The 144,179-nt window shown below is 46.6% G+C and overlaps 1 pseudogene; it reads left to right on the plus strand.

The window, feature by feature from the left end:
* Positions 1-19,725: 19,725 nt before the first annotated feature.
* Positions 19,726-84,980, plus strand: LOC114695737 (annotated as a pseudogene).
* The last annotated feature ends 59,199 nt before the right edge of the window (positions 84,981-144,179 follow it).

Genomic DNA, 144,179 nt, shown 5'->3' on the forward strand with positions numbered 1-144,179 from the left:
TTTTTCGTTTTTCAACACAAGGTTTCTCTGTGTATCAGTCATGGCTGTCCAGGGAACTTGCTCTGTAGTCCAGGCTGGCCTCAAACTCACAGAGATCTGCCTGCCTCTGCCTCCAGTGCTGGGATTTAAAGCATGTGCCACCACCACCTGAAGGGAGTGGAGTAAGTTCTTCTAGGTAAACAAGTAAACCAGTAAGTTTTATGAGCTAGCCAGACATACCTTAAATGGAATGATGCCACTAGTAGGCTAGAAAATGGATCTGGTACCCCAATAGAGAATCTTCACAATGATCTCAGGGACGCCAAACTGCTAGCCACAGAATTCTATGACAACACGCTGTGGAGCTGTGTCCAGGCACCTTGGAACCCTTTGACCAGGACTGGCCTTGGCTTGCAGGGCTTTGATTTAGCACAGTGGGGACTGCACGACTGGAAAGTATGTGCTCAGTGGTCCATTAACCTCCCAGAACTGTACCAGCCGGTCTGGACTATTACTCCTTATCACACGGTAATACTAACTACTAACTACATGCAGAAGTCTCTTGCATAAAGCGCATCCTCTTTAAGAACGTCTCCTAAATTGGAGGCGCCCTCCTCAGACCCCTTGCCCTTTCCTGTAAGTGGATGCTCTCTACGTACTGCCCGCACCTCTACCTGCCAGGTGGTACGGATGAACTCCTTCATATCTGACTAAAAGGGTGTGATCTCTTCGTGGTGGCCGGCCAGCAGGCCGAGGCACAGCGCGCGATGCCGGCACATCACCGGGCTGCGGCCCAATCTGCTCTCTGGCCCGAGGCCACTACCATCGATGTGTCCTCGATGACCCGGTGTCCCTCATCTTTGACCACCGAACTCATAGCCCGTACTCGCCTACCGTATGGCTGGGCCGGCCTCCTCATCCCCCCAGTGGCTGCGGCGCATCGCCCGATTACCTGCTATGAGTGGTTCGTCCCGTATCGCTCTGTTGACCCTCCCCCCTCAGGCCAACATTCACTCTGGCGGCCATTGAAGCCAATCTCACGTCCGTGATTCGCAGTCAAAGATCTTGCGCCTGTATCCGCAAGTATCTGATGGTGGCATCATATCCGCTCCGCCCGTTCTTGATCTGCAGTATAGCGTGGCAGGGGTCAGGTGCTATGCGTATCCTCGAGGCAAATAAATTAACTAGGTCCTGTGCGCGGCACTACTGGTCTCGGTATGCGAGTGTGCATCTTTATCAGTCCGCAAGAATAGGCGAACTCGGCATCACATCGATATATAATATCGCGCATGACAGACCTCCGAGGCAGAGGTGAGCACGACGCAATAGATCAATGTAGCGCGTACAATTTCCCGCGTCTCACACTTCTCTGATGACTAGGGTTTTAAACTAGGTTCAACTAGGACAGCCAGGAATACATAAGACATAGGTCGTCGCATCCAATGGTAAAAAAGAAAAAAAAAAAAATAATAAGCGCGATCATAACCTACGTGAGTCCCGTCTGCATGAGCGACATGAGATCCGTAAAGGTTAGTCTCACGCTATACTCTCACTCTCTTCGATCACACTATTGTCGATTTCCCAAAAGATTAGTAGGCTGTTGGGAGGCTAAGATTAGAAGGAGACTCAGTGATTGACGTGAAAAAAAGACTCTCGACAAAAAATTATACTTAAGTAGGGAGACGCATACTGGCTATTAAAAGTGTGAATGTTAATAAGTCAGTTTACCTAAATATCTCATTTATTGCAAGGTTGATCGTAACAGAACCACGATTTACGTTGAAGAAAAAGTGATAATTTATGCAAACATGATTAAGAGAGACACGGGGCTTAAAATTAAGGAAAGAAATGTTTAGGGAAACATCATCGTTCATGAAAAAAGTAGCTGAATAGTGATTCATTAAGTGTAATTACATTTGATGTAGTGTTAATTGTCAACTTGGACAGGATTGAATCACGGTTAGGAAAGAGAACAAAGCTGTGGGGGCAAAGCCTAGTGAGCTACGTGCGTGCATTACCCGATTCTACGCTTCTCTCTCTCTATCTCATCAGTTTGAACAGATTCTCTATTGAATGAGGGGAGCGGGAATCATATCTCGCCAGGGCAATGGTTGTTGTTCCCTCCACATTTCTAAGGACCTGCTCAGATCCTGCAAAAGGGGACTCTAAAGATAGACTGGAACGTAAGAAAGGAGCATTGGGAGGCGTGGAGACCAGGCATTCATTTCTCTCTCTGCTTCCTTGGGGGAACATGATGAAACGCAGGTGTTTTGGCCCAGGGGCACGTCGCCTTCGGAACGCCCTGTCTCGCCATGCCTTCCCTCTCTACCCTGTGCAGGAGCGTGTACCCTCCAACGTATGTGCATGTTGATGCGCGTGTCAGCTCCAGCGTAACTTCCTCCCCCTTTAACTGCTCTCTTCTCCCTATTGCCAATACGCTCCGTTCCGAACCTAATTGTCGTCACATCTGTACAACGCTTACACCGTCGAACTCTATTATGAAGCGATAGCATCGAATATTCTAGCCTATAGCTAGTTCCACCAGAGTCCTCTCTCCTCTGCAAATTTTTTCCTCGTTCTCCCTCGATATAATACACACAAATCAATACCGACTCGATGCCCGTCCTCTACATCTCTTCAGTCCTGCGCTCCGTGAGTTATCTGTGTACTCTTTGCTCCTGGCGTAGATATGGTCTCATCTCACCGTGTAGTTAGTTCTTACCCTAATCATGTTGATTGATCTTCTCCTCACTGAGAATATAATTACGAATATTATGTTCTGTTCATTTCCTTTTACCAGTGTATGCATTCGCCTCACTTTCGTTGTCATTGGGGGCGAGGGTCCCCGCACATAACAGTTTAAAATAGAAACACAGCTGGGGTTTCCCATTGGGGTGGAGGGGGCCGAAAGCATAGGAGCTGCTCTCTTTAAATTAATCCACTGGCACTTTCAGATGGAGGGCAGAGAGGTCCATGCCTTGCGGTATCTTTTTCGTCTAATTTCGCTTCGGGGCGAGGGCCTCTCGGTCTTCTTTACTACTCATCCTATTTAGGGTGTGCAAACAGGACAGCAGGCGCAAAGGCGTACACAAGGGAAACTCCTGTCACTAAACACTAGAAGTAGAAGGTAGGGTACATGATGATTAGGTAATTATGACCTCCCGCCACCCCAAAATAAAGATTAGCCCTCACGATACGACTAGATAGATAAAGACCATCCGATCAAGAATAAATAAAAAAAACTCGCCCCTACAACTCTTGGCATACCTAGTATGCGATAAATCCGACACAACTCCCTTCCAAACCACCACTATCCAAAATACTACTTCTCTGTGAGATAAAGGAAACTCCTTCCAAACACATTATCCATACCCATTAAAGCTAGTAGACAATACTCCCTTTTTATTGATCAGTGTTGAGTTTTACACACAGGAAGTATGTTGAGAGTAAGGGCAGTCCAAGTGTTGTGTACTTCCTAAGGATAGGCAAGGCCTGATTTGTTCATGAGAAAGCTGGTGTACTTACTCTAAAGCATAGGACCCCACCCCCACCCCCAGATCTTTGGAGGATGCACTCTGAGACCTCTGTGGATGGCTGAAACTGACTGACAAGGCCTACATATCCCACGTTGGCCCTAAGGACTGCAACATCGCTACAGAGTTCCAGAGTAATCCTGTTCTGTGACTGGGTGCTCCTTAGTACTATCGAGCTCCTGTTTGGGGATATTAAGTTACAATAAACAGAAGTTACTTAAACAAAAGCATTGCCACCTCACAGCAACAAACCTGAAAAACAAGGCAGAGTGCCTAACGGTGGGTAGCATATACAGCTCAGATGCGCTGGATAAAGGACCAATTTGTACTTTAGATTGAACAGTGCAAGATTCACTCAAGGAGGCACTGTGTGAGACTTATACACTTTTTTGCTCTGGAATTCCCATTTAATATTTTCAAACTGCTACAGCCACAGTAACTGACACTGCAGAAAGTGAACCCCAGATAAAGTGCAGGTGTCTTCTGTGTACGAGGCATTGTTCTGCTCCTTCCTGTGACGTTGGGAAAGTTATCCAGCCTCATCCTGGCTCGCTTCTCCTCTCCAAAGGGTGATGATTATTGAAGTACCTGGTCATCGAGAGTGCTTTGAGGACTAAATGAATGCCATGGAAAGGCACTGGTAAGAGGATAGACAGCACAATAACCATCAGCTTTTCATATGCACAGAAGTATCCAGAATGGACTCAGGAAATATTTGTTATCTGAATAAATGAATGGCAATTAGTTCAGTTTATTTCCCCTTTGGATTTATTTGTTGAGTATATACATTATGTAGGCAAGTCTATGGCTCTGATATACAATAGACAGTCTCTTGTTGTTTGGTGGTGTGTGTGTGTGTGTGTGTGTGTGTGTGTGTGTGTGTGTGCCTGCGTGTGTGTGTGTGTGAGAGCCGGAGGAGAACATCAGTTGTCCTGTTCCATCAGTTGTTTCTGTCAATCTCTGCCTTACTCCTTTGAGACAAGATATTTCATTGAACTTGAAGCTAGACTGGTGACCAGAAATCCTTCAGTCTCTGTCCACCCCAAGCACAGTGTTTGGTTACAGGTATGCACACCATGCCCAGCTGTTTATATACAAGCTGGATCCAACTCAGTTGCCCACTGAACCACCTCTCCAGTCCCTACAATGGATATTCTTTATTGTCAAAGTATATAAAAATATTCAACCTATCAAAGTAAAAGAAGACTAAAATTAGGAAAATGATACAACAGCCTACATATTCTACCCATTTCAATTGTAAGCACATTTGTTTCTCATCAGATACCTTTAATAATTTTACATATAAGAAAAGGATCGGGGCTGGAGAGATGGCTCAGTGGTTAGAGCACTGGCTGCTCTTCCTGAGGTCCTGAGTTCAATTCCCAGCAACCACATGGTGCTCACACCATCTGTAATGAGATCTGGTGCCCTCTTCTGGCTGCAGACAGAAACTGTATGCATAATATAATCTAAATAAATAAATCTTTAAAAAAAACAACAAAAAAAGGATCACTAAAAAGTGAATATTTGGGAGGCAGCCACAGAGGCAGGTGGATCTCTATGAGAAAGAACAACTCAATAGACAATCAGGCTACATGAAGACTTAACTCAGACATTTAAAACTAAGAAGAGGACCCTTCAGGTGGGGGCTTTTTAATAACTATTCTTCTGATTAAAAAAAAATTAGACTTAATACTAATTTTCAATTAAATAGATTTAGCCAGGTAATGCTCCAGTTCACTGTGAAACCAGGTAGCCACAAGCCAGCCAGACTCAATGACAATGCTTGGTCCTTTGTTAAGTGCCTTTAACAAAATCCCACAAACTAAGAATACTCATACACAACAGTAACTCATTTCTCACAGTGCTGGAGACTGGGAACGTCAGGATGAAGGCAGATCCAGTTTCATGTGAAAGATCAGTCATGGCAAATAGTCAGGGCTTGTCTGTTGTGTATGGAGGAAGGATGAGGGATGTCTCTTGAGACTCTTATGAAAACAGATAATCCTGTTTGTGAGTGCTGCCTCCATGAATAATCACCTCCCACCTCCCACTAACATCCCTGAGGGGGTGGGGATTTCAATATGTGAATTTCAGGGGAAAGGGGCACAATCATCACACCACAGCAAACACAAATATCATTCTGTTCAGTGTTAGTTACTGTTGTGGGGTATAGTTTAAAATGTGTTAAATTCGTTTATGCTGTGGAACATTTGTTTAACGATGCAAAGATGTGTTGCATTCTTTTATGCTGCATTTGTTTAACTCTGCAAAGCTGTGTTACTCTGCCTGTCTAAAACACGTGATTGGTCTAATAAAGAGCTGAATGGCCAATAGCTAGGCAGAAAAGGGATAGGTGGGGCTGGCAGACAGAGAGAATAAATAGGAGAAATCTAGACTTGAGAAAGGAGAGGAGCAAGAATTGAGGAAAGGAGGAGAAGAGGATGCCGGAGGCCAGCACCCAACCATACAGTCAGTCATGGAGTAAGAAGAGGAATATATAGAATAAAGAAAGGTAAAAGCCCAAAAGCAAAACATAGTTAAAGAAAACTGGATCATTTAAGTTAGTAGAGCAGGCTAAAAACAAGCCAAGCTAAGGTTGGGTATTCATAAGTAAGAATAAGTCTCAATGTATTTATTTGGGATCTGGGAGCTAGGTGGGAGGCCTCCAAGGAGCTATTAAAAAAACACACACACACAAAAACAAAACTACATTTCCATACTTTCTGGGGTGTGGGAAATCCTGCCTCCTATTACCTAATATATCAGAGTACTCAAAGCATGGCTTAGAGAAGTTCCAGGTGAGTTCAAACTCAGGGACAACATGGCTTGTTAGTTGAACTAACTTGAACTGCTAAGTCAGAAAACAACTGATCAAATTCATACTTTGGTTGAATTGTCAAGTAAAATACAGGAGACCCATTTAAAGTTCAATTTAGATAAACAGTGAAAATCTATTTTTATTTTAGTTATGTTGCAAATACTGCACAGGACATGTTTTTACTACAAGATTATTTATGGCTTATTCTAAATTTAAGTTGGTTTATTTGCTGGCTAGCCTACATTATTCTCGTCTCAATAGACACACTATTTTTCATTTTATCTGTGGCTTCCCTATTCATTCATAAGTGGGAAAGGATGGAACACTAATACAGAAGGCAGCAGAAAATGTTTCATATTTGTCCTGACTTTGGCCAGAGAGAAGAAATGAAGACAAAAGGAAAATTAACTACACACGATTAATATTTTTTAATTAAGTCAGCTACCTTCCATTTCCAACTGCAACCTATTGACTGAGGCGACTGAGTCCTGCAGAGACTTCAGGTTCCTGCTGGGGTTAAGGAATGCCAGGAGGTCCTAAAATGGGCATGATCGTTTTCTTAGATGGTGAGTAAACTGCAGAGAGCAAGCACATGAACCATTCCAGTGAGAATGGTCTGCAGATGTTGGCCACTGAGTACACTAGTATATTGATAATATACTTACGGGTAGTAAGTAGCATATGGAACTATCCTAAGTGATTATTAATGGGTTAATGGATAAAGAAAATGTGGTTTATATACAATACTAGTTTGTCTTGATGAATAAGAAAATTCTGCCATTTGTGGCATTTTTTTGTTTTGTTTTGAGACAGGATTTTTCTGTGTAGCTTTGCACCTTTCCTGGAACTCTCTCTGTAGACCAGGCTGGCCTCGAACTCACAGAGATCTGCCTGGCTCTGCCTCTGAGTGCTGAGATTAAAGGCGTGTGCCACCACCGCCTGGCCATTTGTTGCAACTTAAAACTACTTTAAGATGCCATTTCACCCAAGTCAGAATGGCTCCCAGCAGGAAAGCAGATGACAACATGTCGTCAGGGTATTGGGAAAGAGGAACCTAGTTACTCTTGGTGGGAGAACAAGCTTATGTGCAAACCAGTGTAGAGGCTTCTCACAAAACCAAAATAGAGCTGTCACGTGACCCAGCCATACCACTCCTGGCATATACCCAAAGAATTCTGTATCCTACCACAGAGACAGTTGCGTATCCATGTTTATTGCTGCCCTTTCACAACAGCAAGGAAATGGACTCAGTGGAGATGTCCATCAACATAAGAATGAAGGATGAAAGTGTGATACATGTATACAATGAGCTTTTGTTCAGCTACAGAGAAATGTGAAATTTGCAAGAAAATGAAATGGAAAAATGTTATATAAAGCAAGGTAACCCAGGCTCAGGAAGACAAACATATGTCCTCTCTCACATGCAGATCCCAGTTTATAATTGTCAATTCTATGTGTGTGGGTGGGAGTAAGTATGGGTAAAGACCAGGGAGCTAGAAAGGGGCCCATGGTGTGTGTGTGGGGGAGGTAGGGAAGACAACAGAATATGTGGAAGTGGAAGGTTAAACGTGGGGACGAAAAGAGGGGTGGGATGACCGGGGAGGAGAGAGGAGGGAGGAGGGAGAGGGAGGAGGGGAGGGAGGGGAGGGGAGGGGAGGGGAGGGAGGAGGGAGGGGGAGGGAGGGCCCATCAAAATGAAGTGTGTATGAAAACGCCGAGGAACCTTATTACTTGTAAGCAATTTTTGAATGAATAAAGATACTTTCCTCTGTGACCATGGGTGGATCTGGAGGACATTACGTTAAGTGAAATAAGCCACACTGAGGCGTGGGCAGCAGCCTGGAGGAGAATGGGTTTGCAGGGAATGTTCTAGTTGTTTTCTGTCGGTGTGATAACACCATGACCAAAAGCAATTCCGGGGAGGAAAAATTTTATTTAATTTAACTGAAACAATGAAGCCATTGTTCAAGACTGAAAACCCTTGAGAATTGCTAAGCAGTTTTCCTCCTTGCTTCTGTCTTCTTACTTTGCGCCCTCTCCAAGCCCTGCTGTCAATCCTGGCTTCTTTCCTCCTCCCTGTCTTAGGGAAGGATGTCTTCCATCTCTTCTCCTGTTCCTACCTCCTTGCTGGCAGTTCCTGACGTTTATATTCAGGCTCTTCCCCTGCTTGCACACAGTCTCACATTCCTCCCGTGACCTCATGTTTTACTTTGATGTCTTATTGACCCCCAAACTTGCTTACCTGAGATATATCTCTCAGCTCCGTCCAGCTGATTTCTCTTGAGAAGGAGAAAGCACAGCTATCCTCAGTTCCCTGCTCTTGGCAACACAGTCATTCTTTAGAAGACCCTGAGCTCAAAGCCCTGGACGTGACCTTTGGTTGAGTTCACCGGAGCTGCTATAGAAAACTAGCTCTCCTCTGCCTCTTAGATTTCAGGCCAGTCCCTATTGCCCAGAGTTGTGGTTGTTAGTTGGTTCATCCAGAGGCTGAATTTCATGTTCCCGAACTTCCCGTTGACACAAAACACAGCTCTTACCTAAAAAAAAAAGTATGATACTTTATTCTAGAGCCAACTATGAGTGTCCTCAACTAGGACACAGATTATTACCCCAAGTTCCATACTTCTACGAGGTCACAATTTTGTGATCTTCTTGTACTACCACTGCAAAGAAAGTCATAAATCAAGATACTCTTCCAGTACCTTGACAGTACATCCGGTAGATGAGCTAAAGCAGGACGGGAGAGCTCTGTACAGGCCTTCGATGCTGCTGTCTGCACTCTTAGTCCTTTGACCGGTGGAAAACTAAAATTTTGTTAAGTGACTACATCCCAAAAGAGCTGGCTCTGAGCTGCAACATTCTAACCTCTCCCCACAGCACTGAAGTTGTGATTATCCGCTTTGGAGATACCCCAGGAATTCCCGTTCACATTCCTGACTACCACATGAGTGAGACGAGACTTGTAAGATGTATAGCTCTGCAGCAGGCCCTTGCTCCACGATCTGGCCTGCCCCATGTCTGTAAGTCCAAGGAAAAACCCACTATTTCAACACACAGGCCAAAATCTGGGTGTTGTGCCCAACCTGCTTCATTCTGTCACATTCTGCAACAGCAACCAAAAAAAATATGTTGGTGCTCCCTCCGAATCCTAAGGAATCTGACACATCTTATTACCTTCCTTGAAACCCTGATACAAGCAGCCAGCATCCCAGAATCCTCCTGCTGCTCTCTAACTCAGCCTTAACTCTCAGAGTAGATCCTAAACGTGAACCAAGAGCATCCATTTACAACTAACCATGTGCCACCCCCTTTCAAATTCCAGAGGCTTCTAAACTCTGGTGTCTGGCTTACTCAGAACCCAAGTTCATAATATAGAGCTCAAGGCTTCCTTGCTCTGGTGACACTTGCCATACTCCACCCACCTTCTTTTAAAAATCCTTTATTTGTAAGATGAATTGCTGAACAGTCTTATTAATAAAAACCCAGAGCCAGATATTGGGTGAAAACTGAGAGATCAGGAATAGGACAAGCCACCACCAACCTCACCTTACCAACTCCTCAGCTTCCAAAGAGACCTACTTCCTGTATACCCAATCTATCGGCCTTTCTATTCTGCCATCTCCTTCCTCTCTCCACCCAGCTACATAACTTCCTCTTTTTGCCCAGCTCTGTCACTTCCTGTCTGTCTGTACAGACCTCCAGATCCTTATGGTTAACTAATGTTGAAATTTAGATGTGTGCCACCACGCCTGGCTCTGCTCCCAATGTGGCCTTGAACTCACAGAGATCCGGATGAATCTCTGCGCCCCACCCCCCATGCAAGGATTAAAGGTGTGTGCTACCATTAAACTTCTATGTTTAATATAATGGCTAGCTTCTTCCTCTGATCTTCAGATAAGCTTTATTAGGGTATACAATATATTGGGACATAATATATCACCATATTTATTTATTTATTTTTATTTATGTGTATGGGTGCTTTGCCTGCATGTATATCTTGTACATTTGCATGTGGTTTCCACAGAGCCAGAAGAGCATGCTGCATCTCCTGGAACTGGAGTTACAAACCATTGTGAGCTGCCATGTGGGCAACTGGAAATGAACCCCGATCCTCTGGAAGAGCAGCAAGTGCTCTTAATGGCTAAGCCATCTCTACAGCCCCTCAACTTTCTGGGCCGGCTCTAGGGTGTTTAGCAGACTCCATGGGGGGGGGTTGTTCTTGAGCTTTGTTTTCTCTGCCTGCATTGTTCTTCACTGGGTCATCTGCATGACCTACACCTTCACTTCCTGTCTCCTTTGAGAGCTCTAAGTAGACCAGAATACCCTTGCACTGCCCCACGACCCCACTCCTGCAGAATCCCTTAGTCTCTCATCCAGTGTTGGTTTCTCCATAGGCTGCCTCACCACCCAATGCGCCATATGCCGACTTGCTCATTACCGTCCCTCTCCCTGCTGATCCTTGTCTTAGACTTGCTCAAGTGACTCACTTCATGTCCTCTGCCAGAAAATCGATAGACTGATCTATGAAACAACAGACATGCTTGACACTCTCTAGGTACCCCAAGAATATAAGCCCCAAGAGGGAAGGGATTTTTGTCTCCTGATATAACTGTCAGAGTCCAGTACCTCGAGTAACATGTGACACACACACACACACACACATACATACTCACGCAGCACACACGTGTGCACACACACACACAAAAGAAACTAAATTAATAGTTGTGAATGAATAACTAGGACCATTTTAGGATGCCTGGTTATTCAAATACAATACATTTAAGTTATATTCATAAGACAGCTCTAAAAACGTAAGAGAGAGGACACTACTGAAGCGGAAGGCAGGCTGTGCAGCTCAGCGTCAGAGTGATTGCCTACTGTATACAAAGCCTTGGGTTTGAGTCTCAGAACCCCCCAAAAAACCAGCAGTGAATAAAACAGCAACAATTAGAGCTATAAAAATAAGTATTGAATTGTTCCTTTGAGTAAACTACTATGCTCAGAAACAGGCCAGGAGCCAATAGGCCATCTCAAAGTTCTAGTTACGTTTTTATTAAAAATCCAGTGATTTCCTACTGCATCTGGAAGGACATTACCTCAGCTGACTTGTGCTTCGCACTGACTTTGGGCAGCACATGGGTTTCGTCTAAGCCTTGCCCATGCTAGGCAAGAGTTCTTCCACTGTACTACATCTAATTGCTATTTCTAACTCCTCAAAACACCCGGAGCCTCTGATGGAAGATAAAGTATGGCTGACGTGCGCACATCTTGACTTACTATAAGGAACTCCTCTGACTTGTTCTCAATATTTCTCTTACCACAATTGTTTACAATGGTTTCCAGATAAATATTCCAGTTCTTAAAACCAGAAAGTCCACATTCCTGTTGTCACTTGCCCCTGTGCAGCAAAATTTCCTACAACTTACCATATGCAAGTATTGACACATGGCAGAGCCGATAGGCCAAGGTGTGGGCTGCGGACATGACTCCCTTGGTGATTCTTGTCTCAGCTTGTTCAAGTGTCTCTCCATGTCCTTATCCAGAAAGTCAACAGGATAACCCATACCCCTGTGGAATATAGACATTGTATATAAAGTGATTGTAGTGCTTGGTGCTTTGTGGTACCTCTAGATGCTCCTCTCCATCTTCCTTTAGTCCCATCTCCCCCCTTCCTTCTCCAGCAATAGTGCCACCAGACAGTAGGCCGCCTGCCTAAAAGACATGCCACTGTTCTTTCTTTCTTTTTTCTTTTCTTTTCTTTTTTTTTTTTTTCTTTTCAAGACAGGGTTTCTCTGTGTAGTTTTTTGGTGCCTGTCCTGGATCTCGCTCTGTAGACCAGGCTGGCCTCAAACTCACAGAGATCTGCCTAGCTCTGCCTCCTGAATCCTGGATTAAAGGCGTGCACCACCATCGCCTGGCATACCACTGTTCTTAAACCTGCAACTGTTCCACACACAACTGGTTAGCAGTTCATGTTCACTCTACTTCATGTTCTAAATATTTTGTTCTGAAATGAGAAGTAACTGAGGTTACTTGAGTCCATCAGGGTGAGATGATAGTCCAAAAGGATAGGCATTCTTGAGAAAAGACTTCAGAGAGCAGTATTGCCTTCTTCACCATGTAAGACCATGCAAGAAGGTCTCTGTCTGTAATCCAGGAGGAGGCCCTCCCAGAAACCAACCGTGTTGACACTTTGATCCTGCCTTCTGAACCACAAGAAAATGATATTTTTATTGTTTGAGCTACCCAGTCCATAAAACTCTGCAGTTGGAAGTAATTAACTACACACATGCATGAGGCATTGGAGGAGGAGGTCAGAAGAATTTTGAAGTATATTTTAGAAAGAGCTTCAATCATGAAGGAATTCTGATAGAAATAAAAACATTGATATCATTGTATCAGTAGGAAAGAAGAAAAAATGGGGATCTGGAGAGAAAGTTTTGTCTTTAAGATTATATGAACAATCTCACACATGAACAGAAATAGATGTCACAGGCCATTCTGATGAAGTGTCTGATGGAAAAAGGGAAAAGAGGACTTGGAAACTAGAGGAAAGGTGAGCCACAAAGTTGAAAAGAATTTGCCTGAGTCTATGGTAGTCTGTTAGGTGTATAATGGCTCAAATTGAACAAGCCTGCCATTGTGGGTCAGTCAGTACTGGGCATGGGGGCATGCTCTGTACCCCAAGTCTCTGAAGCCAAGAGAGGAAGAGTTGAGGGGATGAGGCTGTAATGTCATGCATTTGACCCAGTTTTCTCAAACGGAAGCTCTAAAACTCACAGTTCTCAGTGGGCACTGCATTTGGAGAAAGGAAGAACCCACACACCCATCGGATAAGTTAATAGCTCATCCTGCCCATGCCCATCCTCACCTCCCTCCCCACACCATCCTCAGAAGTCCTGAAACAGCATAAAACTGGCACAACCATTTGGTAGGGAAATCCTACAGACTCCTGTCAACATATTAAAAGCACATGTTGCTAAAATTCCTTCTCTTGAGGGGAGACATCACCAACATCAGCTCCTTCTCCTACATCCCAAGGACAAACGGAGGTGTGATTCCACTGACGTTCACTCTGGGGAACAGTGAGTTTGTTAGGCTTGCTTACAGAGCAGTGTGTGAGGGCTACACTGGAACATGGATGACTCTAAAAGCTGCCGCATGACAAGGTCTGTACCCAGCACGCATGTATGCAATGATGACTCCCCGGTGGCTGTTCCTCCCCACCCCCAGCTTTCCCTATCTGTAGCCTCTAGCCTTTCTCAGAGTCTGAGGCCACATTCAGTTTATGACAGAATTTCCTACAACAACTTGGGACGGGTGGGTACACACTCAGGTGAGGGTCCCAGGACCCTCCTTAGCCCCTCCTTGCAAAAAAGGTTTCAAAACAAAATTTCCTTTAGAAACCTATCATTCTGAGTCTCTTGACCTTTTTCTTGTAAATGGGAATGAATAATTACGATATTTGCAGTGTCTCGTAGGCGAAGCAGAACAAGTGAAGTGATGCATGTGAAGGTTCTTTGTAAAGTGTTTTAACCCAAAGAGCCATTGTACTTTGGATGAGGTGTGTTAGGATATGGCTTCGGCCATGCTATATGAAAATGCTGGTAAAGCTGGGTCAAAGCTTGAAGACAGTGAGTAGAGCAATGACCCCAAACTCAGGCTATTGGTGTGTGAACCCCACGCTTCTAACCACCCCATTGCATTGACCTCTGATCCCTGTCCGTGTAACATCACACACCTCGCCATTGTTTCCCTGGACAGTTTCCTTGAAAGTAAGAGTGTTGTGAACACCAATTATCTTTCAAGTTTTCCCATAAGATGCCTTGTTGACAGGCTTAAATTAGAAATTCTGGTTTTTTTTGGGGGTTTTTTGCTTTTTCATTAATTTATTTTATTTTACCTTTTTTTTGAGATTTGATTTTAATTATACTATTTTCTCCCTTCCCTTTCCTCCCTCCACACCCTTCCACACACCCCTCCCTGCTCACTTCAAATTCATGCCTCTGTTTTCACTAATCGTTATTATTATCCATAGATGTATCTGCATGTACATAAATATTTCTAAATATAACCTGTCAATCCATATAATGTTACACGTATGTATGTTTTCAGGGCTAACGGTTGGCGGCCCTGACGAGGGCCACCTCTCCTGCTCCCGGCTTCACTCAGTGCCTGTAGTTCTCTGCGTAGGGGTAGGCCAAGGCCTTCGGGCTTTGTTCTGTGTGCTTTGTCAGGTTCACCGGTATCCTTGTTTAGCTCACATTTGGGCAGTCACGCTGGTGAGATTTTTATGGGCGTGGCTTCCCATGCTACTAGAAGACAAACTCCCGTCTTCCACAAGGATCCACTGGGACCAGGCTGCACAACTCTCCATATCGACTCATGGTTTTCTGTAGTGGTCTCTTTCTGTTACAAAGAGACATATACTTGATGAGGGAGGAAGATGACACTTACATGTGCACATAAGGTCAAATGTTTATAGGTTATTGTTAGGGATTATTCTGGTTTTGTAAATCAGTGGTTAAAGATTCTCCTCCAATAACCATGGTTTCACTAGCACTGGTTAACTAGGTAGGTTTTCTGTACCAGGCATGGAATCTCTCTTGTTGTAGGGGTCTTAAGTCCAATTAGAGGACTGCACCAGTCGGGTGGTTATTGATGTAGTTCGAAGGTGTCATAGTTGGGTGGGACTGTTGGTTGCTTCTCTTCTTTGGAAGATGCATGGCGCCTTCTGAAGCCATAAAAGGAACTCCTTAGGGAGGGGGCATTCAGGTAGGTTGCTCAGGGACCTTTGGGTCCTATTTCTGAGGTGCATGATGTCTTTAGCTATAGGGATTCACTTTCTACTTCTAGGGGGTAACCTAGGGTAACAGTGACTGACTTTATATTTGGAAGTCTCTTAGCCCTAGCCAACACCTCAAAAGAGGGCTTCTCAGTAGGTACTGGGGTTTTGTTTAGTGGTTTGTCTTAGTCAGTATTCTATTGCTGTGAAGAGATGTCATGACCATGCCAACTCTTAAAGAGAAAGAATTTAATTGGGGCTTTCTTACTGTTTCTGAGGTTTAATCCATTATCATCATGGTGGGAAGCATGGTGGTACATAGGCAGACATGGTGCTGGAGCAAGTAGCTAAGAGTTCTACATCAAATCCACAGGCAGCAGGAGGAAGAGAGAGCCACTGGTCTGGCTTGGGCCTTTGAAATCTCAAAGCCCGCCCCCTCCAGCGACACACTTCCTCCAGCAAGGCCACACCTCTTAATCCTTTCAAATAGAACCACTCCCTGGTGACTAAGCATTCAAATCAAATTACATGTATTATTTTTAGGGAAATGGTTAATCATATGATTCCTTTTGGCTTTTTTAGCCATCTATTTTGTTATTTTACCTCTCTCCCTCCCTCCTCCTATATTGAACTTTTCCCCTTTAAATCAGAAATGCTTACCTCCAACTTATATAGAGCTGGAAGAGGTAGCAGAGAAGATAGGTCAGGCCACAAAAAGCTAGCTATAGGAAGGGTATGCAGGCAACCAGGAACACTTGGTGAGGCGGAGCTTTTCTTCCCTTGGCAAGCTGGGGATGGCACAGGCAAGTCCCTCAGGACGGTCTGATGTGGGAAGCAGCTCAGATGCCCACCTAAGAGGGCAACTTTCCTCAGTCTTGAATCCTCGGGAAGCAGTTCTGGGGGAGCAGTAGCAGGTCTCTGTACACCCTGTCCCCATGACTGTGGGAAACAGAAGTTAACACCAAAGCCAAAATAGATGCCATAAAAATAACACCATTGCCAGGGCGGTGGTGGCACATGCCTTTAATCCCAGCACTCAGGAGGCAGAGCCAGGCGGATCTCTGTGAGTTCGAGGCCAACCTGGTCTACAGAGTGAGCTCCAGGACAGGCACCAAAACTACACAGAGAAACCCTGTCTTGAAAAACTGAAAAATAAATAAATAAATAAATAAATAAATAAATAAATAAATAACACATCATCACTTGCCTCTCACACTGCCAGCAAATCCCTTCCTAAGAGCTAAGTAATTCTAAGACCACTGCCGTGGAATCTCTTCAAACTAGCCAAAAGTGTCTCCTGGTCCAGCGTCTGCCATGCGCTCCGGGACTCCTGGAAACCCTTCAGCAGGTCAAAACCATAGCAGGAGCGACAGGCGAGGCGTGGGAATCATTGCATGTCAGATTTTGTGTCACGGAACACAAACGTAGTAAGTGAAGAAAAATGAAGGATTAAAAAGAAAAGGAAAGAAAAAGACCTTGAAGAAAGTCTGCAAAGAGAAAGTGCATTAAAGCCAGTTATGGTTGAATACATTGTAATGTATTTTAATTAAAATATGAAATCATTACCAGAGCTTCTTTTAATACATGTTAAACTTAATGTCCTTTTAAAAGTAAAGTGAAAAATTAAGAAAAGTGAATACCCATGTGTATTAGTCGAAGTTCTCTAGAGAAACAGTACTAATAGAATTAATCTGTCTTATCTCTTTCTACTATCTATCTATCATATCTATCATCTATCTACCATCTATCTATCATCTACCTATCTACCATCTATCTATAATTTATCATCTACCTACCATCTATCATCTATTTATCTACCTACCTATAAGATTTATTAGAGTGCCTTGCAGGATATGTTCTGAATATTCCAACAATGGCTGTCTTCTGATGTGAAGTCCAAGAATACAAAAGTTGTTCAGACTATGAGTCTGGATGTCTCAGCTGGTCTTCAGTATATTCAGGAATTCCAAAGAAGGCTCCTACAGCAGTGAAGGAGTGAACTTGCCAGCAAGAGCAAGCTCAAGTGAGAGCTTCCTCCTCCTGTGTTCTTCACAGAGGGTGCCCCCAGGTGTGGCCCAGATTTAAGGTGGCTCTTCCTACCTCAAGTGATCCAATCAAGAAAAACAATCCCTCACAGGGTTTTAGCTCCAGATGTAGTCAAGTTGACAATCACTATTAGCCATCACACCATATATGTCAAAACATAAAACTCAAAACATGAACACCAAATAATTTCCCACCAGGCCATACATTGCTATCCATTTGTTTCTCATTCACTTCTTCAGCAGACACTGCTGACTGTCTGAGGGTAAGAGCTGGCTCCGTGGCAAGACCTTAGTCTGTGGTTCTATCGATCATTCAACTAGAGTCAATATCTATAATGAAGACAGAAATAAATTACCATCTCAGCCCAAATACAGGGAGTGGCAGAACTCACCGAAGGGCTCTGCACGGTCCCTCTTCCCTGGGGTGAAAAACACTATTCTGTTAAGCTCACTGTCTTCTCTCGTCCCTCTCAGTAGGCTTTACCCCCACCCTACTGCAGAGGGGGAAGACAGAAAGAGAACCCCGAGGAGTTGCCTGGGGGAGGGAAAGGAAAGTGTTGAGCTGCCTCCCTGAGCCAGGGTGAAAGGGCTAGAGTCTGTAACAGCTAGAAGGGGCCAGGAGGCCAGCCTCCTTACTATTCACTTTACAGATGGCTTATCCACTTACTGGAGGCCACAGAGATAATGGGCACTGCTGGAGCTAGAACACTGGCTCCCCAACTTCGTGGAAAAGTTTACAATCCTCCTTTCGGCTGGATGGAATCCATAGCCAAAGAGTCAACCCACCACAGCCTTCTGTGGCCTCTTCTGCTGTTATTTTATCTTCCTATATGGAAGTACTTCAACTGGGCGGTGGTGGCACACGCCTTTAATCCCAGCACTCGGGAACTACAAAGAGAAACCCTGTCTCGGGAAAACCAACAAAAAACACCCCCCCCCCCCCCCCCGAGAAAAAGATTTAAATGAAAGTACTTTATCTCCAAAAATGTAGAACAATTAGCCTAATTACTCGAGGTCTTCTGTTTTTACCAAAACAAAAACAAACAAAACAAACCCTGAAACCAAAACCAAATATACACACATAACATGTATATCACTTGCAGGACTTATTCTCATACCTTCCATTAGTTTTAAGTGATATTTATTTACGTGTATGAGTGTAAATGGAGAGATCAGTGGTCAGCTTTCTGGAGGCAGTTCTCTACTTCCCCCAGGTAGGCAGGGCTTGGGAACTGAACTTGAGTCCTCAGGCTTGGCTGATGTCTCTACCCGCTGAGCCCTCTCCAACCCTTCTCAATCATTTTTGCTACCCTGCCTCCAAAGAACAAATTATACTTTCTCTACACTTTTGGAAAGTGAAGCTGGTAACCCTAGCTGAACTTGACGGCTTTAAAGATCTGTTGGGCCAGGCAAAGAAATGCCAATCTGTTTCTCATTGTGTCTTCCTCTGACGTTTGAATTTTGCTGGCTAGTTATTAGAATTTAAGAACAACATATTCCTCATTTTCACCTTGTCAGTAATGACCTGGGAGATTGTTGACTAGTTACAATGAAGGTGCTCCTTTGACCCTTCGCGGAAAGGCGTGTCCTGTCTTTAATAACCAGCTAGCAGACGCATGTAAAGAAGACTAAGCACCTGCTAACAGGATTTAGCCTGGAATTAAGGCAGATCATGTGTCCATCCTGTTCCAGCTTTAGCGTCCCAAGGTCCTTGTCTTTCAGAGACAAGGTTGGCGGTGGCGCCCTAAAGGCATCCAAGGTTCTCGGTGGGACCTACTAGGGTCGAACATGTTGTGAGATTCAAACACCCGAGTTTCCCCGGTACAGAACCTCGGTACGACACTGAAACTATTAGCCAACTCATCCCCAGGCACCGGGGGTGGCAAAGCAAGGGCTGGAACGCGGAGCCGACGGGTCTGTCCTGCCGAGCAAGTTTCTGCTTGGGGACGCTTGCGAAGCTCCGCCACGCCGCGGCGTCTCTAGCTGGGCCGAGTCCCTTGAAAGAGTCGGCGGCGCCGTCGAGGGCTTCCCGTCCCTGGTTCTCGCCTCCGGTCCTCCAGCCCCGGCCCGTGCCCGGGTCCCGTGCGCCCAGGGCGCACCTTTCCGGGCCCCCACCTGCGCGCGCGGGCGGGGCCGGGGCCCTGACGTCACCGCCCGGGGCGGGGCCTCGGGCACCGCAGTGCAGCGCGAGGGGCGGGGCCTGCGGCGCGTGACCGTGCTGCGGGAGCTCGGGGCGGCGGGAAGGTGGGGCGGCGGGAAGGAAGGTGGGCGGCGAGCCGGCGAGCGGCGGGCCGGCCAGGGTGGCGCGGTTCGCCAGGCGCGAGGGAGGGCCGGGCTGCTCCTCCGCCCTCTGGGGCCAGTGCGTGGAGCCGCGCACCTGGCAACGGCGCCGCGTCCCCGCCCGCCCGCCCGCCCGCGCCTCTCGCCCGCCCGCGCCGCCCGCGCCGCCCCGCACCCCTGCCGGCGGCGGCCTCGAGCGCTCGCTCGTTGATGCCGTTCTCGGGGTGACCCGGCGCGGCTCCGCGGTGGCGGGGCTAGACGACGCCAGCCCAGCGACGGGACATGCTGGAGCTGCGGCACCGCGGGGCTGCCCCGGCCCGGGGGAGCGGGGACGCCGCCACCCCCCGCGAGGGAGAGGCGGCCGGCGGCGACCACGAAACCGAGAGCACCAGCGACAAAGTGAGTGAGTGAGTGGGGCGGGGCCGGGCCGCGCCCCCCGGAGCGGGCGTGCCGCGGGGTCCTGCGTGTCCGTCCCCCACCCGCCTCCGGGACTTCTTCCCCCGATCCCCCCCTTCCACTCCTCCCCGCTCCGGGGTCGGGATGGAACCCGTCACCGCGGGCGCCCCGGCTGTCTTGTGGCCGCCACCTCTCTCTCCTTGGTAGGGCGACAAAGTTGGGAGTAAACTTAAGACGGGCACCTTGGGCTCCGGCTGTCATTGGAGCCTGACGCAGACGGGCTCTGGAGCTGCTCCAAGCTGCGCTTTCGTTTCTCTGTTCTTTTTCCGGGCAGATAGATTCCGGAGGGCTGAGGCTGTCGTGCACCGGGAGCGCGTGAGTGCCTGGCACTCAGGGCAGTAGTCGTCCCACCCCTGGTTTTCATTTAAGCGAACAGGCTAATTCCAGACTTTGTGTACCCCTCACCTTTAAAATAGATTAACCTGCATGCAGAGGTAGTATCATTATTATAGTTAAGGCTACAAAGTGTCAAGAGTTTAGGTGTTTCCTAAACTGGTGCCAGTAAGAACTTTTGGAGGAAAAAAACCCTGCAGTTTTATCACCGTATGAAATAGGTAGATTGGGAAATTGGGCCAGAGAATGCATTTATTATAAAAGCTTATGTTTACAGAATTCCACTCTGCTTGAGAAACTCAAAACTTTTGAAATCATTCTTAGAATTCTTTTGTGGAAGATCGGGTGTGGTGTTTGCCCGTAGTCCAGCACTAGGGGATAGGGAGAGGTGGAGGCAGGGAAATCGTTCTTAGCTCTGTAGTAAGCTCAACGCTGGCCCTGGTATCAAAAAACAAACAAACAAACAAATTACTCAAGTTGTCTTGGGATGGCCCAAGGTCAAGCTCACTGCGTTTTGGTACTGGAACCCAACTTTCCCATCTACGTCTGAGACAACCCTTGCAGCCTGATTGTTCCTCTCAAAACTTATGTTAATGAACTTGATGGAGCTTGAGTTACAAATCTGTGCTTAGATAACACGGAAGCAATAAATAGGAAGGTGATTTTAGGATCCGAACTTCAGACTCAATGAGTTGGCAGCTGCTTTCCTGTTCTTGAGGGGCATGAGGATGAAGTGAGAGTCTGGGAAGTCTGGGAAGTACATGTGCCAAGGAAATAGACAAAATGCATTTCCCGGCTCTGGAAGGTTGAAAACTGGATGCAGTGGGCTAAGAACAGCCTTTGTGAAAACTGCCTTGGAAACTAGACCAAAAATAGAATTAATTAGGTTGGGATTTTGTTTTAGCACTGGTATCCTTTGGAATCAAGGAAATACCAGCCTCCTCAAGTTGACTTCTTTAACTGGAGAAAGCTAACGAGCTCTTATTAAGACAAAGCATGTCCCCGAAAACGGGAAACAGTGCATAAAATAGCTTTTGAATTTATTTTCTTACATTTCAAACACCATAGTGTATTTAAGATAGGAATGGCGTCTGTGGCGTCCTTGGACTCATTAGAGTCCTCGGCATCTCCCTCGGTGACTTGTTTACTCCGCTGGCGTGTTTCTGTATGAGTGCTGTGTTGTTAGCTGTCGTTGATAGAGATTTTGGTGGATGTGGCTTTCCGAGATGAAGTGTGTCCATCCGTAACTGGTTCTGTCATGAGTTCTTAGACGAGGGTGAGCGTGTTCAAACTGTGCGGAAATGTCGCTGTACTTCCAGATCCCTGTCTCAAGGAGCCCTCGAGGCTCTAAGGCCTTGAGCTGTATCCTCTGTCTGTCCTTTCTTATCGGGGTGTGTATTTGAACACACCTATATTTCCAGGTCAAGGGCTATTTTTAATCAGTTGCCTGTTGGAGGCTGGTTAATATTTGGTCCATCGAAACTCTTTAAGTGCTGTTCTGTTCAAGAGCCAGTCAAGAAGAAGGAAAAAAAAAAAAACCTTTTGAAATTAATGCAAGAAGTGGAGGAGGTGCTTTCTATCCTGCTGTTAAATGCACTCCCGAGCTTTGCCATTTTGTAGCCTTTATAATCGTATTGTTAAGTTGACATTTCCATTGTTCAGGACCCCGAGACTTCTGCCCAGAGAAAGCTCCGTGTCCCAGAAATTAACGTGTGAAAAAAAGTGCTCCTTTACCTCAAGGAGAATTACCAGGACTTGAAATGGCCAAGCAGTACCCGACAGAGAACAAGGACCCCCTCGCCCAGCCCTACCCTGGAGCCTTGTGTGGGTTAGATTCAGTAGACAGCTGTGAAGACCTTGTAAGCATCTCGGGCCTGAATGAACTCTACTTGGAGAATGTAGAAGCTTTAAAGGTTGAAGTAGGAAGTCAGATGCCTGGGAATTCAGTCATGTGGACTAGGGTTAGGGCAGGGGTTAGGACTGGGTTAGGACAGGGTTAGGGCAGGGGGACTTTAGGACTGGGTTAGGGCAGGGGTTAGTGCAGGGGTTAGGGCAGGGGTTAGTGCAGGGTTAGGGCAGGGTGTTCTAGGCAAAAGGCATACAGAACTGCTTCTTGACTCAGCGTTCTAGGGACAGAACCCAGAAGTTAGTTTGGAAATCCCAGGGCATAAACTCGGCCTGTTTAGAAGGTGGGGTTGAGCGCTGGCCAGCCTTGCAGCCTGTGATGTTCCTCTTTACCCATGGACTCTGGGAAGCTGCTGCACTGAGCTTTGTTGTTGCTTTGGTTACTGGTTTCCTTTGAAGTAGCTCTTTCTGTGTAGTCCAGGCTGAGCTGGAACCCACCATCCTCTTGTCTTTGCCTCTCTGGTGCTGGGTTGTGTGTGTGTGTGTGTGTGTGTGTGTGTGTGTGTCCACCACACCTCTCTTGCCACCGGAAACTTCTGCAGAGACATGCATCGCTCAAGAGCAATGGTCTAGAAAGTGCTGGAAGGGGACCCCGAAAAGGAGGGTGTTGCAGAGCTGTCTAGGGGAATTGATGGGCCAGTGGTCAGTCTCGGGGAGATGGTGTCCTACAGTGGAGAGAAAGCACGTTCTGTCAAAAGGTGGTGGTGGGACCATGACATAAGTCACGGTAAGACTGAGGAAAGAGGGCCCGTGTTAGAAAAGAGTTAGGGATGTAAAGAGTAGCAAAGGTGAATAAGAGGGAGACTGGCTCAGAGGTTAAGAGCACTGACTGCTCTTCCAAAGGTCCTGAGTTCAATTTTCAGCAACCACATGGTGGCTCACAACCATCTCTAATGAGATCTGACGCCCTCTTCTGGCCTATAGGGATATGTGCAGACAGAACACTGTACACATAATAAATCTTTAAAAAAAAAAAAAAGAGGAGGGACATGGAAGGTGTCCCCAGTAGCGCTCTAGAATACAGCCGAGACACACCCAGGGGTTAGCCAAAGATCTTAGTGGAAACCAGGCTCTGTGCTAGGGAAGCGAGAGGAGGTGACAGTGTAGGGCTGTAAGATAGGAGGACCAGCCCTCCAGACTCAGGGAGCTGAGCAGAAGAAGGGGTGGAGAGACTGTAAGGGGAGGGATGGATGGCTCACCGCAGGACTTATGCACGTGTGAAGTCACTGGAGACCGAGGCCACATGCACAGAGCCGGCACAGGTCCAGGCCGCATGGGGTCCCAGCATGGAGAGGGGGAAGTAGACACAGGCTCCTACCCCTAACCAGGAAACTATCAGCATCGGATACCTACTTGCCAAGAGAAGATCAGCTCTCTCCAGTAGAGTGTCACTGGGTGTATCAACCGTATCCCCGGGCAGGCCCCAGGTCAGGAGTTGTTGGCCAACACAGAATGAATGAACTCAGTGGTAGTTTTGTGGATTTCTTGTTTCACTTTGGTTTTTTGTTTTGAGAGAGAGGGAAAGAACATAAAGTTGGGTGGTTAGGGAGGTGGGGAAGAACTGGGAGGGATGGAGGGAGGGGAAATGTGATTAAACTATATTGTATGAAATTTTTTTTTTTCGTTACAAAAGGATAAGGGAAGATGTTGTTTTCGGTGGAGGGAGATGTGTTCTTAGAAAGAGGTCAGAGAGAGATGAGGTGCTGACATGGGTGAGGAGGCCTAAGCACTGGGCAGGAATGAGTGGAGAGCACAGGGCAGTGTACATATATACCAGGGAAGCAAAGACGGACGGACGCTTCTTCATTGAGGGAAAAAAGCAGACATAGAGTCCAGAACCATTTTGAAAAGCAGAAGAGCAAAGATCCAGGTGTTTGCCTTGGGCCCTCCACTTTCTTCGTCCATCAGGGACTTAGAACCAGTGAGCACTCATGAATCTAAGAAACAAACGAGCTTAGCCGAACACACTGGTGGTTTCCCTTTTAAGACTGGGGACATTAAATGACCAGGAAGCGGTTAACAGATGTGTGCAGATTGTTAGCACCAAATCCGCATGGTTGTTAAGTAAGTCTCAGCATTTGATGTTTGTGAGGGGGCTCAGTTCCGAGGCTGTCCTGGGCTTTTTCACTTGCTCCTTACAGTGTGTGCAGAGTAACAGCTGAGGGGAAAAGCAGTTGGTGCCCCGCAGCGGGAGAGCAGGTGTGACAGAACTGGGATGCCTCTCGATGTGAAGACTCGCTTATGATGGGTAACTGCAATACAGATGTGTGGAGTTGTGGAGACGGCCAGGAGGGTATTGAGGAAGATCAGCATCTTTCAACCGAATGTTCTGCCCATCAGCACTTCCGATTGTCAGCCGATGTGTCATTGAAACGCTCCCTCTAGGTCCTCCGAGGATCAGGGCCTTCCTGAGCAAGTGTGTTCAGGAATAAGCTAGGCCACTACAGTCAGTTCTAAAGTTGTGGATGGTGGACAGAAAGCTGTGGGGAGGTAAGGATTGGTCCTTGGCCATTTAAAAGTCTTTTTTTTTTTTAATATTTGGGATTTCTAAAGAGCAGCCTGGTGTTACTGCATGAAGTTTTACGTGTTGGTCTTGACTTTTAGTAATTCATCTTATCATTTTGAGAAATTTCCCACAAAATATTATCAGCTATCTATAACAAATTATCTATTCCACTAGAGTACACTTTCTGATGCAAGCAACCAATATTTGTGCATGTCATAACTGTACAGGGAAAGGTGGGACATTTTGTTTACTTAGTTAATTTTTTTCACACTTTACAGGTCTTTTATTTTTGTCTACCTGCTGTGTTGTGAATTCATAGGGGCTGGTCTCCAGCGGCTCGGACTTGTTCCCATTGGTTCTTGCCAAGTGTGCTTCTCTAGGTGAAGCCGGCTGGCATGTGGGCCAGACCGAGTGCCTCTTTGCTTCCTTCCTTTCCATGACCGCCTCTCCTCACTAATTGACGATGCTCTTGGCTCTTGGAGTGCTAACTATGGTCCACAACCATTGGTTCTCTTGACAAGAATCCTGCTTTACCGTAACAGTGCAAGTAGCGCCGCCCCTTCCTGTCCCATCGTGGTGACATTTATGGGGCATCCTTGTGAAGTGTTCCTGGGTCCTCATTAGCACCGTGTCACCCTGTGTTTCTGGAGGACACATGTCCCACACTTCCCTTTCCCTTTGTGTTGGTCACTTTGGCAGTTTACTGGAAGATGATCGTCCTGGCCAGAAGGAGGTGGGGCAGTTTAGAGTGGTCCTAGGAAATGATCTTGTAAACACTGATAGACAACAACAGAGATCATTACTCTGTGTTTATGTATTGACATAGCTGCACTCTTGTCAGACAGACAAACATAGTCATAGACGGACGACTCAGCTAAATACATGGGTCGGCTGTGTCTGTTTTCCCTCAACTATTCTGTGTTTGAGAATTCTGCTTAAAAATATTTTAATTCAGTGCGTTGAAACAGGCCATTCAGGATCTTTACCAGCTCTCTGAGACTTAATTTGGTTTTGTGCCGTGGGAAAATGATGGTTACGTGCCTCTCTAAGCAAGGCTCAGGTGAGATGCCACCTTCTTGGCTGACACAGACATGACCAAAGGTTGCTGGTTGTCTGTGGAAGAAAGTCCCAGGTAGGCAAATCGCTGGGAGTCCTTCACGAGACGGGCGATTTTAAATGGCACGTCCCTTAGTGGAGAGGCATGGGGTGGTGACAGGGCAGCCCTGCATCTCAGACCAGCCAGCGCATGGACTTGTGCTGCAGCACTGGTGTGCTCTGCTCTCCTATGGTCAGATCTCACCGTGCTGTGTCCTGAACTCCCAGAGGACCAGTTCATTTGGGTCATTCAAGGGTGCTGGCATTAGTTGTCTCGATCTATATAAATATATATATATATTTTTTTTACCCACAGGGACTCAGATTTATTCTTCTAGTAATTGTTATGTCTGCTTAAGAGTTTGTCAGAACTACCAAAATTTTAAATTTTGTTTAAAATACAACATTGAAATGCACTGAATGGAAGAGTCCAATCTATCTTAAATGTTTTGTGAACCTGAAGGCTGCTTCCTGGCTGTGGTGGCTGTCCTTTTGTGTGTTAGGACTCCTGGTTGGCTGACTCACGCTCAGTGTGGGGTACTGAAGCTCATCTCACTCCATCATCACCTGGCCCACAGGGCACCGAACCCGTTGGCATTAAGATTAGGGCTCACTGCCATGCCATTTTCCTGGTCCAAGTAGGTCGTTTCAAATACATGGAGGTGCTGTGGGCAGTAAATATTTATTAAGCTCATCTTGGAATTAGCATTTCATCTCAATATGTAGAAATCCAGATGAGGAAATAAGAATATTTTCTTTGACCTACTTACTGGCAGGTAGAGCCTTTTAGCAGCTGTATGGGATGGTGTGCTTGTGGAGTTCAGTGTGTGTGGGGTCCAGTGCAGTGGGGTCCAGTGCATGTGAGTCCAGCGCATGTGGATCCAGCTAATGTGGAGTCCAGTGCATGCGAGTCCAGCGCATGTGGGGTCCAGTGCATGTGGATCCAGTGCATGTAGATCCAGCACATGTAGATCCAGTTCATGGGGGTCCAGTGCATGTGGATCCAGTGTGCGTAGAGTCCAGTGCATGTAGAGTCCAGCACATGTGGAGTCCAGTGCATGTGGATCCAGTGCATGTGGATCCAGTGCATGTGGCACTCGCTGGAATTCTGCACACACTACTGTTTGCACTACATTTAATAAATGCAGGATTGATGCCTGGCACCTTCCAGCCTTTACATGGGTGACTTTTTCTTATTCTTTCTCCTGATGGATTCACCACATATGTTTGCATCCTGAAACAGTGCATTGTTTAGTTTTAAACCTTCCTCCAGATCTACACATAATTTTCATCGTCAATATCTAGCCCTTAGTTTTAAGTAATTATAAATAGTCTGCTAAGTTTGTTTTGCCCTGTGATGTGGGCTTGCAAATATTTATTGGTGAATGGCTTGAAACTGAGTTACAGATATGCTGGACACTCACTGTGAGCAGAACCACACATCTATCTTTTTCTTTCTTTCTGACACTGACTTGAGTAGCCCAGGCTGGCCTTGAACTTGCTATGTGGCAAGGATGACCCTGAACTCTGATCCTCTTGCCTCTGCCTCCCGAGTACTGGATGAACGGGCTAGCTAAGCCTTAAATCTCTTAAAGACATCTTCCTGCATAGTCACGATACTGTTACAAGTTTAAAAATTAGCACGTCTCATGTCGCTGGTTACAGTGGCGTACACGCATACCTCCGACTAGTTGTTGGGAGATTGAAATGGGAGGATCACTAAGCCAGGAGTACAGGACAAGTCTGGGCAACACAGACCCATTTAAAAAAATCCATATTCTAGTCTCCTAATTGTCCCAGTGCTTCGTTCAGAGCCCCCCCTCCCCCAAATCAGGATCCTAGTGGGAGAGTACCAGGAGCAGGTTTAGTGATTCTTTGTTGATTTACTGGGTTTTTTTGTTTGTTTGTTTGTTGACAGTGTAGTGATGAGAAAATGGTGATGTCTCTGGAGAAGCATTAATAAAACTCAGGTAAAGCACACATTTGCTATCGTAATGGATATTAGCATTTGAATGAAGCCAGTCAGCTGTCTGAGTTTCTCTACGTTGTCCCCTCAAGGGATCTTAGTTCTAATTTGGGACTTGAGACTTACATAAATGACACCATTAGACATAGTGTAATTTTAAGAATGACGTGTCTCCAGGGAAAGGTTACAGCGAGCTGGAACTGCAGGGACGTCTTAGAACAGGGCCTGAGATTGGGTGGGATGTGAATACGGCCCATGGCATTAGTGGTGTGGCCGCCCAGGAGGCTGGACCTCCTCACGTCTGTCACAGAGACGGCCATCACCAGCCCCTCAGCATGTCCAGTCCTCAAGTGCAAGCAAAGCCCTGGTGGGTGGAACTCTGGCAGGTGGAGAGGCCAGAGAACTGAGTCAGGTAAACTGGACAGAGAGGAGGTTGCTGGAGGGGTTCTCTCTCTGGCAGATAGGACTACGGGCGCTTTTTGGTGTCTCGTTTCTGATAACTTCTGTGTCTGCCGCCACAAACTGTGCCTTGAAACAACAGCAGCTCACTGTCTCGCGGTTTTGTAATCCTCTCCCTGAAATGAGCCTCACGGACTGAACTCAGGGTGTCTGTCCGCGGGGCTGCTTCTGAAGGGAAGTCCTGTTTCCTGGCCCCTTCTCCTCCTCAGTCTTCCTGCATACAGTGGCTTGTGGCTCCTTCCTCCATTTTCAAAACCCGTTGTACTAACTTCTGCTCTCATACCTCCTTTTTCTTCTCTCCCCTTGGGATTGTATGTCACCCACCTGGATAGTCCAGGATAACCTCTCCATCTCAAGGTTGGTTCCTTGGCAAATTTCATCACTGTGTTTCTCCCTTGCGCTGTAACATAATGTGTTCACAGGCTTTAGGACGCAGATGGCTGAGAGATTAATCTGTGTGTAACTCTAAACCATGCTTAGCTCTGTGGGCTCAGGGGCATCTCTTTGGGACTCCATGTTGAATGGACCATATCCTTCACTACCTGGTCCTGCCCTCGTTCCGATCTTCTCAGTGGTCACTGTGGGGGAGAACCTTAGCCCTGTCTGGACCGTTCCTTTCAGACTCTCCAGTGATGCTCACTAAGTTGAACACATTTCGAATGCCGTGTGTTAGTTCAAGTTGCTGTAACAGAATGCCACAGGCCGGCCAGCTTAAATAACAGGATTTGTTTCTCACAGTTCTGGAGGCTGGAGGTCAACATGGGCGCTGTGGCTGCTGTGGTCCTGGGTGAGGATGCTGTCTTCAGATTTTCAGGAGGCACTGGCTGTCTACGTGGTAGAGAGAGAGGGCATTAGTTCCAGTCATGAACTGGTTCCAGTCTCCACCCTGTGACCTCAGTATTTTCACATTGGAGGTTAGCAGCAGGGTATGACCTGGAGGAGGGAGGGGGAGACAAGCAATCCAGAGCAGCTACAGTCTGAGGAGTTCTGATGTATTTTTTCCTGTGTAGCCATCGCCACAATTAAAATAGTGAGCATTGTCTTCTGTCCTGTTTGTGTGTTCTCGCACTATCCCCGGTGCCCAGTGCTTTCTAACACTCTAAGTTAGGTTTATATATAGTTCCTGGGGTTTTACACAAATGGAGTGCTATATATATACATATACATATACACATACACATACACATACACATACACATACACATACACATACACCACACACAATACACATACATATACATATACATACATATTTCAACTGGCCCTCTATTTTTTAATTTTTTAGAGAGGAACTAATGTCACTCAGGCTGGCCTCTAGTTGGCTTTGTGACCTTGAAGCCCTGGTCCCCCTGCCTCCACCTCCCCACAGCCAGGATTATAGGCATGTCACCACACCTGGGTATCAGGTCTTTTGATTTAGTGTGATTATTTTAAAGCTCCCCATACATCCCGTGTAGCGCTAGTTCACAGGGAGAGTGAGCACTTCACTGCATGGAAAACACAGTCTGCCCGTTTCACCTGGGCCTTTGGGGTTGTCTCTTGTGTGGCACTACTACAAATACGGCTGCTATGAGTCTGTGTATGCAGATGGCCACGTACAGTAGGCTATATCCTTGCACCTGTCTTGAGGAAGGGCCTAGGAATAAAATGGCAGGGTCATCTGGAGAATATACATTTCATTTTCCAAGAAACTGGCAAGTTGTTTTTGGAAGCGGTTACCCTCTTTACATTCCCAGCAGCATGCAGGGGCAGAACTTCACAGTTTCCAGCACCTAGTGTGGTGTATGCGTGTGTGCGTGTGTGCGTGTGCGCGCGCGAGTGTGTGTGTGTGTGTGTACTTGTGTGTGTGTATGAGTGTGTGTATATTTGTTTGCATGTGTGTGTGTGTATGCGCACACGCGTGCACATGCATGTGTGTATACTTGTGTGTGTGCATGTGTGTGTGAGTGTGTATATACTTGTGTGCGTGCGTGCGTGCGTGCGTGCGTGTGTGCGTGCGTTTGGGTCTCTGTGTCGCCCAGACTGGCCTTAGCCTCTCAGTGCTCCCACCTCCGCCCGCTGGGACTCGGTTGGTGCGCCTCATTCCTGTCACTGCGGGCTGTGACTGTCATCTCCTAGTGAGTGATGGTGCTGAGCGTCTCCCCTTGCGCTTCTCTGCCATCTGTGTGTTACTGTTGGCAGAGAGTGTCTGCTGAAATATTTGTTCCTGGTTTGTGCTTGTTGACTGTTCTTACTGAACTCTGAGAGTCTTTTATGTGTCCTAGCTGTCAGGCCATCGCCAGCTGTGTGATTGACAGGTACCCTCTCCTAGTTTTTGTCTCGTCTTCTGATTCTCTTAGCAGCATCTTTCAAAAATCATTTAGTAAATTTTGTTTTCTTTTTTCTTCTATGGATCATGCTTTTGTTGCCATATTTAAGAAAAGTCTTTGGGACCTAATCCAGGATTAGAGATTTTATGGAATTTAGGAATTCTTTGACCCGTCATTACTTAGGTTCTGTCTGTGTTGTGAGGTCTGTTTTGTGGTTATTGCAGCCCAACCTCCTGCATTGTCTTTACAGTGCTGTTGAGACAGTTGAGTATGTATGTGCAAGGTGACTCCTGTGCCCGTGGTGATTCTCTTTTGTTCCAGTGCACATGCTCTTGATGACAGTGACTTCCTAAGAACTTCGACAACCAGCACCGGACGACCTTTAGCTCTGTTCTTTCAAAGTTGCCTTGGCTCTTTTCTTTCTTTTTTTGTTTTTGTTTTTCGAGACAGGGTTTCTCTGTGTAGTTTGGTGTCTGTCATGGATCTCTCTCTGTAGACAGGCTAGCCTCGAACTCACAGAGACCCGCCTGGCTCTGCCTCTTGAGTGCTGAGATTAAAGGCGTGCACCACCACTGCCCGGCATGGCTCTTCTATTTTAGGTATGCCTGTTAGGCTGCCTCCAGGCTTAGTGTTAGTGCACAGATTGATTTGGGAGCATACCGAGAGCTGGGTACATGACTGCTTTGCTTAGCATCTCAGCCTAGATTTTCTCACTTATGAAATGGAAACGATTATTTCCTTTGGTGATCGTACACATAAATGAATCAATATCTTGGAAGCATCTTGCTCCATGTTCTAGAATTAGTTTCACTGTAGGAGCCAGACTTGCAGGTGATCAGGGAAATTCACTCAGCTCTCAGACAGTTTTTATGTGGGCTTTGTAGTTGGATGAGAGTAGTGCCCCTACTCAGAAGTCCTCCTTCCCCCTGACATAGGTCCCGAGCCGGGCGATTTACCGAAGATCACCTGTAGCGAGAGCAGGTGAGAATTTATTTTAGTGTGAAATTGCAGCAGAGCCAGCAGACTCGGTTCCTTCAGCCTGCCCTTGCTCAGCGCCAACTCCTTGGAATCGGGAGCTGTAGTAGCCTGTAGTCAGTCAACATCTTCTCTCCACAAAGGGTGTACTAGTAACAAATACAGGCTAGCAGACAGGTCACTGTAGTAAAGAGAGTTCTGGAAGCACAGTTCAAGAGTAGCTAACCTAGAGCTGGGAGTCAGAGAAGATGAGAGTCTAATGATGTGGTCTTGATGGTGAGGTCGGACCATGGCCCTGCAGGAGCCGGGCCTGAGGAATGGTCAGGGAGCTTAGAAACAACGGGCAGGAGAGGGTGTGACTTCACACTTCGTACAGAGAATGAGCATCCACATGCAGGAGAGAGGGAGGACACTGTAAAAAGTGGCGCCCAGGAAGGAGGCCTGCAGGATAAGGGTCGCTTTGTAGAAACAGCCAAAGCCACACTAAATGATCTGGCTTCATCCTGGTGGTTTTGGCGGGGAGCAGTAGGATTGGACACGTGGCTTTGTAAATTGTCCTGGCTGCAGTGTGTGCAGCAGGTTCAAGGGGGCGAGAGGAGGCTGAGGCACAGGGAAGAGGGGGATGCCCAGGAAGGTTGACGGTGATGGAGGGAAGCCGAAAGATAGGCTTGGTGCTGAATATGTGGACAAAAGAAAATGCCCCCCCCAAACTGATGCCCGGTTTTGTTTTGTTTTTCCAGACAGGGTTTCTCTCTGTAGCCTTGGCTGTCCTGGATCTCACTCTGTAGACCAAGTTGGCCTTGAACTCACAGAGATCCGCCTGCTTCTGCCTCCTGAGTGCTGGGATTAAAGGCGTGCGCCACCACTGCCTGGCTGCTCAGATTTTTTTTTTTATGTAGTTTACTTTTATTATTTGTGTGTGCCTGCACATGTGTGTGCACATGCCCTATCATGTGTGTTGCGAACAGAAGACAAACTTTTCAGCACTCTGTTCCCTCCTTCCACTGTTGGTTCTGGGGCTGAACTCAGGTCATCAGGCTTGCTTGGCAAGCCACCTTGCCGTCCAGATGCTGAGTTCCCGACTGGACCCATCAGTTCACTGGTTTGCCTGCGGCTTCTCCACCAAGCAGCAAACAGGGAAGGAGGCAGCAGGCTTGGCAGAGGAGGCAGGCCAGTCGCTTCTGTTGCATACTTGGTGGTTGTCATGGAGACATACGTGGACCTGCAGACTGGGTGCAGGTCCCCGGTGTACAGAGAGATGAGAGGAAAGCTGTGTAGGCTTTGGAATTAGGGCCCAAGATGGAAAGACATTTGAGAACCATCTCTGAACTATGGGCTTGGCAAAAAGCAGCTGTCACGTTGCTTTTCAAAACGGTTTGAATCTCCACAGCACGCTTTAGTGCTGGGTGGCTGCTTGGTCGTCTGAGGTGATCCTTTGTCCATTCACCTGGTGTCCTTTCAAGTTCACTGTCTTTGTAGCGGAGGATCCATGCCAGGATTCAGTTCTGATGCTTGAGTACTGTTGGTCTAATATGCTGGGTTTGGGAATTACTTTTTATTCCTTATTTAGGATGAAATTAAATCTTACATTTTAAATTGTGTTTCTCTAAAGGAAGAAAGATAAACCTAGAACTTTAGAAACGTAACTGAGAGCATGGCAGCATGGAGGGAGGCAGGCCAGTGTTCCAGAGCATGGCAGCATGGAGGGAGGGCAGTGTTCCAGAGCATGGCAGCATGGAGAGAGGGCAGGGAAATGTTCTAGAGCATGGCAGCATGGAGGGAAGGCGGGCAATGTTCCAGAGCATGGCAGCATGGGGGAGGGCAGTGTTCCAGAGCATGGCAACATGGAGGGAGGGCAGTGTTCTAGAGCATGGCAGCATGGAGGGAAGGCAGTGTTCCAGAGCATGGCAGCATGGAGGGGGACAGAGCAGTGTTCTAGAGCATGGCAGCATGGAGGGAAGGCGGGCAATGTTCTAGAGCATGGCGGCATGAAGGGAGGGCAGGGAAATGTTCCAGAGCATGGCAGCATGGAGGGAGGGCAGTGTTCCAGAGCATGGCAGCATGGAGCGGGGCAGCCAGAGCATGGCAGCATGGAGGGGGGCAGGGCAGTGTTCAGAGCATGGCAGCATGGAGGTGGACAGAGCAGTACTCCAGTTTCATTTTGTTGCTGTAAAGAAATATTCTGACAACAAGCGATGTTGCTAAGAAAGTTTATTTTAGTTTGGAATCCTCTAGTCCGTCACTGCAGGGAAGTCACAGAGGTCGGAGTCCTGGACTGCTAGCTACACCACATCCACAGTCAAGAGCAGAGAGAAATAAGTGCACCCCTGCTGTCTGCCTGCTGGCTGGCTCCCTTTCTTTACTCGTAGACCGTTCAGGCTGCCTTAGTTACTGTTCTATCGCCATGATGAAAAACCATGACCAAAGCAACTTTTTAAAGGAAACACTTAATTGGGGTTGGCTTCCAGTTTCAGAGGGTTAGTTCATGAACATAATGGTGGGGAGCATGGTGACAGGCTGACATGGCGCTGGAGCAGTAGCTGAAAACTTTACATCCTGATCATCGGGCAGCAGGCAGAGAAGAGAGAGAGGCTGAGCCTGGCATGGGCTTGTGCAACCTCAAAGCCCACCTCCAGTGACACACCTCCTCCAACAAGTCCACACCTTCCAATCCTTCCCAAACAGTTCCACCAACGGGGACCAAGGATGTATACATATGAGCCTATGGGGGGCATTCTCGTTCAGACCACCGCAAGGACCTACCCAGGGAATGGATATTGCCTGCAGTGGTCTGGGGTCTCCATACCAACCAGCAGTCGAGATAGGCCCCCACTGACATACCACAGGCCAGTCTGATCTAGATAATTCCTCTTTTGCATTGTCTTCCCGGGTTACTCCAGGTTGCCTCAAGTGACAGTTAAAACTAGCCAGCACAGGAGGTGAAGTCTGAGCACAATTCTGTCACTGTCAACTGTACTTGGATGCGGTTTGCAAAAATGTCACTGATTTGAAGAAAATGACCTGAATTCCAACCCAATGGTTTATTTGCAAGTAGAAACTGAAGCCTTCATTCCCTTGGGCTCAGGGGTTGGCCTGTGTTACACTGATCATTTGGGTCGAGGTAGGATGGCTCCTGGAAGCTCCTGACCCCTGCTCTTGTGCTCTTTTTGCGCCTTTGTGTTCCTTGGGGAGTCACTTCCTTTGTCCCCGTCCGCATTTCTTCCCCCAACCTCTCCGGGTCACTGGGGTCAGAAAAAGTGTCAGGAAAAACCAGTGCTTTGCCCCACAGCCCGCCGCCGAGTCGGGTGACCTGGCCCCCTGGCCACCTGTGGCCGGAGGCTCTTGAGTCGATGTCAGTCTGCTTGTGACCAGTCGGCACTTCTCTGTTGAAGCTGTTTGGGATCACATCTGTCTCACTTGTCATTTTTGGATAGTGACACATGTAATTTTATAACAAAGCTGTGTGTAGTAGTCTGAAGTTTGATTCTCACTGTATGAAGTCTGAACATTCTGCCTAAATGCTAACGTTTCCTATGGAAAGCCGCCTGAGGGACTGGAAGACTTGATTTAACCCTGATAGCCTGCTGCTTGTTGGACTCTACTGTATCCTCGGCGTCCTGCTCACTGCTTCCTCTTTGGATGTTGGTGCAGTTAAAATGGCGATAAAATTTGCTGAAGCTTTGGAGCTGGCCAAGGCTGAGTTTGGGTTGTTTCCAAACCCTCTGCCCCATGCCCGTCCTTGTCCGCTGGGAATGTGCCTTTCCCCTGAACTCAGCTCCCTCTCCTTCTCACATCTGGAAATCAAGAAGGTTGTTGGTTGCAGGAGCATGCAGGGCTAGGAGGAAGGGGTGTAGAGGAGGGAAGGATATGTCAAAATGGAACAGCAGATGCCGTGTCTGTTCTTACAAATGCCTTGGCTGCCCTGTCCTGAAAGTTCTAGGGTGGCCTTTGTCACAGAGACCCAGAGCCCCAGGGCCCACCGCACAAACACAGTGCTTGTGTATGTGCCCTCTTCCATATCAAATGACTTAAGTCTGATAACTAAAATAACACTTTTGATCACGTTCATCTGCTGGAAAAATACAGCGTCCATTTGACCTGCTTTACTGGGAGCTAATAAAAATGATGGATGTTAAAATCCATATTGCCACACCCAAGCAAAGAGAGCCTTCTTCCTGTCGACGCTGGGATCTTAGTTAAATACAAGCAGACTGAAGTGCTGATTAGAATCTACAGAAGCAGCCCTGTTCTCCCAGTCGAGAAGCAAACAGTAAATATTTGGTCCTGTCAGTAAGCATCTGACTTAAGAAGAAATCATCTGAGCTGTTCTTATGTCTTTTGTTTAAGGTAATCCTTTATTTTGGAATTTTACCAAAGACAATAAAGCTTCCTTAGCAAGAAACCATGGCAGTGCTTGGGCACTCAGTGTAGGCTGATAGTAGTGTCTTTGTCTTAGATTAGGTAACTAAGCTTTGGCACACCAAACAACGAGAGAATGCAGTGACAAGCACGTGCTGTTTAAAAACACACTTTGCCCCAGGAGCGCTAACACACACACCTAAATCCCAACATTGGTAAGCCAAGGCAGGAAAGTCAGAGTTTGAGGACCACAGGGGCGACACAGTGAACTCCAGGCCAGCCCTGGGGCCCTTCCGAGGCCCCATCAAAATAAACATATATACGAATACTTTGTAAACAGTTCTTCTTTTTAATTTTAGGAAACAGATATTGATGACAGGTATGGAGATCTCGATGCCAGGGGAGATTCTGATGTTCCCGAGATCCCCCGGCCTCAGACAGGACCCCCGAGATCCTCAAGAAAGCCCTGTCTGGACTCTCTTCAAGGTATGATGGGTGAGGACAAGTCCCTCTTGCTGCCCAGCACAGGCACGTGCTTCCAGGTTACCGTGGCGCGTCCACACATCATGTTTGGCTTTTTGTGGGTTTGGGGCCCCGGGAGAAGAAGGCCAATCTGCAGGCAATCTTTATTTCACTCTTCGACCATGTGCAGTGAGAGAACCAAGTCTGACAGGCTGGCTGGTGGAGGTTGCAGAAAACAGCCAGGCTCCTAGACTTTGTGGTGTCGAGTCCCTCATAATGAAAATCACATATTGTGTGTGTCTTCAAATGCCAGGAAAAAAGAAGTAATTGTTATCATTTTCTTTGATGACTGTTGTTGTTGTTGTGTGTGTGTGTGGGGAATGTATATATGTGTGTGCATATGGTGCATGTATATGTTCCTGTGTGTGTGTGTGTGTGTGTGTGTGTGTGTGTGTGTGTATGCATGCACAGGCCAGAGATCAGCATCAGGTGTCTAAATTGATCTGTTCTCCAGTTATTTTTTGAGATAGGATCTCTCACAGAGCCTGGGGCTCATTGATGCTCCCTCCCCCTTCCCCCTCTCCCCTCCCCCCCTGCCCTGCCCGCCCCGTGCCGCCCCCCACTCTACAGAGTGCCACTGGGCTTGGCTTTAACGTGGGTGCTGGGATCCAAATGAGACCCTTGTGCTCGCTCAGCAGGGGCTTGTTGCCTGAGCCATCTCCCAGCCTCCAGAATTTCTTTCTTTAACCGAGTCTAAAATTACTGCCTAAAACTAACTCCACAACACTTTACCATTTTGTAGTTGTGCTATTTTAAAGTGTTTATGACCATGATTTCATTTTTCCTTCCTTCCTGCACTCTATGCCTCGGTAGTTTAGATGATAACGTTTATGAAGGTGAAGGAAATGTTCGGTTTCCTCCAGGTTACCGTGGGAAGTGTTGCCCGACTGACAGTCTTCACCGACACCTTTTCACCACACAACAGCCGAGGGGCATAGACACAAACATGCTCTGAAGGTTTGCATGCTGTTATTTTGTATGAGAGCCTCTGATTCCTTTCTGCTTGATGCTGTTCTTTGGTACTCAACAAGAAATGATGGGCGTTTCTCCCTGACAGGTCACAGCCCACCATTCTAACAGCCCTGGTCTAGTCATGGAGTCAAGCGGTCCGACTTTGCTTGTTTGCATTAGGAGATACCCATTCTGAGGCTATAAAGGGAGACTCATATTCAACTCAGTCTCTCCTAACCTACCCTCACAACATGGATCAGTCCTGTGAGCCGTGTGTGTGTGTGTGTGTGTGTGTGTGTGCGCGTGTGCGTGTGTGTGCTCTCCTCACCATCAGGTAAGGTTACATAGCGATCACCCACTGGGTGTCTGCTTTGACACTGTCTGCCTGGAGACAGCAGAGGTGCCAAGGGGCTGAGGCACAGTGGGCTCCCATTGCAGGATCACGATGACAGATGCGGCCTTCGGAACTCTAGACACGTAGTAACCAGACATGGATGAGTTCCCGTCAACCCTCTCGTTGGGATCAGTTCAGAGCAGCCCACAGACCCTGAGGAGGTGCTCGCACTGCTGGTTTTTGTAAAGTGTCTTACTGGACTTCTGACAGAGTAGTTGAAGATGTACAGGGTGAGGTCTGCGTGTCCCGCTGTTAGAGTCTGTCCCTTTTGTTGTCGTCACCTCCTCCTGGGATGCGGACAGTGCTCCCCCCTCTGAGATGACAGTGACAGATGCAGACAGTGCTCCCCTCCCTGGGATGTGGAGACAGTGCTCCCCTCTCATGTGGACAGTGCTCCCCCTCTGAGATGGACAGTGCTCCCCTCCCAGTGCTCATGGGATGTGGACAGTGCTCCCCCTCCTGGATGTGGACAGTGAATGTGGACAGTGCTCCCCTCCCCCAGTCACAGTGCTCCCCTCCTGAGATGTAACAGTGCTCCTTCCTCCTGAGATGTGGAGTGCTCCCCCTCCTGAGATGTGGACAGTGCTCCTCCCTCATGGGATGTGGACAGTGCTCCCCCCTCCTGAGATGTGGCATGTGGACCTCCCCCTCCTGAGATGTGGACAGTGTGGGAGTGCTCCTTCCTCCTGGGATGTGGACAGTGCTCCCCCCCCTGGGATTTCCCCTCACAGTGCTCCTCCCTCCTGGGATGGACAGTGCTCCCCCCTGTGGATGTGTCCTCCTCCTCCTGGATGTGGAAGTGCTCCTCCCCTCTGGGATGTGGACACAGTGCTCCCTCCTGGGATGGGGGACAGTGCCCTCCCTCCTGGGATGCGGACAGTGCTCCCCCCTCCTGGGCGGACAGTGCTCCTCCTCCTGGGATCTTCCCAGTGCTCTCCTCCTCGTGCTCCGGGAACGCTATTTCCTCAAATGGGGGTCTACTGGTTCCTTCCAGGCAAGATGGAGTAGTATTTCCTTACAGCCAGCCCTAAGACAGGAAGCTGAAGGAAAATTAGAGTATACTTTTAGTTTCTGTGACCTACCTAAGAAGAAAAAAAGTCTGGTTGCTGTGGCCTGCCTTTGAGAGACAAAAGGAGCAGTGAAAGGAGCAGGTGAAAGCAGTGGAAAGCTTTGCCCTTTGACGTGCATCGGAGGCCTCCCCAGGCAGCAGTCATCTAGTCTTTGAGAAAATAAAGACTTTGGGAGGTAAACCTGGAGCTGTGGTTGAAAATGGAAAAATCTGTCACAGTACCATAACCATAGTAGGATCAATTATTTCAAAGCAATGTTTTCCTGTTTGGTTTAGTTTAATCTGATGGAACAAAGATATGCTATCTTATTGAGAGCATGATTGTGATTTTAATAGTCCTTGTTCCCAATCGTTTCTGTGACCTAGTTCACAGATATATCTTTGCTTTAAAAATCTCATCAGATCTGTGTCACACCATGTGTGTGTGTGTGTGTGTGTGTGTGTGTGTGTGTGTGCGCACGCGCGCGCGCATACGTGTGCATATGTATGTGATATATATAAATGCATATGTGTGTGTGCGTTAGTTCAATGGTTTGTAATAATGATGCTGAATTCCCATGTGTCTTTCTCAGTAATTACTTTTTAATCTACACCAACAGAAATAATAGCAGCGATTTATTGAGCATGCACTGCGTGCTAAGCACCACCTCCAACACATACTAATACATTCTCACAGTGGCCCTGCACCATGGTTATGCTTGTAACTGTTTTGTACGTGAGGAACCTGAGGGGCAGAGAAATAATATGAGCCCAGGCATTGTGATGCATGGTGAACCCATGCCTTGTTCTCACCTGTGCTGTGTCATGAGGGGATGGTCCTCAAAATCAGAAAGATAGATTGTATGACACCGTTTATGAGAGACTTTGTTCTGAAAAACCGAAACAGTAGGTGGTCTGCGGGTTTAATCTCAGGGGATTGCTCTGTAAAAAGTACATGGATGCTCCTGTACAACGTACACTTTGGAGTCTTCTTCTAGTGTAATAAACCAAAATGAGAGCATGTTGTAGAGACTGGAGTTTGTAGATCTGGAGGGTTAAAAACCCTCGCTGTGTGGAAGTTTCTGAGTTGTGGAGGAAGCCGTGACTTTCCAGCACATCTGTTTGTTGGAGTGCTGTGTATTCTTAGACCCTCGCTTCTGTGCATTGTGTGTGTGCATGTGTGTGCTGCAGAAACGGGATCATATCCTGTACCTTGCTATTCTCATTTCATGCAGTGATAGTTAGAAGCAATGTCTCCTATCCTTAAATATCTTCTACCCATTGGGGGGGCAATTAATTCGTTTTCTGAATTTTCACAATGAAAAACATCTGTATAGTAAACTTTTTTTTTTTTTGTAGCTAGCTTTTTCCTAGAAACATATGATTTTGTTAAAGTGAATCCATAATTTTCTTAAAGAGTGGAACTGCTTGGCCTTGGTTCAGGCTCATTTCTGACCCCTTGCTCTGTGATGCCTCAAAAGATATATGCTTTTGAAACTGGGAGAGGCCTGAAAAGTTTCCTTCACTGCACTTGGCTCAGCCATTTCGACATCCAGGTGTGCCCCAGGGTGTGTCCATTAGCCAGGTAGGTGAGTGTGCTCCAAGGGGTGTGATCCTTAGCCAGGTAGGTGAGTGTGCTCTGAGGGGTGTGATCATTAGCCAGGTGGGTGAGTGTGCTCTGAGGGGTGTGTCCATTAGCCAGGTGGGTGAATGTGGTCCGAGGGTGTGTCCATTAGCCAGGTAGGTGAGTGTGCTCTGAGGGGTGTGTCCATTAGCCAGGTAGGTGAGTGTGCTCTGAGGGTGTGATCATTAGCCAGGTAGGTGAGTGTGCTCTGAGGGGTGTGATTCTTAGCCAGGTAGGTGAATGTGGTCCGAGGGGTGTGTGTCCATTAGCCAGGTGGGTGAGTGTGCTCTGAAGGGTCTGCTCATCAGCCAGGTAGTTTTAGCTCTCAGTGAGTCTCTTCTGGGGACATGTGGCAGTGTTCCGTGTCAGCACAGTAGCTGACAGCTGTGGTGAGAACAGACCTGGACAGTTCAGTAGGGAGGCTCTCATAACAGAGTGATCCGTCCAGGGTGTTGCTAATGCAACAGAAACCCTGAAAATCCAGGGAAGCCTACTGGCACTCTTGAACTTTGTATTGCCATCGCCTTTCTCTGAGAACCCACACACTTCCTGTCCACCTCTGCTCCAGGCTGGTAGAAGGGCTTTCTCCAAACTCCTGCTCTCCTTCAGATGACAGATCCTGCTTGCTCTGCAGGCCGCCTCTAGGTCCGTATCCTTGGTTTAATAACTGCGTGGCCACGCAAGTTCTTGATGACTCATGATGCTTGTGCCTCTAGGAAAATAATTAAAACATGTCATTAACTTTTGAAAACAAAACCGACTTACTGGTTATATTAACAGCCTGACTGTGATTTGATCAGCATGTAACCACTTAAAAGGATCGCTTCTTTTTCCCTGGCTGTATTAGGGATTGAATCAGGACATCAGGTGAGCCAGGTGTGGTCTTCTGCCACTGATGTAGATGATTACTAAGAAAGCCAATATAGACCATCCACTCCAGTTTAGCAGCAGTGATTTCCTGCCCTCCATATCGTGCTATGTTTTTTAACTGAGTATTTCAACTCTGAAAGGCAGTTTTTGTTTGCAGGAGGATGTGGTTTCAAGTGTTGCCCACACTTCATGTGGAAACTCAACCCCTCGTACACCAGGGCTGAGAGGTGTGGCCTCATAAGAGCCCCCGTGAGTAGATGGGTGCCATTGACATGGGGTGGGGGTAGTTATCGTAAAAGAAGTCTTGTTCTCAAAGGACTTTTCTTGGTGGCTTGCCCTTGGTTACTAGAAGTGGCAGCATCCCCAGATGCCACACCCTGATCCTGGACTCCCAGTCTCTAGGACCGTAAGAAGTCAATCTCTGTCCCTCGTGAATTACCCAACTTCAGGTGTTCGGTTACAGCAGCAGAAAGAGGACCAAAGACACACTGATACATACAGTACGGATTGATAGGGGATTACCTTCTAACTGTAGTTTGGGGAAAATCTGGAGATTAAGTGAATTTTTTATCTTATTGGGAGAAGAATTAGTATGCAATGAAATGGTTCTGGGTGAGACTGGGTGCTCCACTGCTTCCGGGAAGGAGAGAGGAGGAGGAGGAGATAAAAACACTGAGTTTACAGAGGAAGGGTTTTGGAAGTTCATGGAGTGTGATAGGTAGGATCCCTGGGGTGTATAAAGAAAAAGATGGATGAGGCAGAAGAGGCGGGCAGGTGCACACGGCTATGCACACGGCTGGTGGGAGGGAGCAGGAGACTCACGGGCCACATGGGTTTTGTCCTCGCTGCGGGATGCTGGTGAGTGAGCCCACGTGAATAGGCTGCGCAGCCAGAGGATGTCCAAACCAACAGGTGTGCGTGTTTGACACGGGAAGAAATGGTACCGTGGCTTCTCCTCGGCTCCGGAACCCGAAGATTCTGGTGTAGCTAATGTGCCAGGCGGAGATTCCCAACTGACCTGTAGATGATCGGTGACCTTGGGAGCCACAAACAGACGAGTCCGTCCGGGACGTGGAAAAGAAAGCAACTGAGGGTGAGTCAGCAGGAAGTGAGGTCTTTAGGGTGGGAAAAGAAGAGGTTTTAGAATGAAAACCTCAATGAAGCCAATAAAAAATAAGCATTACCAATGGACTCAGCCAAACAGAAGAAAAAATGTCAGGGATAGAGGGCAAGGTTAAGGAAATTCCACACTCAGACACCAGTAAAAAAGAAAATAAATACCACAGTCACAATGTCCGAGACCTCTGGGTTACACACAGAGATCAGACCTAAGAATACATGTGAAGGAAGAAGGAACCTAGATCAACCACAGGAGAGAAAAAATATTCAATAAAATTTTGACAGAAAACCCCAAATCTGGAGGAATGGGTACCCCTAAATAGACATGAAGAGAAGAATCTTCATTTTATAGTTGAAATATCAAAAATATTTATTTTTCAAAATTAAAAATTGTAAAAAAAAAAACAATTCAGTAAAGTTAAACTTATAAAAAGTATTATATCTCACCAGCCACCTAAAAGCCAGAAAAGCATGAAAGGATATATTTCAAAACCCAAAAGTCAATAACTGCCAACCAAGATTGCTGTTTCCAGCAAAGGCATCTTTAACTGATGGAGAAACAAGAACAGTTCAAGACAAAGGCAGTTCATGACCCCTGAGCCAGCTCTGCAGAAGAGACTCGAAGAAACCTGTGCAGATGTAAAAGGAAGAACTGAACAAAGGAAATTCATTATGTCCAACACGGTACACCAGAAGACCCCCTCCTGTTAGTAAGGGGGAAAGAAAAGAACAAACAACCCAGCTAGCCAGAAAAAATAGGCAGCAAAATTGTTAAGATTCAGTAAATAAGAAGAGTAGGCAGAGTTTTCCTGTCCTGACCACCTGTTCCCAAATAACTGTTAGCTGCTTCCCAAATAATTGACTTGGAGACAATGTAAATTGTAAATGCTCAGGCTTGTTCCTAGCTAACCCTTACATTTAAGTTAATCCATATTTCTTATCTATGCTTTGCCACATGGCTCATGGCTTGTTACCTCATTTTCTACACATCCTGCTTTCCCAGTGGCTGGCTGGCGTCTCTCTAATTCCACCTTGTTCCAATCATTCTCCTAGTCTGGTTGTCTTGCCTATAATTCCTGCCTGGCTACTGGCCAGTCAGCTTTTTATTAAACCAATCTGAGTGACAAATCTTCACAATGTACAAAAGGATTATTCCATAGCATTTCCCCTCTTTGTCTAATTAAAATGGAAGGTTTTAACTTTAATATAGTAAGATTATGTACAAAAAACCCAGTTAAGTATGAATTATAGTTATAATATCTAGTCCATTTGTATTTGACAAAATTAGAGAAAATATTTTATTATCTATCTTATCTCTGTGAGTCTAATATTTTATATCAAATTTATCCTAACTCCATCAAAGACCCCAGAAGGATCAAATGTTACCTAATTACAGGAACACCAGGCCACCTGGACAGTCACCCTAGGTTCTTCTGTAGCATTGGGGCATCTACTTTGGCCTACAGGCCTAGAGTATCTGACAGACCTTTCTGAGAAGCAGGGAATTTTGAAGGACTGTCCTACCTTGTCTTGGCAGAGTTTGGCAGTCACCTTTCTTGCATCCTGCTGGTCCAGTTTGGACAGTATATTGTCAATAATTGGGGCAAGGGCAGTTTCTTTTGCCCACATGGCTAGCTTTTGTTATAAAGAAAACAAACTCCATGCAGAGTTTCTTCATTGCCCACCATCTTCTCTGAAGTAGATTGGTGCTGCCAGGAATAGACATGTCTCACTGTTATGAAAAGCTTTAGGTTAATAAGCATATTAAATGCCATATTCTATAGGTCTTTGAAGTGTTTGAGACCATCTCTCTATCTAAATATATCTGTGTATAACCTTGAAAACATACCTAGCATGACTGTAAGTTTAACTGTTATAGATGACTATTAATCTGTATTTTTTTTTTTTTTTTTGGTTTTTCGAGACAGGGTTTCTCTGTGTAGCTTTGCGCCTTTCCTGGGACTCACTTGGTAGCCCAGGCTGGCCTCGAACTCACAGAGATCCGCCTGCCTCTGCCTCCGAGTGCTGGGATTAAAGGCGTGCGCCACCACCGCCCGGCTAATCTGTATTTTTATATACATTATATTTTTAAATGATCTGCAAAAACACAGTGCCTTAAACAAGCGTAGAAATATACATCTAGTATAACAAAATTAACTTTAAATTTGTATCAATAAGCCCAAATCCATATCAATGTGAAATATTTAATATTAGTAGTTGTTTTTGAATTAAAGTAGATTCAATAATCTACCCTTTTATCTTATCATTTCTATATCCCCCTTCTCTTTTTAGAATGAGATCCTGAATCTAATCTTTTGTTTAGCTTTTTTTCCTGACAATTATAACAACTTGTAACCAATCCCCTTAAATGATATTAAATAACTATAACCCATCTTTTGGGAATGTGGGCATAGTTCTCTAGACTGCTTCCTGTTGTTTGTGGTGCTGTTATCTTTGGGGGACCCTGAGAAAATTTAGGATTATAGTTAAGTCCTGACTGGAGTATTTCTGTGAGGCTGGATCATCTCAGTCAGCATCCTTGAAGCTGTTCTGGATGCAGAATTTTGAGGAGATTGTAACAGGGGCGTTTTGAGATGCTGGATCACCTGGGCCACCTGTTTTCATTCTTGTCTGGTCCCTTGCTCTGAAAATACACAAACTTTAAAAAAGTAACATTGTACACCAAGTCAGCCAAAGATAATTTTGTTATGTGTTTGAGCAGATCATAGTGGGAAAAAAAAAGGAATCAATAGCAAAAGAATTTTATATAAACTGCAGGTATGACTGTGAAACTGAACAGTACACCCATAAATGACAGTGACTCACTGAAAAAAAAAAAAACAGAGGAATTTAAAAATTCCTACAATCAAATGAAAGTAGAACTTCCTGGAAGTTGGGATATAGCTGAGGAACTTATAGAGGAAAAGCTTATAATATAAGTGCTTATATTGAAAAATAAAGCCCCGTCTCTTTGAGATGGAGCTCCAACACAAACCTTATTCACGTCAAGAAACAGGAGTGAGCCACCCAAAGCAACACACAGGAAGAAGACGACCAAGGCAGAAGTAATACAGCGGAGATTAAAGAGAGGTGTAGAGTTAGAGCTGGAATTGGATCTTTATAAGAACTGGTAAATGTCGATAGACCCCTAGCCAAATTACCGAGAGAGAGAGAGAGAGAGAGAGAGAGAGAGAGAGAGAGAGACACAAAATAATAAAACCAGAGGTAAAAATGGAGATTCATCAGATTCCAGTGGAATCAAGAGGGTGATCAGGGAATACTTTCAAAACTTGTGCTTCAGAAAGCTGGAAAATCCAAAGAAGTCGATACATTCTTAGACACAACAGACCAACAAGCTATTAGATGAAAATAGTCATTAAAAGTCTCCTAACAGCTGGGCGTGTGGCACACATCTTTAATCCCAGCACTGGGGAGGCAGAGGCAGACTGATCTCAGTGATTTCAAGGCCAGCCTGGTCTACAGAGCGAGATCCAGGACAGGCACTAAACTACATGGAGAAACCCTATCTTGAAAAAAACAAAACAAACAAACAAAAAGTCTGCTAACATAGAAGAGCCCAGGAGTGAGTGCATTCACCACCAAATTCTACCAAACTTTTAAAGAACTAACTTCTAATATCCTCTAACTGCTCCATGAAAGGAACTTGAACAAAATCATTCTGTGATTATATTCATATCCAAATGAGCTAAGAACAAAGAAAACTGGGGCCACATTTTCTTGAGGACTGTAGACACAGAGATTCTCAATAGAGCTTTCCACAGTGGGGCAAGAAAGATGGCTCAGTGGTTAAGCACTTACCATGCAGAGGGAAGAATAGCAGGATAGAAATGATCGGACAGGGAAGAGGGGTTAGGATGGGGAGCGAGGTGGGTAAAATAACGACAAGATATCTGTGGAAAAGCCACAAGGAGTCATACCATTAACTGTTTACTAAAAACCCTGGTATACATTTAAATCCACGTATAAATCTACGTATGTAGCTACTTTCCTCATCTGGACTGATGGCTCCGAGAGACAAAGACAGCTGACAAACACCCTAGTAGCAGGCATGAGCATTCCTCCTTTGAAAGGTTGGCCAGGGCTGTCCAAGCCACTCCCAGAGCATACAGCCTATTGCTGCTGGACTTGACTGCCCGCAGAGGTGAAGGTAAGTCCTGTTGCTCTAGACATGCAGAACGGGGACTGAGAGGGCCCTGAGCTAGAACTGACCTGAATGCCCCCTTCCTGAATATGCATCCTTCCAACCTTGTCCTTGAAGTGAGGTGTTTCTTTTTCTTAAGCAAGACCCATGATCTCTCACTATGCACAAAAATAAATCCACAAAATAAATACAATGTAACAAATTTTTTAAAGAGGCTAGAGTGATGGATCGGTGGTGTTGAGAACACTTACTGCTCTTACAGAGGTCTTGAGTTTGTTTCTCAGCACGCATGTCAGCTCGCAACCACCTGTGATCCAGCTCTAGGGGATCCAGTCCCCTCCTGTACTCCATGGACACTGCACTCATGCCTGCACGGACCCCACACAGACACACATAATAAAAATATAATAAATATCTTAAAAAAAAAAGAACTACCATGTGACCTAGCTGTACCACCCTGGGTGTGTGCTAGCAGGACTCTTTCTTAAGTCAGCACCATGCAGAGATGTGTCCATATGGATGATCTTGCTCTCTGTCCACAGTAGCTACGATGTCATCAACAGATAAACGGATCGGGAAGATGTGGTGCACATAACCCGAGAATTCTGTTTAGCTGCAAAGAATACAGTTGTAATATTTGTGGGAAAATGGATGAAACCAGAGATTGTTGCATTATGTAAACTAGCCAGACTCAGAAAATGTGGAAGCTAGCTTTAAATTTGTGTGTGCGAGAGTGGGCCTGTGTGCGTGTGTGTCTCTGGATGTGTGTGTACACACAGACCATGAAAGAAGAGGGGCAGGCGTGTGTGTGAGTGTGGTCTTGTGTATATGTATGTCCCTGGATGTGTGTGTACACACAGAGCATGAAAGAAGAGGGGCAGGTGTGTGTGTGAGTGTGGTCTTGTGTGCGTGTGTGTTCTGGATGTGTGTGTACACACAGAGACCATGAAAGAAGAGGGGCAGGTGTGGGTGTGAGTAGGGGAACAAGAGGAGGAGGGGGCACATATGATGGGAATGGAGTGGGAATGTGTGCGTGGGGAGGAAGGGGAGGCACGGGGGGGGGGAGATGGATTAAAAATTAAGTATAATGCATAAACAGCAGTGTATCACAGTGATACTCATTAATTTGGATACCAACAAAACTTTTCTCTTTTTTAAAAGTGGCTAAACAGAGTAGAGTGTGTTCCTTCAGGGCCCAGGCTGTGGTGACTGTAATTATAAGATGATGAGAAGAGAGTGGATGTTTTCCTGATAATTCTGGTTCTCGCAGCTCAGACCAGACATGGCTAACATCTGAATGGTGGCGGCTCCCATCCAGGACTGGCTTCTGATACTTCTCTAGGGGAAGGCTAGTTATGATTCCGGGTTTCATGCAGACAGGACAGGATTATTGCCGTTGGCTGAGTTAAGGCCCTTGGTTTGCCTCTGCCTGGCTTTATGACTTAGCCCAGTTCCTTAATCCACTCATTAACTGCAGAGTAACGTCTTTAAAACTAAACAGAACCTTTCAGTTGCATTTTCTGACTGTACGCTGACTTTTAGTTCAGGCCTGAAGTTCAAAGTCTGATGAGAGAAATCGTGATTCTACATATTTTACTAAACAGTAGAGGGAACTATGGTAGGGTAAACCCAGTTTGAGTGCCTCAGGGGAAACCTGGGAAGCTAGCAAAGGCTGTGGTTTTCATGCTGTTGATGTTTTGGATCCTTGAGTACAGAAATGACAGTGAAGGATTATTTGAGGAAGTGTCTAAATTGTGCAGGATGGGGGTGAGGCTGTGCCTTGTCTAGTATGCGGTGCATGGGTCTTCTGCATGTGAGCCCCAGTGCCACACACCCCCATGCACACAAATGCTACACTTAGGATTCATGGTTTGGTTTTTCTTTTTTTTTTTTTTTTGGTTTTTTGAGACAGGGTTTCTCTGTGTAGCTTTGCGCCTTTCCTGGAGCTTACTTGGTAGCCCAGGCTGGCCTTGAACTCACAGAGATCCGCCTGGTTCTGCTCCCGAGCTGGGATTAAAGGCGTGCGCCACCACCAGCTTCATGGTTTTTTATGTGTCTAAAAAAATGAATCAGTCACCTAATGTAGGAGAATGGTTGAAAGCAAGCGATATAGCCAGTATTTTATAAGTAGCTGAAATCAGCTAACACTTCTGTTGTAAAAAGGGAGAGGACCTGTGCCTAGAATAAACGCATGAACTAGACTAAATTGAATCAAAATCTTTTGCAATATAAATTAAATGTTATTATTGGAACTAATAAAAGTCCTATGTGCTGGTTAACTTTAATTGTCAGTTTGGTTAGATTCACAAACCCCCAGAGCATTCATTAGACACTTGGAGTGTGGCTGTAACGAGGTTACAGGAGCCTTGCCGGAGCAGGGAGCTCCACCCTGCGCATGGGCAGCATGGTCCTTGGGCTGGACTTTGGACTGAGTGGAAAGGGAAAAGAAAGACACCTGCAAAGCATTGGCATCCTGCTTTCTGCTTATCACCTGTGACATGGCTGTTCAGGTCCCCACGCCTTCTTGTCATGCTGGGTCCCCCACCCCATTTGCTTTTTGTCGGGGATTTTGTTTGCTGTGACAACTAATAAAAATCTTTTAAAAATTATTTTAAAATGTATTATGTATGTGCACATGTACACATGAGCCACAGCACTGTTGTGTGGAGGTCAGAGGTCAGAGTACAACTTTCTAGAGTCTGTTCCTGCTTTTCGCCTTCACCAGGCCTGCACAGCAAGCCCCTTTACCTGCAGAACCATCTTGCTGGTCCTGCCTGAGAATCTTTTTTAACTTAATGTCTTATATTTTTATTAACCTGTTGGTTGGCTCAGTATCTCATCCAATATTTGCTGAGCAAATGCTCTATACAAGATGCATTTGTATTTTGTTGCCACGCCCTCAGCAGACAGTGTAACAAAGGAGGAGTCCGCGTGCAGAGAACAATGTAAACTTCCACAAATCATTCCTTCAGTTCAGTATTCAAATGCTCTTTGAATTCGCACAATACACATCCAGCACATGGAGCTGAGGACCTTGGTTTTTAGGAAGATTGCTGGTGAAACTGATGGAGGTTGTATTGATCAGGGGACATAGGAGAAGACGTTCGATCCATGGGATCCTCCACTTTGTGGAGCCTAAAGCCTATGTGGTAAAAATCACTACAATCATAAAGAAAAACAGCGGCGAGTTTGGACCTGGAATGATCCATATACAGGTGCCTTCAGAATCTGTTTGTGAGGCAGGGTCTTGTGCTGCACAGGCTGGCCTCAGACTCCTGGGTTCAAGTGGTCTTCTCATCATTACATCCAAGTAGCTGGGATGACCGGTGTGTGACACTGAACCCAGTCTCAGGGATTCTAACATGACCTACAAATGACAGTCCATGGATTAGAATTATCCGTAGCTTTTTGTATAGTGTGTCTGCCAGCGTACCTCATGGCATGATCAAATAGTACAAGGACCCCTCCCTCCAAAGGATATTCTTTTAGGGAATAGCATGCGAGGGGAGGGGTGCTCGTCCTTAAAGCAGAGGTGTCAGGGAGATGGGTCCTCATTGAGGCAGGAGCTAGCCCTTTGTTGCTGCCAGGATGCTCTGCTCTAAGAAACAAACCCTGAGTTTCCCGGTGGGAGCTCTGCTGTCAGTACACCAAAGGATCCCTTTCCAGGACTCACTTTAGGCTCCTCCACCTCACAAAATCCCCATTGGGATGTCCTGTCCCACATCAGGGCTGACCACCTAACTCCCCATCCTTGTGACTTATCCCCACTCATCGGTAGCAACAATCACCTTCTTTCTTCACTTAACATAATGTAAAATTTGTTTTTTGTTTTTTTTTTTTCCTGGAGCTGAGGATGAACCCAGGGCCTTGTGCTTGCTAGGCAAGTGCTCTACTCCTGAGCTAAATCCCAACCCCATAATGTAAAATTTCAACTGTTGCTGTTATTATATAAAATGAAATAAGATATCCTTAAAGAACAGTTAGGAGAAAGGCCCAAATCTGCGAGTTAGGTACTGAAACCACACGTCCCAAAGCTCTAAAATCACATCATTGAACACTGACTCTATAAACCTCTTTGTAGGTGGAAGAACTGGTGGGTCCGGGGATCCTCACCCTCACCATGATCTCCTCTTTTTCCTGATCATCTATATGGGGTCCTTCATGCTGATGCTTCTGGTAAGTGATCGACGCCTTCCTAAGGCCTTGGTTTCTCAGTATTTATATACCATTGAAGTAATTTGAGCATATAATAAAAAAAGGTAACCCGAGACTTGGAACAGCAATTTCAGTTCCTTTAAGCAACTTCTAGTTCATGAAATGATTCAGACTAATCTTTTACTGTTTGCAAAATAGTCCCTCAGTGTGCCCGTTCAGCAGAGAGCAAGTGTGCCTTATACACAGACATCTGTGTGTCCAGTACCATGCAGAGGATTAGGTATGGCAGAAACGCACATACCACTTCCACGTATTTATATCTGACTAGCTCCCTGACTTGAAGGAACTTAGTGTAACAGCAGAAGCACTCAGTCAGTCAGAGGACTACATAGCGGTAAGTCTTGTGACAGGCCATGTTCTGAGCACAAGGGTGGAGAAACATGTCATCCGGTCTAAAAGAGGGCTAGCAAAGGGCTTACAGAGAGATGATGCCTAAGCTTGAAGATTACACAGAGAAAGCAAGGTGGAGTTCAAGGTGGATACCATGGTCAAGGCAGGGGCTGCTGAGAAGGTGTTACCCCCTCACAGGATCCGGCTTGACCTGTGGATGACTGCTGGGGATGAGACTGGAGAGCTGAGTAGACGCCCTTCTGAGAGATTTAGGTGTTGTGTATGGGAAGCCAAACAAGTCATGAGGGCAAGCAGACAAATTAAGCTCTTACTTCATTCATTCCTAAATGCCTTCAAGGTGACTGGTGTGCACCAGGAATGACCGTAGCACCGGGGTATGTTAATGGTGCTGCTGCTGAGGAAAACATACCAAGCTTTGTTTTGATGGTGCTGGCTGTTTACACTGTAAAGAACTGATTAGCTGCTTCTAATGACCAACTGCAGTGCTTTAAATAAAGACAGTACTGTAAGAGCAGAAAAGGCATTGGCAGACCCTCTGGAAGCATTGCCCAACACTTGATCTTCCATCTGAAGGTTGAACAGGAGTCAAGGGGTGGTGAGAGGACTTGGGAGTGGAGGTCTTCCTCACAGAGTGTATACCTCGGCTGTGGGAGCCAGGAGAAATCCATTTGTTCAACAGATTGATCCAAGTGTTTCCAGGGATCCGAGCATGGCTTAGCAGTGAATAGTGACGGCCATTCTTGGGGGTGCACACAGTGTCCTTCATTATTACTATGTGAGGAGAAGCTGAGAAGGTGACGAGCTCTCAGGATAAAACTGTTCACCACCCCTCCCCCCTCCGCCAGTCACTACTGCTCCCACCGTGGCACGTGCCCTCCGGGGACACACTTGTGTACCAGGCGGCTGTGGCAGTGGCAGACTCTCCCTTTTCTACTCTGTTGCTTTCTTCAGCTCAGCTCAGCTCATTCAGCCTCTTCCATGTATTCACCCTACCCCCCACCCCCCCCACCCCCGTCTCCTGCCTACAGCAGAGCACGAACGATCTACCCATCTCCCTGTCCTTTATTCCCGTGTCCTGCTGAGAATGGATGTGATTATCAGCAACCTGGTGTGGTTTTCCTTTTATTAAAAGTACATTTGAAAGTAAAATTAGTCACAATAAAAAAAATGTCTTCAGCTCAGGAAGTCAGGGGATCATGCTGCTCCAAGAAGGGCCAGACTGCTTTTCCGTGATGAAGTTCAGAACTCTTAGAGATGGTCATCTCACTGTATGGCCCCTGCTGGCCTTGAACTTGCAGTCCTGCGGCCTCCACAGTGCTGGGATCCCAGGTGTGTGCACCATGCTCAGTTGGATCCTGATTTTTAAAAAGAGAATCATAACCTGCCTAAAGTATTTAGGGTGTTTTTTTTAACCTTTTCTGCTCTATAATGGAACGTGAAGCATTGTCTTTCTTAAGTCACTATGCTATTTTTAAACAATCAGGTTATGTTCTGTTTCTTGAATGAGAACATCTTTAATTTTGAACATACTTGAGTGCAAATAAGTTCTGATGTAATAAATCAGATTATCTTCTTAAAATAGGTTCCTAGAATAAAAATAGGCATTTTTGTTTGTATAGCCCACAGTCCTGTGTGACCCCCAGCTGTCCTGCATAAATCCGTTGTTCCAGGCTTTCCTTTCCACTCTGTGTTCCCTCCTCATCCTTAGCCTTTTGTTATGGTTTAATGTCCCCTAAAAGGCTCCTAGGTTGAAGGTTTGGTTTCCACCCGGTGATCTAATCACCGAGAGAGAGTGATCACCAGGGTCTGACCTAATCAGGGTTCCCAGCTGACGGACTTGTCCTCCGGAGCTGTGGAAACTTTGAAAGGAGGGCCGGCTGGAGGAGGTAGGCAGAACAGCTGTTGGCGCTGTATCTGTCTTTGTCTCTTGCGTCTCATTCTGGGCCTGGCCTGCTGGAGTGAACGGCTCTGTTCCACCCCCCATCTTGATGTTTTACCTCACACATATCCCAAAAGTCTGATCTAAAACATTGAAATAAATTCTTGTTTGCTGTTTTTGTCAGGCGGCACATTCCCAGGTTCCATCATCACTGACTAGTTTCTCCACGTCCCCGTGATGCTCTGCTGGTTCGGTCATGTCACCAACCTGAACTACTGCCTGCCTGCTTTTGCCACATTGACATTCATTAGTGCCCCGTCCCCGCCCCATTGTCCCAAATATTCATGTCTTCTCATGTCATTCCTCTGCTACCGTCCACCACTGTGTATCCTCACAGCTATGAACTACTTATTCATACCCTAATGGGCCTCAGTCATTCGAGACGTACCCTAACGTGCCTCAGTTATCCGAGACAATCCATACCTCAGTCATCCGAGACACACTGACTGTCTATTTCTGTGCCTTGGTGCTGCCGCTGTCCATCTGTCCCCACCACAGGTGTGTGTGGTTAGTTCCACATGCCATTAGAGTCGCATGCTTCTTCACAGACTCCGTCTGGAAGCAAATGCCAGGAAGCGTTTCCAGGAGTCCTCATGGCTAGTAAAGTGGGCTGCTAAAGAATTGGCTCTTGTTTTTAAGGCTCTTAAACAGATTAATTGGACCAGTGGAGTTCTTTCAGTGTTTATTTCTACCAGTTTCAGTGGCATGATGTATCAATTTCTGTGTAATCTCCTAGTCCTTATACTGTAAATATATTTTAAAGAGTTTTGACTCTAGTGTTTTGAATTCCTTATTTTTGGTTTTCCCGGACATTCTGTATTCTCCTTGCCAGCTGTAATGATAAGCACACAGATAACATGGCTGTTAAATAAAGCCCCTCTTTTCCTCCTCTTAGGAGTCGGTGTAGTGCTGAGTGGGTGTGTTCATAGAGATTGCATCACGACACTGGATATTTTAAAAGCTCTGTGTTCTGTAAACGGTGTGGTTTTGCCATTTTGTCTCCACACTGAACTTTGTCCCCATTCTGTGATTATTATATGAAAATAACCTTTTATTTCATATTTACACAAAGATTATTTGAAGAATGACCTTTCAATCTTCTTTGTTTTTGTAATACACTATGACTTGTGCTACCAGTACTTCTTGTACTTTGGGATAATAAATACTTCTTTATTATATGGCAAAAGAGAACATTTACTTTTTTAAAGTATATGATTGGACAAGTAATAAATATTTGATGGTAGAATAGCTTAAAAATATCCTGAAAGACAGATTTGAGAAGGCTAGTTTATAGAAATCTCTCTCTCTGTGTCTTTCCACTTGTGTGCATGTTTGTGTGCATGCACACACGTGCACTTTTGTGTGTGCACTTTCCTGTGTGTGCATCCTGGAGGTGGAGGGTGGCTGTTGAGTGTCAGTCTGTCTCTCTGCGCCTTCTGTTTTGAGACAGAGGACTTTCCCTGAGGTGGAGCTTGATGCTCCGGTAGCTGCCTGGCCCACGAGCCCTGGATGCACCTGCTGTCTGCCCCGCCCTCCCCCGGTGCTGGGCTTTGAACTTCATGCAAGTCAACTTAGGTCCTCACGCTTGAGCAGTGGGTCTCTACCACCGACTCATTTCCCCAGACCCAAGAAATGTTCAAAACATCAAACCTTCAAACATGAATTCGGAAACCTTTTTCAGTGAAAGGCCAAATAGTAGTATTTTACATTCTAAGTTGCAAATTGGTGTGTTATAATCTTTGATTTTTAAACTCTTTAAGCTTATAAAAGTCTTATTGTACAAGATTGCACAGTCATAAGCCTTTGGCTGTGGCTGTTGAGAGGATGGAAAATAATTTGCTGTGTTCACCAAGACTCTCCTTTTGGTTCAGAGGTTTTCATCGTGCTGTTTGAGTCTTGGAATTGGCCAGGCTTGAGTAAGATGTTGAAGCTGCACCTAGATCCGTGGGTTTGTCATTGGGAGGGGCCATGAGCAGAACATCAACTCATGAACACAAGGACGCCTTGCAAACGAAACTCCACCAAGGTTGTTGTCTGGGCAAAGTGTGCACGTGTGCCAGACTGATGGTGACTCTGCTCACAATGACCAGAACTGTTGCTGGCTGTAGGACAGTCTGCTCAGCTCTGAGAAGGAAGAGTGGAAGATGGTGTGATTATTCATCCTGGACATCATCTTTTTTTTTTTTTTAGGTAGAGTCTTATTATTTGGCTGTGGCTGTCCTGGACCTCACTTATGTAGAGACCAGGAGAGCCTTGAACTCACAGAGATCTGCTGCCCTGCCTCTTGTGTGCCAAGATGAAAGGGCCATGCCATCATCTTTCTAAGTGTGCTGGAACGTGTGATTAAAGATAGACACGCACAGGCAGACTTGGCTAAGCCAGCGTTTTCCTATAGTAATCCAAGCGACAGAAATGACGTGTCGTACCTGTCATCGTAACACAGGAGGCCGAGAAAGTGAGCGGGGGAGTTAGAGGCCAGTCTGCCCTGCAGTGTGAGACCCCGTCTCAAAAGAGAGGATCCACCTTGAGAAATTGTGAATACATGGAAATAAATCATAAAGATAAATGGATAAGGGCCACCCAACTGCCCAGGAGACGCTGCCCCTGGCTCTCTGGGAAGATCTCAGGCCTTCATCTGAATATCCCTTTGCTGCCCCATTAGGCACGGTTTCCCTTGGAAGAGTGGATGTTGCCTCTTTGCTATTGCCGTTTAGTAGGAGTTGGTAGATTAAGAATTGTTGCTTTAAAGTAACATAGCACAAACAAACACTGGAACTCACGCTACCTCGTCTTATTTGCAGGTTCTGGCATCCAAGTGAAATGCTTCCACGAGATCATCACCATTGGGTACAGAGTCTACCATTCCTATGACCTTCCGTGGTTTAGAACACTGAGTTGGTGAGTGACTGTGAACTGCTCTGGTTATGCAGATCTGATTCATTTCTAAATGTTTAAATTGCAGAATGATTTTGGAGAAAGAGAAGCACGCTGGAACTGTGTTTGTACAGAAAATAACCTTCGCTCCTCCTCCAGCACAGCCTGCTGCAAGCTTGCCTTTCAGTCTTTGTAATGATGTCGAATTAATGATTAATATATTTGCCATTTTATTTTCTTCCTGGCCATAATTTTATGAAAAGCTTTCTTATTTTTTTCCCAGTTGATGAGAGAACACAATATATTTGATATGTGCATATATGTATAAAGTTTGCCTTATGTATTTTTTTAAACATTTCAGGCACTCATTGCCATCAAGACCTTGAGTAGGAAACATTGTGTAACAATAGATCCTAGTCAGGCTGTGTGGTCATACCTTTAAGGAAGTTACTCCGTAACGCTTCCAGGAAGTCACTGTCTTCCTAAGACAGATGTATCTTACCTTTGGGGCTTAGAATAGTCTAAGTAGTTCCTAACCTGAGTGTGGTGTCTTGTGACTGTGACCCTGGTTCTGGGATCCAAACACAACTGGCTCAATTGCTGATTGTCTGAGCAGGAGGACTGTGAGGTCAGGCAGCCTGAGAGGTCAAGGCCAGCCTGAAATAGGTAATAAGATCGTAGAGATGAGGAAAGTGGAGGGGTTAGTGCTGATATTTATGAGGTAATTTATCCTAGCGCTTTTCTCCACTTCTCAGAAAATATATGGGAAACGCATGCACACATTAAATCAAAATAAGAAGAACCACTGCTCAATCGGGGTCCTCCTGGGCATTGAGAAGAACTGAGAAAGACATCATCAGAACTATGTGCAGGGCAATGGCGGCAGGGAGGAGATGCTCATCCACCTCTCCCTCTTTGCCCTCTTAACTTGCTTCATGAGGTGGGTTGTGTCCTCGCTGTTAGTTATCAAACAGGAGACCACGGAACAGCCAGGAGTTAATTTTCATTATAAACTTAACACTGTGTATGTGTGTACAAGGCATGTGTGCATCTGTCTGTTCATTATAAACTTAACACTGTGTGTGTGTGTGTGTGTGTGCATCTGTCTGTCCATTATAAACTTAACACTGTGTGTGTGTGTGTGTGTGTGTGTGTGTGTGTGTGTGTGTGTGTGTACTGTTCTATTTTGACATTGTCATCTCTGATACTGTATTTTGAGTTAAACACAGGAATTGTCTTTGGTGGATTGCTGGTTGCTATTGGCTGATGGGCTTGAAATTAAATTTAAAATGAGAAAACAGCATTTTGGTGGAGCATATTTTGGATTTATCACCTGAATTTGATTTTATCTTAGTATTGCCATCAAAATGCAGGCAGTGATTCTGTCACATTTGAGGGGAAAGCCTTCCGATGCATCAAGCTCATGGGTTTGAATTGCAGGTACTTCCTCCTGTGTGTGAACTACTTCTTCTATGGAGAGACGGTGGCGGATTACTTTGCTACGTTTGTTCAGAGGGAGGAGCAGCTGCAGTTCCTCATTCGCTACCACAGGTTCATATCCTTCGCCCTCTACCTGGCAGGTAACTTGAGGTCGCTCTGGAGGGACCTGCGGTTAATGTTTTCCATGTTTGCTTTTACTAAGGCTATCTAAGTGCATTTATGTTTTTTTCTGTTACATTTTATTCCGGGCTCTCTTTAGATTATTTCTCATATATAAAGCTATTTCTTCCATTGTGGTCTTAAGTAGTATTTATTCCCTAGTGGTAATTAAAAAAAATCATAATTATACCATTCCATGTTCCTGAAATTTTTCTTTTCAATTTATAATTAAAAAAAAAAACTTTGTAACATAGAGTTTTTGCTAATCAAATATAATTTACAGAGAAAATTTTACAAATATGTATTTATAATTGTCCCTTGGGAATAAGGTTTCTTCTAGAGCAGTGGTTCTCAACCTTCCTAATGCTGCGACCCTTTAATACAGCTCCTCATGTTGTGGTGACCCCCAACCATAAAATCACATCATTGCTAACTCTTAACTGTCATTTTGTTACTGTTCTGAGTCCTAATGTAAACATTTTTGGAGATAGAGGGTTGGCAAAGGGGTTGTGGCCCACAGATTGAGAACCCCGTTCTAGATGAATCAAGTGGTCTGCTGGACACGGCATATTATGTGTGCAAGTTTGCTTCCAGGACGCCAGGGCCTTTTTTATTGCTGTAGATTAAAAGTCAGCTGCCTAAGGAAGAGTTCTAGTTTTAAGTAAGGTCCCTCTGTCCTTAGCCTCTGACCCTGGGATGTCAGGACATGGAACACAGTGTGGAATGATGATGAGGACTTTTAGAGAATGAAAGGCTTTTCCTAAAGGATTCCCTCATTATCTATCTTCATCCGATCTGTTTTCTGATTTCTTCCCTTAATTTAAAAAGTTATAGCACACACCTTTAATCCTAGCACTCTGGGAGGCAGATCGTTGAGTTCAAGGCCAGCGTGGTCTACAGAGTGAGTTCCAGGACAGCCAGGGCTACATAGAGAAACCCTGTCTCCAAAACCAAACGAGCGAGGTTATTAATGGAGGTTGGAGAGATGGTTCAGTGGTTCAGAGCACTTGGCTGCTCCTGCTGGGGACCCAGGTTCCCGTCTCAGCGTGCCCATGGTGGCTGGCTTACAGCTAGTTGTTCGGGGTACCTGCCTTCATGACTTTCCCAGGTCCCACCCGCAGAAGCAGGGCCTCAAATCGTGTCCTGTGAAATGGTGCAGAGGAGAATGCATGTGTTCATGAGGTCCTGGAGTCTCTTCAGTCTGTGCCTGACTGCCGTGAGTGACCGGGCTCTGTGCCTGCTGCTAGTCCTCTTACTTGATGCTTGTCCCCACTGACCTTCTGTGTGGGTTTTGGAAAACACCTTTGGTCAGCCTGCTGTCTCATCCTGCAGAAGTTACCCGACTCCAGCTTTTGAGTCTCGCAGAGGATTGCCTTCCATTCTCTTGTTCTGGCTGGTCTCCATCTTCGTGTCTGTCAGCGGCATTTCAGTGAGCTGCCAGGGCTGAGTAGAAATGAGTGGACATGCTTTACCCGCTTTTCATTCTTCCATGTTTTCACGTGTCCATCAGGTTCTCAGTCCTGGGGGCTGGCCGGGATAGGCAGCTTTTCTAACCTAGCCGCCCTAAAGTCAAGGGAGTCTGAGGAGTGTGGCAGAGCTGTGCCTGTGCCGCTGCTGACCGAGGCCTGCTCTGTACCTCCCCATGGGCTGTGGAGGAATGAGAAGCTTGCCAAGATTCTAAGGCCGTCTTGTTAAAGATAGGGTGTTTTAAAATATATATACTTTATGTGCATAGTAAACATTCAGAAAACAAAGGAGTATTCCGTGAGATCATCTTGATGCGTTAGAGCCTTACTTTCCAGTCTCCAGGGGCTTGCTGAGGTTATGCTAGAATAAATTCTAGATATTTCCAGAGCATTCGAGCTTGTACACCCCTGTCTTCCCTCACCTATTGTCTTAGACAGATGAGAGGCGATTATTCTGAGGCCCATCATTTCCAGTTAACGTAGCTTCGGGTGGTTGTAATAGTAATATATCTAAATCAATCCCAGCATCTCCTGATCCGTAGTTGTACCGGATTGCAGCTTGCAGTACGGACGGGTGTGATGTCCGCATGTACGAGGTAGCCGTTTCCTCCCCCTCCCCTCACTGTTGCTGGCTGTAGCTCTGTGCTTGAGAATGGCCTCTGTTGGGCAGAGACAGACAGTGGGCTGATTTTCTTGTTGTTTCTGTTATACATTCTACATATCATCTCCCAATTAACTCCCGTTCAGTGACTGTTGTATACATTAAAGATTTAGAATCTCATAACGTAACTGTTTATCCTTTTTCCCCACTGCTGTAGTGATTTCTGCCATAGACGTATTTTACCCCAAGGTAATAGGCTCAGTGATCACAGAAGCTCATTTGAAAGTCACCATTTATTTTGTAAACAAACATTCCCGTGCTTCCCAATGCTAGGGCCTGAGTGTGGCGGTACTGACAGCATGGGGGGGGGACATAGCGCGGCGTGAGGGGACATAGCGCGGCGTGAGGGAACATAGCGGATGACCTCATCCGTGTATAAAGCCTGTGACTCTCAGTCCACCAGCTCACTGTGGAAACATGACCGACCAGGACTAAGAGGAGCAGGAAGAAGAAGCCTTGCTCTGAGAAGGGCTGGGCCACCTCGGAAACCTCGGAAAAGAGGTGTCTGGTGCCGTGAAAAGTGAGGATAGGTGGACCTCTGGTATTCGTTCTGGGACCAGGTAGCGGAGCCAGGGACAGAGCTGAGATGGTGGCATGTCCAAGCTTGAGTCCCGAGAAGCCGTTTGTGTCCCAGGAGGGGTTTGGACTTGTCCCAGGGAAGCCACGTGGGGTTTCCATGCCAAGAGAAGATAAAAGCAAATCTGTGGCCAAGTGAGAAATGGGTTGGGAGCAGTGAGCAGGGGAGCAGCGCGGAGGCAGAACCTGAGCCCTGCAGACTTATACTCAGCACCAAGGGATATAAACTGCCACAGTGGACAGTTAGCTGGTCCTTGGAACCCAGACACTATTTTATGATAATCTATGAAAAAATTGCTCTGTCCGGTTATCGGCTTAAAATGTACCTTTTTAGTTGAGATATTTCTGTATCCACATGTAGTTGTAAGAATTAGCTGGGCAGTGGTGGCGCACGCCTTTAATCCCAACCTTTAGGAGGCAGAGGCATGCAGATCTCTGAGTTTGAGGCCAGCCTGGTCTACAGAGTGAGATCCAGGACAGGCACCAAAAGTACACAGAGAAACCCTGTCTCAAAAAACAAAAGAAAACAACAACAAAGAATTAGCATTTCCCTTTTGATTTTGCCCAATTTCCACTAATGTAGCTTTCTGAAAGCTCTCACATCTGCATAGGAGATAGATACTGTTACAGTTCTACAAAACCCCCACACAGCAGCTTGGAAGTGAGCTGGGAGCTATTAGGTCCAACTGTGTGGCTCTCATTTATTCAATTCCCAGAGTGCTCTGCTGAGGCTGGCAGTAAGTCTCCCAATACCTTTGTGTTTGCTGATCTGTTAGAAGGCTGAGGATGTGTGGGTTCACACACCATGCTTTGGAGCGCTGTTGCCTTGGCCTCTCTGACTTGCTTGCTGTTCTTAAAGTGAGTCTTTAAACTGTTAGGCAGTATTGTGGGTCTAACTGACGGAGCTGGACTTTGAAATGGTATAAGGAAATAGGAGGCATGCCGTGTTCTTTTATCTGTATTGTTCACGTGATAGTGTGAAAGGGCGCTGTGGAACGCTGGCTTTATTGCGGTGACCAAAGGGCTTTGGAAAGTGTATGTCTTTGCTGATGTTAAAAGTAAAGACAACCTAAGCTGTTCCATGGACATTAAAGTTTATTGAAATAAAATGTAGATATCTCTGTCCCCCTCATCAGAGGCCATGACGTTCAATGACTTGCTTCCTGTCATATAAGGTGACTCACTGAGTAGTATCTGACTTAGAAAAGCTTGTCACAAAATGAATTTGACTAATAAGAAAAAAGTCAGCAAGACTGAAAATCACACAGGTTTCTCCAGAGACGAAAGAACATCTCCCGGGCGGCTTGGTGACTCGGGTTTGGGCTGTGTAGACTGAGAGCAAGGGTGTGGTTACAGGTTGTGTAATGGTGGGTTGATGCGTTCGGGGTGGTTGACCCCAAAACATAGCAACTGCAGTCACGTGGGTGTTGTTTTAGCAGATGACCTCTCTGCTCACATTCGTATGTGCTTCTTTTGCTTCCTTTAAAATCCTTAAGCTATCTGATCAGTGTCCTTTGGCAGCTTTGCCTTTAAAATTCAGTTAATGTGACTCTTTGTGAATCAGTTTTTGAATTTCCAATTCATTTAACCTCTGTGTGAACAGCCCAGCTGTAGTCGGGGTGTGACTAGACCACAGTGCCGTGTGTGTGAACAGCCAGCTATAGTCGGGTGTGACTAGACCACACAGTGCAGTGTGTGTGGACAGCCCAGCTGTAGCCTGGGTGACTAGACACACAGTGCAGTGGTGTGGACAGTCCAGCTGTAGTCGGGGTGTGACTAGACCACACAGTGCAGTGTGTGTGAACAGCCCAGCTGTAGCCTGGGTGTGACTAGACCACACATGCAGTGTGTGTGGACAGCCAGCTGTAGTCGGGGTGTGACTAGACCACACAGTGCAGTGTGTGTGAACAGCAGCTGTAGTCGGGGTGTGACTAGACCACACAGTGCAGTGTGTGTGAACAGCTGTAGTCCCCACACAGTGCAGTGTGTGAGCCCAGCTGTAGTCGGGGTGTGACTAGACCACACAGTGCAGTGTGTGTGAACAGCCCAGCTGTATCGGGGTGTGACTAGACTGCAGTGTGTGTGGACAGCCCAGCTGTAGTCGGGTGTGACTAGACCACACAGTGCAGTGTGTGTGAACAGTCCAGCTGTAGTCGGGGTGTGACTAGACCACACAGTGCAGTGTGTGTGGACAGCCCAGCTGTAGTCTGGTGTGACTAGACCACACAGTGCAGTGTGTGTGGACAGCTGTTGTGACTAGACCACAGCAGTGTGTGTGGACAGCCCAGCTGTAGTCGGGTGTGACTAGACCACACAGTGCAGTGTTGTGAACAGCCCAGCTGTAGTCGGGTGTGACTAGACCACACAGTGCAGTGTGTGTGGACAGCCCAGCTGTAGTCGGGTGTGACTAGACCACACATGCAGTGTGTGTGAACAGCCCAGCTGTAGTCTGGGTGTGACTAGACCACACAGTGCAGTGTGTGTGGACAGCCCAGCTGTAGTCGGGGTGTGACTAGACCACACAGTGCTGTGTGTGTGAACGGCACAGCTGTAGTCGGGGTGACTAGACCACACAGTGCAGTGTGTGTGGACGGCACAGCTGTAGTCTGGGTGTGACTAGACCACACAATGCAGTGTGCCTATGAACTTATTTAAGATGATGCTACAAGTTTGCATTTTGGCAAGTAGTGCAGCCAAGTAAAGAGTGAGGAGGAGTGAGTCCGTTAGCGCCTTGGTCACACTTGGCCCCTCCTCATGGCTGTTGCAGAATTGATGACGCCACATGTTTACTGAGTGCTTACTCACTAATATTAAAGTTTTAGTTTTCTGTTTTCCATCTCTTTAACTGGACAGCGATCTCTGTAATTCTCACGCCCTTTCTCACTTCTTTTTGTATCTTGCATCTGGAATTTCATAAATGCTTGATAAGTTGTTAAATTGTTAACTCATTTTCTGAAAGCTGCTGTATTGTGTCTCTTGGGCTTTTCCAATATCTGTTTTTCCTTCACTTTTCAGAACCTGCTGGACCATCTCATTTGCTTTTGTTCTTTGCTGTAGACCCTTCTCTTTGTCTGTTGGAAACCGGCCCTTGCTGCCACCTGGGGAATGCTTGGATGGGAAGCAGGATGCTCATATCTGTGTCAGCACCTCCAGCTCAGCCAGCACAGCTCCACACAACTGTACTGAGAGCTGTTCCTCACGGCTGAGTGTGTTTAGGGACCTGCTCCAGTTTGTCTTCGGTTGCTGTGTTAAAACGCTGAGCAAAAGCAACCTGCGGAAGCAAGAGTTTTTTTTGGTTTGTATTTCATGCGCGGGCTCCATCTTTGAGGGAAGCCAGAGCTGGAGCCTGGAGGCCCGGGGTGAAGCGAGACCACGGAGGCGTGGCTCGCTTCATTGCTTGCTCAGCTGCTCTCTTATACTCTCCGGGCCACTTGCCCAGGGGTGTCACTCATACGGTCAGTCATTCATCACGAAAACACCCCACAGACGTGTCCACAAAGCCAATCTGATGGAGGCAGTTCCTCAGTTGAGTGCGCCTCCTTCTAGGCGACTCCAGTTTGTGTCAAGTTAACGAAAACTGCCCAGCATAGCAGACTTTCTAGTGAGTGCTGTTATTGGTGGTGATGTAATAAAGCCTATGATTTTTATTGATAACACAGCTGTATAAATATTTTTTAGTGAAGGAAAAGGTATGACTGGATCCAAATGTATAAATTATCCTTAGAGTTATTAAGATATAATATATACACACTTTTATGTTTTAATCATAAAATATTCACATAGCCATGTAGTTTTGAATGATAATGATTCTTACATTTATTTTTAAAAAGAATGCTTTTCTTTAAAAATATTTAGCTTCAGATAAACTTGATGTCTTAGTCGTTGTTCTGTTGCTGTGAAGAGACACCGCCACCCAGGCAACACTTACAGAAGAAAACATTTCATTGGGGGCTTGCTTACCGTTTCAGAGGCTTAGTGCGTTGTCATCATGGCGGGAAGCATGGCGGCAGGCAGGTGCTGGAGCAGTCGCTGGGAACTACATCCCGGTCCACAGGCTGAGGAGCCCATCCTCTGTGGCACACCCCCTCCAACAAGGCTGCACCTCCTAGTCCTTCTAATCCTTTCAAACAGTCCCACTCCCTGGTGGCTAAGCATTCAAATATATGAGCCTATGGAGGCCATACTTATCAAACCATCACACTTTACACCTCCTCCCCTGAAGTCAGAGAAGTGTGTGGTCTTGATGTGTTTAGTTCTTGAGTATCTGTATCCTGTGGGTGAGACTGGACCAGTCAAAATGGATGGTCAGGATTGTTTGGGTGAAATGTCCGTTAGGAGAGTGCCGAATGATTCTGCTGATCCTTTGTTTGATGCATCTCAGCTAATGATATCAAGAAGTTCCTGATGCTGTGCCGGGGACGGAGGGATGTGCTTGTGCAGAGAGGGGAGTCCGGCAGTCCCCAGCTCTGCCTGGCCCCCATTAGCCTTTGAATCCAGGCCGTGGACATGCAGCTTCAAGCACAGTCAGCGGTGCACAGAGGTCCCGTTCCGACCACACTGCAAGCTAGATCCACCGCTCTGGGAGGCGTTTCAGCTTTATTTCTGTTGTGTGATGAAAACTCCCTGACCAAAAAAAAAAAAACAACTTTGTTTTAGCTCTCAGTTCTTGGTCAGTCCCCTGTTTTGGGGAAGTCAAGACAGGAACTTGAAGCAGCTAGTCACCCCCACAGCAGGGGCAGAGGGAAAATGCCTGCCTGTGCTCAGCGCCCTCTCTCCACATACACAGTCCAGGAGCCAATTAACATAAAAGAGTTGCCCACAGGCCACCTGAGCTAGAGTTTCGAGATCCTCCTCTCAAGTGATTGTAGATTGTGTCAAATCACCAATTAAAAGTAGCCACCGTAGTTTATGGCCTTTGGATAGAGCATTGTTACCAAAGAGGCATGAATTCATTTAAACTGCACCCCCCCACACACACCCCTCACACATACACATACACATGCCACACACACATATACACCGCCCATGCCCACATATACACACCCCACACACATACACACACACTTGCCACACACTCTACACACACTCACCACACAATCCCCACACACTCCACACACAGATGTACCCCCCACACACACACACTCACCACACACATACACACACACCCCACACACTCACCACATACTCCACAACACACCCCACACACATACACACACTTGCCACACACATACACACGACACTACACACACATACATATCCCCCCCCCACACACACACACCACACACTCTCCATTTCCTTTGGCTTTGTCACAGGTCCTTAGTGTTGTTTGCCCCCCTCCCTCTGTTTCCTTCCCTTCTCCCTCCCCAGGTGAGTCCTCCCCCCAGCCCATTTCCCCCATTTCCCCTCCATGGCACCTGTGTCCCTCCAGTCCTCTCTAGAGCTCCTCCCCCCTTACTCCCTGGTTTCCGTGGTTACTGCAGATAATATGCTCACACCTGAAGACTGGAGCTAGGATCTGTAGATAAGAGACTATGTAGCCTCTGTCTTCCTGGGCGTGTAAATGCCATGGAGTGGCTAGCCGGGTCATGTGGTAGATCTGATTTTAGCTTTTTGAGAATTGTCCACATTGATTTCCAAGTGGCTGCACCAACTTGTAGTTCTACCAAGGAAGTGTGGCTCTCCTTTCCTGTATCCTCACTAGCATCTCTTGCTAGCTCTTTTCTTTCTTTTCTTTTCTTTTCTTTTCTTTTCTTTTCTTTTCTTTTCTTTTCTTTTCTTTTCTTTTTTTCTTCTTTCCTTCCTTCCTTCCTTCCTTCCTTTTCTTTCTTTTTCTCTGTTTCTCTCTCTCTCTCTCTCTCTCTCTCTCTCTCTCTCTCTCTCTCTCTCTCTCTCTCTCTCTCTCTCTCTCTCTCTTCTCTGTTTTCTTTTGTTTTTCAAGACAAGGTTTTTCCATGTAACAGCCCTGGCTGTCCTGGAACTCGCTCTGTAGACCAGGCTGGCCTTGAACTCACAGAGATCCACCTGCCTCTGCCTCCCAAGTGCTGGATTAAAGGCATGCGCCACCACTGTCTGGCTCTGTTTTCTTGATCTTAGCCATTCTACTGGGTAAGATGAAATCTCAAAATGTTTTGATTTGCATTTTCCTCATTGCTAAGGATCTTGAACACATTTTTGAGATATTTCTTAGTCATTTTTATTTCTTTTGGGAACTCTCTGTTCAGATCCCTGGCTTGGTTTTTAATTGGGTCATTTATTTTCTTGACTGTTTTGTGCGTTTTTGTATGTTCTGGGTTTTAACCCTTTATTGGGGGAGTAGTTGTCACAGACTGTCTGCTCCGTGGCTTTCTCTGGACTTGACGATTCTTTCCTTTACTGTATGGGATTTTTAGTTCTGTGAGGTCCCGTCTGTCCATTCTTGGCCTTAGCACCTAGGCAGACAGAGCCCCCTTCAGAGAGTACTCTGCTTCACCCCCATCCTGTGGGGTACTGGCTGTGTTTCCTTGGAGTGGCTTCAGCATTTCAGGTTCCACATTTAGGTCTTTGATGCCTTTGGAGTTGATTTTGTACAGTGTGATAGAAAGGCTCCCATTTTGTCTACATGTGGACATCCACGAATTTGAGGAGTTGGGGGTTGTAAGAGAAGTTAGAGAGAGGGAAAGTGATAACTCCAGCATTCACATACGAAATTCTCAATAAAGAAATAAAGGAAGCAGAATCTGGTCATCCCAGAAGGAAAGCTTAAAGGCAGTAACTGTGAAGCGAGACTTTTCCACGCTTGGCAGCCGCCGCAGCGCAGACAGACTCCGTGTTCTTAGTTCTTTTCCTCTAGTGCTCATTCCCTATCTGCCCCCCCCCCCAATGTTGTTAGAGCTCTTGGGTGTTTCCCATGGCCCTGCAGTCCAGGAAGCCCGGTTACTCTGTACTGACAAACGGAGGTAGGAACTGTGGTCACTCTCCCACTGCCTTTACTTTGCCATAATCCTTCACGTTGGATATTTAAAAGTCAGTTGTCAAATTCACAGAGGCAGCTGCTCTTTGGGTCTCTGCCTTGAGGAGAGATGCATCCTTGGTTATAATGCCTGGTAAACTGAGTCCAGAGATGCAAAAATCCAGTGTTCGTCTCGTGTGGTGTCGGTCAGTTGACACACAGATTCAGTGTCTGCGTCAGATTCTCTCTAAACGCACTGCGGAGTGTGGCGGCTTATCTAAATTAGACTGGGCTTCTGCATTCATTTTCAGTATCCACCTCTGCTAGAAACACGTCTTTATAAGTTTCCTGGTGTTCTGAGAAAGTGCCTCGTTGTGTTAGCACAATGATTAGGGAGGTTTACTGAACGGGCAGCCGCAGCACATCTTCCTCGTAATAAATGTATGATGCAACTCAAACCCTGGGAATAAGAAATGACTTAAGAGCATTATATTTTGCCGCATTCATGCGACTGGTCTGAGAAATTCAAGTTGCTCTTTGTACTTCAAGTTACTTGAGTTTCCATGAAACTGGGCCTTGAGGGCCAGGGGCATCTAAACATTTCTTTTAATTCTGTAATCCTCAGTGAAGAAACAAACCCTTTTTCTTCATTTGTGAAGAGGAGATGATGAAGGCTAGCTACTCAAGATATTGGAGGGATCGAATGAATACATGGAAAAGCTTAGATGGGAATTAGGAACATAACGTGTTTAATAGGCATGCGCTGCCATAATAGTCATTCATGTTTTGCTGTATAGGCATTGAACACAATCTGTACATACTCTCAAGTCAATCGACATTTTATGAGGTGGGATTTGCTATGCTGAAGATCCAGTATAGAGCCCCCAAACACTCTAGGCAAACAGTGGACCACTGACCTACCAGCTTGCTCTTGATAACCTGATAATTTAAGACGTTTTTCCAGTCCCATATTAGCAAGGGACTAATTCATTTAATTAATGTAGGAGATAGTGATTGAATTTTTTCTCATGGAGTGTACTTGGCACTTCAGAGATTTCAAAATCGTTCCTCCAGGAAGCTACTTAAAATGCTTACTGTTAAGTAGGAGAGTAGCGTTGAGTGACGGCTAAAGTGTGCTTGGACGTGATACAGGAAACTGGTGTTCTGGGGGGCGTGGTGTTCAGGGAATCGTGTACTCCATGTAGAATCACACAGCATGTCTCTTGTTTTTGAACAGGTTTCTGCATGTTTGTGCTGAGCTTGGTGAAGAAACACTACCGCCTGCAGTTTTACATGGTGTGTATCACAGCTTTCCATAAGCCGCGTTCATCCTTTGTCCTGGACCCGAAGAGACAACAGTCCCATTAACTAGTTAAGGTCTTGCCTGAGCCCGGAGAATTTTTCAATTTTTTTTTTTTTTTTTTGTTCATTCGATTACAAAATATTGAAGTTGAAAAGGTTTTGAGATTTAAGACATACAGCAGTCCCTAAAGTGATCCTGAAACATTTTTAAGTATTTTCAAAGAAAAATATGTGATCTGTTTGAACCCCTTAACATCCTTGGGATAGTTGCTGAAGCCTGGCAAGTATGTGCCGTGTGGTTTTGTTGAAGTTGACCTTGGACACCGTCTGTTGGCATCAGCCTAGTGCAGAGCGTGTGCTTTCGTGGTCGTTAGGGTCAGTCACAGGTCGCCATTGCACCGAGATACCTTGTTCACTGGAGAGAAGTAGTCTGTGTTTCCTGAGATCCATTACTTTACACAGTGAACTTCTCATCTTCCTAAAGCGGAGCGAGTACTGAGAGTTACAAACTCATGGGTCAGCAAGGCTTAGTCAGGTTGGATCACACTTCCCACGTGGGCTTTTCCTTAAGAAAACATTCTACAAATTATTATTGCTAAGAAATTTGTAGTATTTCCTACCTACATTTCTAATTTCAGGTGGTCCTAGAGTAAAATCTTAATGAAATCTAAAATCTTCAAGACAAATTGGAAATAGTCCAATCTCCCATCAGGAACTTGGTTCTAGAATCTTTGTGAATAGCAAACTCTATGCATGCTCGAGACCTTCTGTTTCCCTGTGGCCCACTTGTGTCCTCCCCTGCTCTTGAAATCATTCTAGTTAATTACAAGACTTAACATCATCAAATCCTATGGAAATCGTTATTGCTTAGGGAACAGTGGCAAGAAAAAATAAGTGTGCATTTTGATCCATGTATGCATGGTTCCTGAATATGGGTGTTAGGACTTACTGGATGTAGAGCGAAATCTATAATATAATAGGGCCAGTTGCCTATTGAAAAATTGTATTTTAAAGCAACTAGTACAAAGTGCTTGGTTCCTTTAAATGTGTACCAGTGGAGCAGAAGAAAACAACCGACATCAAATACCGTGCTGAAATGAAAAATAGTGTTTAAGAGTAAATAAGAATCTGAATTATTTGAAAAGTCACTTCATAATTGCCGATCAAGTCTGTCAGATGAGTACATAGAATGGCTGCTTTGGGCTCACATTCTGCCCACAGTAATTGTCCTGAAAGTCACTGAAACAGCAATCTCTCAGGCTGAGGGGAGGGAGGGATGATGTGGGATGGTGATGAGGCAAACAGCACAGGACTTGCAAATTTTGAAATTGCATAATGTCATTGAACAGACCCAGAAAGATCAACTTTCAGCACGAAAAGGCAGTTGAATCCTGAGAGTTTTAAGCACTTAGAGTTAGAAATAACTCTTTCCAGGGGAGGTTGTCAGGAAACTGAGGAAAGAAAGGAGCTTCGGCATGCCAACTACGAAGCATTCAGAGACCGCCACTGTTTTCCACACACCACAGCAACACTGTCAGCTCCTCAGCAATTTAAATGGAGTCATCCAGGACCATGCTTTATTTCTCCGTGTTTCTAAAAACGCAATAGTGTGTCTCGCTGGTAGTTGCATTCCCTTTATGTATAAATGACAATTATTTTGCTAAACGTTTTCGTTATTTCAGGCTTTAGCAGACAGTGTAATTTACTAACCACACTTGTTTTGTTTATATGACCTTATCTTACAAATTCTGATCAGAAGTCACGGCAGAAAATTTGTGTTTCAAAATTGCTCTTGCTAATTGGCTGTCTAATGAGCTGTGTTTGCTAATTTTTGTGTTGTTGGGCTATTAACAGTTCGCATGGACCCATGTCACTTTACTGATAACCGTTACTCAGTCACATCTTGTCATCCAAAATCTGTTTGAAGGCATGATATGGTAAGGGATTATGTTGTTATGCTGCGTTCTGTTTTTCTGTCTTGCCCTTTAACCCCCAACACCGGCAGGAGCTTTGCGGTTTCCGCTACAACACGGGAACCACTTGCTGTATCCCATTAAAATTACCGAGTTTTAATTACTCTCTGACAACTGATCACAAAAATGCTTTATTAATGATTGGAAACCTTTCTTTTAGTTCCAAATAAAAGGCAGAAAGTCTTCCTCAAGACCCACTTCCATTTTTCGATGCTAATAAGCCCCAGCATTACTTTTTAAGAAACAAAGATTGGATGTTATTTATGTGGAGCATGTGGCTTTCAGTAAGTGGGGTGGATAAATGCCTTTTCTCCGGGCGACAGCTGGGTGGGTCCTGCTTCACGTCTGGAAACGAGCAAGCTTCTAGACTGTGTATGTGCAGAGCTGTGTGCTCCACAGCACTGCAGACAGCATTTTTATTAATTAAAAGTTATCCAAATTAATAATTAGAGATGATCTGGAATGGAGAAAGGCTTAGTGAAGTTCTCTGTACATGCGTATAGATGATGAAAATGAGGCTTCTTCCTTCACATCTGTCGTGAAGTCAGCAAGTAGAATCTTCTGCAGCTAACTGGAGTTTGGCCAGCATAAGTTTTACCCTCCTGACAGCTTACCAAAATGTGCATGTGTTTGTGTAAACAATCTAGTTTAGGGATGGATGCCATGTAAAACCTTTAAATTGAGGGAGAAATGTTGCTTATATAAATAGGTTCTGCAAACTTATCAGAGTTTGGCACAGTCGTAGGCTAAGATAGAACTGAAATTAATAATTTTCCTGAAAGAGAATTTGCATTAAGAGCTTCGTGTATAAGCTTGTCACTTTAGTCTCTGGCTGCACAAGTGACTTGTCTTGCATCTCACAAGGCTGCTCTTCTTAAAAGAAATGATGATTTCTTGAAAGTAGTTCCTTATATAATTACATTTTAAATGTTTGTAACTATAGCAATTGGTTCTTTAATAGTTTCCTTAGCAGCGCTCTCCAAGTGTCTTAGTTTAGTGGTAGGCTTTGTTCCATCTCCTGGCTAACTAAGCAGGCTTGTGTGATATTTTCTGCCTCTCCTGGGCCTTGCCATGGGGCTGTGCTCTGCTGTCCACTGTGTGATCTAAAGGGTCGTCGTGTGGTTCATTCTGAGCTATAAATTGTTTAATCACACACTTTTCTCTGCTAATGTTTTAAAGGTTCCTTGTTCCAATATCAAGTGTCATCTGCAATGACATCACTGCTTACCTCTTCGGATTTTTTTTTGGAAGAACTCCTTTAATTAAGGTAATGGGAAATGTTAGAGGGAAGCCCTTCCCATAGACTTCAATCCAGGCCACAGAACATTGCAAGCGTCTGACTTCTTTTGACTTCTAGGCCACCACTTGGACTTCTAGGCCACCATGCCCACATCAGCAGCTTGCCACAGTGCAGGGCGGTTAGCTACTGTCTTAGGAGTTCGCTCTGAGTTTCTGTCAGGTGTTCAGCTGGTCCTCCATGGGGCCGGACTCCATTTTCTTTCACTTGTGAGAACTCATCTTTCTGCTGGTTTCTCCTCCCCAACAGTTGCTCAGTTAGTTCTTTAACCCGTTCCCAGCATTCCCACAGCTCGCTATCCCGTCCTTCCCCAAACTTCCTAAAAGAGCAAGGTGCACGGTCTTTCTGTACTGTCATCCGAAGACTCCCAAGTTCATTATAAGTGAGAGACCGGGGGTCCCACAGCCAGCGGTGGGAAGTCGGGACAAGGGAGGAAGGCACGTGTGAACAGCCTTTCTTCTGTGTATGGATCGTGGAGGCAAGGACGTGGATTAAATTATTCAGATCTCATTTTGGGCAAGAAAGAATCCATTTCTTTATGAAAAATCCAACCTTTCCCTTTTTCCCTTTTCTTAGGACTGGTTTTATTTTTTTAAAGAGCTTTTTGTTGGGACTTGATGTAGGAGTCAGTTTCCACACTGAACAGAGTGTTTAATAGGAAGGAGTCTCACAAGTATGTTCCTTGGCTGGGATGAAAGCAATTATATGGAGGAACTGGTGGAGTATGGATTAGCCTTGTGCTGTTGAGAGCGGTGTGAGGAAGGGTAGTGCTCCTGGGGAGGGTGTGGGTGGCCCGCCCCTCAGGGTGCCGCCATCAACTCTCCACTTGTGGGTGGTCACACAGCACCAGGCCCCGCTGCAGGGCTGCTGGCGGGCACGGTGTGGATCTCTGAAATGTCTAAAGCTGCTGCAGCAGAGAACAAGACAGCGTGTTCACGGTGCTTGCATGGGCTGAACTCTAAACCAGCGTGCCTTGAGAGACTAAGACCCACACAGGAATCCTGGGGACTGGTTTTGAATACCTTTCAAGTGATTTCACCAAAGATTATTTGTATGATACGCCCAGAAGGTTGGGCAATTAACTTGTGATCTGGTATGAGTCAGCTTGAAGCTCTCTTAAGTAATCAGCAGACACTTTGAATTGAGTCCACTCGATGGCACTAATACAGACACGGGATTATCCCAGGAAAAGGTGCAGTGGTTCCTTCTTTGTGGTAAAAACGTCACCAGATTTGTTAAGAAACCATTGCTGCCAACTAGTTTAACTTTGAGGTTTCTCAACTTCAAGATAAGAAGTCTACAAGGAGCTCAGGTAGCTGGGGCTGTGACCCATTCTTTCCCCCTGAGAGTTAATGCTGTCCCTACCAGCCCACTGGTCATGTACATTCTAATGCTTACCTTCCATGGCAGCTTTGGTGCAGTTAGGACCAGAGTTTTCTCTCCTGTCCCTTTACACTACCAAGTTCCAGACTTACTTCCAGATTCCCCCCCCCCCCGAATGTCTCGTTGACTGGGAAATAATAGCCAGATTGTGAAACATACCCAGTGTCTATTCTCAGCAGCACAATATGTTCCTTTCTGTCTAAAGGTAGACATAGATTCCGGGGGTGGGTACGTAATTTAAGGCTGTTGAATATTTCATTTCAGAAGGAAATCTCATATGTCTTGTAAATCAGGACTGAGCTGAGCAGGCTAGTACAAATTTGTAATCTCAGACTTGAGAGGCTGAGGCAGGAGGGTTGCGAATTCTAGACCAGAATGGGTTCCATAGTGGGGCCTATCTCCCTAGTCTCCCTGACAACGAAGAGACAGCCTGGAGTGTTGAGTGTCCGTCCGTCCGTCCGTCCGTCCGTCTGTCCGTCCGTCCGTGCCTTGTTGTGTTCCTTCTCTTCTCTGGTCAGTAGCAGGTCAGGACTGGCGATGTCTGTGTAGGACGACTAATAATCTCATTCCAAGAGAAGCATGCAAGTCGTGAGGAAATTATTTCAATATTGAATTTATAGCCCTTTGAAAGGAAAAAAAGGGAACGAACTTGAGGCTGCTGAGCAGAGGTGAATAGATGCTGACAGTCTATCACGGGAGTTTGAGGGGCTGTCTGCATTGGGTGCTGCTCGAGATGCTTGCTCAGGTCAGTCATGACCATGCCACGAACAACCGGAGTTTCAGCCCGTCCTAGTGAGAGGAAAGGAAAGAGATGTGCAGGGCATTGGGGGAACTCAATGGGGCTCTTCCGCTCCCTGGCTTTGTACATTTACCAACCCTCCATCTTACCCCTTTAGCTATCTCCCAAGAAGACCTGGGAAGGATTCATTGGCGGTTTCTTCTCCACAGTCATATTTGGATTCATTGTGAGTTTTACTGGGATTTTACTTTTATTTATACTCTGAAAACTCATGTTAGGTTTTAGCTTTTTCTAAAATGCTAGTCATATTTTTATTGAAACTTACTACATAGGCACCCATAGTCAGTCATTCTCTGCGTTTTGATTAGTGTTGATTCTGTGGTGGTCTCCGTCTGCTGCAGAAAGAACTTTTTTGATGAGAAGTGAGAGCCACACTTACCTGTAGATATAAGACAGGCTGCCTGTCCCCACCAGGACATCTACAGTTTCACCTCTACACCTGAGACTCTTGGAACATCGCCGAAGAAGGAGAGAGCCAGGTCTGCTGCAGGATAGTGTCTTCCATATTTTCCAGGGAGCTGCACCCATGAAATCTTAGCAATGATCATCTAAACAAGAACTGAACAATGACAGCACACACAGGAGAAACCTCACAAGGCCTCACCTAGATGAGGAGGGCAGGCCATTGATGGCTGCCAAAAGAGGAGCATCAGTCTTCTCGAGAGACGAGACCCTTACAGGTCATCCCATCCAAAGTCATCAGCCCTAAACATGTATACATATGAGCAGGTTGCATTTGTGTGTGTGTGTGTGTGTGTGTGTGTGTGTGTGTGTGTGTTGTGTGTGTGTGTGTAGGTGAGCGTGTAAAACAGTGTAATTGAAGAAGATGAGTTATGAATTTGAGACGTGATCGGGGGACACAGGAGGAGTTGGAGAAGGGAGCAGGAGGCCTGGAAGTGATGTACTCGTGTGTGAAATGCTTCAAACCAGCAAACAAAAACCCCAACCTACTAAGCATAACCAACTTTGAACACCAGTACCTGTCACTCTGGCTACAGAGCAGGTCACGTGGAAGCTTAAACTCTGTGTCCCAGAGGGATCCAGACTGCTGGACTTTGTCAGGTGGTTCCAGAGTGCCTCCACGTTGTAGGCCCACATGGTGCCTTTGTTTTGGTCCTTTCTGAAAGCTTCTCTGCTGTTAGGAGGGTACAGATGCTGGGACAGGTGTCCTCTGAGTACTAGCCGGCAGATGGTGTTCAGGTCTGCCTCCCGACACACGGTGCCCACCGGCTCAATGAGTAGGTCTGCCGTGAGCCCAGCCTGGTTAAAATTCAGGTCGCGGTTGAGGGTTTGAGGCAGTGTTGTTTTATTTGTTTTGGTGCTTGGATTGAACCCAGGACCGTGACCATGCTGAGCAAATGGTCTACCACTGAGCCACATCCCTAGCCCTAGAGCTGGGGTTTAACTAAAGGTATCTAGTGACAGTACTGGGGAGGCAGAGGCAGGCAGACCTCTGTGAGTTCAAAGCCAGCCTGGTCTTACAGAGCAAGTTCCAGGACAGCCAGAGCCATACAGCGGGACCCCGTCTCAACCTCCCTCTGCAAATAACAATACAATTACTACAGTAAAATGTAGTGGGACGATTTCCTGTTCCCGGCCTGCCACTTAACAAATCTCTCCCACTCTCGCCCCCCAAGTAAACACACAGAGGCTTATATTAATTATAGCTGCATGGCCATGGCTCAAGCCTTTTGCTAGCTAACTCTTACATCTTAAATTAGCATATAACTATTAATCTGTGTATGCCATGTGTTCCGTGGCTTTACCTGCGTCCAATACATGTTGCATTCTGCTTTGTTCTTCAGGTTGCCTGTGTTGTCCAAACACCAGTACTCTGGGCAGCTTGCTGGCATCTCTCCGCCTTCTTCCTGTCTCTCTCTTTGAATTTCCCACCTGCCTCTAAGCTGCCTTGCCATAGGCCAAACTTTATTTATCAACCAGTCAGAGCAACACATATTCACAGCGTACAGAAAGACATTCCCCATCAGTAAAAGGTATCAATAAAGGGACTGTACATGACTAAATAAAAGAAAAATATACAAAAAGATTACTGTTAGGGAATTCAAAAATTTAAGTCTAGTCCCTGAGAACTATAGTTGATAATACAAAATCACAAGCATAGCAATACAACACAAAGCTTTGGGAGAGTAAACATGTAAATAAGTGTGGCTTTGTCTGAGGAAACTACCCCTCTGTTCAATTCAAAAACAATTCATTCTCAAAGAAAATTCTAGTAGAATTTGGAGGAAAAAGCAAGTTTTGAGGTAGAATGTTAGTAATGACTGATACATCTAGAATCCAGTCCTGCTTAAGGTTTATGTATTACTGTAAGAGTTTATTATTTAGAGATTCTATATGGAAAGCCCTGTCACTGGAAGAAGGCAAGAGCCCTTAAAATGTAACGTACAACCAGATAAGAAACTGGCTCACAGGGAAAGCAGAAAGTTGTTCCTAGCAGCAAGTTTGAATTCCCGCTGTTCTTGAGCCAAACAGTGGAGTGAGTTGCTGCCAGAGAAGTGGGATCAAATGTACATGAAGATGTTTTATCTGGTCTCCTTTTCCATGGCTGGAGATGGCCAATTTTAAAGACCTCAATGATGAACCATTGAGTCAGGCATCCTGGCTGGTAAGGGACAGTGGTGCCTCTCACCTGCACTGTTGTGCACTGTTTGCTTAGAGATTGTGTATCAGCTGATGAGATTAACTCGTTATGTCTAGTAAGTCCCTCTGCACAGCCCACATCTTCATAATTCACCCTTTACCGTGCCTTCTTAGGCCCTGCTAAGAGTGACTACGTAGACTTTTAAAAGTAAGGTCTTGGGCTGGAAAGATGGCTCTGTGGGTAAAGGCACTGTCTGTGCAGAGCCTGGGACCGAGTTTGATCCCCAGAGTTCACGTAAAAGGAGAAGGAGGAAACTGAGTCCACAGAGCAGTCCCTGGCAGGTGCACACACACCCTGCACACGTACTTAGAATAGTAATAAGATAAAGTTTAAAAGTAAGATCTCCTAGACGGCTCCTTTAAGACCGTCAGCCCCGCCCCTTCGGAGGTTGTATGGAGCGCTCACGGCTTTCAGTCAGGGTTTCTCCTGGGACCATCCTGACCTAGCTTTGTGACTGCCTAGCCGAATGCCATTGCAAAGACACTCGGGTCTGGCTCCGTCCTTTGTGGCACTCAGCTCCTTTTACTTGGGCAATATCTCATGCATTCTGCTTTGTTCTTCAGGCTGCCTACGTGTTGTCCAAATACCAGTACTTTGTGTGCCCAGTGGAATACCGAAGCGACGTCAACTCTTTCGTGACAGAATGTGAGCCCTCAGAACTCTTCCAACTTCAGAGTTACTCTCCCTCCGTTCCTGAAGGCGGTGTTGAGACGGGTAAGAGCAAATGGCTAGCTAATGTGATTGGAACTACCCGTTCGACTGAGCTCCGTTCAAAGGGGTGTTCTGGCTCGTTTTTTAAAAGATGTAGAAGTGGATTGTATGTCTGTCGTCATCTTAAACATCAAATGGGTATTAACATTTCCAAGCGTATGTTTGTGCACTAGGAATTTATTTGCATAATGATTTAAATACTGATAGTAATTTACTTTATGTTTTTAAAAGTATTTTAAAATATAAATAAAATTTAAAAATAAATATAAAGATTTTTACAAATAAATAAATACAGGTTACTGACATGATTTGAGTAAGTATAAAACTTAATTAAGACCCGTCAGTTGAAAGAGCCCTTGTTTTTAGGGGTCATTTTAATATAGAAATCTTCTTAAAATGAGTCTCCCATTGCCACCATTTAAAGCACCTGAGATGCCGTCCCAGAAGGTTTGGTGTGCTCTCCCGTAGACCCCGCCTGTCTGCTGTTGCATCCTCAAAGTGGGAGACGGTGGGCTGAGTAGTTTTCACACGGGAAGAGGGAACCTCGGCTGAAGGATTGCCTCCATCAGATTGTCCTGTGGGCTTGTCTGTGGGACAGTTTCTTAATTGCTGATTGATGGGGAGGGCCCACCCCACTGTGGGCGGTGCCATCACTCGGCAGGTGGGCCTGAGGAAAGGAGCTGAGCAAGCAGGGTCCCTAAGGCTCCTGCCTTGGCTTGCCTTGGTGATGAAGTATAACCTGTAAGCCAGATTTGCTTCCCTCACAGCAGCAGAACGCTAGCAAGGACATACAGTAACTGTGTGCACATACATGTGTGTGTACACTGTGCTTCAGACTCAGCCGCAAGTTGCTAGAAACAAGTTAGCCTACAAATAATTTATCTCTTTGAGTGCTCAATGTTTCGTTTCCAAACATTTTTTCACTATCCATGCTTCCTGTTCTATTCAATAAACCTTTGGCTGGTACCAGTCTAAAGTTTGGAGCAGTGTTGTTCTTTGAGAACAGATCCAAAACTTTGTGGGCTGAACATCTTTTTGAACCATATTCATCATGTGCTGCTTTTAGTTCATAGTTACTTAAGGAGGAAAAGAGCTGTACACTCAACTAATTTGAATATAAAATTCTGTTCAGATGATTTCACTAAATCCTTGGCAATCATCTTGTTCATGTTCATTTGGACAGGTCTTGTTTTGTTGAGTCAGGGTCTTACCATGTAGCCCAGGCTGGCCTTCAACTCAAGGTACTTCTGTGTCAGCTTACAGAGTACACGCCACTACCCCTTGACAGTTTTTAAGAAACTCATTTCTGAACTGGGCAGTGGTGGTACACACCTTTAGTCCCAGCACTCGAGGTCAGCCTAGTCTACAGAGCAAGTTCTAGGACAGCCAAGGTTACACAGACAAACCCGTCTTGAAAATTAATTTTTTTAAAAAACGAAAGAAGAGGAAAAGAATTTTATTTCTGTGTGTTTCTATAGCTTTCAACTTAGTGGCGATAAAGACAACTTTTTGCTATTTCATCATTTAAAATTAGCTAGCATTATAAAATATAAAATTAAAATAAATCCTATACTTATAAGAACCAAGTGTTATGGCCCAAAGAGCAAACGGAAACTAAAGTGTGAATCCCCCACACAGCTGTTTCCTAAGCCCTGGATGAGCTAGAATTCTACCAGGTGTGCCAGTGAGGCTGTGGGTGATGAGCAGGGCATGGAACTGCCGATGATGGCATTTTTTATCCCGTGGTCTTTAAGGCATGAGACGTTGACAGAAAATGTGGCCTGTTTTGACCTCCTGGGTCTGCCGTGGTTCCTGGGTCACATAGCATGAATGAGTGCGGTGTTAACACGGCTGCTCCTCTCCACTTCTTCCTCCTTAGGACACCGTGAGCTTGTATCCCTTCCAGATACACAGCGTTGCTCTCTCAACGTTTGCCTCACTGATTGGCCCATTTGGAGGCTTCTTCGCCAGTGGATTCAAAGAGCTTTCAAAATCAAGGTGTGTCTTACATTCTCTGCTACGCTGTTAGTGCACATCATTAGGAGCCATTTCGTCATCGGGATGTGTCCACGACTGGCCACACTAAGCCTGTGGGAGCCGGTTCGCTGAAAGCTGGCCCTACGCTTTAGTAGAGCAGGGTCATCCTAAAGCTATGTCTTCATGGCCTTCCTCCCTCGCCGGGTTAAGGTAGCATTGGCTCATTAAGGGCTGGCATGGCTGTTGAAGATGTGTTAACAGGTCAGGAACGGTGCTCTGAGGAGGTGGAATTGGAGCTGAGATCTAAAAAGAGAGTAAGTCTTACTGGAAAGTCTGAGGAAGAGACTGAAGTGAGGACAAGGAGGGAGTTGTTTGTCGAAGGGGAGCAAGGACAGAGCGGCTGTGTTAGAGAAGGCCTGAGAGCACAGTGTTTGGAAACCCGACCACATTAGACCTTAGGACGGCCAGGGAAGTAAGTGAACTCAGGGAGCCTCTGCCCTGCACAGGGTGCTGTTGGGGGAGCCGGGCAGATAATCCACAAAGCCTACAAGATGCTCTCCTCCCATGGGGGGAGGGTGGGAAACAGTCCAGTCCGCAGTGGCAGCTAACTGAGGCTGCATGGGGGGGGGGGTAACTGCCTTGCCGTGGGATCAGGCCTCTGGGCTCCCTCATGCCTCCGTGGACAGAGAAGGGAGGAAGTGGTTGGCAGAAATCAGTCATAGGTGTTTAGAATGTGTTTTGGTTTTGTTTTTGTTTTCAACGGTCTCTAAGGTTCCTCATTGAAGAGAGGGTCTTTTCCTCTTTCACATCTGAAGGTACAGTTGCTGTTGATTGTTAGGTGCCATGGTGTGTGAGAAGAGCCACGAGTTACTTGTGTGAGTGACTTGTGCTCTCTGGGGTCCAGGCAGTGAGTGCGGCTGCAGAAACCTCACCCCCTAGCCTCACCTCAGGCTGGCTGAGGTGTTCTCAGTGAGCCGCTGCGCGGTTCTTCCGCTTACCTCAGTGCTTACTGATGTCTCTTAATCACTGCAGTGTGTGTTCCAGAACAAGAGCTGTTTGGGTAAACATGAGGTGGAAATGCTTGTGCATCTGTGACACACCGAGGCAGCTCCCACACGGCTTCTGGCCATGTGGGGGCATAGGCAGTTACAGAATTAGATAAGGGTAGTTGGTAGACTTTTTAATTTAGAAAAATTACATTAATGAGAAAAAGTGCTAGACTTAATTAATATTTAGTGTTATTTCAGTGCTGTGGGCCAATTCAGAAATCATTAGACAGGGAGCGGAGAGTTGAAAAATACCATTTTAATCTGTGGTATTTTCTAATTTATTTGTATTTGTTAGAAAAAGTTAATAGTGAAGTTGTTTTCCTTGTGAAGTCTGTCAAGCTGAAAAGACATTCACGGGTCAGGATTTGTCACAAGTGACACTTTGGCACATTGTCTGTTTCTGCAGGACTTTGCAAACACCATTCCCGGACATGGCGGGATAATGGACAGGTTCGATTGTCAGTATCTGATGGCCACGTTCGTGCATGTGTACATCACAAGCTTCATAAGGTACTGTTCTGTTAAACACAAAACCAAAACTTTTCATTGTATGACTCACTCTTTTGAATTCCCATTGGTTTAAACTAACTGCTTCTGTCAATGGCAGTTTATAATGTCAAGTTACATGGAATTGTAGCGCTAAGTAGTAGGGTCCAATCTTCATTGTTTTTAATACATTTGAGCTTAAGGTAGTATATACACCATGATTGTTAGCAGACTCAATTAAAAGACTCAATAAAAAGACCCAGTTAATGTGACTCATGCTAGGTTCAAAGTACAAGCAGACTGCATTTCTTTACTGTGGGTATTTCACTGAACGCTGCTAAGGAAGAGAAGGACAGTCCATTCAGCCCAGTTCTTACATGAGTGTCTGTGACATGTCTAGGTGTGACATGTCTAGGTATGAGTAGAGCACAGAACATAGCAAAGCGGACCCCTGTCTTCCGGGCTGCTTGCTGTGATCGGAGAGGTATCAGGGAGTTTAGCGCTGGCTGTGTGAGGGGCAGAGGAGGTGGCTGTTTCGTAACGCTTGGTCTGTTAGTAGAGAAGACTTTCAGATCTGCCCGCCAGTGGCAGGTCAGCACAGGAAAGCCAACAGAAGTAACATAGTGATTTGATGATCTCCATGGTCTCCACAGGGGCCCAGGAGGCCACGGAAGAAAAGTTTTCATCAGAGTTATTGAGAGGGAAACTTACATTAGAATTCATAAATGTACACTTAAACTATGTATCCATACCAGTGTATGAATTTTTGTATTAGTTTTTTGGGGGAGGGAGGTTACAGTCTTAAAATTTACCAACTTCCTTCACCTTTTCAAAGAACCAAGAGGTTATTAGTTTTCTGTGTGGTCTATTTATTTTCTCCCTCATTGATTTATACTCATTTTTTCATTTCTTTCTATTTTTAAATTTTAATTTGTTCCTTGTCTACCATTTTAAGATGAGCCTGGGTGGCTGATTTTTCACCTCCTTATCTAAGGCTGAATCAGAGCTCCTCTGTGACGCACTTGATTCTCGTCCTGTGTGTTGTAGCGTGTTCGTTTTTGTCAGGCAGTGGTGAGTGTTCTTCAGTTTCCTGTGTCACCTTCTCCTCGACAGTCAGGTTATTTAGAAGTATATTGACTGATCTCCAAACAAAGCAAGACTTTGTTGTTCTTTCTTTATTGATATTTGCCCTAGTCTCATTGTGGTTAAAAGAACTTAATTTTTGAACCTTGCTTCGTGGCTCAGCACATCATTTTCTGGTACACGTTGCGTCCGCACAGAGGCAGAGGCCCACCTTGCAGCGTTTAGACGCGACACTGTGTCTGGTGTAGTTCTGCTGAGTGCCGAGTGTGGTCGTTTGCGTTGGGAGCGCTTGCTGCACCTTAACAGAGCGCTGTGGGCTGGCTCTCCTGCCATGGTCGGCTCATTCCCTTCTCTGCTTTGGTAGCAATGTGTAAGTTGGAAATCATCTCTTTTGAGGTGGTATTGCGATGCGGTGACACAGCGTGGTTTCTCTGTGGTGTTCCTCGTTTGGTCGCTGTGCCGCCATCTTTTCCCGCCTGCCGCGCTGTCTGCGCCGGCCCCCTGAGGACGCTCCAGCAGCTTCTGTTTCTCTAGTGCTAGCACGCTGGTTCTCTATCTTTTTCATCCCCTTGTGCTCATTTCAACAGTGTCTTTCTTTTCTGCTTGTTTTCTTTCTTTGTGACTCCACCAGTGGTCTCTGTCTTTTTATATGGCGTTTCCTTGTAGATGGAATTTGGCATTAGTCATTTATGACCAAGTCCCTAAAAAACAAACAAACAAACAAACAAAAACAGCAGCTTCATTTTTTCCGAAGATGGCATGTTTTTAAGGCATGAATTCACACTCTTTGTTTAGAAAGGAATTTATCTTGTGCTCTCTCAGCGGCAAAGTCACGCTGAGCTATGTCCCTGCCTTCTGAAAGCAGATCCGCGGCCTATTTGGAAGGCAGCTGTGTCCTGGATCCAGCTGCCGGGAAACCGCCCGCTGACATCACTTTCCATTCAGCTGAGCTTGCTGGGATGGCTCCTTCCTCTGTGGGCGGCTGCTCCAGGTTAAGCCATGGAATATAACGAGACAAGCCGGGCTGTAATTTGAGTGGACTTTGCCTGTGAGGGGCACACGGCCACAGGCTCTGCCAGTTTGCCTTGATAGGAAGTGACCCTGGGCGGCTGCTGCTCTGTGCTCTGGTGTAGCTGTTGTTGAGGCAAAGATTTTTCAGAGTCACTTGTGCCTCTGTCCTCCCCATTGTGATAATTCTATAGAAGGCATTTCTGTGTCGCTGGAATTTCCATTTCTTACCATTCTGTTTTTAAAATCCATCTTATAAGTCATTTACTTACCTTTTTCTAATGTGTGTCTCAGAATTCTGTGCCACTCCTTCCTATTTTGCTCATGGGATTTTTCCATTTAAATCTCAACGATTGTTTGCACATGCACCACTCTGCAAATGCATGGAGGAAGACTTAATGGCAATAATTATACACAGATATTTTTAAGGTGATAGGTTTGGGGGGGGGGTTGCTTTGGTTTTTTTTTTTTTTTTTTTTTTTTTGAGACAGTGTCTTACTCTGTAGACCAGACTGACCTGGAACTCACTATATAGTACAGCCTGGCTTCCAACTCGTGGTAATTCTTCTGCCTCAGCATGTGCAGTACTGAGCTACAGGTGTAAGCTACTATGTCTGTCTTACTTCACAGACCGTTGTTTTACAAAAGCACATATGGAATGTATAAATGTGAGCTCTCCAGGCCCGGCTGTGGGCAGTTGCATTCCCATGACTGCGGCAGTGTTACCAGAAGCCAGGGTGTGAAGACGGGACCCCTGCCTGGAGTTCCTCTGAGCGCTTTGTACCTCAGCTGGGTTGTACACTGAAAGGCTGGGGCAGGGGTCCTGGAAGAGTGAGCCCAAGGAGAGAGGGGTGGTGAGCTGGGTCATGGCCCAGAGGTCACGTAGCTGCTCCCTGGGTCCCTTCTTCCTGCATGGACTGCTGCGGCAGAAGAGCAAGAGGCCAGGGCTTTCCTCGGGCCTCTGTTCAAAGAGCAGAGGGGGGTCTTCCTACTCTTTGCTTCTTGGCATTTCCCTGGGACTTGGAAGAAAGCATTGACACCATGGTGCATTCTGGGTAGGGGCTTTGGAGCAGGACTTTAGTGTTTTGTTTCTCATATGAGTGGTCATAGTTCCCTGATGGTATTTCCTCAGCGAAGCACCTTCCATGGTCTAGAAGTCTCTTTGAGGCTAAGAATTTTAAATTTCTTTGTGTGCGCTCCTTTCTGTTTGTCCCGCGTCTCCTGCCCTGCGGGTTTGCTCTTATCAAGTTGCCCTTAAGAGACTGTCTGTAGAACTTAGGTCTCTGTCCTGTGCCTGCTCTTCCCTCCATGCCCACTCCCCTTGCATCTCATGGCACAGTCATTCTGGCCCTTTGCTCCCCTCCACAGGAGCGCTGGGCACTCACCTGGGATCCTGTGAAGAGCTGTTTCAGTTCTGTAAAGATGGTTGCCTAGCACGGGTTCTCGGGAGCACCTGCTCACTCAGCCCCCACCCCCCATGCAGACAGTGTGACCCTGTCTTCTCTGCTTCATCCTCAGGGGTCCGAATCCCAGCAAGGTCCTCCAGCAGCTGCTGCTTCAACCAGAACAGCAGTTAAACATCTACAGAACCCTGAAGACTCATCTCACTGAGAAAGGAATCTTGCAGCCCACCTTGAAGGTGTAGCTGCCCGGAGAGGATGGACTGCCAAGGAGGAGCTGGCCCAGCAGCTCTGAAGTCTTGCACTGAGCCGGCGTGGGGCTAAAAACTTGACAGATGCAGGTTTTACAGATGCGAAGGTTTCTTTCTCTGAAATTACTGTGAATATTTAACAAACACGTGATCTAAGTGATGAGTGCATAGCAGGCATCCGCCCTTGAAAGCTACTAGACTTTTCTCAGATGGATTTTCCAATGTTAACTTCTCTGCCCTCACTTGCTGGGCTCCATAATTTAGGACACTTGTGTTTTAAAGAGTCAAAGACTATAATTGAGGCCCTCTTAGGGTTGTGCCCGGCAGTGTGGTCTTTTGCACAGACATTGACCTTTGCACTGGGGACTGCCTCTCCGTGGCCGGATGCTTGCTGCAGGCACAAGGGGAGCCAGGTCTCCGGGGCCTCCTCCCCTTAGAGACTCAAGTATTTCTGAAGGCCTGAGTTAGATTAAAAAAGAATGATTGTCCACTTTTTTCTGTTTTCTTTTTTCCTTTTTGTTTGTTTGTTCATGGTACTGGGGATGGAACCCAGCGTCTCATACACACCAGGCAGGTACTCCATCCCTGGGCTCCATTCCGGCTGGACCGCCTGTCTGAGAAGTAACAGTCTGCTGAGTGAAAACATCTTGATTTTTAAGTAGTTTCAAGATTCCGAGGCTAGAGGCTGAAGCCTATGCCGATACTGATTCGTTTAAAAGTGGGTGTCTGAATCCACTTCTGATGAAACTTTTTGAAAAACATAACCCAGCTTCCCATGGCTTGGTGGTAGCTTCTGCTTTTCTCAGTTCCCTGGAAACTGATTTCACTGAGTCCCACGAAGGGGGCGGGGGCGTGGCTGAGGTGGAGTGCTGGCAGGCTGCCTGGGGTGAGGCACCTCCTGGCAGTCCAGGGCCTGCCTCCAGCTCTCTGTACACCTCACCTGGAAAGAAGACCCAGGCCCTGCCGACTCCCTGGTGGCGACTGCTCTTTCCATCATGCCATCAAATCCAAGAAAAATCAGGCAGAAATAATAGCCATTGAGAAGAAAAGCCTTCCTGAGGCGGGCCGGACATTGTGGCGCCTGGAGGAAGCCTGCTCTCAGCCCTGGACGTAGGCTCCTGTCGCTGCCTGTACTCACAGCCATGCTCCGCACATCCGAGGTGGTTGGTCACACTCGGCAACCATCTAGACCTGTCATCAGTGTTCAGAGGGGAAATAGAGGCACTGTAAAGATTTTTGGTAATGAAAAGAGTAAATATTGTTTTAAATTAGAATGGATTTCGGTTATCAGCATTTCCTTCCTACTGCAGACATGCCTGGGTTCGGAGGACAAGCCTCCAGCCGTCCTGAGAACTGCACTCACCCCGGTGTGTGGTGAGCACAGCAGAGGGTGACCCCGATCGGAGAACGCGGTCACTGTCAGGTCTGGTCTGTGACCTGGGGCTGCCCTGCTAATGACAGCACTACCACAGAGGGTGCCACTGTTGAGTTGGGCCACATGTGAGTTGTGTCCGGCATTCCCCTGCTTCTGTTAGTCCCACTCTTCTTCCAGAGGTTGACCACAAAGAGTCACAGGCACCCAAGAACTGGCGGAAACCGTGTGATAGGAACACGCACTGAAAATATGGCCGTGCACACAAGCAAGAGCTGCTTGAGGGTGATGTGGGTCTCCTAACCCACCATGTTTCTACGGGATTGGTGAGCATGGCGGACAGAATTATGAGAGCATTACATATTCACACCTATTAAAAACCAATATTCTCCTAAACAAAGACTATCGGGGTTTCTGTAAAAGCTTTTCTCAAGTAGACTTTTAGATTTGGGTGTACATCATGCCATATAAAAAACAAGTTCTTGATTTTAACAAAGCTCTGAAGATGAACGTTTCTAGCACACTTTTATAGCATGTATATAAAAATGGACTCTATCTTAGCCGACAATCACCAGAAGAGCCAGACTCTGATCGGCATTCTATCTGCACCAGAAGAGGCCTCAGCTAATGTAGTGATGAGGTGGACAAATGAGAACTGGGAACGCACAGTGATGCCCGCACTGGAAATCTGCTGTTTGGTACCCACTGTCTGGCTTCTTCACCTGCGGGCTGTTGATGTCTCCTGTTCTCCTCGTGGTGGCCGCCATCCGGTCACTGTCTGAGATGAAAGACCACTTCCTTTCGGTTATCCTTCTCTCCTCATTCGCACTTTGCTTTGAACAAAGGTAACGATACCTAGTTCATCGGTAGCAACACTGTATATACACTGTACATGGGTGAAAGTTTATGATGTGTGTCAATCAGTTCTCTGGATCTTTTTACTGAAACTGGGATAGAAAAATAATATATAAAAAATCGATGGTATTTTGACTTTGCTGTGCCCTTTTCTCATTGGAGAAGCATTTTGGAAGAATTGGGTTCTAAAAGAACAACTGCCTGCCCCATTCTCACTTTTTTTGGGACAGCCCATCCTTGACCCAGAGTGTAGACCAGGCTGGCCTCGAACTCACAGAGATCCGCCTGCCCTGCCTCCGAGTGCTGGGATTAAAGGCGTGCGCACCCAGTGCCCGGCTTGATTTTATATGCTTCTAAGGTGAGCTTCCCTGTCCCTTGCTGGTGAGACAGCTCGAAGGGGCCCTGATTTGTGTCCATCGAGGAGTGGCCGGTTGGTGATCCTGCCTGTGCCTCCCTGCTGCCGGTATCCATGGGCAAGGTCAGGCTGGCAGGGCTGAGCTGAAGACCAGGTGCTGCTTTGGCTGTGGCTGCTCCGGTGGGATTAAGTGCTTCTTGAGGGGTAGACAGCTGGCTCCTTTCACTTGAGCAAACCTGGGATGCCTCCAGTAATCCCCGTAGTACAGTGCGTCCTGAAACAGCACACTGGGACTTAGAGTTCTCTGCCCTGCTCAGAGGGGCGGGGGAGGGGGTGTGGACAGTGGCGACAGGTCACAACCCCAGGTTCTTGGGAGATGGGTTCCACATGAGCTCCTTTGAGAATCTCCTTCCCTTTTGGAACCTTCGTGGAGAAAGGGCCTCTGTATTTGGGAGCTTATGAAGTTGCCGCAAAGAAAATCAGGTCTAGACAATTTACCCTAAACCAGTAGCCATCCTGACAGCCTGCCTGGGTGTTCACGAACAGATGTAGTGTGCTTTGTGGAATCATCAGTAGCACATCCCGGGTCACTTAGTGGAGATCAGTGACAGGCACATTCTGTGACAGTGGTGCAGAGTTCTCCAAAAGGAGCAGGGAGAATCGGTCCAGGTGCCTGAGTGTGTAGAAGGGGGGTATGGTGATAAAAGGGCCTTGTCCACAGCAAAATCCTCGAGACAGACCCTGTCCGAGGAACTGGGAGCATGGAAAGCCACTTTGTCCTCTTCAGTGGAAGAACAGGGCCCAAAATCGCTCTCCGCCCAAACTCACAAGGTTATGGGCTTTGGGCTGTTATAAACGTCCAGTTCCTTTCTACTGTTGGGTCAACTTGAGTTTAGTAGATCCCAATGGTTTCTCACCTTCAGATGGGGCCTAGAAGAGTGCTCAGTTAGTGGAATAGTCTTGAAAAGTCCTGTAAATACATTTTTATTAGTTTGATAAATCCCTCCAAAGTTGTGATGGGATGAGAGAACCAGAAAATTCAGCCAGTCCAGGTAAGATGGACATATTCATTGGTAAGCCTTTTTTCCCCAGAAACTTTGTTGAAATATATATTTACACGCCAGACTGGCTATGATTAATGCATGCTTTTATCCAGCATTAGGGAGAGAGAGGCAGGAATCAAGAGTTCAGGGTCAGCCTCAGCTATGTAGTGATTTCCAGAGCAGCTTGGGTCTCCATGAGAACTTGCTTCAGAATAACAGAAAAGCAGTAGTTTATGTACCCAAACTCATTCAAACATCTCTAAATGCAGTTGGGAATCATTCTCATGTTCTTCCCGAAAGTTCCTGGTGTCCATTTGCAGTTAACCCCTATTAACTGACCCTGAGCTGCTTAACCTGTATCACTTGCCTTTTGTGGGCATTATGTATTAATGGGAATCATGGGTATGCGGTGTTTTGTGTCCAGCATAATGTTTTCACACGTATTACTGCTTTCCTTTCGTGGATTTGAATTGGACAACCAATTTACCACTTGATAGGCATTGTATTATTTCCAGCATGGGGAACTAAGGGAAGAAACCATGAAGATGCTGCTCTCCACGAGCTTCTGAGTAGGCAGGAAAGCTGGGGTAGGGAGATAAGTGTTGGATTGCTGTTTCTCATGACGTGTGTGTGTGGTGTGTGTGTGTGTGTGTGTGGTGTGTGTGTGTGTGTGTGTAGGTAGGGTCCTTTCTGGGATCCAGACACTTGGAATTTACAGAAGAACCAGGGAGCAGAGGGAGATGTGATACCAGGCTATCTATCCCTTTGGTTTAAGCTTCACTACACAGGAAAATTCATGGTTCAGCACATAGATGGGGTCTTCTTAATGACTTGGTGCTAGAAACTTCAGACAATAAGGGAGGATCATTCTTCCTCTTAACTGCTTGAAGTAGAAAACTGAAAAATTAGCTATTTCAAAAGTTATCACTGTGTCCTTGATGTATGTCATTGTCAGGGTTGGCTCTGGTCATCCCAACACATCTAGAGTCACCTGGGGAGGGACCTGTAGGCAAGTCTGTAGGTCATTTTCTTGATTAAGGATTGAGCTGGTCGGGGCCTTGCTCCGTGAGGGTGGTGCTCCTAGGGCCCCTGCATTGTGTAAGAAAGCAGGCTGCGGGCTGGAGAGATGGCTCAGCCAGAAGGGCGAGGCTCACGACCCAGAAAGACACATTCCTCCGCGGCTTCTGCGTCAGTTCCTGCCTCCAAGCTCCTTCCCTGAGGCCTCAGCAGTGGACTGTGATAGACACATAAGTAGATAAGCCCTGGGGTTTTACCACACGTAGAAGCAAACTAAGAGACAGAGCAGCTGAGCCTGCGCGTAGGGGAAAGCCAAGGACAAGCACTCCGTGGCCTTTTTCTGTCCTAGGCCTGGTTCTGTTTTCCATCTTATACTTTTCTAGGGAGAGGATTGGCTTTAGATTTAAGTCAGATACAACTAGGAGCCCCACTCTGACAGTTCTGGTTTGGTTGTTCTGTGTGTTTTTGTTTTTAGGGAGGGGAAACGAATCCTAATTCAAATACATTGACCCTGGGTAAGGAGTAGAAGTAGTCACATTAAAAAAATGTCAGGAAGCCTAGGCCAGAAGGACTTGACGGAAGGAAGTTCCAGGCGAGTGCACACTGAGTAGACATCCGTTCTTCCTTCCGAGCAGCAGCGGACCACTGAGTTCCCATTTTCCACAGTAGAGGAAACTTGTAGCGCACCAGGAAGAAAAACATCTCAATTCCAGCCTGATGTCGTGCCCATGCCTGAACACACAACACTCTGGAGCAGAACTAGATGTGGAGTTGAAGCCGCGGGCTCCATAGAGAGACCTGTAAAGGGAAAGGAAAGAAAAATACGGTTGCATGGGGGTTGGAGGTGGGGGCGGGGTGTGGGTTCGGATAACCACTGTTAAGAATATTCATTCCACATCCTGTGTGTGGGTAATTTTTATGTCAACTTGACACAGGCGCTAGAGTCATCTGAGAGGATGGAACCTCAATTAAGAAGATGCCTCCATAAATCAGGCTGTAGGCAAGCCCGTGGGGCGCGTTTTCTTAATTAGTGATGTGGGGGAGGGCTCTCAGCCCATGGTGGGTAGTGTCACTCTGGGCTGTGCAGTCTGGGTTCTATATCAGAAAGCAGGCTGAGCAAGCCATGATGAGCATGTCAGGAAGCAGCACCCTCCATGGCTTCTGCATCACCCCTGCCCAGGTTTCTGCCAGTTTGAGTTCCTGTCCTGACTTCTTTCAGTTGGACTGTGATCTTCAGCCTAACTAAGACTAAACATTCAAACTCATAGTTGCTGAAGGTGTGATATATTTTTTTTCAGTAAGTGTGCATGAAAACAACATTTGATGGGCATCATCACTTTAGTACTTCACGTAGCTAAATCCACACTCTGCCTCAGAACATTCAGGTCAGCTGGGAGCCCTGGAGCAGATGCTAGGTTTGCAGTCTACTCCGGAAGGGCTCCTAACCTTGGCTGGCGTTAGGGGTGATGGGCGTGAAGAGCAGGGTACCAGGGAAAACTCTGGTACACTCTGCTGGGACAGCCTGCCACTGTCACCTACTTTCTTAGCAGTAATACTGGACAGTGGACCGTTCCCGGGTTAGAGATGTGTTGTAATGGGTACTTAGTAGCCACAAGGAGTGTGGGTGGGGTGGTGCTGGTCCCTGCGAAGAAAGCCCACTGGATACCGCTGGGGGCGATGGGAAGAGGGGCCACATAGCTAATATATGAGCCAGGAGTTTCACTCTGTGAGTCACTGACGAAAATGGAAAACGTACACTAAAAGTTGTATACCAGTCTTCGTGACTGTTATTCACAAGAGCACACAGTAGAAACATTGCTGGTTGATGGGTAAATCAGATGTGGTGTATCAGTTACACAATGGGCCTCTGCTTGATGGTGAGGGATGCACAGATACATGCTGAACGTGGATGACCAATCACAAAATATACATTATAGATCTGTAGGAACACAGATGCTAAATTTGTGTACTCGAGACTCTCAGTCTATAGCCCTGGTCGTCCGGTTAGTTAGTCTGTATGTAGTCCAGGCTAGCCTCAAACTCGTCACCGTCCAGCTTCAGCTTCCTGGGTGCTAGGATTACAGGTGTGGGCCCCCAGGCCTGCTTATGGTGAGGATATCTCAAAGTTATTCATATCACTTATCGTGGGTACCTGTATTATGGGGTGTGGAACAGGCAGAACGGGCGGGGGCACCCAGGACTGAGGGTTGGAGGGCTGATAGCTGACCCCATTACAGACCTGCAACAGGTGCAGACAATGTGGGCTGACTGGGCCGGGTGGAGGCAGGGCTGCCCCAGAATAGTCCACTCTCCCACTTGAGCAGGGTTAGTAAAGGTGGGGAGGCTTCCTTTTCTGGCTTTGGGCAAAGATGCTTGTCCCTGAGAGAATGGGCATGCTTCTCACGGACCTCTCCAGGACTAAAGGACTTTGTAGGTTTAGAATCAGTTGTCTGTGAGAGTTTCGAACATGGGTTTTCAGGCATGGGATCTAGACATGGGAAGGCTCAAATCCAATGCCACATGCTCTAAGATTTCTATGAAAACTGCATTCAAGCTTTAGCAGCTACCCTGCCAGGCATGCTTGTAGAAGCTCTGCACAGTGGTGGACAGGCTGAAGTTCTAGACCTTTCCACAGCTGACCAACGGCTGCAGGGCGGGCATGTGGGAGGCGTGCAGGGATGTGGCAACCGCTGGGACCACAGAACACCCCTGCCGTTAGGAGTGCTGGAACCGTACTGAGAGCTTCACTAACATCCCCCTGCAGGGCCATCCAAGACCTGAAGCAGATGAGGAAGGAGCACAGCACACCTGTGGAATGGAGAGCTGGGGATACAGAAGCCAGGCAGGATTTTAATCGGCATAGTGACGATACGGCTTTGCTGCTGATCTGTGGAGGAGCTGCTGGAAGCAAGCAGACGCCCCCCCCCCCCCCACACACACACACACAGACACACAGCACGCAGTTCTGAGACTCACGCCGTTCCCGAACAGCCTATCCCCGCAAGTGGAAAGTGAGTGGAAGAGCCATACCTGGACAAAGAAGATGAAAAATCACTGTATGAATAAGGCAAGCAGGTAAGAAAGCATGTTCTGAGAGGGAAAGAGACCTGGGCATACGAGAAGGCTTTGTATCCTGACTGTTTAAACAGGAGCAGTTCAACGGAGGGTCAAAATCAGAGTAACAAGATGTTACGAAAATGAAGATTGCAGAGCCAGAACCAAACCAAAACAACAACAACAACAAAACGCCACACTGGCAGAGAACACTTCAGTGAATGTTAACAGTGAGGCATGGAAAAGACAGACATTGGAAGGCTAACTGGAGTTGCTATGTAAAGGCCAGGCTGTCGTAGGAATGTTCTAGAAGAGGGTTTCTGTCTTACTTGCTGATGGCCCAGCTGAATGTATATCAGCATGAACACAGAGATTGCCACGTTAAAAGGAAAGCAGCATTTTCTTTTCTTTTTTAAAATATTTTTTTTAAAACTCTTTATTTTTATTTTTCAGGTTTCTCTGTGTAGCTTTGCGCCTTTCTGGAACATCCTGTTGCCCGAGTGCTAAAAACCATTTTTATAATTAATTTTACATATCAGCCACAGATTCCCCTGTCCTCCCTCCTCCTCCCCTTCCCCCCATTCTACCCCCCATTCTCACCTCCTCCAAAGCAAGGTCTCCCCTGGGGAGTCAGCCCAGCTTGGTAGATTCAGTTGAGGCAGGTCTAGTCTCCTCCTCCCTGCATCAAGGCAGAGCAAAGTGTCTCAGCATAGGCCCAGGCTCCCAAAAGCCAGCCCATGCACCAAGGGCAGGTCTTGGTTCCACTGCCTGGGAGCCTCCTAAACAGTTCAAGCTCATCGACTGTCTCACTTATCCAGAGGGCCTGGTCCAGTTCCATGGGGCTCCTTAGCTATTGGTTCACAATTCATGTGTTTCTGCTGTAGTTGGCTATTTGTCCCTGTGAAAAAGCAGCATTTTCAATGTGTGGATTTGAATTTGAACTAGAAGCATCTTCGATAATGTGGCCAACTCAGGCAGCAAAGGCAGACATGATAGACTGATGTACAGCTGCACAGTCACAGCCTGCTTGCTTTGAGCTTTGCTCCAGTACTTTCCCAAATCAGTTTGCAAAGGAATGGTTTCCTGTTATGAGGAGAAATGCACGGTGACTATTATATTTTGATACTGGGGGTGGAAGTTGGAAATTGCGCCTAAGCACATGCTCCGTCACTGCACACTGCGTTCCTAGCTAAGCTTTCTCAAGCCCCATCGTCTGTTGGAAGTTGGTAGTAGTAGTAGTCAAGGTAAGGCCACAAACGAGTTGTTCTTATTGGAACAATTCTTATCTCTTTCTCCCCTGGGATGAAGCTTGCAGTTTCACTTTGCCTCTGAGCGGGAAGCCTGAGGGATGAAGGTCAGGGTTGAAGTTCTAATGCTTTATCTTCCCGATAGGGCCAGACGTGATTCTGCACAGATGATATGGTAATCATTGTAAGTGGACTTTTCACCGCAGTCATCCAAAAGGACACTGGGAAAGGTGAGAGCTAGGAGTAGACACTGGATGGAAGAGGGAGGAATCACACTTTGGGAACACAGATTGCTCCCAAGCAAGGAAGGCTGTGTGGCTTTGGCTGCCAGGAGCTCTTTCCACTTCATCCAGTAGATCAGATGGGCGATCAATTCTCTATCGATTGGCCTTTGGGTTTCATATTTCAGCACACCATTTCTTGATGACGTCTGTGGTGGTTGGAAAGGAAATGGCCCCCAAAGGGAGCGACACAAGTAGGAGCTGTGGCTTGTTGGAGTGGGTGTGGCCTTGTTGGAGTGGGTGTGGCCTTGTTGGAGTAGGTGTGGTCTTTTGAAGGGAGTATGTCACTGTGGACACAGGCTCTGAGGTCTCCTATGTGATCAAGTCACCACCCATTGTCTCAGACCACTTCCTGCTGCCTGAAAGATGTAGGACTCTCAGTTACTTCTCCAGCACCATCTACTTGCATGCAGCCATGTCCCACTATGATGATAATGGACTAGACATCTGAAACTGTAAGCTACCACCTCAATTAAATGTTTTCCTTTATAAGAGTTGCTGTGGTCATGGTGTCTCTTCACAGCAATAGAAACTCTAATCAGACAATTTCCAAATTAATGCTAATGTGTTGAGGACATACATACTTTTGCTCTTTAGCTACCAAACACCCAAACTTTAGGGCACTTCTTTGAGGAGATGTCTTTTAGTTGGAAGTTTTCCTGTGTCCCGCCCTGTCCTGCAGCTGCTCAGACCCAAGTAAACACACAGAGGCTTTTATCAATTATGAACTGGATGGCCTAATGGCTCAGGCTTCTTGCTAGCTAGCTCTTATAACTTAACCCATTTCTATTAATCTATAAGTTGTCATGTGGCTGTAGCTTACTGGTATTTTTCACATCTTGCTCTTCCTGGTGGTGATGGCATCTCCTGACTCTGCCCATTCTCTTCCCAGCATTATCCTAGTCTGCTCACCCTGCCTATACTTCCTGCCTGGCTACTGACCAATCAGCATTTTATTTATTAACCAGTTAGAGCAACGCATATCACAGCATACAGAAAGACATCCATAGCAACGTCTTAATAAATTTTCATATAAGAAACTCGGATACAGAGAAATCATTCACTCAAGTGAAAGAACAGAAACAGCTCCTGGCCTGATCAGTATATTAAACATATGAGAGCTGTATGCAGTATTTAAATGGTAGCACTAACAGTTTTATATGATCAAAATTTTGGTCTTGTCTAGGAAAATAGTGTGATTTTCAAAAGTCCTTATTAGATAAACCAATACTTCCAAAGTGTGCTATTCATATTGCTTCAAGTTATAGAAGGGAATTCTAATAACTGGTTGTAGCTGCCAATGCCCAGTCCAACGTGATGGGGTCTGGTCTTACATTTGGCAGGTGGGAGCCCTGAGAATGTGCTGGCATCTAATTAGCAAGCAAACAAGATTGCCTGCATGCATGCATGCCACAGTGCAGGCACCACTTCCTGCATCTTTGCCTTGAATTAGCGGTTCTAAGGTCTTCACAGCTTGAGTCCCAAAACCTTTTGGTGGGTTAGCATGAGGTCTGCTCTCCTAATACTGATATCGGATTCACTCTAATCATTGTACTGATATTTGCCCTGCAGTGCAGGAGTGCTGGAGAAAACTGTAGTGGTGGCATGAACCATTTGTGAGCATGTCTTCACCACCAAGCTCTGGCGACAAAACACAGTGCAGCTTTGATTAAGAATGGCCTTGGAGGGGCTGGAGAGATGGCTCAGAGGTTAAGAGCACTGGCTGTTCTTCCAGAGTCCTGAGTTCAATTCACAGCACCCACATGGTGGCTCACGACCATCTGTAATGAGATCTGGTGCCCTCTTCTGGCCTGCAGGGATACATGCAAACAGAACACTGTATACATAATAAATAAATTTTTAAAAAAGAAAAAAAAAAAAACAGCCTTGGAGCTGGGCAGTGGTGGTGCACAACTTTAATCCCAGCACTCGGAGGCAGAGTCAGGTGGATCTCTGTGAGTTCGAGACCAGCCTGGTCTACAGAGTGAGTTCCAGGACAGCCATGGAAACAAACAAACAAGAATGGCCTTGGTGAAACAGTAAAAATGAGGACTTTGGTTCAGTTTTGACCTTTCAAGAGTCACAGTGACACGGCAGATGCTCTGGAGAAGCTCTTGGGGTTGACCTGTAGAGTGACTGGCCCCTTTCTTACAGAACACTGTTTTTACCACAGAACAAACAACGGACTCTGGCTCTGTGGCAGACATGATCAGAGATGAGCCTGCCACTTCAAAGAGAACAGTAGACGGTGTTGATGGCTAATGACTAACGTGTAGGTGGGAAAGAATTAGAATCTTGGGAAAATAAGTATCTACTGCCACAGAACTCAGACTTTCCTATGGTGCTGGTAATATTTTGGCTCTCTATATGATACTGTACCTTTGGGGACATCACATAATGGAATATATGAGCACCTGGTGGGTCTTCAGATTCTGCAGCAGCAGCACACAGCTCCCTGTGACACTGGCCACTAGCATTCTTGTAGCACGTCGTCATGAGGCTTTATGGTTATGGAAAGGGACACAAGACAGACAGATGTTATGACAAGTTTGTTGTCACAGATACGGATTCTTGATAAAACTCAGTCTTCAAGAAACTTAGAGCCCAGTGTGGTGACACACACTTGTGATCATAGTACTTGGGAGCCTGAGGGAGACAGATTGTTGTGAGTTTGAGGTCAGATTGTACCACATAGCAAGACCCTCTATAAAACAACAAATCAGGGGCTGGAAGCTGGCGTAGTGGCAATGTCTGCCATGAGCCATGAGCTCTGAATTGGGATCTTCAGAAGCACCCATGTAAATGTCAGGCATGGTTGCCCACGACCACGGCGCTTGAGAGGTAGAGAGAGCATAGCTTGTTGGCTAGGTACAGTGAGAGCCTGTCTCAAAGGATAAAGGAGAGGATGGTTGTAGCTAACGGTGGTTGATGCCAACCCTGAAAACCTGAACAGAACAGACGCTCCAGGTTGTCTGCTTCCACATATGAGTCATGGCATACATGCACTCGAGGGTGCTTGAGTGCATGCATGTGTGTGCGTGCGCGGGTGCAATAAATCTAAGATAATGGCTTTGATAAAGTGCAAAGATAAAAGTCTTCCTTTATGGGCTCCGTTCTGATGTTGATCTGTGGCCTCTGCATCTGCACACCCATATGTACACACAACATACACATACCCTAAACAAAACCCCCACAAACAACAACCTCCAAAGAAAGAAGCTTAAAACTATGAAGAAGCACTTATCAGGGAAAGTTATTAGAACATGTGTTAGCCTGGTTTTCACTTGTTCAGTGAAGAAGAGTAAAGAAGAGCTGGAATTCAGAGGCAGACCCGAGAGCCCACCTGCCCCTAGTAAGCTAGACATGAAAGAGCTTTGTACAACTACAAAACAATTCTGGGCCAGAGAAACACCTCAGTGGGTAGAAGGGACATGCCACCAAGCCTAACAGCCTGAGCCCGATGTCTGGGATCCACCTGGTGGGAGGAGAGAACTGAGAGTTCTCTGACGTCCACGTACACACAACACACAATAATGACAGCTCCATTCTGTTTCTGTTTGTGTGGGGTTGTGGGTGGAGGCCAGGGGTAGACATCAGGGTCTTCCTCAGCTGCTCCTCAGCTCATTTTTCTGAGCTGGATCTCTCATCGAGCTTGAAGCTGATTTGGCTAGAGTTGGACAGAGCCCGGGGAGCCTGTCTGTTTCTCTAGAACCAAGATGGCTCAATCACTGCACTTGTGGGTTTTTTCCTCCCCACCTTTTTTTTTTATTTATAGACACATGTAATTTGTTAACATGGTTTCATCATTGTTACTTTAAAAGGAGTTACTATGCCAGGGCAGGTGGCATAGGCCTTTATTCCTAGCATTTTGGAGGCAAGCAGTTGGATCTCTGAGTTCCAGATCAGCCAGGGCTACTGATGCATTGGCCCTGCATTTTCTTCTTCTTCTTTTTTTTTTTTTTTAAATGTTACTAAATATAATTTTACATCTTGGCTTTTACAAGACTTTAAATATTGATGTATACTAACCATATGAGAAAAAGCTATTTGAGGGGTAAGTCTAAGACTAAAAAGCTGTGTGTTCTTCTCCCGTGCTCTGTATGTGGAGGGCATTCAACAAATGAAAAATTGAGACCGTCTAAATAAACCTAAAGAGCGTTCTCTATTTGTTTCTTTCCTGGGAATGCTGCTACCTTAAAACCAAATGGCTAATGATGAGGATAATGATAATACCAGTAACGGGCTGTGAATCTCAACGCTGGGAGGTGAACTGGAAGGCACAGCTGCTCAGAGTGGCTGCAGGACTTCAGAAGACAGGTGGGATGGGACACAGACACACGCACACACACACACGGACACACACGCACACACAGTTGTGCTTTTTACAATGACAAATAGAAAACAATGCTCAGAAAAAAAGAACCAAAATCATGCAAAAAGGTCTTTTTTGATAGGCCAATTCAAATTTGAAAGCATGTCCCCCAGAAACCACTGGCCTCCCTTTTCTGCCACCCCTCCCCCCCAGTCACCAGCCTGGGGAACCCAGTATGGCTGGGAATTGAGGATGTAGAAGGCCTGGTTCATAAGTGTGGATCAAACGGGAACTTTAATGTGACCCTAACGGCTCATCTCTGCAATTTAAGCAGAGAGGAAAGAAACGCGAGCAACCAGGAAAACATTACATAAGCATGGAGGAGAGTTAGAATCACTTGTGTTTTACTTTTCTGAAGAACTTAATTTAAAACAACTTAAATTTCTTTTTGTGGTAAATAGTAGGTATTTATTTGAAATGAAAAAAATACTTAAGTACCTGGACTATTGCATTTAATCATGGATTGTACTTGTCTACCTTTTTGCATCAGACAGAGATACAGTGAACACTCAGAATCACAGACTGCACACCAGATAGGAGTTCTGCAGGCCTTTTACATAACCACCGGAGAAACAGATATTGGATTCTGCAATACAGTACAAAAGTCCACAATCAATCCAGTCGTAGCCAGTATCTTCAATTTACTTCTGCTGCTGTACAAATAATTGGCCAGTACTAGGGCTCACAAGTTAACAACGGGACAAAATATACATCGCACTGACACAGAAAGTCAGCTCTGTTAATAATGGTCATGCAACAAGTAACCAAACTTGCTGAAAATTAAAAATACTTTCTAAAAACATTTTAACAGCATAAATAGTTTATACAGTTCCTTTACCAAAACAAAATGTATTTAAATGATACAAAGCAAAAATAAGTTTCTACCACCTTTATACATAAGAAAGTGCAAAATAACTTATCTAGAGTGTTTTGCTATTCTCCAGAGGGCTGGCTGCTACGGGCAGCTACTTCTCGTCTTCAAAAGCATGACGTTACACTTGCACGCTACACACGGATGTGCCAGAGTACATGGATGCGTAGGGATGGATGCATGGATGGATGGATGGATGGGTAGAAGGATCAACAGAGATCAGGCTGGAGCCCCGTGAGGTACTCAGAAAAGAATATAGACCACAGGAAAGTGGACACACACAATGTTGCTAAGCAGATTGGCACAGAACACAGAGGAATTACCAGAGAAGCAATGAGCCAGCGGACGTGAGTGCGTGCGCTACCCCTGTGTGAATGACTGTGAGTTCTGCAGAAGTGAAAAGAAAACAAAAACCAAAGCTGATGGAACAAAAAAGTTGCCCACAGCACCAGCTGCCAGAGGAAATACTATTGTGAGGGGTTTGGTTCCCACATACGAGTTATGGAAGTTGTGTCTGAAAGTGTAAGAGCATTCATCCCGTAGAACTGTGGGCTAGACAGAGGAACAAGCTTCAGGTGGCTCACACACATTCCTAGAGTCCAGTCCTGGAACACCTCTGCCATGGGGTGTGGGGAAACGTGGGTCATGGGCCAAAGGAGGGCGCTTCTTTTCAAAAGTGCAGAGTAACACTGCTACAAAGCGTCCAGAGGCAGACAGGGCCAGCCCACCACCATGCAGCAGCAGCAGCAGCAGCAGCAGCAGCAGCAGCAGCAGCAGCTTCTGCAACTGGGGAACACCAGCGTCCGTCTAAGAACTCGATGGGAGATGGCGGTGCGTGAGACAGAAAGAAAAACAAAGCAAAAGCAACTTTTCTTCAAGTGAAGAGTTAATGCCAACCACCCTCCTCCCCGCGTCTAGCTGAGCGCTTAGAAATGGAAGCGCCGGAGTCAGTTTCGCTATGGATCAGAGACTGCAGGCTGAAACCTCGAAAGGAAGGTTTAAATTTGGGAAACATAAGGCACTAAAGCAGCCGTCACGTCACGGTTTCTCCTGGAGACCTGCTGATCAGGAAGAACAAGCTTGTTCTGAAGCTGCTTTCAGCCCATCGGGTACAAGGTCACTGTTGTACCAAATGCCTATTTCTGGACACATGTGCATATATGTGCATTTTAGTGCATAAGTGTGCCTGTCACCAGGGCTAAAGATGGAGAGTTAGGGAAGCCAAAGCCACTGTCCTTTGAATTCATGCCTCCCTCTGTGGGGGTGCGACGGCCTGTCCTTCTTGGGCATTAGTGATTCTACATTGTTCAAATCACAGGGCTTTTAGAGTTGTTCATATATTAGCACTAAGTATCTGAAAATGTTAAAATCTAGATTAATTGTTTTATTTTGATTTCATATATATATATATTTATATTTATGTACATAACACACATTTTAAAAAAAATCCCACCAACCAAAGCGTTTCTCTATAAACTTATCTCTTAGCTCCCACCAGCTTTAATCCTCCTGGATTTGTGTGTTCTGTATCCAACTAGTAGAACAAATTAATAACTAAATATTAAAATACTGTAATTATATTCATAGCAAAACCAAAAAAATAGACATCGAGTACAGTATAAATCTCACTGTTTTCAGGTAGATGCCTTAAATGGAGAAAGTTCATTTTAAGCAGTTCTGACATGATCCAGTTTTACAAGGTTTAAATGTTAATTTCTGTACACCTCTTTTAAACTCTTTTTTGAAAAATAAGATGTAGTCGAACACCAGTGTCTCCAAAGACACACACTTGTTTTGCTCTATGCAAGAGAAGCTAATTTGGGGTCACATGCAAATATATTCCATTAGCTGAGCAGGGCTGTGCTCTGCCTGAATTGGTCACTGATCCCTCTAGGCGATGCTGAGGTGTGCTGGGACACGCAGCCCACAGGTCAGTTTACGGGGCCCGTCACATCAGAACAACACTGTGGCGGTATGCAGCCAGAACATGATGCTCAGGTATTTGCAGGTTACCTCATGACCACACTTCTTTTCTCCACACTAGCTCCTAAAGCAGGGCTACAATATTTTGGTTAACTAGCCTATTTTTAAGTGGAGATACTGTGGGCAACTTCAAAGAAATGGTATCAGGCACACAGGCTTGGTTTGAACAGGAAAAAAAATTATTACAGATAATGTCTTTGAGGATAAAAAAAACCATATTTATAATTGAGAGATGTTAGACAAACCTTAAATAGTTCATTGAGTTAGTGGCTTAGTTTGAAGTCTCATGTTACAGGCAAGTAGTCTTATTTAGAAAAAAAAAAGGCCTTTATACCTATTTACAATATACACAGCTGCTTGCAAAGAAGTCAGATTTACAACCGTTTTTCTAGAAGCCTTATTTTTAAAAGTTTTTGTTGATTTTTTTCCAAATAAGGATGAATAGCTCTATAAAAATGAGATGCAGGAGACAGCTGGGAGTACGGCGTTTGCTCTTGGAGACAGCTACACTATGGGTGGCCCGGGTTCTGAAACACTCCTGGAACCACCTTGCTTTCCAAAAAGCGTGTGCTGTTCACTGCATAGTGCCTGCCAGTCACCGGCCTCGAACCCGTGATCCATGATCCCTTTGAACTCGACACTTCAAACACTCAGCCTGAAGAGGTGGGTCAACGGAGCCTGCTTCCATGTCCTCACAGCCATGGCAGGACCCAAGGAGCTCCCCAGGCCACGGTCGCTGTCAGCCCCCTCAGTCCCGGCAGTTCGAGGTCCGTCTTCCATCCCTCTCTCGTGCTGCAGGCTGTAGTAACAGTTCTGACAGACTCGCACGGGAGAGGAGATCTTCAAGCGCTTGATTTCTGACTGAAATCGACTGCACCTGAAGGAAGGGAAGAGAATTTAGTCACGGATCCTCTCCATGAGCCACCTGTGGTAGAGGACGCGGGGAATGGGAGACTGGCTGGGAAGCCAGCAGCCTGGCGTCAGAGAGCAGGACACAGGAACACGCCCAACTGCCACGCTGGTTGGCTCATGTTGCTGCCCAGGACCAAAGAACACCGCAGTGAGTAGCCTGCGGAGACGCCAGGAAAAATGAAGAAAAACAACAGAGCGGGGCTGCAAAACTGCGTCCACCCTGAGGCCAGGAGCTTTAACTGCTTGGAACCCTGCTCTGCGTCAGGGAGGTGGCTGGTGGGGGTGGTGGAGGGGAGCCTGATGACCAGCCAGGAGATCGATCGGAGTCTCACCCCTGAGCTCCACAAGGTGGAAGTAAAAAGACCGACCACTGCCGAGCTTCCCGTGACCTACATGAGCCGGGCGGTCCCCAGGTTCTGGCTATGGTGTGGCAGGTGTGGCAATGTCGTCACTGAACTAACCTTTTCCCATTTGATCAGAAGACTCAATGGCCATCTTGCCTACTGCCACTTAGATGCATTTCCTTGTTTTGAATTTCTTGCCTCCTAGGAACTGCTCATTTTATTTCTGTCAATTTATATTAGTTACATATTTATCGATGGCATTCAGGATATTTCTAGACACGTGCAAGCACGCACTATCTAACCCACTTCATCTCTCCTGTCTTTGTCTCCACCCCCAGCTCCTTTAAACTACTATCTACTCATCACTACTTTCAGGTCAGGCCAACTTTCATTTATTCACTTTTTAAGTCTCAGTATATGGCCTTGCTGTTGTGATGTATTTGTCTTTCTCTGTATGGCCTACCTCAGCACAAATGCCCTTCAGCTTCCTTCCGTCATCCTTTAAGGACAACTAATACGTGTGTGTATACATATGCACCGGAAATTTACGCCATCCTTACATTTTATTTAACGTGTGTGTGGTGTGTTGTGTGTGTGTGTGTGTGTGTGTGTTGTGCAGCACACGTGGAAGCCAGAGGACAACCTCTGGGAGTTTGTTCTCATCTTCCATCATGTGGGTCCCTAGATTTGAACTCGGCTCACGTGGCTCATCTACAGCCATTTTGTAACTATGAATCCACTCATTCGTTGCTGGCTACCTAGGCCGACCCTACCTGTGGCGTCTGTGACTAAAGCTACGATGAACACGGCTATGCAGATCTCTCATGTGCTGGCTCACTTCCATTTCTTTGGATGTATACTCAAGGATAGCTGGGCCACGTGGCCGTTCTTAGTTTTCCATCCACTGCATTGATTTACATCTCACAACAGTACATGAGAGCCTCGTGTCCTCCTGTCCTCAGGGACATTTGTTACTGTTGTATTGGTGGCCGTTATTCAGACTAGGGTCAGATGGAATCTCACTGTCACTCTGATTTGTATTCCCTAATGTCACTGAGTATTATTTTATATATTTACTGGTTATCTGTGAAGTATCTATTCAGATCAGTTTTTAATCTAGATTTCCTAGTTTTTGTGAATGTGTTCTAGATGCGAATCCTGTGTGAATAGCTAGGAGGTTTTCTCCCGTTCTATAGCGGTTTCTTCAATTGCTCATTGCATACTTTTCTGTGCAGAATCTTTAGTGTGATGAGATTCCATTTGTCACGTTTTGCTTTTGGTGCTTTGAGTCTGATCTAGAAAATTGCCTAAACCAGTAACTTTTTTTCCCCTTTGATGTAGCCGTGGCTGTCCCGGAACTTGCTCTGTAGACCAGGCTGTCCTTGAACTCAGAGATCTGCCTGCCTCTGCTGGGATTAAAGGTGTGCGCCACCACCGCCCAGTCTAAATCAGTATCTTAAAGTATCTCTCCTGTGTTCTCCTTCGGTACATTGAGAGTCATTTGAGCTGACTTCATACAAAGTACTAGGGAGGGTCAAGCATTAATCTCCTGCACGTGGTTACCTGGTTTTCCAAACCCAGGGTTGAAAAGGCTGTTATCTTCAGTGTGTGTCTGGCAACTTACAGTCAGCCACAGTGCACAGGCTTACCTATGTGTCTGCAAACTAGCCCGCTGGCCCACCAGTCTTTTATTTCAGCACCATGCTGCTCTAGCTATTATGGCTGATTTCTTTTTGTTTCCTTATTAATTTTAGGGTTGTTTTCCCTAGTTCTATGAAGAATGCCATTGGTATTCTGAAGGGACCACCATGAATCTGAGCTTACTTTGGGTGGCATGGACATCTTAGATGACCATATTCATTCTTCTAGTTCGTGAGCACGGGAGGCCTTCCAGGCTTTTACTGTCTTCTTCCATGTCATCCTTCAGTGTTTCATGATTTTCACTGTGTGTGTGTGTGTGTGTGTGTGTGTGTGTGTGTGTGTGCAGGGCAGAGGTCAACCTCAGGTACTGTTCCTTAGGAGCCATCCACTAGGTTTCTGGAGACCACAGACCAGGCTAGGCTGGCTGGTCCCTCAGCGCCTGTAGCATCAGGCTCAGTTTCTCATGTGGATCCTGGGGTCCAAGTCTGGTCCTCCAGCTTCCATGGCAACCACTCATCATCCGAAGGGTCTCCTTAGCCAGTCTTCACTTCCCAAGTTGTTGATTCCCAGGTATGGAAGCTTGCCATTCTGACTGCCTTCATCTAGATGCTTTGGTATGTTTGAAGCTGGCTATTTCAGAGCTATGCCACTGAGGAAACATCACATTACACTGGTTTTTCATGCTTTTCCTCTTCTTATATTGAGATCTGTACATCTCAGAGAGGTGTACCGCTTAGTTTTAATCATCAACCCGACGCAACTTGGGAAAGCAAGTCTCAATGGAAGGACCTTCATCCAATCCAGTTGGCTTGCGGGCGTGTCTATGGGGCATTTTTTTTGATTGCTAATTGAGACAGGAAGGCCAAGCCCACTGTGGTCAGGGGCATCTCTGTGCAAGTGGCTCCGGGCTGGGTAAGAAAGCTAGCTGAGCGTGAGCCAGAGGAAGCCAACTGCGTGTAGCCTTCCTCCACGGTTCTCCCCAGTTACTGTGAGTTCCTGCCCGGACTTCCTTCAGAAATGAACCTTGAAGTATAAGCCAACCAAACCCTTTCTGACCCAATTGCTTTGGTCATGGCATTTACCACAGCAACAGGAAAAGCAAGCTGGGACAGGGGTGAATGTCTCTACCACTTTCACGAGATAGGGAGAATTCTACGGCTATGTCTTGGAGTAATCCACTGTGCAGTGTTGAGTTTATGTCCAGATAAGCGCTATACGGCAGCCTTGCGGTGGCCTCTCCGGCTTTCATTAGTGATGCTGGGCCAGGACCTCCTGGATGGAGGCTGGCGTGTGGTCAGGTGTGGAGTAGATGGCGAAGTGGGGTGAGTGGTGACTGCTAAAGGGGCTGGAGGTCTTCTCAGGCACTGCTGCAGATACTGCCACCTGTAAGGATCTGTCACTGGGGCACCCGTGTGCAGTCGGGGGTCTGAAGGCCTCCTCTGACTGAGGTACGGCCCGGCTTGTTCAGAGGAAGAGCACCCCCCCATGGCCCTCACCCCCTCACGGCCCTCACGCCCCCCTTCGTCAGCGGTGCACGACCAGACAGTGTGTGTTTCTATGATTACGGCAAGGGAACCACCATAGCTGTGTGGCCAGCAGGGGCTGTTACCCCCTCTGCTGCTACTGCGATCAAGCCTGCACAGAACGAGACTGCAGTCTCCCTCCCCACCCTGTGCATGGGGGTCATCCGGGAAGACCTGGGAGCTTGCCCCTTCCCGATTCAGAAATGCTTGCAGGGTGGGTGAGAGTAGAATACAAAAATCGCTGGCCAAGTCCAGCATCCAGAGGCTGTGTGTCCCGTGGCTGGGACTGTGGCTGTTGCTCTGCTAAGGCCCTCTGGAGGGTCCTTTGTGTGTGGGAACAGTGGAACCACAGAGTTCTTTTCTTTTCTTGGGAACTCTGTGGGAGGGTGGGAGTCAGTGTTGTCAACAGCCTTCCTTCTGTCCAGGTCCCCGTGTAAAACTCGTCACAACTGGCCACACCCCTGGAGGGCAGCTTCCACTATCCTTGATGCCTCTTCCAATCTGTGCTGACATCTGCTTTCTAATTAATAACTCCTAACACTGGGTGTCAGGGTAACTCTGCTGACCCATGATTGGTTCCTGAGGCAGCTACCCAGGAGCCAATGTGGCGGAGTATTTTGTGGAGTCTTGATTCATGGTATTCTGACCTTGGAGCAGTCCAAATTCAGTTAACGGTCTCTTTTTCAAGATGGCTCCTGGTGGTTCAATGGGAGCTGGAGTGATAGGCCCCTGTGCAGACTCAGGTTTCCAGGCCAGCTAAGCTGCACGCCTGTATGGGCTGCGGCGCTTCCTGGGATCTCCCATGGCTGCCTGGCTGCTTTGCTGTGATTCTCCTTCCTCTTCTTCCAGTAGAGGGCAGACTTCTCTTCCCCGGCACCACAGCAGCGCAGGGCAAGGGAGAGGTATGCTGGGATAGTTTCTTCTATGTTGCCTTTGCCTCAAATCTCAAGGTTTTATGAGGTTTCCGTTTCTCTCCTGTTGATTTCCAGCGTTCACTCACAACCACTCAATTCGGGATGTGATACCCATGATGCTTTGGGTCTGTGGAGAAGCAGGTAAATACTGGGCGGTTCTAACCAGCAATGTGCTGGTTAACCACTGCATGTCTAAAAGGGCGCTTTGCACAAGTTTTGTCCTTCAACATTTTGCTTATATCCTTGACCATTTTTCTTTTCCTCCTCTTCCTCCTTCTCCTTCTTCTTCTTCTTTGGCTTTTCAAGACAGGGTTTCTCTGTGTAGTCCTGGCTGTTTCCTGGAACTCATTTTGTAGACCAGGCTGGCCTCAAACTCACAGAGACCCGCCTGCCTCTGCCTCCCAAGTGCTGGGATGAAAGGTGTGCGTTCCCACACCCAGCTGATCATTTTTATTCTTCTGTATTGGAGATCGAACCCTGGAAAGTGAGACTGTCGGTTCCTCATAAATAGGAATACAGCGTGTCCCAACACATGCTAGCAAGTAGACTGCACCCCAGTTCTGCAATCATTTCTTAAAAGCAATTTCTTTGGCTTTTCTCATTAAGTGCAGTGCCTGCACAGGCCACTCAGCATTGTCTTCAAAAGTACTGAGGGTTTCTTTTCTTACACTAAAGTAGGAAATGCCGCCAGGCATGGCATTAAAAGTCACTTTGAGCTTGGACTCTCACAAAACAGAGATGCAGATTCACATTGTTTACCTGGTTGTCAGAAACTAAACCAAGTGCTTAAGAGGGTCACTGGACTGACACCATCAGGAGCAGAGGCAGGAAGGCTGCGGGCCAGGCTGCTCCTTCCTCCCCAGGCTCCTCCTGGGCCTCACTTAGTCAGCAGTTACCACTTAGCCAATGCTCTCAATAGCCTTCACCACACATCTGAAAGCCATGGATAATTTAACAAATTACCTATACTTAAGATTTTGAAAACAACTACAAGGAACAGGTATGCGGCAGTATTGAGCACCACACTGGGGTGCTCCACCTGTAATTAAGAAATCAAAGCACAGTGCTACATGGCAGGACCCTCTGCCCCACCTCATACAAGTTCCAGTCAGAAATGCTGGCAGTGACATTCCTGCTAATTCACTTTCAATCTACTTCCAAGAACAGGGCTTTTAGAAAAAATAGTAATTAGAACACCTTAAATCCCAGCTATCCGTTGTCTCTGCACTTGCTATCACTGGGTACTCTCTAAGCTCTAAAAGCAGGCTGTCTTTATCCATCTTTCACACACAGACAAGCTCAGGGGGCTTCAGTAACTTGTGAGCGTTTGGCCAGAGTCAATGGAATGGCCGCCACCTCCTCACCTGGAACCATATGTTGCCTAAGGAACCTCAGAACTTGCCTTAGAAAATGATTATGTAGGTGTCTTTTGTGGAAGTGTTTACAGTGAGGCAATGTGGGCGTCAGAGTGGCATGTGCAGGGATCTCCTGTGTGTGCAGGGCAAGGGAGGCCTGCTCGTGTGAGCACCTTCATCCTGCCTTATCATAGCCAACCTATACTCCAAAGGGATCAAAGATTAAATGTAAAAAGTAAAACTTGGAAACTTTAAAAGACACTAGTTTCCTGTCTGATCAAACTTAGGACACACACATCCTAACACACACGCACAAACTGCATGTATAATAAATGCAACCAAAATTGAAGCCTCTGCACCAGACAGTACAAATGCAAAGTTAAAACAGAAGCCAGAGACCTGCAGAGTTGATCTATCCTGTCTCCTGGGGGGAGGATCGGCACTTAGAACGGAATATTCTGTAGCATTATTTATAGTGTTTGCAAAACGGAAAGGTAACACCAAGACTCCTTAGGAGGCAAGGATAAGGAACACGTTCCTACAAAGTCCTGAAGTAAAATCCCCGGCACACTGTTAAAGCGAACATACTAGAATAATGGTCATCTGTGAATGGGTTAGAAGGCTGAGGACAACTTTACAGGAAAGTGCAAACAGTGCAGCGTGTAGAGCTGAGAAACAATAGTGTGTGTACAAATGCCACCAGCGAGGTGGGCTGGACTGAAGGCCTACGTGCAGTGTGGATGTGCCCACACCCCGTGTGCCTCCACAACAGTCGTGACGAGGTGAACATGTGCATTTCAAGTCAGGGTGACAGCTCTTTTGGATGATTTCTGTACTTACTATGACAGCTCTTAATCATAGAAACAAGAGGAGGCAGAGCTGAAATCGGTTACACCAAACCGGCATCCTAGAGCGGGGGCCCGAAGCCAGGCAGAGCTGGCGCCAGGCCCAAGCAAACGGCCCTCCCCTGGGACCCGCACAAGTCGGGACACTCACTTCTGACAGAAGAGCTGCCCACAGTTCCGGCAGTGGTGCCGTCTCTCGGTGAGGGAGAAGCGCACGGAGCAGCCCGAGCAGCCGTCGACGCCCTCGTCCTTCACCCAGTGGTCAGCGGCAGAGCGGCCGGGCTGGTCACTCACCGACCAGCTGAACACTCGGCCCCGACTGTCGCCGATGAGGATTCTGCTGTGATCCCTGTGGAGAACACGAGAAGGAAAAGATGGTCCAGGGCTCAGGGTGTTGAGGAAGCCCCGATTCCCTCAGAGGGAGCTAGTTAAAACAGACAAAAATCAATCCGGCCTGGATTTATTTTCCCATTTCTATTTTCCTCGGCTCAAGCCTTGCTGTGTCTTTAAAGCACACAGGTGGCATTTGGTTTATTTGTTGGGAATTAAAATCCACACAGCGCCAAGTTTCAGACCAGAAGAAGCAGAGCAGACACACAGGATAACACAGGTCTCAAGGATGGGTCGAAACCCGGGTCCCTAGCTATGCCAAGGATCCAGGAAGACAAATGGGCTCCGAGAAGCCTGGCCCTTACTTGGAGACGCCCAATTGCGGTGACCTCAGCTGGGTGCGCATTGTCCTTTCGATCGAAGGCCGTGTGCATTCGTCAGCTTGCTTCTGAACACCAGCTGCCGCTCCCACCGGTACCTGGAACGGAGGGGTGGGAGACAGAGACCAGCTAGACCCAGGGCGCTCCATCCATCAAAGCAGGGTTTGGACTGGGGTTTCTTGTGTAAAACATGCCTCGCTTGATCTACAGGGGAGCTGTCTGAGGCCTTTGTCTGTGCCCGGGCCACAGAGCTGGTCAAGGGAGCTGGACCCCAAAGGAGCTGGACCCCCGAGCTCAAAACACACAACCTATCACACCACTCACAGGCAGGGAGAAAGATACTAGATCTCAAGTTACCAGGTTTTAATCTGCTGTAATTCCGTGCTTCGATGGGGATGGGGTTGGGGCTGGGGTGGGAGTGGGCGAGGGGCCCTGCAGATGTGCTCTGGTCTGGCCCTCAGAGTAGTTCACAAATATGAAGCCGTCCTTCTCATCAAGACTGAGCTGGTCGGACCAGCGCCTGGAGTCGTCGGAACTGCTGTCCGTACACCACGTGGCCGTGGCTCTGCAGGAGGCGGCCCGCGGCCTGTGGCTGGTGCTGCTGGCTGGCTGGCCGTCTCCTTCGGGTCCTGGCTGATGCTCGGCTCCTCCGTTTCGGAATCCGTGCTGTCTTCATCCTGGGCTTGCTGCCCTGGGAAAGCACGAGGGGACGAGAAACGGCAGACGCATCAGTCAGACTCACTTTGGGCCTTGCTCGTTTTCCTTCCGGTGGGTGGAAGGCCCAATCACAGCTGGCAGGGCACTCTGAGCCAAGTATCTCCAGTAAGGTTACACACAGTAACCAAGTGTAGGATCTGCCTTAGAGTTCCATTTGCTAGACCACGTCTGAGAACGTCTGTGGCATGGCATTTTTACCCTTCAGAGTGGAACCCAGAGCACACGCTCCCTGACACCGTGTGGCTGCTCTGGCTCTCCCCACAACCTGGTTCCCTCACTTGGACTTGCAGACACCATTTCTCCACTTGTCTTCCCAACGTCGGTGTGAACTGGTGCTACCTGACGTGGGGACCCAATCCCACGGCTTCTGTGTCTAAAATCCTGCCCAGCTCCTCAAAGCATCTCCTCCCTCCCCAGGCTCCTCCCTGCCATGCCTCTGTATTCGACGTCCTCTAAACTATGAGCCCTGTACTCTGTTTACCAACAGCAGAGGAAGGACCGAGTCCAGGGCCCTGGCTGCGGCCGTCGGTAACCACGTGACTTCTAAGACGAGTAAGTTCCTTGTGAAAGTTTACATTTTGAATCTTTCCTTCCCATTGTCATTTTACATGTCCTAACACCAATTATCTACTTCTTCGGTAACACCTCCCAAAGAGAGATAAATAGGAAACCGTGTGCACAGACACACAGAGAAACTGATAACAAGCACTTAGGCGGCAGCTCGCTACACACAGCAACACAAATGTTGCCGACACACGCAGACTTAGGTCCTATCCCAAGCTGCCCGAGGGATGGCTCTGACCTCTCGGAGCCTAGCCCAGATCGCCTTCCTTGGCCTCATCCCTGGGACACGGCACAGTCAGTCCTTCTCTGTGGACTGTTTTCCTTCCTGCAAACCTGCCACAGTACAACAGACATGGACGATGACACACGGATGTCTCTTCACCCCGTGGACGACCCTCCTTCCATCTCATCGTTCACTGTTATTCATTAAAGAAAAGTGACTCACTTCTCCCTGGACCCTGCAATCCAATGCCTTAGATAAAACAGCAACCCCAAACAGTTACTGAATCAAACTTTCCCGAATTTTATGTTTTCCCCACCAACACTTCAGATCACCTCTTCTGAGGCTACACGTCAGCCCGTAGGAATTCCCACTATCAGTATAACGCAAGCACCAGGATGTCCTGCTGATGGGATTTATTTTTTTCCAGCACAGAAAGCGGACACTGTGTGCTCTTCTGATAGTGTGCCTTTTCCTTCTATCACCAAAGTCATTCAATTCTCCAGTGTGCAGAGACTAACTACAGAGGTGACGTGAGGTCATCAGACTGAAACTGATTCTTTCCAGTAAGTCATCAGTGCTAGACCAGGAAGGGAAGCCTCTGGAGACAGCGGCATGGGGCAGGATGCCGCTGGCTTCATGGCACTGTCCCCAGATGCTCTGTAGAGACATCAGAAATAACAGCTAACAGTCTTCCAGGTGGAATTAGTGTCCACACGAGCAGGAGTGGGCAGCCTGAGCACTGATGTTTGGCTTATGAGCAATTTAAGGGCCTGGCGCCCACCTGTTTCTGTCCACATTGCAACCCCACAAGCTGGGCACAGCAGCTGTAGAACTGAGGTGAGGAGCTGTCTGATTTACCGAACACCATGTCCCCAGAACCGAGACTCGGCACTTCAGGAAAACCACTCCGTATCTAGCCTGCCTCACTCAGAGGGCACTGGTGAACTAGGCACACCTGGCCACAGGACCACAGAAACTGTAGCAGAGATGCAGTGCTGTGCACAGCAACCCAGCCTTGCCTCCTGAAGCTACTCGGCGTGAGGTGTCGTCCCCGCCCCCCCCCCCCGCCCCGTGACCTAGACAATCAGAGTGGTAAGTACCTATCTGCGCTTCAGGACAGCCTTCTTGCATTTCCAGTCTTCTACAGGCTCAGGAGCGGGGGTTTCAGGAACTTGTAGAAATTCCATCCTCCAGAACTGTAATACAATGATGTGGAAACAACACCACTCAGAGTCACACCGGAGACAGCGAACACCACTCAGAGTCACACCGGAGACGGCGAACACCACTCAGGGTCACACCGGAGAACCGCGAACATGCTACTTCATGAGGGTGCGCTCTGAGGGCCAGGAGGGACGGTTCCAATGGTTGCCTCTAAACAGGTTTTTCTGAAGCTGGGAGACCGCTTGCCTCACACGGTAGCTATCCCTCACTGGAGGGTCAAGACAGTTTAGAATCATGGTCAGGGTGGTGGTTTGAGTGAGGATGGCCTCAGAGGCTCCACAGTATGTGACTGGTTGTTCCAGTTGGTGGACTATTAGGAGGCTTCAAAAGCTCACCCTAGGCCCGGGCACTCTCCCGGCCGCCTCCTTTCCTTTTTGTTTCTGCTCTCCTCTCCTCCCTCTCCCTCTCTCTCTCTCTCTCTCTCTCTCTCTCTCTCTCTCTCTCTCCCTCTCTCTCTCCCCTCTCTCTCTCTGCTCCTTTCCATTTGTTTCTGCTCTTTCTCTCTCTCTCTCTCTCCTCTCTCTCTCTCTCTCTCTCTCTCTCTCTTCTCTCTCTCTCTCTCCTCTGTCTTCAATCTGAGGCCAGGATGTAAACTCTGAGCTATGCTCTTGTGCCTGCCTGCCTGCTGCCACGCTCCCTGCCACGAATGGTCATGGACTCACCTCTGAGATGGTAAGCCCTCAATTAAATGCTTTCTTTTACAAGCTGCCTTGGTCATGGTGTCTTCCCAGCAAACAGAATGGTAACAGTAACAAGACAGTGACTGGGAAGTAAACTTGTTTTCCCACAAAGACCCCTTTAAGTCCTGCATACAGGACTAACAAACCCCACCTCCAAGCACATTTGTCTGTGGCAGTTTTGTAGTGCCTTAAACATCTGTGGTGGAGGCTGTAGCCTCAGGAATGCAGACAGAGGTGTGTACCCCCACCCAAGCTTGCTGTCTGAGGCATGTAGTTTGGAGGGGCTATCAGCTTCGTGTCTCTAAGCCTGAGCTTATGATTAAGCAGGCTGGATGATCAGTTCACCTGCTTTGACAAAGGGCGCAATTAAGGGAAACAGAGTTACAAAGAAAAGGAAACTCTCCTGAGAGAAAGCCACGCACCTGAGTGACTACAGAGGTCAGCACACGCACCTGAGTGACTACAGAGGTCAGCACACACTCTGTCTTTTGTGTGATGCCAACCCACATAGAAAGCAGCAAAACACATGTACTGCATTTAGGTTTCAGCAGAAATCATGTAGGCCCAGCCTGAGCATGGATGTAAGGCCTCAAGGCGTGTGTGCACGTGTGCATGTGTGCATGTGCGCATGTGTGCATGCATTTGAGAACAGCGGGACGCTTTTCTGAGGTCACTTACCCGAACCACCCCATCTGAGTGTCCCGTCACGATGACATTCTGTGTGTCCCATTCATTCATCTCGGACACGCAGCAGCAGATGATCTGCTGACTCCTGCTGTGAACGTGTTCACACTCACGATAGGGTCACCGTTGATGCTCCACACATGGATGTACGTGCCGGCACAGGACACAATGTCCCCTGAGGAGAAGAAGGGGAATCTGTCAGTCTCTTTACGCTGAGCTTCATATTCCACGTCTAGCTCTCAAAAACCTTTTTAGTCCTGAGACTTCTGGCTGGATGATTTCTGAGGCAACCTAGAAGTCAGTTCTTGCTATATAAATATCTTCAACAGAAGCTTCTTCAAGAATTGAAAGCCGAGTCCTTGCCGGAGCCAGGCATCACACATGGAGGCGTAATGAACTCAAAACCAAGACCGGAGAGCAGAGGGAAACTATGAGCTTGGTGTGCTGCATCTCTCCTCAGTAACTGAGAGGACAGACGGACCCCACAGAGTACTGTAACGGCTACTGTAAAACCTGTGTCTACAGCAAGCGAGGCCACCAACCAACCTGCGGGTTTCTAACGAGAGGCAGGAAGTACATGCAGTTCACTAAGGAGCTGGACAGAGAGTTGTGGTGGATGGAAGGGAAGCCACAAGTTACTTAGACATGACCAAGCCATCTTTTAGAGATTATGTGTACGAGTGTTTTGTCTGCACACATGTCTGTGGGTCATGTGTGCCTGCCTGCTGCCCACATGAACCAGAAGAGAGGCTTCAGATCTCCTAGGACTGGAGTTACAGTTAAGAGGCCCATGTGCATGCTGAGAATTGAACCTGGTCCTACAGAAGCACAACCGGTGCTTTTAACCTCTGAGCCAGCCCCTCTAGAACAACTTCAACAAGCAAAAAAAACAAACCAACCCAATGGCTCCGTACAGCCAGAAGCACTGGCTGCAAGCCAGTGTGTGTACACTGCTTCGACAACAGACGAGAAACACAGTTCTGCCTACTTCGGAACAAGCCCAGACTACAGTGCTATGAATCACGGCATCAAGCACCTCAATAGTAACACCAAGGCTCGGGGTTATGTTGGGCTCACAGTCTGAGAAAGTTTTTTTAGGTGCAGTATCCCTACAAGCCCCCCAAAGTCATACTTCCACCGGTGCGTACCCCCATGCAGTCCCAGCTCCGAGCACGCCTATTCCTAGCAACCAGGCACTCTGGGTTGGCTATTCACGAGAACGGAATTTCTTCAAGTGACTACAGACTATTTGACTAACGCACAGTTAATAATACTCAGTGTTATAGTTTGGGTGTAAAATGTACCCCACAGACTCATACACTGGTTGAGGCAGGAGGCACATGTGTGGAGGTAGATCACTGTAGTGTAGGCCTTTTGAGGGTTACAGCCTGGCTCTACTTCAGGCCTGCTCTGGCCTGAGTTCTCTGCTTCTTAGAGACTTCAGTAGAACAAACTGCCTTATACCACTCTCAGCCCGTAGACTAGACTGGGTTAGCCGCTGTTATCTTCCTTTCAAAGATGGACTACGTCCACTTAGGTACCACGAGCCAAGACAAACCTTTCTCTCCTGCTTTTGTCAGGTATTTGGTTACCAGGTTGAGACCATTATTACAAATAGTATCATCTGGGAGAAAGCAAAGCGGGAGGGGCCTCCCAAACGAAAGGCTGTGTGGATGCGAGTGAGGACACCGGGAAGCCCAGGCAGGGCCGGGTAAGATGCCAGTGAGCAGGTGTAGCTGCAATGCCAACGGGTGGACTGCTGTAATTCCCAGGACCGATCTGCAGATGCCAACGGGCAGACTGCTCTTAATTCCCAGGAACCGATCTGCAGATGCCAATGTGGCGGGACTGCTCTTAATTCCCAGGACCGATCTGCAGATGCCAACGGGCAGACTGCTCTTAATTCCCAGACCGATCTGCAGATGCCAATGGGGCGACTGCTGTAATTCCCAGGACCCAGATCTGCAGATGCCAACGGGCGGACTACTGTAATTCCCAGGACCGATCTGCAGATGCCAACGAGCGGACCGCTGTAATTCCAGGACCGACCTGCAGATGGAGGACCACCTACACAGGGTGTTCACAGGCAGGCCTCAGCGCTGTAAACCCACAACTGGGCTCCCTGGCTTACCATCCCCACTCAGCAATGGATCTACCTCAGGAGCCTTGGCTGTCAGGAGACTCTGGACCAATGTATTCATTTTATTCTGACTCATTTATTTATATATGAAACACTAACTTTTAAAAAAGCTAGTACCTTCTGGTAACTTTGAAACCTGTTTTTAAAGTAGCCTGATAATTATTTATCTCTTGTTCATGGACCCAGGGGTTAACACTTTTTACTGTACATTGTAATTAAAAATTTCAACAAAAACTCTTAAACTTTTAACGAGTCCCACAATTTCCTCGTGGTTGGAGAAGTACACTCTGGAATGTTTTATTTTCACCAACTCTTGCTCTCTTTAAGTGTGCAGATAGTGAATGCATTGTTTTTAGGATAATAAACTATTGTCTGGTTATAAAATTTAATATCCATTTGCTTTTCAAGCAATTTTATAAACCAAGCAGAATGCAGTGTCTTCCACACCGTGAATATCCATCAACACAGACTCCAGTCTTGTTTAGTCCGGCCCGTATATTTCCCAAATATACTACTTACGGTTAACTCATTAATACAAAGAGCAGAAACGGGAGCTCGGTGGCCGCGGAGCTGGTTAGGAACGACAGTTTGTTCAAATCCCAGATGATGCCAGGTGCAAGGTCTCGGGACCCACTGACAATTATGTGATAGGCTAGCGACGCGGTGGCGCAGGTGACGGTGTCAGTGTGACCCAGCAAAGCCTACGGAAAGAGAAATAGCGAGCAGTCAGGCCAGTCACAATGGGGGGTCTCCCACTGTGAAGACAGACAGGCTCATCACCAGCGAGCCGGATGCCCAGGGTGGGCCACAGGCTAGACCCTTCTCTCATCTTTACATTTTTTCTCAGTAGGAAGGAAACGGTGGCCTCGACTTTTGAAGAAGAAGGAATGTCCGCCGCAACTGACGTGGATTTTATCCACTCTTCCCAAGTGTCATACACTGACTATGGGCCCAAAGTAGAGAGTTTCTATTCTCTTGCCATAAACGCTTATTTAGATGTTGTGAGACCTACGATTTTAAAAAAGTGTACGAAAAAAAAGAAATTTAAAATGCACGGTTGTGGTCTGTGGTCCTAAAAGATGAAGGGAGAGGTATGGTCCTGACATACGGCCACCGTGCTGGAGTCCGCTATCCTGCACGGGAGGTGTCTGTGTTGGGCGGAGGGGCCCTTCAAACTGGACTGCAGCAAGAGAGCTAAACAGGACCCAGGAACTGCAGCGTGTGGAGGTTGGAAGAGTTTGAAGACAAGTCTCTGCTCACTGTTAGGAGTTCCAGTTACTGGAAACGTGCCTCCTCTCCTGTCCCCAGCGGGACGTGCTCATTTAAATGAGGAGTTGCCTTAACTTTTTGGTCATACAGACATCTGGAGGTATGCCGAGTAAGCATGGGAAAGCTGTTTAAGTCCTAAATCTACACCAATGGCACATAAGCTCACAACCCGTTGGCTGATGGGAAGCAGTTCCTTTAGAGAGTGTGGTCAGCAAAACCACCAGCAGCCTTATCTGTGACACCGTGGAGAATGCCCTCACACCGCTCAGCTCAGTGGGCGTCTAAGGAGCCCTTGGTCTGTGGAAGGTTGCTGGACAGGTAACTTAATTCTTGTTCCATACATAGCTATACACACTGATTTTGGCTTCTAAAACACACGACTTGGAGTCAGATCTGAACTTATAGTTCTGGCTCTATCTGCTCGCAAAGGTCATTGTGCATGCTTTGTATTCTAAGATGTGCTCCCTCACTCCCAGACACAGTAACTACCTTGGATTAACTTGAGGGCTCCGAGTTCTGTATGAACAAATGAGACATTTTTATTAATAAACTGCTTTTCAAATTACATCCTAAAAACATAGATGTATCCTCCTTATTTTAAAAACATCTGCGCTAAAACCATCACAGATGAAGTACTACAACATAGCTTTACTACCGGGATATGACTCGGTGGGCAAAGGAGTCTAAGCACAAGCCTTATGCCCCAATTCAATCTCTCAGAAGCCACGTGAAAGTTGGAGCAGAAAATGGACTCTGCAAAATAAAAAACAAAAGCTTTTGCATGAAGTAAAACTGGAATCAAATAAAGATGAAGTAATTGAAATACTTGACAGCAAGACCATCAGTGCTCTGCTGGACACAGGTGTACATCCTGCATGGCCTCAGAAGGACAAGGGACAAAGAGGACGGCACTAGACGTGGTACTTCAGCGAAGCGGCGCCACCGTGGAGAGAGCATCTACATGAATCTACAGAAAATATACCTGGCTGGCAAAACACTTCAGTGTACAAGTAATTTCTAAGAAACATTTGTATTCTTAGGTATGCAGAAACAGTCGTCAAAGACAACTTCCTTTAGCTCTTAAGACACTTTTTGAGAAACAGCATTTTCTAATTATTGAGAAGCCTGTCTAGTAAATTAACCTGTTTTGGGTCAGGTGCAATTCCATACCCAGGGGGTTGGGGATCGTGAGTCTGAAGAACAGCCTAGAGTACCCCGCCTCACCCCTCAGAGCTGAACGACACCCTCCCCAAGCATGTTCTGGAGCCTGGCAGGCTGAGCAGCGAGAATGTGGCCACCCTCTGCCCGCTGCGTGCTTTACCTGCTTGAGCGTGAGGGGCTTGGCTTTTTCTTTGGAGGTGCCCATCTCCCACACGCACACCACTGTACTTGTTCCACCGTAATCACCAGCTTGGGGTTGGGGCAGATGGCACAGAGGATCTGGCCCCACTCGGACAAACATTCATTAAACAGTCACCGCCTGTGAGACATAAGTGGACGTGAGACACATGCCACCAAGTGCTGCAGACTTCAGCCACACAAGGGCAGAGCTGAGTTCCCAGAGAAGGCTCGTGGGAGGCAGCCCAGGCAGGCACTGTCTCCCACCCTGACCGGGTTCAGTTACAGTGAACAAGGTTCAGTTAGTGACAGTTTCTCTGACGTTCTACCCCAACTGCCCAAGAATGTCTAAACTACAGAAGCTGCTAAGTATCAAAATTAAGAGACCGTGTGCGTAACAGTCTGATCTTTATCCAGTTTGGGAAGATAATGTTCAACCTTGTGTGATGATGGTATTACATGGTCAAAAGGGCCTGTACGCTGTGGGCCACTGAAAGCATGCATAGGGAAAACACGCTTGTTTGAGAACAGTGCCCAGTGTGACCAGAGAGTTGGAGGAGCCAGCAGAGGGCAACATTCCAGCGTAAAGGATCACCCATTTGCTTTTCTAGGCCACAGCAGCAGCGTCTGTGCTGGGGACGGGGCTGCTTTAGGGGACTAATATGGTAAGTGGCCAGATCGTTACTTTGGCAAAAAAAGGTAGTCAGTTTGCAGAGAGGGTGAGCCCTTTGCTGGCTAGGGTCCTCTTAGAAGAATTCTGGGAGCGGGAGGAGAGCTGTCTGCACCCGCTTCACAGATTTCAAGAAACACTCGTTCTTCTGCAGCTCGCTCCTTGATCTGGAGCAGGAAGTTGCCTTTGGAGGAGCTGCTGACAGAGGCTGGCCTAGCTTCTCCCGGCTGTTCAGCCCCGTTGGTCCAGACCACGAAGGGCGAGGCTGAAGCAGGCCAGCAAGGCGCACCTTTGTCTGACTCGTAGGTCCCCAGCCTGCAGCTGAGGTCTGCCGTAGCCCCAGGCGAAGGTCTTGTTCCAGGCTGGTGGGATCAGACCTTGTTCTGCTCCACTGCGAGGATGCCTTTGTCCGTGCAGACGATTTGCCCCACGGCTCTTTTGAGTTCTACGAAGGAACCATTGCATGAAGTCAGATGGGGACCCGGACTCTCAGGCTCACACCCCGAGATCTGGTGCCCACCATCTTACCTTTCACTGGGGTCAGGGAAGGCCTCAGGTTGTCTAGGTGATGGAAGAAGATCTTGTCACCCGTGACTCCCCGGCGGGATGGAGATCCCCATGTTGTCTCCGTTGAGCCGACTCCTCACTCGCTTTGGCGGATGGGGTTTTTTAAACAACTGAAGAGGATAACACACGTTATTAGGACGACATGTACTCAGCACTTTGTGTGCCAAGCATCAGGCTTTCTTGACATAGATTTACATGCATTATATATTGTATTATCCCCAGTTTTCACCTGAGGATAGCGGGTCAGAGGCTGAGACTGGAGACTTTACCACAGTAAGCAGGGACAGGATTATGGCGCCGGAGCTGGGGTCACCATACCAACACAAAGCTGAATTAACTTCCTGAGAAAATGTCATTACTCCAAACTATGCACTGACTGACAGTTATTGTCCAGTGGTGTTTAGAAGGCAAGCAGTTCTCCATGACCTGATCTCCTGTCCCTGAAGGCAGACACTGTAACAGGATGTGGTCCTGCTCGCACAGCCATCCTTAAGGGACTCAGCAATGCTGCGCCCCGCACAGCTGTCCCTAATGTGACCGACGACGCCACTTTGGTGTCTCTGAGGTGCTCTTGCTGCAAATTTATGAATCCATCTTGCATTCGAGGAAAGAAATTCGAAGAGGTTAAGAAGACTGTGAGTGTCCACAACACAGTAGTCAGGGGCAGGACTTGTATCACAGCGCTTTCTGTCAGGCTCACTCTTACTTTTTTTCCCCAATAAAACAAATCTTTAAAAGAAGAAAACAACTTTGGCATTTCTTTGTTCACTATTTCTACAAGATCAAAAATATTAAAAGTCCACTTATGTTTTTTTTTTAAACTCTTTGAAGTACTTATATTGTCATTTATGCTGGAAACTGGTATTTGGGAAAAAGTGTCTGCGCTCTTACAATGATCCACAACCATATTCTAGGAGACCTTACTGGGATCACTGGAGAAAAAAATGGGGAAAACACCTGACATACAGGAATCCAGGTGCAGACTCCTGAGCCTTTGAGACCCTTGTTTCTAGTTTAGATATATGTAGGGACATGGGCCAGGGTTCTGTTAGTATCTACAGATTTGGACATTGTAAAAACAAAACACACACTACAAAGCATGCCTAGAAAGGAAGAACTTTACATGAAGACTGTTCTTGTTCATTTTCTGTTAACCCAGACAGGCTGCAGTCGTTTGGGAAGAAAGAACCTCCATTGAGAAAATGCCCTGACCAGACTGGCCTGTGAGAAAAACCTGTGGGGCCTTTTCATGATCAGTGATTGACACAGAAGGGCCAGCCCACTGGGCAGGCGCTCTTGGTGTGTATAAGAAAGCAGTCTCTGCAAGCCGTGGGGAGCAAGCCAGTAAGCAGCACCCCTTCATGGTTTCTGCATCAGCTTCTGCCTCCAGGTTCCTGTCCTGACTTCCCTGGATGATGGGCTACAAGCTGTAAGATAAAATACCCCCACCCTACTTGCTCTTGGCCCATGGGGTTTATCACAGCAATAGGAGGTCTGACGAAGGCTATGGTACTGTGCAGAGTCACAGGCATACAAAGTTATGTGCATACAGTGAACCATACAACCTACGTATGAAAGCATTCTCTTTTATTTAAAGGAATGTCTTTAGAAATAACTCGGCTGGCTTCTTATACCAAAAGCAACACAGCAATCTTACAATAGTACAGGGTCTTTAAAATTGTGTGTGTGTGTGTGTGTGTGTGTGTGTTACTTGCAGTGCCCTCAGACACCAGAAGAGGGAGTCAGAGTCCCCTGGAGCTTAGAGTTAGGATGGCTGTGAACCACCCAACGGGGGAGGGCTGGAAACTGAACTCTCTGGTGCAAGGTCTTTGAGGTTTGTTCAATACATGCACTTCCTGCAGATATCCTGCCCCTGTAACCCCGCAGGAAAGAGCAACAGGTGGGGGGAGGGGGAGAGGGAGGTCTCAGCATCACTCTTGCTCTGGGAAGGCGAGACTTGGGCTGCATGGTGAAGGACAGGACTGGCTGTCCCACAGTCCTCCGTTGCTTTTCCACGTGCAGAGCTTGCCATTCTTCCGTGTGTCCACCAGTGTCAACACTAGAAACCTTGGAGATGGCAAACCTATGGAAGACATAACAGCTGCCCCAAGACCCAGGAGGCCAGGGCCCTCAGTGCCGAGCAGCAGGCCTTGTCACAGGCGGGTGGCATGAGCAGCCGGGCCCTGGGTGTGTCTGCCATGGTGTTGTGGGGATGGAGGAGGGAGGTTTGCTCTTCACTGGGCTCAATGCAGTGGTCTCCAGTCTGGGGGCTGTGGGTCTTTCTTCCCAGTGTTCAGATCTGGGGAAGCTGCCACTGTCTGTTCAGACAGTCCTACCTCAGCACAGCCCTTTTCCTATCTCCACTGAGATTGAGGCCCAAACAGTCACAACAGACCTCCATGATGATTACTTATAACGACTGACTTGAGACCTAGAGTCACCTGGAAGTCGCAATGAGGAATTTATCAAAATCATCAAACTGGCCTCTGAGCAATGTTTGTGGGGATCATTTCTGATCGCCTTAAATGAGGCTGGATACCCAGCCTGAAACCGAGTGGCAGCATCCTCAGGTTTTTGGCCTTGGCCTGCATAAAAGCAGAAAAAGTGCTCTAAGCACTAAGCACTAATTTCTCTCTGCTCTCTACTGTGGATGCGATCTGTGAAGCAGCTGCTTCAAAGCTCCTGCCTTGACTTCCTGAGGGACTGTGATCAGGACTGTGAGCTAACATCAGCTCTTTCTTCTCTAAGCTGCTTCTTGTCTGGGGACTTTATCACAGCAGCAGCCATACACTAGGACAGGCACTAAAGTGGTCTTCAGTTCCCATCACGGTTCCTCTAAGGTGTGTGTGTGTGTGTGTGTTGTGTGTGTGTGTGTGTGTGTGTGTGTGTAAGAGAGAGAGAGAGAGAGAGAGAGAGAGAATGAGAATGCATGCATGTGTGTGTATGTGTGTGTGTGTGCACATGTGAGAGTGTGTGTGTGTGCGCATGTGAGAGAGAGTGTGTGTGTGTGTGTGTGGGCGGCTATAATGAACACACTGAAGTTAAATGCAGCCATGCCGTTTCCTTGCCTATGGTCACCATTGGGTTTGGACTGGCATCAAGATGAAATCCCATCTCCATATTCTGTGGCCCACAAGGCACTCCTGGTAGGTCTTGAGCACAATACATGAACATGTACCTAGTTTCTGAAGAAAACTATGAAGCAACAAAAACCCTATGTACGTGGACTGTGTAACAGGAAGGAAAGTAATAATGAGCCATCTAGTGAGTTTCATGGGCAAGTGGTCGGCTGTCAGTTACTACTGCACAGTCATCTCCCACGCCTACAGAGGGAAACAACGCACCCATGATAAGAGCATCCATACCTGCTTAGGGATCTGACCGAAGTTATTAATGAACCCGATGGTGGCCGTCTCCTTCAGTGGGTCGTTTATGTTGTAGATATCCACTTGACCCTCATAAAAAAGGTGATGGAAGACGTTGACAGCCTCTACGGCAGCTGGCCTTGCTGCTTATAGCCAAAGATGAGGTCAATCCACTCGTGGAGGTGGGCACTCACATAGTCACACTCCAGAGCCTGGGGTCCAAAACAGGCTGAGTCACTGCCTGGCTGTTACTACTTTTTCCCACAGTAAAAGAAACTTGGCTAGAGGTCAACAGAATTAAAATAAGGATCACAAGGATAGTACAAGTAACTTAAAGAATGTGAGGCACACTCCTCAGGGTCCTCTCTTCATGCTGTGGTCACTGGGCAGGTGAACCCCAACTTCCCTTACCTCCCGGTGGACTCGGATGAACTCTCTTGGGTCTCCCTTTGCCCACGGTGGAAGGATAACGTCTCCGAGCTTGGTGCCATTTTGTTTACAGCCTGTGGAATTGGACAGTTAGGAAGGAAGTGTGAGTTTAGGGTTAGCTTCCCACTAAAGAGACAGAAATCGTGTTAGAGTCATCACCAGATTGATTAGAACACCCACCCACCCCTTTTCCTGAGTCTGTGTTGTGGCCTTTCTCCAAGGCTGGCTCCCTAGAGCAAGCCTCAGAAAGATTGCCAACTGTTAAAAAAAAAACAAGCCAAACTCTCCCAAGTGTCTCTCAGGAGGGCCGATTTACAAAGGTAAACAGTTTCTCCCTGGTAAGACTCCGGGCTCTGATGCTAAGCTTACTGTCCTCTAAGAACAACACAGCACTTTCTAGAATGCTGACAGCTGCAAATTCCCTTTCAATGGCACATGTTATGATAACTTCAGTACATGAGTTTGCTCATCTTTTGATATTTAAAAAATGTACACATAGACTTTTAACACAGGATCTTCCTATTTGTGTAGCTCTGGCTGGCCTTGAAATTCACCTGCCTTTGCCTCCCAAGTGCTTGGATGAAAGGCACCTACCACCATGCCTGGCTGACACTTAAGGCACTCATAGAAAACAGATATTTTGCCAGTGTATGAGTCTCATTAAAAAATAAAATCTGAAACAATAAATTTTTGCAACATTAAAGAAAAATTCTTGGAAAAAAAACTAGAGCTTCTTGGCAGAGACAAAAAACATCATTTTGCAATAAATATTGGTACTTACTCTGTTTAACATATTTAAGTTATATGAGATAATCTGAAAGTATTAAAGAAATAATTTGAGGCCAGCACAGTGTACACATCTATAATCCCAACACTTAAGAAGGGGAGATGGGACTGCAAACTGGAGGCCAGCCTAGGCTACATAGCAAGTTAAAGGCCAGCCTAGGCTACATAGCAAGTTATAGGCCAGCCTGGTGCTACATAGCAAGTTATAGGCCAGTTTATGCTACATAGCAAGTTATAGGCTAGCCTGGGCTAGAAAAATAAGATTTCCAACTTTAAGAAAAAAAAAAAAAAAAAAAAGAAAAAGAAACCATCTGCTAGGAGGTTTAAAAAATTAATTGGAATTCTCATCTAGAAAAAACAGGTTCTTTTTATGTTTAATGAAATAACTCTAAAAGGTCATTTCAGCTTACAGCACCCATAGGTACAAATGAGATCAGCACTGTGAGAAGTGTAAACAATAAACAATTGGGGAACTTCACAGCAGCTGGTTAGATAAATGGCGTGTTAAGTTTCCTCAAGTAGATCAGTTTTCAGATTTCAGAGCCCTGGGCTGCCTCCAAGAGAAAGCCAGGAAAAATACTTCCCGCAGAAGAAACCATTCACGTGCTCATCACTGGGACTCGATTATTTATAATGTGGTGGATATAAAAACCAGTTTACTGACCAATGTGTTGCTTGGGTTAGAAATTACCATATGACTTAAGTCAAATCATTATAGTGACCACACACTTCACACATTCCCTAAGCCCCTGAAATGATCCCCCACTGTGTGTGTGTGTGTGCGCGCGCCGTGCACGTGCATACATGTGTGCCTACAGAAGCCAGAGGAGTCAGATCTCCAGGAGGTGGAATTACAGACGGTTGTGAGCCGAATCTACATGGCTGCTGGGAACTGAGCTAGGATTCTCTGTCAAGATGGTCCTTCACTCTTAACCATCGAGCATCTTTCAAGCCCCACAGACCTAATTTTTTTTTTCAGACCTAATTTTTTGATGATTAAAAAACAAGCAATAATCCCTAGGCCTCTTTGAGACACATATCTGCCTTTAGAGGATCCTCATGTCAGACATATTTCCTCAGAACTACCAGTCATTTTAAAGACATCTGATGCAGTGCGGTCGCAGAGAAATCCTTGGTCTATGTATTCTGCAGGCTGCTCCTCCAAGGAAAAACACCTCGGAACAGGAGCGCTTAGAACAACGGGAAAGCAAACCCAGATGCACTCTTTCACATCGCTAATCTTTGCTCAGAGGGCGGCAACTGGCGGTGGGTTTGTTTTTGTATGTGTTTCTTGAGGTAACAGCCATACAACAAAATTAATCAATTTTAAAGAGACTAATTCAACGGCATTTAGTAATTCAGCAGGTATGCAGCTAGCATTCTCTGTGGTTCCAGAGCACTTTTATTCAACCCAAGAAACCATGAAGCGGTTCATTATTCTCTCCTGCGTGTGGTAACCACCAGTGTGTCTTGTGTCAGTTGGATTTGCCTGTTCTGAGGCTTGCCAAGCATCACGCATTGTGTGATGATGGGCTTTCAGTGCTGGATTTTCCCACTAAGCATTAGGTTTCTGAGGTTCACCTACTGCTTCACTAGACCTGGAATATATCCCCCGAGGTCCCTGTTTGGTCAAATGCACAGTCCCTAGACTGGTGCTACAAGGAGGTGACATTGACTTTAAGGGGGTGGGCTCAGGGTAGGTCTCTGGTCACCGGAGCATGCTCTGGAGGAAACAGCGAGCACCAGTCTCTTCTTACCTCATTTCATTCTGCTTCCTCGACGCAGCGAGAACGGCCTTTCTACGCCATGAGCCTCTGCTGTGATGCCTCCCTCTCATAGGCTGAAATCTCCAAAGCCTTTTCCAAATGCTGATGATTAGGTGTTTGTTGGGTGTGGATGAGTAACATTTCATATCTGAGCCTCAGAATGTGTTCAGCCACAAGGGCACTCACACACGTGTGCTCGCCTGAGCCTCTGGCTTCCATTCTGTCCCTTTAGGAGCGAGCCACTAAGCCATGTAATGCCTTCATGTTCAAATGTTTACGCCAGTGTGGAACTGACGATCCTCCCCCCCCCCCCCCGCCCCCGTAAGTGCTTGGACTGTAAGTGTGCACAGCATGCTGCGGTAACCATGAACACTGACGGAAAACAGGTTATTAAAAAAGGCAAACAGAAGAGCAGCTGGCTGGAATAGTCTAAAGTAGGAACAATCGACTTGTGCTGTTTTCAAAGAAACCCTCAGAAACAGAGATCAGCACATTGTGATTACAAAACTGTAACTGAAGTCAAGCGCTTCCCCTAACTGGCAGGTAACAGGAGAAACACATGGAAATTCTCTCTTTTTAAGACATGCTGATTTGGTCTTTTTCCCTCCCTGGACAACAAGACAGTCACGGGGTAAAGAAACATGATTTAAAATTATTTTTAAACTGTCGTTTTAAAACAAATGAGCATCTAAACTGATAATGCCTCAGGTAACATACAAGATTAAGATGACTCAGAGATTCTGTAGGCCACTCTGGCCATCAATAGGTTTTCACAGTAGTGTTTCTCAAATACATTTTGACTCCACTTTGCTTTCCCTGAAAACAACACAACCCTGACTACTGGGTGCCGTCTGTGTCAGGGTAAAATGTCTCCCCGACACCCACTGGAACTGGCTTGTGGAGGCATGAAACGGCTTTCCTGTGTTTCCTTTAGCCACAACTCCAAGCACAGCAGTCAGTGCGGCAGGGTGGATTAGAGGGAGCTTCTTGTGGAAGCCCCGTGGACAGTCCTTATAAGGACGACGGCTAACATTCCTAAGAAGCGCCACTTCTACGTACCCAGGTCAAAGTTTGGAGTTGAACAGGAATTCCGGTAAGTAAAAGAACTCCGGATAAGCTCCTTCACATCCGCCATGTTGTGCTTGGACGCTGAGTACCAGGCTTCCCGCACGCTGTGGAACATCCGGTCTGCCAGATCGAAGTGTCCGCCCTGTGGCAGGAGGAGGAGGCACCTTCCATTAGGGAACACTGAGCCACAAAGTCTGTCAAGTTCAAGGCTACAACACTTCCAACACTCTTGTCCATATCCCTGTCTCTTCGCAGAACTTTAAATAATCATAAAATCTGTTTCTCCTTGGTGTATTCTTTACAAAAGATGCCCAGTGTAACTGTTTTGTAATCAAAAGTACAACTCAACTATGAAACATTGTAAAAACTCATTTACAATATTAGCTTTAGATAGACATCAAGACTATAAGGGAGTAAGAATTCTTCCACAAATGATGAAGCCCCGAGAAAGATTCTCACGTAAACCACATGTAATTGGAAAGTGAAGTACTACTATAATGGATGTTTGGCCAATTCTGCTTTTTACATTAGCTCACAGAGGTAAGCGAGTTCCGTACAGGAGTCTCATCCATATTTGCCTCTGGTTGATGCTCTGACTTCCTTGTGCATGTTAACATCAATTAACACAACACTAATTTCACAGCTATGAGGCTGAGTGGGAAATTTTCGAGGTTAATGGTTGATAAACCAAGTTAGGGAAGGAATCATTTTTACCTACGAACCCTCCGAGACTCATCAGCTTCTCTGTCATGAGACCCTGACTGCTCCAGTGAACACGGCAGCAGCGGTCATTGGCAGGTGCTATAGGAAACGCCAAGGCCACGGACGGCGGCCAAGCCTGCCTGCTCTGCACTGTTTCTTCCTTCATTCCTCGCTTATGACTTTCTTACTTCCTCATTCTGTTCTGGGTAACCCCGGCCCCTGCTGTTCCCACCCCACGCTTGCCTCGGGCCTCCTGTAGATTCCACTGTGTGTTCAGGTGTTCGCAGGGCCCCTCAGCTCCCTCAGCCACCCCTGGGTTAAGCTGCCTCCCCCTCCCCCACTGTCCACTCATCATTCACATTTTTTCTGATAGAGTTGGTCACACTCTAAAACCACTTCAGAACCGACTCATTAAAAAACAACGTGTAGCTACTGTCTCCTTCACTAAAAGCCTGAAATGGTGAGACAGAGATCTGTCCTTGTCCTCTGACGTCCTTCCGAACAGGCAAACAGTGACGAGTGCACAGGGGGCAGTGGGCAGGCATGGCTGAAGCACAGAGAGAATTGTGACACAGCAGAGGGCCTTTAAAATAAAACACTCGCTGAGTCCAGCTAGTTGAGACTAAACACCCTCTCCCCGGCTGCAGTGTGTGTGCTGTTTAAATACAGGGTCCTGGCACTTCACTCTAGATGAATTCTAGTTTAAACAGCTTAAGCCTAGCAGAATTCAGCTCAGCTCTGAATGACCAGCTTGTCAGGACTCAAGCTCCCCAGTGTTCCTCATGAGGTGAGGTGTTTTTGTTTTTTTTTATGACAATTTGAAATGAAAGCAGACTTAATGAGATTGGTAAAAATTCGAAGTTCGAGCTTTACCTGAAGCCGTAAGAATATCTGTGTGAAAGGCTCCATCCTTACAAGATACGAAGCCACAATCATTGCAGATGAATAGTGGGTGCCATAGTGGTACGCTGGAGTCTCCCCTGCTCCAGACAGTTGGGGCATCATTAAAAACAAAAGAGGAAATGAAACGTAAACTTGGTGTTAATCAAACCAGTGGGTCTGGAAATGCTGGCAACTGTGACAGCAAACGCAGCTAGTTCCAGGTCAGACGGCAGGGACCCTCACCCACAACCCTCAGGGACACAGCCTGCTGGGGTCTCTCCAAAGAGAAGTGCATCTCCCACGGTCAGTTTTGGGGTCTTGTTCCCTCTAATAGCAAGCCATCTTCCACGGAAGGAGAATACCAACTCATTAGCTACTTGTCTTTATTAAGTTATGACTGGTTCTCTAAATCGCTGTCTACAGATGCAGCGCAATAGTACGTATCGTTACTGCGTATCTTCCTTGGCAGACAGGATGAGAGGGAGAGAAAGACTATGGCACAGGCATACTGATAAGCTTATATTCAAGGTTTTCCCTCTTCGCTTTATGAATCTGAGGGAGAAAAACAAGCCACTAGATATAACAAAGTGTACATTTTACAAACATCAGTTCATAATTTTAAATGAAGGGCTTTTAAAAAAAGTACCCAAATGAAATAAAAAAGGGACGCAGTAAATGAATGTGTAGTTCCCAGACTAAATATTATCAGAGACCAAGACAGAGGAGATAGTTTCCCGCAGGGCTCTGCAGACAGCTACAAGCATCTTACAGAGGATGGCCACAGACTGCATGAAAAACCGAGTCTCTGCTGTACTAACGTGTGCACACGTAACGTGTGCAAGTGTGCACGTGGAACAGCCGCAGCTCGCAGGTGCACCCACAGGTGTCAGAGCACTAACCAGTGTTTACTTTCGAAACCGAAATACAAAGCCAAAGGCAGAAGGAGCGCCTCACCATTGGGTCTTCCCAGTCCTTATACCGCTTCTTGTACTGGGCCAGCCGCTCGTTCCGTCTGGGCGCCCATGGGCTTAGCCAGTTTCTGAAGGTCTTGGGATTCGTAAGATCAACCTCCTGAAACACAAAACCAAACCCACTGCAAGGTTACCAGGCACCTTCTCCCCGGAGAGATGCAGTGGCTGTAGTGGGCAGCGACCCCATCTGTGGAAAGAACTCAGAAATACCAGCTTGTCTACTGTTTACACACCTTACATTCCGAAGCAAGGCTTGGCAAGTGGCAGCGCTTGACAAGTGTTTGGAAATTAGCATTTCACAGGGAGACACCTCTAGTTTTTAACAAGGCCACAGCAGACACTGCAGACACAAAAGCTCCCATTCAGCAGTATCTCCGTGGCTCCTGTAACCGGAGGATGGAGTCTTTCTGGGCCTTCTCCTACCCCCTCCTAGTTCCTAACATCATTCCTGAGCACTTTTCTTTGTGTAGATGGTTTAGAAGTGAGGTAAATGAAAACACTCAGCAATCAGTGCACACACCCCAGTAAGTGACTCCCAAATACAATCAATTTTTCATTCTAACTGACTATTTTCAAAAGTATATCACTAGTTGACATAATTCACACATTCAAAAGAAAACCAAAATTTACCCTAAGCCAAATTATGGTCCTTAAAGGTAGGAATTTGAAATACATGTTTGTGAAATGTTTAATATATGTCCTTCTTATAGGACATCATGAGCATTAAAAAATTTGCCAAACATTCAAGAAGCCTTAGGCACAAGAAACTGATCCACACTAAGGAAGACAAGTCTGCTTGTGTCTTCACGAAGTCTCTATGAGACGTTCCTCATCTACACTAAACTCAGCAATGATGCAAGGCTTGCCGAGTGATAGCCATTGTTCCAGAGGCGGGCTCCAGGGGCCTCTGTGCTCCGGACCCCACGGACAGGCAGGCCACACAAGTATGACCATACCTGGCTGTAAATGAAAGTAACGAGTGAAAACCAGGACGAGAACCGTGACACCCAGCTGATGCAGGGAGGAGAGGAAGGCCAGGGCGCTCCCCTCGAGAGGCGCGCTTGTGTGTGGATTAAAGGATACCTCAGACTAGCCAGGTGCTGAGAAACGTGAAAGCTCACAGGACAATTCCAGGCAGGCTGGACCACATGGAAAGCTGCTGCGGGAGAGGAGGGGCTTGGGCGTCCCACGGAATTACTTTAGACAGGTGTAAGCCAATTAACTCTGTGAGGACCCTGACGTACAGAGCAGATGGAGGGAGAGAGTGTGGGAACTGAGAGGAAGCCTGGGCAATTATCCAGGGAGAGGCACAGACGCAAGTGGTGCTGGAAAGCCGAGGGAGACGGACGGAAGGCAGAGGCAGGCACGCCCTACAGACGCATGGAAGGAGCTGCGGTTGTGCCTGGATGGAGAAGTGGGGGGCCTGATGACCTCCCCACACAAATGCACCCTCTGTAATGTAAAACTTTCTTCTCCAGATGAACTTGAACATTTTCATCTTGTGAGTCTTTCCCCTTGACCACCCTGTAGGATGTATTCATCCACTCAGCGTGAATCAGACTCACACGTCAAGAGCACCTTAGTTGTGTCTAGGCAGACAGGGGAGATTGGTATTCTTTTAGAAAACTAGCATTTTTCTGAGGACAAAAGCTTCAATTTTCTCCAGAATATAACACATAAAATTTCTGATCATTCAAGCAGCTCTGATTCTAGCAAGAGACAAAGTCAAATGGATTTTGGAATTCTGAGAGTGACTAATCTTTCTCATGCTTCTCACAAATGCCAATCTTGTATTACTCCACTGGTTCCTGCTTTAGCAGGGCCAGCCTCATCTCCACCAGACAGGAGGCGTGGGCAGAGAGGAGTGAGGACATGAACATCGGATGCTATGGATCTGGAGTCCCAAGTTATGAGAAATCCCCATGCTTCTCAGGAAAGCAGAAAATAGTCCTTTTGTGCAGCAGTGATGTTCTGTAGAAAGGGTCACTTCCCATTTTTTCCTAGCCACCAATTCAAACTGCAAAGGCAATTTCTGGTGCTTCCGGTGGATGCAAATTGATTAGCACTGAAGGAAAACTGGACAGACATTGTGAGTCAGTGCCCAGTACCCCAGGAGGGACTCCATTACCTAACCTTACACGTGATATTCCCAGTGTGTGCAAGCTACATCTCCTCTTGCCTTCTTCACAGGAAGTGCCTGTGCTGATCAGGGAACAGGAGACTGCAGAGCAGGCACAGGGGAACTGAGATTTCTCTCCTTTATGAAAATGTATCACAGTCAGCCAAGGACTCGCGGCTCACCTCGGAGTCGTAGTCTGCGAGGATCCAGGGGAAACGGGGTACTGCATAAGGTCATTGTAAGATCTGCCGGCCAGGGTGTTCAAGTGCATCAGATACTGGAAGTTGCTGATTTCACCTCTCTTAGGAAAGACAAGAAAGAGATACATCTTAGAGCGATAAATTGTTTTTGCTGCTTAAAAAATTTTATATGCAAAAATGGACATTTAGAAAAGAAGATTTCAGCGCGCGCGTGTGCGCGCGCGCACGCACATACACACACACACACACACACCAAAGAGAAATCTCTCCTCTGCGGTCTACCTTTAAGGACCATGACCCACAAGGTACGGAGGAACATTCCACATGCTAGTGCTTACCTCCCATCTCTGAGTCACAGACTTCTCTCCAACCAAAGTACTAAGTAATCCAGATCTAAACACAGAAGAAACTCAGTTATAGGTTAGGGTTTTAAATCTGAACAGCTTTACAACCAACACGTTTCAGTCACTTGTCTACAAGTCCTTTCCAGCCCACAGTGGATCTGTTAATGTGGTCCATGATATCACTTTAGAGGGCTGTGATGAGCACTTTAAAACATCTGAACCAAATGATTCAGAAGGCACCAAATATACCAAGGGAGGCATTTTCTCTGAACTGTGTTTCACTATTCATGATTCAGCCTAAGTGCCCAGGGACATAGCACAATGTATACATGCCATTATCCATCATGGGTAAAGACTGTGTTGGTATATTGTGTACCCTAATAAAATCTGCCTGAGGATCAGAGGACAGAACAGGCCACTAGATTAAACATAGATGCCAGGCAGCGGTGGCACACACCTTTAATCCAGCACTAGGAAGAAGTACTATGGCTGGGCAGAGAAGGGTATATAAGGCGTGAGGAGACAGGAACTAATAAGCCTTTTCTGCTGAAGCCTCTTTTCCACTGGACCCCTTTCAGCTGAGACTCAGGGCATGCAGTGAGAAGATTCATAGAGTTGGCGAGGTGAGACGTGGCAATGGCTTCTTCCTTTGTCTCTCTGATCTTTCCGCATTTACCCCAATATCTGGCTCTGGGTTTTTATTATAAGACCTATTAGAACTCGTGTTACATAAGACCTGGGTTCTAAGTGCCCGGGGACATAGTACAATGTATACATGTCATTATCCATCACAGGTCAAGACCTGGAAACCCCAGATCTGCTCCAACTCTCTAATTCACACTAGAGTGCAAACCCCTGCAAACAGATCCAAAGATGTTTACCAAAAAAAATGGGAGTGTGCAACGATTTCCACAGAGAAGGTATACAACTCCTGCAACATCTTAAATAAGCGACTGACAGTATGAGAACTTATAACAGGACAGCATTGCTGCTCTGTACACCCGCCAGAGCATTACAAAATGCTACTTAAGGTTATCAGAACTACAGTATTGAACATGAATCACCAGCTCAAGAGTCACTGGCTATACCCTTGATTATCTGAAGGGGCAGCAGACGGCACACACTGAGTCTGCTCAGTGCCACAGGTGCCATCTATATTCTACATCGATACAGTCCTTCAACCAGGCAAAGTGAACATGCAGAGCTGTCTCTCGAGAGGAGTGAGAACATTCCGCAGGACTAGAAAGCAGAGGAGGAAAACCTTTCCTTCATGTATTTATGTTAACAACAAACACGTCTGGAACTTAGAATCTGTTCTGAGGTTAACAAAAGCACATATTTAGGTTTTTGATTTGCTACAGGTTAAAGAAAAATAAAAGCAACTTTTATTAACTTACTATGTTTTGATGTGCACAGATTTGCTGTGGGATGGTCTGTATGTCAAATTGCTTTAATTGGTCAATAACAGTGGCCAATCACAAGCAGCATGTGAAGATACTGGTAAGCCACGAGCCACGTGGCAAGGTATAGATTTATGGAAATGGATTAATTTAAGCTATAGGAACAGTTAGCAAGAAGCCTGCCACGGCCATACAGTTTGTAAGCATATAAGTCTCTCTGTGTTTACTTGGTTGGGTCTGAGCAGCTGTGGGACTGGCGGGTGACAAAGATTTGTCCTGACTATGGGCAAGGCAGGAAAACTCTAGCTATAAATGGCGCCCAACATGTTGGCAAGAGAGATTGAAAGGACAATTCATTTGTAAAAGACAGACTCTCTATTAAGTTTTCACATCTTTTGTGATTTCTTAGTCAATCCCTCAACACTGCTTCTTTCCAGGCTGCAGCACCCAGAGGGACCTCTGAGTTAAAGGAGCTATGAGGAGCTGGAGGGTGATGGGCTTGCGCACAGAGCCAGAGAGTTTAAATGTAACCACCAGAGAACAACAGAGCAAGGAGGCTGGGAAATTTGTAACAAGTAGAGGCTAACCAAGACTTCATTCTAACCAAGAACTCAGGGAAGAGCAGGCACAAGATAGGAGGAGCCCATCAGCTGACAAACAGAATGCAAGTGTACTCTCAGTGAAATACACAATTGCACAAGAAAGCGCTTCATAAAATCCGAAATTTAAATAATTAATGCAGAGTCAAGCAAACCAATCTAATAAGGGTACGATACAGATGGAGAATTTCTTGTGTATCAATTTGGTTTTGTGTATCAATAGCCTTACACACTTCATTTTATTTTAGACAGTCTACTCAAAAACAAAGAGGAATCGCATTTTAGTACTATAAGAAAACCTGGGAAAGGTAGCATCAAAAGATCAGAGAATACTTTATATATATAATGAACAGGTGAGTGACTGAAGGTTATGTTTCCAAAGAGATTTTTGAAGATGAGAAATATTCAAATGTAGCACTAAATGTAAGAATAAAAGCTTATATTTCGAGAATTCAAATTTTTTCTATAACAACTGATGAAAAATACCAAATAATTCTATCTAGATATAAGTCATCTTAATTTTCACCATGAAATGATATTGAGCAAGCAACACACTACTTTACCCTTGCTCCACACTGGTGTTTGGTCTCTGACCGGAGACAGACTCTGAGCTGTCAGTGAGAGAGGGCACAAACTGCCAGGAACCTAAAGAATTTAAAGTGCAAATGAAGTCTCAGCAGGGACCTAATGGAGCCCTAAGAAACAAGGACCTTTCTTATAGCTTTCCTGCTGCTTGACTGCCCCATAGCTGTAAATGGCAGCCAGGAGACAACTATGTAACCAGGATGCTGCCGGGAGACAACTATGTAACCAGGATGCTGCCGGGAGACAACTTATGTTAACCAGGATGCTGCCGGGAGACAACTATGTAACCAGGATGCTGCGGGAGACAACTATGTAACCAGTGAATGCTGTCGGGAGACAACTATGTAACCAGGATGCTGTCGGGAGACAACTATGTAACCAGGATGGACAATATGTAACCAGTGGATGCTGTCGGGAGACAACTATGTAACCAGATGCTGCCGGGAGACAACTATGTTAACCAGGATGCTGCCGGGAGACAACTATGTAACCAGGATGCTGCCGGGAGACAACTATGTAACCAGATGCTGCCGAGACACTATGTAACCAGATCTGCGGGAGACAACTATGTAACCAGGATGCCACCAGGAGACAATATGTAACAGGATGCCACCAGGAGACAACTATGTAACCAGGATGCTTCCGGGAGACAACTATGTAACCAGGATGCTGCTAGAAAGGCCCACAGCTCCATCTTCCTTGTTTCTGCGCTATCACGTGAGTGGGGAAAGGGGACCCCAGTCATACAGATGAGGTGCTAACGAGTGACTGCAACTAAACAATCACCTGACAGTAGGCAAGACACAGCTGACCCCCGTTAGACTTCATGTAAATGAACAGAAACACGCAAGAGACAACTTTTATATGCAGAGTTGCTCATGACATCCAGTATATGCCTTAAATCGTGGCGGGAATCCTGGAAAAGGATGCGCAAAGAAATTCCTGAAAGACAAACTCTCCTCTCCCCAGCAGCCACAGCTGTGAATGCTGAAAGGTATAGCCTGTGCAACTGCTCAGTCAGACGAGGAAGGGGACCGTCACCCCATCAGCCCTCTCACACGGGAGAGAGTTTTGGGATCGATCAGCAGCGGTCTAGGGGCTGTATTTAAAGGACATGCCATTTCTGTGCTCACACTACTGCAGCGGTCTCCTGCTATCTACAGTTTTGGTCTCTGCCACTTAGTTACCTATGGCCAACTAAAGAACATAAAAAAAACAGTCCAAAACGTATTAAATGGGAAACTCCAGAAATAAAAAATTCCTGTGTTTTCAACAACGTCCATTACAACACATGGCTGTGTTGCTTCAACTTATTTTTACTGCTGTTAGTCCATTACTCTGCCCCATTCACAAGGTAAGCTTTGTCACAGATGGGCACACAGGCTACAAGGAAGTAGATCTAGGATTTAGTGCTCTCTGCAGGCTGCCACCACGTATAAGGGACAGGTGGTATTGCACTGCAATGGCATGGGCATGATATTAGCTAGTCCTCATGGATAGTAACGTAATCAGGAAGCTGATAACCAGGAGTGCCAGGAAACTACCCCATCCTTCGTATAAGGAGGCCTCTGGTCCCTTCCCATGCTCATGTCTAACAGAACCACCAACCACGAGCATGTACCTTTTTAGATCTTTTTACCAACGACAAAACATGCTTAGAACTGATCAGTAGTTTAACTGACCATGCTACTTTTTCAACAACGAAGGCATTTAACTTTCCTTCTAGGCAGCAAAGACTCTCCCGGGGATCCTGTTTCTAAAGGGAACTCAGTTCTGGAGCCTCACCGGAAGGTAAGAGAAAGGTGGAACATTTTGAACCCAAAATATTCCTTTTCAACTTTTTTTTGATGCATCATCATTGCGTATGTACACAGGCAGTTGCCACAGCCTACGCGTGGAGGTCAGAGGAAGCCTGTGAAGTCGCTTCTCTTCTGCGTTGTGTGGGTTCTGGGATTGAATTCCTGTCACCGGCTTTGGTTACCAGCTTCCTCTATCACTGAGCCATCTCTCCAGCCCACTAAAGCATTATTTTTTAAGTGACTTTTTTTCTCTTGGCTTTGGATAAATAGCCTTTGATAGTTCTCACTATAAACTTGCCAAAGGGAGAAAAGCTATTGTATAAGGAGCTGGCACCGTTCTAAACGCTAGTTGGAGGAATCACATTTCCAGAGGCTGGGAATGAAAATACCCTGCGAAGGCGCTGACTCACTGGTCTGGAATCTGGATTTTAAGCACCTAGCTGAACAGGCTGTCAATGGGCCCCTCCCATCCCTCCCCACAACCACATATAAGGAATTCCTCATGAACGAGACCTTTGGTAGACTTTATTCCGAATTCCCTTCTGAAAAGCCAGGAGGTAATTCCGTCCATCCCCAGAGAAAACTTCAACAGCAATAGGCTGAAATGGAGAGAGAAAGTAAACGATGAAACAGATCATAAGAAACACGCTAACTTTCCCACTGCCAAGTTCCACAACGATGAATTTCTTGACTGGAAAATAGTTTAGACTCATGAATTCTCTGTAATATTAAGCCATGCAATCAAAGAAATCTCTTATTCTGCTTAAAGAAATCTTTAAAAACAGAATGATAAATAGTAACTTAAAAATTATGTTCTTAAAATGAGGATGTACTTTTTATAGGAAAAAGCAAAATGTTCACTCGAAGATGCATAATGAAGGCAGCACCAGAATCCAGACCGTGTTTAAGAAAACACAGACGCATCCTAAAGTGCCGCGACCCTTGGGATGCTCGTCTCTAGGGCAGCAACATGGACGCTACGGTTATCACAACACCGATCCATTTAAAGCGATCCATTTCGGAACTGAGAAAGGGGTAACATTAAGTGCCGCCCCTCACCTGCAGGAGGTACCTCCTCTTGTGCACCTCCTTGATGTCTTCGTAGGCAAAGATGCTGCATGTCCGCTTGAGCTGGCTGGGGCCCTGCCTGGCTCCCCGGGGGATGATCGGTTCGTGCATGCTAGGAGAAGCCAGGAGAGAAGGAGGCAAATGAAACACAAAGGTGGGTAGATAGGCTCGGGGATCAATGAAGCATACGCCATTTCCAACATAAGACCAGGAGGGGAGATGTGTCAGAACTTTCCGTTAGAAATATGATTAAGAGAATAATCTACCATCTCCCAGTGGACGAGGAATCCCTTCGAAGATCATAACTCAAACATTTATTTTTGTTAGGACCAGCCTTGCTATCAAACAGCAGGGGGTCTAGGCCATCAACATACTCGGGAGCCCCCAAAACATTTTATTTCTTTCCAAATCAGAATAAAAAGCAAGGGCGTAAAATATTTTAATATAGACCTAACTTTATACCAGGAGTCACAAAACATTGGCTTTACTTGATTTTTCAAGAGTCATGAAACATAATTACAAAGTTTTTTTTTTTATACAAAAGAAGGGCTCATGAAAGTCCCCATGTGCCTGTGACTGGTGAAGAAAGCGTCTGCAGTATCCTCCTCTAGGAGCGCAGAGAGACCCTGCCTCATTAACAGGAGTGTTAGGTGCTCAGAACGCTGATGCAGGAGACAAAAGACCCCATGCGTGTTCTGACCACAAAGTGATCCGTTAGCGGCGGTTACCCCGCGACTGGGGGAAGGGAAGGAAGATGGAGAAGAACCCGGCTAGGCATCCCGTGTGGGCTTCCGTCCCCCACTTCCGGGTCCTCCAAGTACAAGAGTTGGTTTTTGGTTTAGCGTTGTTCTTGAACGTGTTCCTACCGTGTGTGCGCGTGTTTTGGGGTGTACGTGTGTGGTGTATATGCGCATGTGCACGCTGCAGGCACAGTGGAGGACTTCAGGAGGGCACTAGGCTCTACTTCACTCCCTGCCTCATCCCTTTGAGACAGGGTCTCTCACCGAGCCCTAGCCATTTCCCTAGCTTGGTCCCCACAGCACTGGGATAACATGCCTGTGGAGCCATGCTTGTGTCTTTATGTGGGTGCTGGGGATCAGAGCTCAGGCCCTCACGCTTGGGTAGCAAGCGCCTTTCCCCGCTCAGCCATCTCCCCGCTCTGTATCGGTAATTTCACGGGCGATCGTACAAATTCAGAATGAACTTATGAATATACAAGTGCGCTGGTTAGTTGGTCAGCTGCCACAGCGGGAGCCATCTGGAAAGACGGAATCTCAACTGTGAAAACATGTCCGGAAGAGTGGTCTGTGCGGAATTTTCTGGATTAATGATTTCTGTGGGAGGGGCCAGCTCAGAGTGGGCGGTGCCATCCCCTGGGCAGGTAGGCGGTCCTAGGTTGTCTAAGAAAACAAGCCGAGTGTGGCCTGGGGAGTAAGCCAGGAACAGCGCTCCCCCATGGTTCCTGCATGCCCCTCCGTGGTTCCCACCCTGTCTTCCCTCAATGAGGGATTCTGACAGGGAAATGAAAGGCAAATTAGCCCTTTCCTCCCCAAATCTGGTTATGCTGTTTATCACAGCAAGAGAGCAACTAACTAAAACACCAGGTTAACGACGATGGCTGCCACTTGGAATCTAACGCTAATAATGAAAAGACATAAAATGGAATACCATCTGATGAACAAGCACCCTTTTCCTTAGTGGAAATGGCAGTATTGGCCTGAGGCACACATGAACTGGGAGATAACGTTACTTAGGACACAGGCTTGGGAAAAAGAAATACTGCAAATGTACTTTCTGTCATCTAAAGGCAGCTTTACTTCGTGTCTCTTCATTCATTTACTTACTTTGGAGGTAAAGTTTCAATGTCTCTTATTTCTCTGGTTGCTGTCATGGTGAATCCATCAATCACATAAAAATGCTCTTTACCAAAAAGCAGCAGGCCTTCACTGGTATCCAGGCCCTGGACTCGAGCACAGCGGTACATGTGCTGAATCTACAAAGAAAGTCACAAATATTCTTTCTTTAACTTTAATTTTTTTTTTTTGGCTAATTTCTCTCTTGTTACTGTTTAGTAAGCCCCAAGCTAAGCATGTTAAACCTGAGTTCAAGCAAGCAAAGACACAGCTTACACTCACTTCCACTTGCAGATGCCTTTAGTGATAGGAGACATTCACCCACATCACCCACTTAAGACCCAACTTAGGACCCGCTCCTATGCAGGAGCACTTGTGTTAGAGTCTGTAAGTGAGAAATCAGCTAGCTGAGGCTCTTGCTCTCGTGGAGGGCACAGAGTAAAGTCTGGCAGAGCCAAGGGTTGAAGTATGCACATGGAAAGATCAGGACAGGCGAGACGACACTCGGCACACGTCCGCTAGGGCTTGTGAGTGGCCGGAAAGCTCCCAGCTCTGCTGCTCACACGTCTGTAGATTTGCTCAGGGCGTCTGAATTTCTCGGAGCCTCTGCTTGCTACTTTATTTCTAACATCAGCCTGGGCTTGCCGTGGGGCTGACGTGAGATAAAGCCCAGCACCACGTTAGAACTGCCAGCTCTCTTCTCTTCCAGAGAGCTCACTCTTTCTCCAGATCCTAACAGGAGCCACCATGGCTGAATGTGTCCCCACCTGGTCCCAGACTCTGCCAGGCTGTAAGGCCACTGGGGAGAGCCCAGCTTGGCAGGTGTTCGTCCCTCACAGGGTAGGTTACTGCGGCTCTCTGTGTGAGCACAGCTCCTTCCAAAGGCTAGCAAACATTCCTTCTTGCTGCAACTGATTTCAAGTCAGAGGGAGAAGTCAGCAACTAGATCAAGGTGGGACAGAGGTCAAGCAAATGCGAGCTGGAATGTAGTTCCTGCAGATGTGAAATGATTGCAGGAGACAATGCACACTCCTGAGAGTGAAAGCTTGAGAAATGAACAGAAAAGTCCAGGTTGGTTCCCGGAGGGGAGGGAGTCAGCACCAGAAAGGGAAAAAACGCTTCCCAAGGACACAAAGTTCTATGTGGAGTGGAGGGTGAGTTTAGTGATGACCTTGTTATGGTGAGGTGATGTACTTCTTAGCTTGACTGAATATTTCTATGTTTATAGACAGGAACACCGCATTATATCCTAAAGATGTACACAACTATTTGTCAATTAGAAGTAAAATGTAAAGATGAAAGCATTAATACATTTTCTCAAATATCTAAGTATAAGTCAATTTTATTGCACATCTGCATCATTTCAACAATAAAAGAGGTTCATGGTGGTGGCGCACACCTTTAGTTCTAGCACTAAGAAGGCAGAGAGGCAGGCGGATCTCTGAGTTAGAGCTAGCCTGGTCTACATGGAGTTCAAGGACAGCCACAGCTATGCAGAGAAAGCCTGCCTCGAAAAACCAACAAATAAACAAAGGAGTGGGCTGTTTGTAGGGAAATCTAGACACTAAAAATTATTTTAACTCTTTGAAACGTAAGTCTCAGGTATGCCAGTGTGGTAGTTTGAAAGAAAATGGCCGCCAAAAGGAGTGGGGCTATTCAGAGGTGTGCTTTGTTGAAATAGGTATGGCCTTGTGGGAGGAAGTGTGTCCCTGTGGAGGCGGGCTTTAATGTCCCATATGTGCTCCAGCCACACTCAGTGTCCCAGACCACTTCCTGTAGTCTGTGGGTCAAGATGTAGGACTCTAGTTCCTTCTCCAGCACCATACAGGTCTGTATCCTGCCATGTCACACTATGAAGATAATGGACTAAATTTCTGAAATTGTAGGTCCCCAATTCGATGTTTTCCTTTATAAAAGTTGCCGTGGTCATGGCGTCTCTTCATAGCAATGGAAACCCTAAGATTGCCAGGATGGCCTCAAAGTCCTTCGGCAGCCAAGGATGATGCTGAACTCCAAAGTCTCCCACCTACACCTCCTCAATGCTATGATTCCAGCCGATACCACTTCATCCCATTTATTCAGGACGGGGGACTGAATCCAGGACTTCCCATATGCCAGGTTAGGCACTCTACAAAAAGGAGCCATATCCCAAGGCATAAACATGCACACATTTGCTTTCCCTATGGTGCTGGTGATGAAACCCAAGCTCCATGCATGTTAGACACCTATTCCACCACTGGTCTCTGCCCTCAGCTTCTCGACTTACTTAAAATAACTACTGCAATGTAAATGGGGGGGGGGGCGGGGGAGGAAAATGGGCGGGGGAAGAGACGGACATCATAGGCACATGAGCTTTCTGAGTTTCCAAACGTTAAGAACACAGCGAGATAGCAGCATCCAGGTGACGAAGCTGAATATTCCAGGGCCACAGGAGCCTCCCTCTCAGGCTATCTTCTGAATGGATGTATTTTCATAGTTACATGGTTTTTTCCTTTTTTATAATTTCATTCAGAATTATTCAGAGCACAGATCTGAACAGTGTTGTTTTAATTATACACCAGCTTCTCATTACTACTTCTTGAAGTAGGTTAGATCTCAGGGGCTATATCAAGACTTAATACAACAGGTTAAAAATAAGAATAGCCTTTGAGAAGGGTGATATTCAAATTCATGACACAGTAACCAATTTATCTACCGTTCTTCCTATAGCTAATGACTAGAGGAAGGGTTTTTGGTCTATTATGATCGGAATTGGATAAGGTAATGGGGTGTGGATAAGAAACAGTGCCTGAGTATAAACACGCTACCAGGAAGAGAAGATACAGGAGCAAATGATGACAGTAAGCAGATACGCTATGGTACCCAACAGACGGACAGTCTACAAGCACGGAGGGAGGGTGTCTCTAAGGGAGGCTGAGTAGGCAAGTTTGCTGTGTGGGCTCCAGACTTCTGGACTGATAGATACATAGGAGTTACTAGCCTAGATTCTACAGCAGTGAAGGGAAGGTGGGGGGGGGGCGCTGTCAGAAGAAACAGTATGAGTCAAGTTCAGAGCTAACACCACAGTGAGGGCAAGGCGTGCACGCTGTAAGCCGAGAGAACAGGGAGGCATGGCAGCCGGCTTCCTGTGAGGGCACTGATCAGCTGGTGTAGTTTGTACACGATGACTAGAGGTATGGAGATGCAGAGGGAAAGGTGCATCAAGGCTGGATGCTTGCCTGCAGACCTGTGGAGAGGCTGTGGTCTAAGAACGGCACAGAGGAAGAGTGAAGGGGGTGTCAGCCGTGAACTCGGGTCCTGAGCAGAGTCTGCACTGTCGAGGGCAGGGAGGCAGAACCCACATTCACCCTGGGCTCTGCTGTCTTGCCTATGATGCTACTTCAGCACACCCCCTCCTCGGGAGCACAGTACCTTCTCCCCTTCCTCCAACAGGCGCAGCAAGGTGGCATTGTCCGTTTTCTCCTCCTCCTCTATGGAGCTGCTCTCAGCAATCTGGTCTTGTAGCTGCTCCTGGGTCTCCTCATCTCCCCCGTCAGGTGCAGACCGAGAGCGTTTTCAGGGGAGGCTTCACCAGGCCTACATACAAGAAACCAACACGGCCACAAAGGGGAACAGTTGAGTTTGAGAGTTGGCTATGGGCGTTCGGGTGGCCTCCACAGGCCCACGGGCTAGAGCTTCAATCCTCAGTATGCGATGGGGGTTGGGGGTGGAATTTTCAGAGTAGGGAGTAGTAGGAAAAACTAGGTCATTAGGAGACACACCCTGGAAGGGGTATTTAGACCCAGCCCCTTCCCATCTGTTTTGTGGCTGCCATGAGGTGGGCAGCTTTGCTCTCCCACGTGGTACCTGCTGTCTTGCCACAGACCTCAAAACGACAGTAGCCACTGGCCACAAGAGAAGCCTCTAAGACCTCTACTCTCTCTGAAGTCTGCCTGTCACACAGTACCACAGCAGCCCAGGCTCCCTCATACACAGTCCCCGTTGGACAGTCTAGAGGAGAGCTCTGGAGAGCACAGACCAGCGGCACTGTTCCAGGTCAGCAGCACAGGCTTGGGAATTAAACCCTACACAGCTCTGGGAAGTTACTGCCTTTTGTGAACCATGGTTTTCTCCATTATAAAACTGGAGAAGATTCTAGCTAGCTCGGAGGTTTGCTGGAGGGCTAAATCGGATGAATGAATGTGAAGACCTTGGACCACGAATCTCACACAGTCAATTCATCAGGGAAGTCAGATGCTGAGCATAACTAGTGGCAAGAAAGCATTGTTTACAGACGGTAGCACTGGGGAGGCACTGTGAGTGAATGGTTAACTGACAAGCCCCTGTCACACACCTAAGGATGGCATAACACAACGCATTATAATTCACTTGAGGGCTCATGGTGGCTGTGCCACTCATTCAAAGTAGGAATGTGATTCTTCATACATGAATGAAATTAGTCAAGCAATGGGCATGAGGAACAGGACTAGAACTCTTTAACAACAACATAGAAGAGATCATTAATTTGTAGATTAATTAAGAAAATGCTTTATTGCTTGTACTTGCATAATTTCATGAAAAATCACAAGAAATTAATGAGATCCTAAAATATTAGATGTTCTTAAAAATGTACTATAAATCACATATTCAGTGTCTTCATATTCCTTATTTGTACCATCAAAAGTGACAGTATACTTGCTACCAACACTGCACTAGCATTTGGGATGCATAAGTGACCCTGCTGAAACTCTTGTCCACTGAACACTGGTGAGCAGAGGCGCTGGCAGAGTATGAACAAGCAGGAGACGGAGCCTCTGAGAACACCCATCGAGGGCGGGGCTTCTGGCCGCATTACTTTCAGGTTAACGAGTCACAACCTCCAACTCCATGTCTAGTGTAACTTGTTGGATACAATTAGTTTTTTAATCCATTGGATGTAAGGCTTAGTTTTCTTTTTTCAAATTAATTTTAAGTGTTTTGACTGCATGCATGTCCGTACATCATATGA

The sequence above is a fragment of the Peromyscus leucopus genome, unplaced genomic scaffold (assembly GCF_004664715.2).
Source record: "Peromyscus leucopus breed LL Stock unplaced genomic scaffold, UCI_PerLeu_2.1 scaffold_305, whole genome shotgun sequence".
Lineage (NCBI taxonomy): Eukaryota > Metazoa > Chordata > Mammalia > Rodentia > Cricetidae > Peromyscus > Peromyscus leucopus.